This window comes from Pristis pectinata, chromosome 25 (genome assembly GCF_009764475.1).
Source record: "Pristis pectinata isolate sPriPec2 chromosome 25, sPriPec2.1.pri, whole genome shotgun sequence".
Lineage (NCBI taxonomy): Eukaryota > Metazoa > Chordata > Chondrichthyes > Rhinopristiformes > Pristidae > Pristis > Pristis pectinata.
The window spans coordinates 7,716,126-7,845,717 of NC_067429.1; the positions used below are offsets into that span (position 1 = coordinate 7,716,126).

The following is a 129,592-nucleotide window of genomic DNA, read 5'->3' on the forward strand; positions in this document are numbered from 1 at the left end:
CAGGAGATTTAACAAGGAACAAACTGAAAGCTCAAGTCAACTTTTGTTCCCCTTCCACAAATGCTGCCTGTCCTGCTGATTATTTCTAGCATTCACATGGTTCCAAAAGTTACGACGAGCACTTCGAAAATGAAAGAGAGGAATTCTCCTAATTCATATTCTCTATCATTAAGAAAACCACATTCTCATAATGTCATCTCAAAACTGCCCATTTCCTACAATAGTCATTAATGATTGAAATAGAAATATTATCCTGTTTTTCATTGAGAATTACCTGCCCTGCCACAATCACGTCCCCTGTGGTGGACTTGGTAAAGGAGGTAGACTTGATGGTCCCAGATTCAATGCCTTGTATGCTGAGCTCATTGACATCAACATGCCATGCAAATCAGCAAGGCTGTAGAGGTTCCATCTTCTGAAACCCAGTTCCCTGTTCTGCCTCCAAATGGTAATAAAGAGCTCATTTCCAAAGATAGTAAATAATCTCTTTTTGAAAAAGCTATTAATTAGTGCTTGGAGCAGTGGGCTCACAACCCTCCTGTGAAGAAATACCTTTCTCACCTGAGTGGCAATGTAGGCCGAATTGTAAGATTAGAACATAAGGCAGTGCAGCACAGGAACAGGCCCTTTGGCCCACTATGTCTATGCTGAACATGATTCCAAATTAAACTAAATCTCTTCTGCCTGCACATGATCCAGATCCCTCCATTCCCAGCATATTCATGTGTCTATCTGAGAGCCTCTTAAACACCACTACCATATTTGTTTCTATCACTACCCCTGACAGCACATTCCAGGCACCCACCACTCTCTGTGTAAAACAAACTTGCCCCACATATCTCTTTTAAACTTTCCCTCTTTCACCTTAAATGTACGTCCTCTAGTACTTGACATTTCTACCCTGGGAAAAAGATTCTGGCTGTCTACCCTCTCTATGCCTCTCATAATTTTATAAACTTCTATCAGGTTTCCCCTCAGCCTCTGACGCTCCAGAGAAAACAACTCAAGTTTGTCCAACCTTTCCTTAAATGTCATAGCCTCTAGTTCAGGCAGCATCCTGGTACACTTTTTTTTACATCCTTCCCAAAGACTCCACATCCTTCCTGTGATGGGGTGACCAGAACTGCACACAATACTCCACGCGCAGCCTAACCAAGGTTTTGTATAGCTGCAACATGACTTCCTTAACTCTTATGCTCAATGACCCGACCAACAAAGCAATTGTTTCCCCGTTTTCAATTTTCACAATACAGGGAAAAGACAGGCCTTATCTATAACGTTATTTTTATAAACACCTACATCAGGTCTTGAGCCTGTTCATCTCCGGGAGAGACAATTCATTCATCAATATTCCTTGATCTAGAGTAAGCCAAGAGTTAAGCATTAACTCTTAGAAACATTGATGTACATAGAGATCTTGGGGTGCAAGTTCATGGCTCCCCGAAAGAAGCAGCAAGTGAACAGGGTGGTAAAGGCAGCATACAGCAGGCTTGCCTTCATCGGTTGGAGCATAGAGTATAGAAGTTGGGAAGTTGTGTTGAATCTGTATAAAACTTTGGTTAGACCACATTTTGTTTGGCTAGGCACTACACTATAGGAAGAATGTGGAGGCTTTGGAGAGGGCGCAGAGGACCTTCACCAGGATGTTGCCTGGATTGAGATATACTAGCTATAAGGAGAGGTGGAGTGTAGGAGGCCGAGGGGATGAGGTGCTAGGAGTTTATAAAATTACGAGGGGCATAGATAGGGTAGATGGTTAGGGTCATCTAACCCTAAACAGGGAAACAATTGCTTCCAGGTGAGAGGGGGAAAGTTTCGGGGAGATTCTCCAAGGCAGACTTTTGTAACACAGAGAGTGTTTAGTGCAAAAAAGTATGTCCAGGATAAGTGGTTGAAGTAGACACGACAGCAACATTTAGACAAACATATACACAGGCAGGGAATAGAAGGATACAGACTGCGTGTGAGCAGATGGAATTAGTTTAGACTGGCGTCATGATTGGCATAGACATGGTGGGCAGCAGGGCCTGTTCTGTACTGCTTTATGTTCCATGTCAAGGGGCTGTCACCAATGTGGACTTCGCTCGGGTTATGGACAGTACTTGCATAACTAATATTATTGGACTGGTTTCAGTTAGATCACCTGATCCTACCAAAAATAGCATTATACACTAAACTCTGGACAGGGCAAGGTAAACATTCACTTATTTATTACATCTATTCCTATTAACTATCCTTGTACTAATGGGTACAAGGATCTATAATTATATTCTGAATAACAGAAGGGTATTGGACTGGAGATGCACATTATTCATTCGTACCCACTTGTATTGGAATAAACACAATTGCCCTAATTTGGACAAATCACTTACCAATTGTTCACAATGTGCTGGAGTCCCAGAAGTATTTTCAGGACTATTTTTTTTCTTCAATGCCTCATCAGATGCATGAGAAAAATATCCTCTAATGTTACTTGTGGATTTTCTTGACTGTCCTGTTTACAGGATGACCTATTTCATGAGGTATGAATGTGCACGTATATTGTGCCTTTTTTTAAAATCCTAAACACTCAATTGATTTAATGTTTCTGATAGTGGGGTCAATCTTAGCCAAGGCACCAACATTCCCTGGTTTTCTGCAAATGGGTGTTGGAACAGGTAGATAGGTACATCAGAATGAATGAATTATAATATCAACATTTCATGCAAGCCTTGAACTTGGTGCACAACATCCAAGCATAATGTGAAACATACATATAGTCAACTCTCAATCAGAAATTCACCAACTATTACCAGGAGATCCACTAAAAGGCCAGTCAATGGGGTAGTTTTTACTAATTCCCATGCTAAAAGGTGGATTTGAATAGGAGTCAGCACGAGATAGCACTTTGAATACATTCAATAAGTCAGAACATTGAGTCTTTTGTTTCAGTTTTATTGTCAAATTCTGATTACACATGTACAGAAAGAGGCTCCTTGTAGTCAGGTACAGAAAGAGGCTCTTCAACCCAACTTGTCTGTGCCAACCCACGTCTATCAGAGCTGGTTCCATTTGCCTGCGTTTGGCCCACATCCCTCCAAACCGTTCCAATCCACATACCTGTCTGAATGTCTTTTAAACATTGTAATTGTACCCACCTCAACAGCTTCCTCTGGCAGCTCGCTCCATATACTCACCACCCTCTGTGCAAAGAGCCACACAGCTCAGAAACAGGCCCTTCGGCCCACCATGCCAACCATCACCCACCTATTTACAGTAATTCTATGGTAATCCTGTTTTATTCTCCCCATATTTCCTTCAACTCACCACACACTACTGACAATTTACAGTGGCCAGTTAACCTACCAACCTGCACATGTTTAGGATGTGGGAGAAAACCCACACTGTCATCTTCTGTCCTAACTTTGTGCTTCCTGTGTAAACCTCAGTGTTAAGATGGGGCACAGTTCTACAACTGGCAAGTAGGATTTTGCACAAACAATTATTCTTGATTTGTGATTTGAGACAGTCAAAGAAAGGAACATAGGATAAGGAGGTGGTTACTTAGTGGCCTCTACCACCATTGAATAAGTTCATAGATCGGTGACCCACCTCCATATATGTTGGCTGGCTTTCCACCTTAATATTCTGAAATAGAACGGCAAACTTTAAATCGGCTTTCAGGATGCAGTGTTCTTGCGTTCCAACTCATGGGGAAATTTCTGCTTCAAATGGGGAACATAAATCACCTGTGCCAACAATCTCAGAGTGTGGCTCTCCCCCAGTGCATTACTGGAAGTCAGCCTCACCAAGTCTTTGATTAGAGACCATGCTGTTCAGTTGGACAACCAGCCAACTGCAAAACCGCTCACTTCGTTGGGCATCTCATGAAATGTATTCCGGTCCATCACGCACTTGAAGATGCTAGAGAACAAGAGACTACAGATGCTGGAATCTGGAGCAACAAACAAACTGCGGGAGGAACCGTGGGGACTCTAGTCTCCCGCAACAACACTCAGCCCAGGAAGTTTGTTATTGTGAATGTTGCCTAATGCTATGTGCCCGTGACGCTGCTTTTCCATTGCATGTGTGCATACATGTACATGAACACGTAATTTGACCTTGACTTTGAATTTTATTTGAGGGGTGATGTTTTGAGAGAGAATGGAGTGGCATTGTGTTTCTTAACACGAGAAAGGTAAGCAGAGATAGTATATTAAGTTTTCATTATCAGATTCAGATTAGTTTTGTCATATACACCATATATATCAGCATCAGTTAAACTTCCATTTGTGGTTCCGAGTACTCGTGAGGTTGGTGGTGTATTACTGGGAAAGTTGGTAAATACAGCACGTTTCTCCAGAACTCTTCCCTGTGGTGTCCAAGCAGTGGAAGGTCAATAGTTGGTGTGTGTGTCAGAGCCACGGTCAGGAACGTGGGTAGGTTTAAGACTGGAGCCGGGGTCCAGAGTGATCATATGTTTCAGCTCGTTTGGACAAGGTGAAGCTTACACAGAAGTTGTTATATCCATGCAGGGGTTGACCGCTGTATGTCATTGTAACCTTAGGGGTTTCCTTGTTTTTTAGTTATCCACAAGCAGCCTATGTCTCTGTCCCCCATGAATAATGAGGACTGTATTGAGCTGCCCAAACACAAAGTAGATTTGATAGAATAAATAAAGAGAAATTGTTCCCAGTGGCCAAAGGGGTCAGCAACCGGAAATTTAAGAGGACTGGCAAAAGGAGGGAATGTGAGGAATGTTATTTTTACTCATCAAATTGACCTAGAATCCAATGTTTGAGAGGTGCAGATTTAATCGTAACCATCCAACAGGATAAATACTTGAAGAAAAACATATACAGGGTTACGCAGAGAGGGTGGGAGTGAGATTAATTGAATAGCTCCAAAATGAACAGGTTTTGAAAGATGGGCCGAATGGCCTCCTCGGTGCTCTATCATTCCATACTTCTATGTACGCTTTACAGAAAACCCTTGAAAGACTTATTCCAATAAGTCTTGGATTGCAATTAAATCTCGATACAGAAAGGGAAAGAGCTGTGTTCTGAATCATTCCAAGTTTATCCACAGATTATATTAAATCTATGCAGCTGAAATGATCAAAATTACAAACCAAAGCAAAATGACACCAAATCACAGAATCCACAAGAGGTCACTGCAAATTGCAAATTCTAATACACACAGACATCGTCCTGCTGAACTGTTTATTTCCAAGTGTGAACAATAACATTGGTATATTTTTCTCTGCAAAGTAACATGCTCTATTATGAAAATGTTGGGAAAAGAATTTACATTTTGCAAAAACAAAGTATGGCACAAATCAAGCCTGTGTAATAGGAGGAAATTTGCAACTCATTTACATTCTGGACAGAACATTAAAGCAAACGTTACTTCACAAAACACGACACTGTCAACCATTTTCTTTGTTACATTTGCTTTAGGAAAACACTGGGGTCCTTCGCCCATACACTGCAAGATCACTGTACAGAGAAAGGTCAAGGTTTTATGCCAAAATATGTATAAAAATAGTTTTTTTAAAAACCAACATTTCTGGAAAAAAATCAAATATTTTGACTTTTGTTTATATACACAGGCAACCAATCATCTCAAACATCCACTGGACATTTCAAAATGGTTCCCTGATCAGGTGGGACATAGAATTTTTAGAATCAAATTCCAAATTAGTTTCTGCTCCCTGGTTTTCTCTGCAGTTACCAAGGATCATTGGGATGATTTCAAGGACTCCCTCAAAGTAACCATTCTTCATTTGGGCCTAGACCACATGTTTGGGACTTTGACTATGTTGAATAGCACAACAACTTTTGCCTCACCATCCCTCCTGCTCTACCCAACAATAGCCCTGCTCAACCTGGTTTCTGGCCAGGAACACTGCGCAGTGATGATAAACCGCGCCTGAGGAATTCTTTTCCCTCCAGCCTAATGGATGACGAGGTCATGATGAGACCATTTAAACTCAGCACAGGTGAGGAAAAGAGCCTGTGACATTCCAACATAATGCTAAGCTTTATGCAAGATATTACCTTAGCCCTCTAGATTACTGGCAGCATTATCTTGCAGCAAATTCGCCAGGCACACAGAACATTAGACCATAGCACTAGGAATACATACATCAGCCTATCAACTTTCAACCTCAAGCATATTTTTGATTTTCAATCTTACCTGAAATGGGGCCTCATTTCAGTATGACCTGAAAAGTGATCTCATTAACATTTGAGACAGCTTTAACACAATATTTAATACACAATAAAGGCATTAATATTTTCTTCAACTCTTTGTGATCTCCTACCCCTTGAATGGTAGTCTAGTTTCAATACTTGAGATATTCACAGACTTCATGAGCAAATTTTAAGTTTTACATCCATGATTTGCAGAAGGGAGTACACAGCCAGTCACCCAGGGAACAGTTAAAAGAAAAAGATGGTTTAACAGTTGGTGGTGGAGACACCTCAATGAACTTGTCCAAATCACGACCAACTTTTCCCTTTCAACTACTGACCATTTGTGGATTTTGACCACTTTCCATTTTTATTAAAGGAGTTGTACTTACCTGAAGTAACTGAAAAAAGGATCAATGTAATTTTGTTTTTCTTAAAGAGGTTTTGTAGGATTTGGGAGATTGAGATAGAGAGACCATAAGTCTCTCTTAACAAAAAAAGGAATTCTGATAGTTTTTGGTGGGTGTTGGGTGAACGGGTTTGGAGGTAGTGAAGAAAATCACTGGGGTGCACATGATAGGCCAAATGGTCTGTTCCTGTAAAGTTCTGCTTTGCTAATTTATCATAGCACCTGCTTTGAAACGGTAACAGTTGAGAAAATCTGCAGCATCTTCATGATACTTCCACTGAGCCAAGTTTCAGAGCTGCTCGACAATAACTAGTGGTCTCACAATTTCAATCTGAAGTACAACACAATTTCAAGTGGACACCATTTTAAGACTAAGACTTTTATACAAATCAATGTGAAAGGAGTTCTGACTTGTAGAACTATTGGCAAAGACAATACCAATGGAAACTTTCATACTTTGAAATTTCAGGTTTAATACAAGCTGTCAGTAATGACAGGACCCAATTTCCTTTTTTGAAACATTCTTCAATAAGCATTAATTTTTAGTTTCTTAATACTGCCAATGTAGGTTTTTTCAAATTCAACTGATTTAACAAAGAGTAGTTGTACCTCTGCCTATTTTAGTGAGGTGGGCATCCTTGAATACTTTCCAATGACACCCAACTGAATTCCCAAACTTTTATTTCTTCATAACAAAAGATGCGTACCTTTGTGAAGACAGCTATATTCTAATTCTCACATTCAAAGGAAGCATTCTCCAAGTTACTTCTCCTCTCAAAATCCACAACCAGTGGAAAAATGGGGTGGATTCTTTGTCTCTGCTGAGCAAGCTGATACTAGCAGGGTAAATGGCCTGGGCAAATCAACCAGGGCTCCTGATCCCCATGTCCCCCTGTTAGAAACTGGGATTTTTGACAAGAATAGGACTGGGTTTAGGGCTGATGCCTTTCACGGTTGAGGCTGCTGACAGTAACTGCCACAGCTTACAGGAAATAAGCTACATATGGGTAAGGCAGTCTGGGCTTGGTACCCCATCAGAATCAGTGCCTCCCAGAGATGAAGATAGTGTATAAAACTATTAGAGACTGAGGTAGGGAGAACAAAAATGATCTACTGGGAGGGCAACACAAGGGGGAGTGGAGTTAAAGTAACTGATATAAAAAGTACAGAGTTGAAGGGGAAAAGAAAATCACACAAAGAAGGGGGAGGCATGGAATTCATTGTCTGAAAGCAGAAACACTCACCGCATTTAAAAAGCAGCTGAGTGTGCATTTGATGTGCAATTATCAAAGCCTATAGATCGAAAGCTGGAGACGGTTGTTAGGCTCAACAGCTTCTGACCAGTGTAGACCAATTTGTATGGTATATTTCTATGATGCTCGAGTTATCAATACAATAAATGTACATTTGAGCTTTACTTAGACCAAAATCAAAAAGCGAAGAAACGAAATACTGAGTTCATCTGGCATTAGTAACTACCTTAAAATAATGGCGACAACTTGCACTTTGTGCCTTGTCTGAAAATTGGTGGCCAACTTATTAAACATCCCAACACAAATTTCCTTTATGACAGCAGAAGGTATATAACTGGTCTTCAATCCATGGTGGATTTTTTGGAAGGAGTTAGATCACAGTTTAAACATAATCTCACCAAATGGCAGAACAGGGTCAATGCACCAAGTAGCCTACTCTGGGCAACCCATGGCCTCACACTCTAACAGCTCATATATTTGCTATCTCTAATCAAAACCATTGAGCAAAATGCCTGTGAATCTCTCCTTGGCAAATCCATTCATTGCTTTCTTTGGCCAGACTTGATCAAGACATGGGACTAATAGGAAAAGACCCTCCGTTATCTGAACCACCTTATAATTATATGGGATCCCAAGTTTAATACTCAGGATTCCAATATTTTTACTTTGAGGTGGATTAGAAGTGGGTTTCACTTCTGTTTTAAGTGTTTCACATGCCTTGTAAGAAAGACCTTAAGCTTTTATTAAAATTTGCTATCAGGAGTACAATTTAGTGAGCATTTATTTTTATTCCTACGGGGTATCCAATGTGGATCCATGGCTCAACTATCAACTAATTACTGCACTGGCAGAAGGCCAGGTTGAACATTGGACTATGATTTACACAATCTTATTGCATGGATGATTTAATTGGTTTAAAAGATGCTTTGCTTTTTCCAGTAAACATGTTAAGTGGATAATTTTTCCATTCGATTCTCCCAGTGGGCGAGAGCCCGCTTCACCAAGAACGTCAAGTCAGAATAAAATCTCATTCCCCAATGATACACTTTTCGTCTTAGGTATCAATTTCTCTTAACATTTGGAAGGTAAAAAAATATTGTCTCGAAGATCAGGGTTCTTTAGGTATCTAATAGGTCTCTGCTTTTATGAAGTGTACCAACATACAGCTAATTGATGGACTGCTGGGAGCATCATTCACCAATTATTAATACAAAGTGGGAAAACCTTCACATTTATGAATTCAATGGTTACACTGAGGACATGAACTTATGGAAAACAAAGCAAGCATCAGGGAGAACAATCAGGAAGTTTAGCCAGCAACACCGCCTTCAGACTACACACATGGTCTAAATGCAAACTACTTCATCATCTAACTCACAGCATGAAACTAAGGGGAAGTGCGTGGTAGAATTGCAATACACATTCTCAAACTTACAACTGAGGCAGTAGGCTATAGAAAAATGATAGAAACATTCTCCAAACAAGCAGAACCATCAGCTTTAAAATGTCAATACAAATAATAGCACATATGCACTCTTGCTCTTCACAAAAATAATCAAAGAGAAAACAGCACTGTAGTACAACCTGGGCATTTAAAGCAATGTACAATTTTTGACTTTAAAATGGATTAACAAAGCTTTAGAAGCTGTTAAAATGATTTCAATTCTGAATTTAAGAGATTAATAAATAGTTAAAAATAAAGCATGTTAAAAGCATATTAGGTTTTATGTAAAAGAATCTGGGTCTAGCAAATAGTTAAATAAAATCTATCTTTATGGGGAGTCACAGGAAATTAAGCACACAGGCCATTTTGATTTTTAGAAAAATATGAGGCTCTAACACACAAGGAGCAACCTCTTTTGATTTTAAAATAGCTTTAGGTTAATAAAAATGAGCTGTGAAATGTGGGAAGCAAACACAAGCAGGATGGAGTCAGGTTTAGGAGATTCTAAGCTCTGCAAGAGAAAGCCAAACCAATCCTTGGACAAAGGACCTCCTTTAACTTAGTTTTGAACCAGTCTCCTTCTGAAAAGGAAGACAAAGGATGCTCATGTAAAACTTGACATAGGCCACCCACTCAAAAATGTACTGAAAACGGTTTCATTTCATGTACACTGGTTGCTGACATTAAGAATAATGGCCAACTTAAAACCTTTTTCTTTGTGAATGAGGCATCTGCCAAAATTGGAGATAAAGCCAAGAACTTCATAGTTAGACACAAAATGCGATCACAGTACAGTTGACTGACTTGGTTTATGAACAATGCACTTCAGTTACCAATCAAAGCCACATTCATGAGGTCATCGTCATCACCAATTAAAAACGCCGGGCTGGGGCGAGATGACCTCTCGGAGTTCATGGATGTGCTCCCTGCCATAGACAAGGATTGGTCAGTCGATATAGGAGACTTTGACCAAGTTTCTGGTTTAATGCTAGAGTGAGATTTTTTCTTCTCCCTGTCTCGGTCCCGGTCCCGATCCCGATCTTTGTCCTTCCCTTTCTTCTTCTCCTTTTTGTGCTTTTTATGCTTTTCCAAACTATATTCGGGGAGCGGCCGGACATCATCATCGGAGCTGGGACTGTTCTGGTGGGATTTCTCGGCGAAGGACGATCCCGACTCGCTGCCACTATCGCCACCCTGAGGGGTGTAGGCAGGCGACTTGCTGTAACTTGGGGAGCAGCGTTCGTGTTTTGGTGTCGAACCACTGAACAAGGGTGAGCCATAGTTTTTTGCTCCAGTTATCTGTGGTCTCAAGCCATCACCACTGCCATCACTTGGTTTCTGCAAGGTCACCTTGGCCTTGATGCTCGGTGAACCACCATCATGCTTGCTAATGATGATTTTCGCCACTCCTGTTCCTCCGCCATTCTTAGAGTCTGAGGATTTCTTCCCACTGTCGCCTGAACTCCCCGAGACAGAGACCTTGGACTTGCTTTCTTTGTCACTCTTCTCACGCTTTCCCTGGTAATCTGCTGGCGACATATTGTGTTTGGATGGGATGCTGTGAGTGGACGGCATTGCTGCTGCTGCCATTTGACCATCTGCACAGTCTTCGGAGTTAGAACCACCCACACCACCCACGCCATGTTTCAGTTTATCAATTACCGCCGTCAAAGACGGTTTCTTGGTCCGACTGGGAGACTTTCCTTTGATTAAATTTCCGTGAGCATTTTGAGATGAAGACATTGAGGAAGCGGAGGAAGAGGAGGAAGAGGAAGAGGAGGTTGGAGGCTTCTGGTTCAATGAACCGGAGGATGCTATGCCAGAGGACTGTTTCATGCTCGAGCTGGAACTGGACCCCGACATGTGTGAGCTTCCAGAGCCTGAGCTGACTGGAGACTTGGCCTTTGCTGGCGGAGTTCCTGGAATGGGCTTCAATGGTGATGAAAGTTTCTCTGAGTTGCCCGAAGGTCTCGAGTGGGAGGGAGACACATTGGGCTTTCCTCCAGATGGATTGGCCAGGGATGAGGACGACTTAACCTGAGGCTTCATTTTGCTGCTGCTGTTACTGGACAAGCTGCCACTGCTGGTCAAACCATGTTTGGTGACTGGAGAAGAGCTGGGTTTTCCCATGGATTGAGAGGAGCTCTTGGATTGACTGGAACTGGCACCGCCTTGCCCTGGGTACAGGCCGCTGCTGCTCATTTTGGAACTGGAAGAGCTCTCAGATTTGTTGCTTTTCAGCTTGCTGGAAGAGGAGTTGGAGGAATGAGAGTGGTGACTTTTACTGCTGGACGAAGGGCCTGACCCGAACTGACTGTGCGAAGACGATTTGCCAACGATCTCCTTGCGAATCTGAATTGTAATTTTGGGAATCGGAGGTGTGGCCACACTGGGTGGAGTCTGTGACCGCCCAGAGCTCCCGGGGGATTTGGAGCCAGTGGTGCTGGCAGGGGGCGTGAAAGGCCGACTTGACACACTGTGAGATGGAGACTTGCTTTCCGAGTCAGTCTTCTTGCGCTTTGGAGGCTTTTCTTTGTTCTTCCCATCACTCGACGGAGTCCGAGTACGTTTCCCGGGTTTACTGTCAATGGCCATTCCTGATAAATTGCTGCTCCCGCTGCCGTTTCCTTCCTTGCCAGATCGCTGCTTTTGAGACTTGTCCACTTTCGCAACCTCCACCGTGCTCAATAAGGGGCTCTGATTCCCAGAGTGTTCCATCCCCTCCGACGACCCTAATGACTTGTTGCTGTTTGTAAACATACTAAAATCCATGTCGGTGTGGCTACTCCCTTTGCTGCGCTCTACAGTGTCACCACTCATTGCCTGCGCGTTAATTGAGGCAGACCCCTGTGAAGGGAAACCCTTCATGTCATCCATATCGCCACCTTGGCTGTTCTCATCAAAATATCCACTCACAAAATTGGCCCCGCTTTGATTTTCCAATAAAAAATCTACTCCATCAGGAAAAAACTGGTTCGAAGAGTCACTGGTTGGAGTAGTGGTGGCATCTGCTATTAAATCTGCAGGGTCAGTGTACGTGTTCTCGTTGCTTCCGGCCTGAAAAACGTCTGCGTCAAATGTACTATTTACAGCGGAATGGGACGAGCTCAGGGAATCGCGGACAGGAGTCCCAACAGACTGACAATTGTCCCCAGAGGTAGCCAGCTTAGTAGTTTGTTCTGCTATGTCTGACAGAATCTCTGTAACATCAGCTCCAATACTGTCCGTGCTGGAGAGGCGTACCATTCTCTGCATGCTGGACTGCTGAGAGTGTACCACAGTTGGAGGGTATGTTGTAGGAGGGGTGTTACACTGACTGGGGGCAGGGGTAATGTGTGGGGTGTCCAAAGTATCTCCAGCCAGGTTTACATCAAAGACACTGTTAGGGGCATCGAAGTCCATGGAGATGAGCTCTCTCTGGAAGTCCTCCTCAGTCTGAGGTTGCTTGGGTTTATCTGTCTGCGACCGTGTCCTCTTCTTCTTCTGCTTTGTACTGCCTGAAGCCACATCAATTCTAGGTGAACTGGAGGAAGAATTCTGCCTCTCCAAAGGGCTGCTACCGTACAGCGTTGAAAAATCTTGGCTTGGGTTGTCCTTGAGCAGGTTCATCAGCATGGGGTGGTTTTTGGTATTACTCGCAGGGGAAGAAACTGGCGGAGGCGTGTGGCCGGGAGGGGTAGGGCTCGAACCGATGGATGAACCAACACTCCCCGTGATCTGCAGTAAACTAGTCAGGATAGGGTTCTGGTTGACTTTAAAGGAGTCTTCCCCATGTCCCGATTCGTGCCTTTCCTTCATGCCCTGTAAATTGAAGATGGAGGAGATGGGCCCAGGGAAGTTGCTCGTTGGTGTGGTGGTACCACTCGGTGGGTTGTTACCCAGCTGCGTGCTGTAACCAGGACTGCTGGGGGGAGGGGGGTTCCGTTTCAGCATGTCCTCCACGGTCTCGGCAATGAGAGGCAAAGCCGGGGTATCTGCCTGGATGGTCTCAGCCTTGCGGCGGATTGCTCGCATCGTCACTGGGATGGACATACATCTACAAAACACAGGGCGCCGATGACATTACTCACACCCATCAGGAATTTATCAAACTGTTAGGCTGTACCACAAAGAGAAAGTCAATAAAGAATATCTTTATAGGAACTCAGTGCTGTGGCTGAATGCAAACCTCTTCCATTAACAACATTTAAAAGACACTTGGACAGGTACGTGGATAGGAAAGGTTTAAAGGAATATGGGCCAAATGGAACCAGCTTAGATGGGCATCTTGGCCGGCATGGACCAGATGGGCATCTTGGCCGGCATGGACCAGATGGGCAGAAGAGCCTGTTTCCGTGCGGTATGATTATGACCTTGTACAATACAAAATAACTATGAAAAAGTATTAAACCCTTCAACTCAGAAAGCTATCCCACTACGTACTAAACAATTCTTTTATTTCCACTGCCCAAATTATTCCTATTTTAAAGTGTTAAAGACTATTTAAATATCCTGACAAGAGTTTTCTTGTTCTGCAGTTGCAGTTTTGTAGCAGTGCTCTAGGCTTATCTGTACCACACTCCTATCTTATGAGAGAGCACTTGGCTGCATTCTGTCTACCTTCACTCCTTCAAGATCAACCAGAAACACACAATACTATTAAAAATAAATGGTTCTCTTGTTTTTAAGTTTCTTGGGTGTCAAAACATTGGAAGTAGAACAGTTCAGGCTGATCATATTTCTCCACACTGACTTTCTTCATTTCTGAAGCCAGTAACTTGCAGGGGTTTTATCTGACTGGAATTGGTAGCAAAAAGCTACCAGATTGGTACACAAAGGCAGCCAATCTACGAGAGTACAAGCGGGCCGTCCAACTATGGACAGTTGCAGTTGCATCCCATGTTTTTCCTCATCTAGAATATAGCGTGTGTTTTCTGGAAGTTATCATAGGTGATTAGGGACATAGTATCCTACCTAAATCATCCGCTGAGCTCCATCAAGCTCGAGATCTTCTGGTCTCTGTGTCAGTCCTAAATCAGCAATCGCTTCTCCCATTAGACAGCTAGACATTGTTAGCTCCAACACACTAGTATTAATGATCCCTTCTCCCATTAGACAGCTGGACAACATTAGCTCCAACACACTGGTATTAATGCCAGAATGCTACCTCAAAAATCGGTATTTAATTACTTAGTGACTGTATTTTAGTAGACCTCAGTCATGACACCCCTCCCCCCCCCCCACCCCAACTCCTGATCTTCTGCCACACCTTTCTCTGAGGAGAGTCAGGTACAGAGAAAACCCTTACCGCTGAACCACTCTGGTAATGAAGTCATCAGTACAGATGAGGGCATCAGAAAGTCCTTTATACAGTTTACAGCTCACTTGCCTGGAGTCCAGTACATCCATCACAACTGGCAAAATAAAAAGCAGTGAAAAAAATTAAAAATGAGAATAAAAGCTACCTGAAGATCACAATGAGTGGTGACTAGTTTTTGGGAGCTTTCACAACAGCAGGACGATTGCTTAGAATAAAAGTGAAGCTTGGAAATATTTTACCAGTGCAATAAAACTGACAATCTAGCACCCCGAGGACTTTGGTGGATTGGCAGATTTTCCAGACGAGTGGATATTACAACCATTAATATCCCAATGCACTTTTAATTTGTCTTTTTTGAAAGACGTTACATAGCAATATAATAAATATTCCAGTTAACACGGCAATTATAAAGGGAGCAAGAACAGGGCCTGGTGCAGGTAGTTATAAAGTTTTCAATAAATGGGATTACATAGGCAAAAATTACTCAAAGTAGCATACCACACACAAGGGAGTCATTGACTGGGTGCTGGAAGGAGAGGCTGAAGCTGGTGTCAGTCAACGGGCACACCTCAAACTGCAAACGACCAGGCAAATCTGCAAACACACGATTCACATTGGATGGTAAGAACACTGCAGTGGGAAGAAAATCCAGACTGCTATTCTGATAGATAAAATGGGAGCTGGATTCAGAGTTGATAATATCACAGATTCCTCCTGTTGCTTACAACTGTGGAATTTCACATTAACTAGTGAATGGTTAATATGTAATTCTGCAGATGCTGGAATCTGGAGCAACACACAAGATGCTGGGTGCTAGAGTGAGTTCCTACAGCACCTTGTGTGTTGCTCCAGCATTTTGTGTGGAGTTTTAATGCTGTTCTTAGTATTCATAAAGTAATACTTGTTTTTAAAATCAGTGATTTTTATACTGGGGCATCCTTCTTCAGAAAGTAGCAATGCTCCAAAAGCAGTATCATTTACGGTACAAAGACCTTCCTTCTTAGTTTCAGAACAAAGCTAATTTTTCAACCCTTTCAATTGAATTCTACCCTTTAACTATAACATCATCATATCCTTTCAATATACTACTCTACAGAAATGTCTACCATGCCCCATCCATGCCTCATTTCCACTTTATATCAAATGTGTACAAACCCAGAATCCCTTTGGTTGTTTCAACAGTCTTTCAGTCTGCACTCACTCTTTTAAACATCTCTGCAACAGAAACATTACAATCCCTTTGGTCCTAGTTGTTTCAAAGAGGATTCCCAAAGTAATGTATATAACTCTTTTCGCTGAAAAGCTGAACACTTGAGATGCTGGAAATCTGAAACAAAAACAGAAAACGCTGGAAGTTTTCAGCAGCTCAGACAGCATCCATGGAGAAAGCTAAAATTCCTGTCATCAGAACTGGGAAAATTTCTAAATCAAACACGTTTTACATTGCAGAGTACAGGGGAGGGTGGTGAGAACCAAGGGATTGTCTGTGAGAGGGTAGGGACCAAGAGTGATTGATTGACACAAGTGGTGGTGGTGCTGGCTGAGAGCATGGAGAAGGGTTTTTAATCACAGCTGATCTGTCTGTAGTTGATGTAAGTAGGAGACGGATGAGGACAGAGAGAAAACAATTGTGAGATATATCGCTGCAGTTGTTGGAAATCTGGAATAAAATGGTAGATCAGGAGAAAGAAAAATGGAATAAAGGCTACAAGTTGACAACCCTTCATCAGAACTGCTCAGTTCTTATATAAACCACCAAAGGCTGGTTATCTGAAATCACTGAATTCAACACTGAGGCCGGAGAGCTGTGACATGCCTTGAGCTTAGCAAGCTCAGTGGGGTTGGGAGAGAGAATTAAAGTGACATGCAACTGGAAGCAGGGCATGAGCAGCTGAGACAATAAGAGAATAACTCCTTGCTCACATTCACTCATCATCCCCATTTGCTTGCACATACTGGCGTCCTTGCAAAATTGCCCAGCTGTTATAACCACATCTCCTCCCATCCTGCTTCCTGTAAAGACTACATTCCACTCCCAGTTTGTCTCTCTCGAATGTTCCGACAATGACACCTTCCCACACAGTGCTTCTTAGATGTCTTCTGTTTACCCAACGATCCTTGACGTAGCTCTCAACTGTGAACGCTCCACTCCCTGCACTTCTGCTCTCACCCCTTCTCCTACTCAGAGCAAGGATAGGATTCCCTTTGTCCTCACCTTCCACCACACAGCCTCCACGTTCAACTGATCATCCTCTGTACACCTTCTCCCCTCCCCTTCAGCATTCTAAAGAAATTGCTCCCTCTGTGATTGCATGTTCATTCCTCCATCCTTTCCTGTTTGTATCAGAGCCGAGAGGTATTAACTTGTAATGTTAGCTCTATTTTTCTTTCTCCACAGATACTGCTCGATTTGCTGAGTATTTCCAGTATCATTGTTTATATCAGATTTCCACCTGTCGTGTTCTGTACCGTGCAGTTCCAGCACTGGTTTCTTCCCCCTTTCTAAGTCACCATCTTCTATTTGCATCTCTCGCAAACAGCTCAGGTGCAATAACAAATACTTCACACCTCCTCTCAGGCAGAACCACCTCAGTTTGTGCCAGTCACTTTCTCTTTATTGCCACTCTATCACAGACATCATCTTTGATCTTTCCACTACTCCCCGTTCTCTGCATCTTAAAACGTGTTGAATTTCTAACTTTCCCTAGTTCAGGTGACATGTCATGGATATGAAGTGCCTGACTTGCTGAGTTTATATTCTTGTGTTTTTGTTTTCTGGTCCCTCTTTCATCATTAGGCACACTTCAAGTGAGACCTTATCATGGAATAAAAGCAGCAACTGCCCGCATGGCCATTTAATAAGATTGTGACATATTCTGTACCTCAACTCCCTTTCCCACCTCTTCTGCATATCTCTCAGTTCAGTTGTGTTTAAACGTTTATCCATCGCAGTCTTGAACATGTTATGTTAGAGCGTTGGGACAGAATTCCAAGGATTCACAAGCTGCCTCAAGGAATTTCTCCTCAGCACTGAATGGCTAATCCCTTATTCCGAGACTGTTCCCTGGATATAGGCTCTCAAAGGCTGAGAGCCAATGCTGTGCTGTTACACTGCTGAATATTCTACATGCTGTTTCATCAGAGTCCATGGCACCAAAACAAATCTATCCTGCAGTCACAAGGTAGTATGTCTGGTTAAATGCAGAGGTGATTATCAACAATTACAGAGCAGAAACAACTAACAATTTCCCATTTGCTTAAAGGGGAGGAACAAAACTGAACTCAACCATCATGAAATTGAAAAGCAAAAAACTGCAGAAATAAAAACAAAGTAAAATGATGATGTGTCATTGACCGAACTGGCTAACTCTGTAATCTCTCTCCACAGATCCTAACTGACCTGCTGAGTAGTTCCAACACTTTGTTTTTACTTCAACTGCCTTGCAAGTGGGTAAAAAACAACAATCCTCAGATAACTTTATCAACAGCTTATCACCAAGACAATTCTGGCCTGACCCTATGAGAGATATTTCCTTTTGTTCTAAGCCACCACCTCCCCCCCCACTCCCACCCCCCCACAACGTAAAACTACTCGTTTTCTTTCTTTCTCAGTTCTGACTGAAACATTATCTGTTTCTTCTTTCCAAGGAAGCATCTGACTTGCTGAATATTTCCAACATTTGCTGTTATGTTTTAGATTTCCAGTTTAAAAAAAATCACAATCCCCACTGGATGTCTGGTCGGGTATAAAATTATCCACAGCCAATCTGAAATCAACCAGAGCCTAAGAATCTGTAACTTCTTTCCATTCCTGACCTTATACCGAGGCAGTTGCAGAAAAACACTTGCTATGTTGCACATAAGTTGCTACTGATCAACGACAAAGGACGCATGCAGTAATATGAAGCAAGTCATTCAGACCTGAATAAAATGCTGAGCCTGACTGGCATTGGAGGGCAAGATCCAAACCAAACACTTTGTCAGAAGCTACATCTGACCCAATATGATACATAATTGTGTCCTTTCAGATTAGGGTGGACAGCCAGGCTCCATCCCCTGAACTCAGAGCAACAGGTTACTGCAAACATAAATAACCTGCCATTACCTTCCTTCAGCACAGTCCTTTTCACACAGCTCCCAATTAGAGTGTTGTACGCCACTTGGTGCCGGATAAGTTCCAGAATCCGAGGCACCTGGCCTGGGTGCCTGAAAGGAATTTTATGAAGCAGTGCACCTTGCAAACACCTCCCATCGTGGATTGGGGCATCCTTGTTCAGGAAATAGCAATGCTGTTGGCCTGGCAAAGACTGGAACAACAGCAATAAAGCTTTTTTTTTAAATGTTGTACATTTATAAAACCTCTATGACAAAGCAATGAAGATTTGACACAAATTAACAGCATACATTTATCGCTGATTTTATCTGGAGGAAGGAACCTGTCAGTGTGTAGGGGTCTCTTCATTTCTCCCTCCTTCCCTTACTTCTACTCAAAGAGAGCACAAGCGAGTCAAATGAACCTGGTACTGCATGTCTGCCACCTGAGACTGCTCAAGTAGCATACAGTGCCCAAATATTAATTTGGAAAACAGCACCCAGGAATGCATTTAACTATTAAATGGAATTTCAGAGCCCTCCAAACCTTATTATTATTGGTTTATTATTGTCACATGTACCGAGACAGGTACCATTCAGCAGATTACGCAAACAGAGAGACATACGAAAGCCCTTATTGTCAATGACAACAACTGCAGAGGAAATCACAGCCAAATCCAGTGCTGCCCTAATCTAACTTCCACATAGGTGCTGTCCTTCCAAGACATATCACTTAATGATGAGGAAGAACAGAAAAACTGACTGACTTTGGCACTGTCATCAAGTGCTTGAGAGGTTTACTGCTGTGATCAGCTAAGTCAGTAAGCAAATGCATATTAGTTAATAAATCAATGTTTCAAACAAATAACAGACTGGTCTGCAAATTTGAATATCAATATTAACTCACAGCATAAAATCGCATGTTGTGTTTCAAAGTTGAAGAACCATCATCCTTCCCGGAAAGTACAAACTGTGTGATTAATTCATAAAGTGGAACCAGAGTGGTAGGAGGATCAAAGAGGGTGATACCTGTCCAAGAAAATTTACACCAGAAAAATATTGAAGATCCCACAATGCCAGATATAGAGGATAAAAAACACTGAACATTACTGCACTTTTAAATTATGTATTAGGTATAAAGGGAGTAATTTCTGGGGTGACTGCTGATCTAAAAGTTACTATAAAATTCATAATTATCCATTCCTTCCAATTTTACTCATACTTAAGTTTGTTATAGTCTGGTCCAATTTCCACAGATGTACGGTGAAGAGCATTTTGACTGGTTGCATCACCTCCTGGTTTGGAGGCTCCAATGTGCAGGACTGAAAGAGACTGCAGAAGGTTGTTGACTCAACCAGCTCCATTATGGGCACAACCCACCTCACCATCAAGGTCATCTTCAAGAGGCGGTGCCTCAAGCAGGCGGCATCCATCATTAAGGACCCCCACCACCTGGGACATGCCCTCTTCGCATTACTACCATTGGGGAGAAGGTACAGGAGCGTGAAGACCCACAATCAATGTTTTAGGAACAACTTCTTCCCCTCCTCCATCAGATTTCTGAATGGTCCATGAACCAATGAACACTACCTTGTTATACCTCTTTCGCACAATTTATTTTTGTAACTCATAATAATTTTTATGCCTTGCACTACAACAACAAATTTCACGACGTATGTCAGTGATAATAAACCTGATTCTGATTCAGCCAATAGGTTGCAACAGAAATAAATACCTTTTTTCTCTTGTAGTACTAATCTTCACTACTAGATGGCATAAGTGCGCTTGTTTAAACTTTGACAGCTTGAAGTAAATTTTTGAAATTGAGTTCAAGGTGTTTCCAATCACAGACTGCCATTTTCACTGAAATGTTTGACCTTGGATAAGGATATCAAGTTTGATTTTAAGAACACTCAGTGTGTCCTCCCAAAATTCATTCTTACACTTTGAAAGGTTCAACTTCTGCAGTATAATTGCTCTAGTTTACTGCCTGAGCTGTTGTTCATACACAAGCATGAAGGTGATCATAGAAAGGCACTAATGGGAAAAGCAAAGTTGGTGGGACGTGGGAAGAAACCTACTTGTTTGAGGACAGAATCAGGCTTGCGAATAATTGAACACAAGCCTGACTGTGTCAAGCAATTGCTACTTTTTGTCTTTGAACAGAGATCCCAAGAAGAAATTCTTGATGATTTTCTTTTTAATTCACCCTAACCTCTGCATACCAAGTTCAATTGTTCTATATAAACAAAGGACAACTGACCCAGCACAGCCAAAGACAGAACACAAAGCTAAATGGCAAGCTCTTCTGTAGCTCCTGATGTTCCCCACAAAGACAAGACTGGTTTCTCTCAGGGATTGTCGTTTGCGGGACCTTACAGACAACTTGAACAAGGCTGAAATACCCTCCGCCGCCTTCTCCTCCATTAAACCCACCTACATCCATCTGTTCAGATAGCTAATTATTTGGCTCAGGATTAAATTTTAATTGACAATGCTTTTATCAGGCATAGCAAAGTTAACTACAATGCTGAAATTGCTTCATTATACTATCCATTCATTTTTCAGGACACCTGAGTGACACCGACAAGGCTCATACTTATTGCTCAGCCCTAATTGACACGAATCGATGGCAAATGACTTGTTAGGCAATTTCAGAGGAAGTCTGAGAGTTAAGCAAATAGGATGGTCCTGGAGTCACTTAAAAGGCCAACCCATTGCTGATGTTTGATTTCTTCTCTGAAGGACATTAGTGAACCCTTGATTTTTTTAAAAACAACAATCTGGTACTTTTTTGTGTGGTTACCATTTTTTATTGCTGCAAATTCCAAATTATTAACTGACTTTAACTGCTGTGGTGGGATTTAAACTCAGTTTTCTGGATTGTTAGTCTCTGCCTCTAGCTGATTAGCTGTGTAACCTGACCAATGTGCTACATAAGTGAAGGTTAGCGTTGAGGTAGGGAAGATATTGGAGTATCACAGAGATGTTCTACAAATCATCTGAATAGAGCAAAACCTGAAAAACAGTACGTTATGCTGACGTACAATTTTCCTCAAACCTGGCTTTAAATTCTAGAATACCGGAGCACCTACTGATTTAACCAAGGAAGATTGAGCATAGTCCCTTTCATGTTTAAGGTACCCCGCACTAGTTTTTTTCTTCTGCAGCAAACTAACCTAAGAAGTTCTGAAGTTTCTGAATGCAAAAAGCTGATACAGGAATTGGCCGTGGAAACTTTAGGAAGAAGCAGGCTGGCAGGTCCACACTGTTGGCATTAGTCACAGAAGAGAAGGAAGGTGTGCTGGAAGAGAGAGAAGTTCAGATTACCGTACAAATACCAGTCAGCCAAAGCACTGAATTAAAGGCACCAGCAGCATTTCAGAGTTTGTACTCTAATATCGTCAAAAGTTTATCGAACCTAATAATACAATGTAGGAAATGTCACATCCAAGGCAAAATGTTAAAGCTAACATATTTATTTTGTGATATCCTTAATTCATCAACCCCAATTGTCCCCACACACCTATAGCTGCTAACATAGTGTCATTTTTAATTTAGTTGGTACCACTTCTGTCTCCTTAGCCAGGAGATTGCAGGTTGAAGCCCACTGTGGATTTGAACACACAATCTAAGCTCACACGGGTTCACACATCAGGGAACCCAGTTGTTAGAGAAACTGACTTTCAAATAAGTCTGATGGTTTAGATCGGTGGTATCAGACAGTTGAAGTGGGCCTCTCTCTGAGTATCTGAGCCAACATTCCTTTCTCAACTAATAGGGAAAAATAAATTAACCAGGCGTTCACTTTGCTTCTATTAAAGTGGATGCACTTCAAAAGGGTGCGATGCAATTTGGGCTCTCCTGAAGATACAAATATCAATACAAAATCTGTTTAACCACGTAACATAAAACAATAAAATCCATGGTTCAAATGGTCAATGAAAATTTCCCCAGATACATGTATATGCCACAAAAATGCTACTGATAGCAGATGGAAAAGAACACATCACAACTAATGGGAAAACCCCCCACAGGGTATTGTCAGCATTTTAACAATAATAATTGATAAATAAAAATTACAGGAGCGATAAACCATTAATAAATGGAAATTAAGTTACCATAGCCATTCAATTTTCTATTTGCTGACACAATTTACTCTGACATGTTTTAACATCACTTACAAAAATTATACAAGCAAAAGCCCGGAGATTTGACTCAATGGATTCTCATTTTGAGAGTGGTATGAATCATCAAAAGCTATTTTACTTCATAACTCACATCTCAAATTACTTTAAGCCTGTGTGCAAACCGACCAAATATGAACCACCCAATATTACTGAAGATCATTATATAACATCAGCCAAATCTTCACTTGTAAATAGTTAAACAGTGTAGCCCAAAGAATGGTCTTTGGTTGGTTGATTTCAGAATTTTTACTATCACTGCCAGCATAGACCCCAGGTTTGCATAGAGCAACATAAATAAGAGTACGAGGGCTCCTCAGGTTATGAATAACCTGATTTACTGAAATCTACCTTTACCCAAATTCTCCCATACATTTTTTAAAGCTGGTGATAATAATAACAACAAAAGGTTATTAATGACTAGATACAGTATATATTCTAGTTGTTTAATTAAGGGTAGTGTTAGGGTGATTATTCAACAACATTTCTATCTTATGGAAAAATTCGAGAGGTCTCAGGAACTGAACCCTGGAACAGGAACCGTTAGGAACTGCCTGCAGTCAATTCAGTCTCATGCCTGCTTCACCATTTAATAAGATCATAGCTGATCTTGTACCTCAGCTTCACTTTCTTGTAATGACTTTTCATGTTCCATAATTCCATTAATATCCACAAAATCTATCAATCTCTATCTATTCAGAGACCTTGTCGAGAATCTTAAAGATTCACTATTGTATGGGTGAAGAAAATCCTTCTTGTCACTATCCTGAATGGCCAACACCTTATTTTGAGTCTGTGACCCCTCATTCAAGATGCCCTTGCCAGGGAAAATGTCATCTTTGCATCTACTCTGTCAAGACTAAGAATGTTTTGTTTCAATATCATTGCTTATTCTTCTAAACTTTAAAGATTAGATTAGTGAGTTTGCAGGTGGTAGCGTTGTGGATAGCGAAGAAGGTGGTCTACAAATCAGATGGAAAGTTGGGTGGAGTATTGCCAGATGGATCTTAATCCCGACAAGTGGGAGGTGTTATGTTTTGGGGAATCATATAGGGGTAGGACATATACAGTAAATGGTAGGGCATCAAGGAAGGTTGATGAACAGAGGGACATTGGGGTTTAAGTTCATTGTTCTCTGAAAGTGGCAACACGGTGGTGATACACTTGCCTGAGGGCATACAATATAAAAGTTGGGATGTTAAGTTGCAATTTTACAAAATACTGGTTAGGCAGCACTTGAAATAGTATGTGCAGTTCTGGTCACCAAACTATTGGAAGGATATGGCTGCACTGGACAGAGTGCAGAGGAGATTCACCAGGATGTTGCCTGGATTGGAGGACTTTAGTCATGGGGGATATTTAATAGACTGGTTTTGCGTTCTCTGGAGCAAAGTAAGCTTACGGGTGACCTGACAGAGGTATATAAAAGTACAAGGGGCATAGATAAGGTAGCTAGCCAGAATCTGTGTCTTGATGGTAGGATTATTAAAATCAAGGGGGTATAGCTTTAAGGTGAGAGGAAGGAGTTTTAAAGAGGACGAGGGGAGAGTTTTATTTTACACACACACACACACACACACACACACAGTGGTTGATATCTGGAACTCGTTGCGAGAGGAAGTGGTGGTGAAGTCAGATACAATCACTATGTTTATGACACATTAGACAGGAACTTAAATTGGCAAGGCATAGAAGGGTACAGACCTAATGTGGGCAAATGGGATAGTGTAAATTGGCAAAAAGGTTAGCATGGATGCAGTGGGTTGAAGGACCCATTTGTGTGCTGTACAACTCAATGACTCTCTCTCATTTGACAACCTTATCATCCCAGGAAAAAAATAGCAAACCTTTACTACATTCTACGTACATCCTTCTTAAAATAGGCAGACTGAATATACACATTATATTGGCACCAGAGCCCTATACAATTTCAGCAAAACCTCTTTACTCTTGTACTCAAATTCTCATAATAAAGGTCAACACATCATTTGTCTTCCTGAGTATTTGCAGTACCGGCACGTTAACTTTTACTGATTCAAGGATACTGATTCAGTCCCTCTTAACATTATCACTTCTCAAATCCTCAGCATTTAAAAAATACTTTGCTTTTCCATTTTTCCAACTGAAGTGGTGACTTCAATTTTTTATTATTATACTTCATCTTCACCCATTCATTTAGCCTGTCTATATCCCACTGAAGACTCTCAATAACCTCCTCACAACCTTCAACTCACATTGCTACCCATTTTTGTATCACAGTAAACTTGAATAAATTATACTTCATTCTCTGATCCAAGTCATTGGTAGATGGTGAACAGGTAATGTCCCAGCACTGATCCTTGGGAATCCCACTAGTTATTGCCCACTTGTTAAAGGAGGTAAAGAACCTTTTTATTTCAATTCTGTTTTCCATCCAATGTTAACCAATGTCCTATCAACACCAGCATATTACCCTCAATCCCATGTGCTCTAATTCTGTTTAACATTGTCAAATATCTTCTGGAAGTCCAAAAACACCATTGACCGGTTTTCTTCTTATCTATTCTAATTAACATTTAAAGACATGATTTCCCTTTCATATACCCACATTGATTCTACTTAATTCTATTTAATAAACCCCTTCCTGTGACAAAGGCTACACTATAAACACTGCAAATTTGAATGAGTTTTGGCTTTGTGCCAATACTAAACCCGCATACAGCAATTCGAATGTGCAGGAACACAAGAAGCTGCAGAGAGCAGTGGACTCAGCCCAATAGATCACAGGGACATCCCTCCCCACCATCAGTATTATCTATATGAGGCACTGCTCCCAGAAGGGAGCATCTATCAAAGATCCCCACCATCCGGGTCATGCCATCTTCTCGCAGTAACCATCAGGCAGGAGGTACAGAAGCCTTAAGTTCCACACCACCAGGTTCAAGAACAGCTACTTCCCTTCAACCATTTAGTTTTTGAACCAACCTGCACAACCCTAAATACTATCTCAGTATAGCAACACTATCACCACTTTGCACTGCAATTAACTTTGTTTTTTATTGTTCTAATTGTGTTCTTTCTTGTATAATTTATGTTTAATTTATGTTTGTCTTGTCTCTAATGCTACATGCCTATGATGCTGCTGCAAGTAAGGTTTTCATTGCACCTGTGCATACATGTACTTGTGCATATGACAATAAACTTGAGCGACTTAAGTCAAAAACCAAAGACCAAGTTCGGCTCTGGAGCCAGCTAGAGTGAAATTCCCTCCACTTGCAATAAGGTTGGGCTTTGATTTTGTATCCAAGGTAGATTTACACTGTCTGTGCAATGTCACATAAGTGAGTTAAATGCTAATTATCAATCTGCATTGGGACCATTGCCATTCAGTAAAAAACCATGCTGTGGGAGTATCTGGTTGAACAATAACTGGTGTGTTTATTAAGAATGGTTTACTTCTCATCCCATAGGCCCCATGCAACAGCAGTGTTTTCTTACCCTTTGTTGTCTGTGGGATGGGAGCCTGTGATCAGGGGAGCTATAGGCAGTTTGCACATCCCCGTGGGGCCCTCAATCGTCACAAACACATTCATGCCCAAGGATCGTGGAACTATACAGGGAGAATAAAAACAATAAGCCTCAAAAAAAAAATCAACAGAATGAACGAGAAAATAAACAGAGGTGTCAAATTCCTGCTAGTAATGCCCGTTACCAAAATAGAATTAGGCAAATTAGCGAATAATTCTGCTCATTTTACAGAGCTTCCTACACTGAAGGAGTTTATAAACCTCATCTATATCTATTTAGCAAGTATGCAGAAAGAGAGCTTTGCCCATAATGTTTTCTGGAATCCTTAACATCCATCTAACTGTTTTAATATATGGGTTGACATTCTAATTACTACATTCAATGTGCTGGTTTTGAGTATCTCAGAAATTGAGATCAGCAAACAATCTGCTGCAGGAACTCAGCAGGTCAAGCAACATCTCTGGGAGGAAAGGAACTGTTGACATTTGGAGTTGAAATCCTGCATCAGGATTGAGATGTTTTACAAAAGTTATAAGCCAGTCAAAGGATTTAGCAAATAACAGTTGGTTCTCAATCTAATTGAGTTTATATGGAGTCCAAGAATAGCAAATACCAAAGAACAAAAGACATTCTTTATCAGGTTACAAGCTCAAGGCTCTAGCATGCAAGGAAAGCACAGAGACAGTTTATTAAATGTGGTGAATATGTGCAGCTGAATTCCAAAGAAGGAGACGGATTGGGCTAGAGCCTAGCTAACTGGCAGGATCTAAATATTTGTCTCTAATTGATCTTGAAAAAAGCTGGCTCTTCATAAACAAATAAAAATGTCATCAACATTTTACGTCATTTCAAATGGCGGTGTATGGGTCATATCCGGGGTTGGGGGGAAAATAAAACACTGGAGTAAGCTGGGAGGAAAGACTTTAACTGATCAGTGCTGTATAATTGATACTGGGAGGCAGTCTGAACTACCCAGATGGATAAGCAGAACGTGAGGGGTACGTTTTTTACTGAGAGAGTGGTGGATGCCTGGAATGCATTGCCTGATAGGATGGTGGAGGCAAATTCATTGGGGGCTTTCAAGAAGGGCTTGGATGGGCACATGAATGAGAGGAAAATAGAGGGATATGGGCATTTTGTAGGTAGAAAGGAATAGCTATGTCAGCACAACATTGTAGGCTGAATGGCCTGTTCTGTGCTGTACTGTTCTATGTTAACTACACCTTCAGTTTGGCCATGGGTCAGGTTGGGTTTTAATTTTATACCACATGATTTTATGGGAGAATTGGATGGAGATGGAAGGAAGCAGGCAATTAAACATCAGTTTGTGAGACTAGAGGTTTCTAAGCTTCCATGCCAGTAGTTGTAAATAAGACATTTACTAACTTGAAAGAATTGCCATACAACATGAAAACACAATGTCCAAAGCAAAGAGATATTGTATAAATGTAAAAACTAGAGCATGAATATTAAAATGAGATGGTCTGGAAGGTTAAGGTTTCTACTGCATATGGAAATTGTTAAGATTAAAGACACCAACAGCAATTGGTCTAGAAATAAAGTTAAAACAAAAATACTCTTTGGGGGGACTGCATAACCAGATCCTGCAAATTCATCGTTTAAATTCTGTAAACCTAATCCCAGCGGGCAGCAATCTCACCTCAAGAGTCCAAAGCTGTGAGTTCAATCTGATTCCAGAGATTTGGGGAGAAAAATCTTGGCTGACGCTCCAGTACAGCACTGAGAGACTGCTGCACTATTAGAAGTGCTTCTTTTAAATATGACAGTAACCAAAGTCCTGCCAGTTCTCTCAGGTGGGCAGAAAGGCTCTCAATGGCACTCCTTTGAAGATCAGCAAAATAATTCCCTGTGTACTGGCCAATATCTATCTTTCAACCAACACTATTAATTTATTTTTTCCTATCACCAGCTGTGAAAGCTTGTTGATTACAAATTGGCTGCTATGTTTCCTGCATTACTCCAGTGACTACACTTGAAAATCGCTTCATTGGTCAGAAAGCTCCTATATAAATCCAGGTCTCTCTATTCCCTTTCAAACACAATACTTAATTAATGTTATCTTCTTCCAGTACAGTGACCCGTCATGTATGCTACATCTACACTGGTTTCTATTGCTCATTAAAATTTGAGAAAAAAAAGCAAAGTATCTTGGAAAGAGTGCAACACAGATTTGTTAGAATGGACTTCAAGGTTTAAACTATGAGTGTTTACACAAACATAATCTTTGAGATTTAGGTTTAGAGTTGAGTTGATCAAAGGGGAACGGTTGGGATAGATAACTTTTTTTTAAAACAGGACGGTTAGTTTAGGACAAAGGATCATGGCATTAATTTCAGAGAAAGGCCCATCAGGAATGAAGTTATAGAGCAGTAGGCTTTGGCAGGCGGTTTGGTGAACAGCAGCCAATGTTAGTTCAATTGTTAATTTTGCATCAGGGTAAGAGTTAATTTGATCACCCTAAGATATTAGGTGAAATAGGGCAAAGATAGGGGGCATGGAAATAGGTCACACAACAGCAAAATTTGACTGAATGGCCCAAGTAGGTTTGAGGCTAGAGGGGCTGAATGGCCTATTCCTTACTTGCCCATCACAACACAGATGATGGCCTGGTGGGTTCCAGAAGAGCAAATCTATCAGTTCCACCCCCACCCCTCTATTTCCCTGCAATCCTGCAAATTTCTCTCTCTCACAGGCCCACGAATTCCCCTTTGATTCTTTTTGCCAGCCACCTGCACTATGGGGTAAGTTAACATAGCCAATTAGCCTACTAATACAGCACTGGGATGTGGAAGGAAACTAAGGGGAGAATGTGTAAACTCCTCATGCATAGACAGCACCCAAGCTCAGGCTCGAACCCGGGTGCCTGGAACTGTGAGGCAGCAGCACCTTTCCTCCCATGCAACAGGTTCAGGGCTTTGAATGGGCTTCACCTGGTCCCATGTTTTTATGACACAAAAGTAAGATGCAATTGCAGTTCAAATTGATTAATTTTAAAACCACCAACTAAACTTTTGAATCAATCTTAACCAAGTCAGACTATATGGTTGTGAATTCAATATAACGGTCCACACACATGACACTATCCTCAGCATGGTATCTGCTTGCATACATGAGTGAGAAAATTCAAATAATGCACATTCAAAATAGCAGGTACAAATCAGGCTTTATCGTTGGCAGCTGATTATTTTAATTCAAAATGAAATCATGGGGAACAACTTTAGTACTGTAGCCTCACAGAAACCAAAAGCTCCTCAAAATGCATATTAGAAATGAACAACAGGATCAAGTTTACGTTGAAAACTTTATCCAACACCAATCTGCCGACCTAGACATCAACTCATCCCATCCCCACCCATTTAATTTTCACTGACACAAAAAGGATCCTTAAACTATACCGTTATTTTCATTCAGGTTCATAGGTGCACCAGTTCCCTCTTCAAACAAGTCATATGGAGAGACATAATACTTCAGGTTCATTAAGTGTCCTGTAAAATCAGGCAAGATATTTTTAGTCAAACATATTGGTATACAAGCTGATTCAAAAAATTAAAAGCATTAAAAATACACAAATTAGTCAGCTAATTAAGAAAAAAATTAACATTTTGTGGGGTTGCATCTGTTCTAATGAAGGATTTCTCAAACTTTTGCTGATTAAGTTGAAGCAAAGAATGGAGATGTGTGTGAGATATTGCAGAGCCGTGCAGCAAGATTGACATGAGTCATCAGTTTACAGAAGGGAGAAGGAAGCAGAGTCTGTTGCCACCACTGACACCCTGTGAGGTTGAGTCAAGGTAAGATGTATGGCTTCTGTTAAAAATAGAGAAATTTCTCCAGCAAGATGCAGTGAGTAGCAGAAAGTTATGCGATACAAAATCCATACATAATTTTAATCCAGTCAATTACAACACTGCCTCCAAAGGTGACTGGCAAAGCTTCACTCTGACAGGAATAGTGGTGTTACTGGATTGGCCTGTCATGATGAGATAGAACTAAATTTCAAAACATTGCTAAATAACAATGAGTGTATCTGGGTCCAAGTTTGTGAAAACCCATTATATTCCAGAGATTAGCGACAAAACACAGTTAACATCCCTTGCCTCTTACCCAGAAATAATATCAAATATCGACAAAGAACATACCGCCACTCCTCGGTGTAAGATAGCCAACACTTCCTTGGAGTATGGTATCAAGGTTACTTGCATTTGTGGCTAATCTGAAAAATAAGGAAATGATTTTATGAGTGGATTAAAATAAAATGTGGAAAAAAATTTTTATAAAGTAAATTTCTTCTGGCTCCATGGTCAAAAACATGTTGGCATTAATTGATAAAGCTCATTGATGGGTACTTGGGCCAGAAGGTTGTCCACTTGAACACTGCTGATTAAATCTGTGTGACATCTTAACCAAAATGAGACATCCCAAGATACTAGGTGGTAGTATTGACAAAAAAAACTTGGTAAGATCTGATGCTCCAGATAGGTGTCAGAGCAGGTGTTCACAGGTTTGGCTAAAGAGATGGGCTTTCAGCTGCTTCTTGCAAGAGGAGGGAATGATGTGGAGGCTTGAGAAGTTTGCACAGATGGCAGCCAGAAAGAAAAGGGTAAAAACAAAGATGAACCAATATATAAAAAAGAGCAATATACCAGAATTAGGGGTGCAAAGGTCAAGAAGGTTTGTAGGGCTGGAAGGTACTGCAGAGGTGGAGAGATTGTTGGGGGGGGGGGGGGGGAAGAGAGAGGGGAGGAAAGAAGGGAATGACAGGGGAGAGAGGGGCAGGAGCAAGTCCACAGAAACATTGGCAGAACAGGCGCTGGTGGAGGCTAGCAAGCACAGGTGCAATGAGTGAATAAGACATGAGCAAGTTATAATGTGGGCAGCAGTTTTAGCAATACATGTAGAAGGTGGTTAGCTTCCCAGGAGAGAATAAGAATTGACACGTTCAGAAGTAATTAAGGCATTAACGAATCATGAAGATGAGGTGAAGCAGTAGCAAGATCAAGTAGGTGGACATTTACAGTTTCAGTGATGGAGCAGATCTATAAATGAAAACACAGCTCCTTGTCAAACACCACAAGTATGTAAACTGCCTGGAACAGAGTTCTCACTTCCTGGGTTGGGAATGCTAGCCAGTGAGCGGAGAATGTGGCAGAAACCAAATTCAGTGGCCTTGGTCCTCGAGCAGTTGTGATAACTGCTGCATTATCCGGTATTGTTTGTCAAATGAAGAGTGAGAAGTTTAAAATTTATGCAAGAATATTACTGAGAAGTCAACAAATTCAGAAGAAAACTGACTAAAAGTATCTAAAACTCCAACAGCAACTTAGATAATCTACCCAGCAGTCAATGCCAGTTTAAGTTCCCAATCTCTGGTTAGTTATCTCAGCTGGAATATTACACAGAAGAGGAGGGGATGACAAAAAATAGCCAGGGATTCAATTCTTATCCTGTGACTCAGTAAGAAAATGCCTTTCATTTGGACTTGATTTCCACAACAGCCCAGAGTGCCTGAGCTCATATATATGGAGGACAACTTGGACATCTGCTGCACTGAACAGACAGTCCCCAGGTTATAATAGAGTTCCATTTCCGAGACCTGTTTGTAACCTAAACTGCTCGTAAGTTGGAAATGAACGAAAACAGTGTGTGAGAGAGGATCACAGAAAAAGAGCGAGCAGGCATGATAAGGGCAGCTGCCAGCCGGCCTCGCTGTCACCGTGAATGAGTGATTGAGTCTGCTCAGCACTCCCAGCTTTGCTCGGCTCCACCCAGCCTCCGATTGTTGAGATTCTGGGGCAGGGAGGGGAGGGGAGAGAAGGCACATGGAAATGCCCCCTTTCCCACCAAACAGAAGATGCCTGCAGCCCCACAGCAGCTGGTAAATCCACCCCCATTCATCCCGCTGATCTCCCAAATGCTCGCTCATATGTACAGGGTGTCCATAAGTTGGATGTTTGTTAGCTGGAGAGAGCTGTACTTCGAAGAAAGGATGGATAAAGGTGAATATTTTGGATAGTGCCACATTTAAGAGAAACCTAAAGACAAAATTGCATTCCCAAAATACTTTATAGGCAATGAATAACTTTTGAAGGGTAATTAATGTTACTATTCAAGAAGTAAAGCAACTAATTTATACACAGCAAGTTCCACAAATTAAGAAAATGACTGGATAATTTGTTTTAGTGATGTTGCTTCAGAGATAAATATTGTCCACGACATTGGCAATAAATCACCTGCTCTTCTTTAAAATAATCTCACAGGAGCTTTCCAAATCAAGCAATGGGGACAGAAGGGGGTCTGAGCTTAATGAGTTGGCCGATAAACAACAATTCTAATCTTGCAGCATTTCCTCAGTGATAGACTGAAATGTCAGCTTAGATTTTTCCGAATGCCTGGAGTGGGACAAATCCAGAGCTTTCCAATTTAGATGCATGAATGTCACTAACTGAGACAGCTGACATTTAAGTCAAAGCAGTATATAAATCTGCAGCAGGAGTTCACAATTTTTATATGAACGGTATCTAAATGGACGTCATATTTAAATTAACTCTCAAAATACAGATGAGCAATCTATCATTAGACTGCTAGGGAACACAAAGGAAACACATTGTAATAAATTCTCCGTGCACCCAAATTTCATAACTGCTCTGCCAAATAAAAACTAGGAGTGAGGAAAGTGTTTCATTATCTTTTCCTGTTTGGAGTTTTCAGGATTTGAATATGTTCAAATCAAATTCAAGTGTTTCCCCTCACCTAGTGAAAAGCAACTGCACTTACATTAAATGGAACTATTTTCACTGATCCATCTTGTGTAAACTCCCTGTAGATTTTACACATTAACAAACAAGCTCAAAAGCTACATCAAACCAAAGAATGTTACATTTACCTGAACATGTGTGCCATCTTTGAGAGATCAAGCTCCAGGGACTGCAGAGCCAGATACATCTTAGTCTTCAACTTACTGTGGGAGTAAAATAAAAACAAGCAGATCCTCGATTACCCATATTCCCAATACTCATATTGTCACTCTTTCGGGGGAAAGCTTCCACGGAGTCGGAACTGAGCTTAGTGATCCGTGTGGATGATCCTAAAGGAATGTGCATAGTTGCTCAGGGTTGCAAATGTTTTTACATGACAATGTTTATGTTCTATTTTGTTCTTCTCTATACTCTACTACCTGTACTGCTCTTCTGTGGTTTTCCTTACATTGTACATAACTATATCTCCATGCTACACTGCTGAAGGTTAAGCCTTCCTCTATATGGCTGACCTTACACTACACAGCTAATCAGATTCCGTAGGAATACTCTTAATTTTTGCTTCTTTTCAACTCAAACACCAGGCTATTTCTGAATTCTTCAAAACACAAATCATATTCAAGAAGCTCTATTTCCACTCCAAACACAAGCTAATAGCCTGTAAAGAACTGTATTGACCATTAGATGGGTTACAACCATGGCTCAACTGCACCTCAGTAAATACATTGATTCTTTTACCCAAAAACAATAAAAGTAACAAAATTCAGAAACATTAGACGATATTAAAGAAAAAGCCACAGCAAAAATGGAGGTGGAGTCATTAGGATGTTTTGTTACAGTTGTCCAAGCTCAACATCACCTAATAATTTGTACTGGAGATGGTGGGATTCACAGTCTAGACACAAAACACACACTGTGGCCATCAAAATGCAGCTAACTATACAGACAAACAAGGGTGGGGGGGGGGGGGGGGAGAGTGGAGTAAGGGGAAATATTAGTCTATTATAAATAAAAAAATCAAGTCCTGAATGTACCTTGTCTAGGCATAGATGGCGAAATAGAGTACAATATTACTCTTTGGAAGCCAAATATGTTTATTAAGGGGATATTGTAATTTAGAAAATATACATGCAGTGTAATTTAGGGTTGAAGTGTGAGATAACTGTACATATCATTCAGGCACTCAGTGGGATTTATGCTATGGATACTTACCACATCAAGTTTTGAATACTGAATAAATTCTAGAACTGTTTGGATGAAACCAAGACCACGTCATCTTCCTCAATGTAAATTCATCAGCTTTCTTGGAAGCAAATTATTTAGGACTGTGATGGCAATCAAGCAAATGAAGTCTACACAAGACCCCCAGAGGAAGAAGGAAGACATTATGACAGGGTACCACACCATCTTTCTCAGGTGCTCCATTGTGACCTGATCCAAAGGCAGTCTTGGAAAGTCCTTGTGCATCCCTGCCTGGCAACTCTCCCATCCTTTTGAACATTTTGACCCCAGAGCATTCATAAATTAAGCTCTCACATTATGAGATTATGGCTTCATACTTAAAGGTTATGTGCCTGCAATCTGTTTGTAAGCAAACACTATAGCAGAACCAATATGCAAAATGAAATCTTTCTTTAGGTCCTTACTTGTCTCCGGGGAGTTTATACAGATTGACAAGGCCTTTAAGGTGTTTTGAGAACTCTAAAAAATTCTTCTCCCTGCAACAGAACCAAGAAAACACAATGCAAAGTCAGATAAGGCATGGAGGTAAATCCTGCTTATTTTTCATTCTGTAAATTATTGATTATTCCAGAATTGAATGATGGTAAGACGCGATGGAATTGGGACTGAATTTCCAAATTGTCTTAGCTGATCCAGGTGACTTATAAATTCTGAAGATCCAGGACACAGGGTGTATGAAAAAGAAAGTAAATCAGGTGGAGAATCTTCTCCTGCGGCTGTGAACCACCAATTAGAAGAGATACTGGCTGGCAAGTAAACCATTTTCCCACCAGTCACAGAAGGCTATTTATTGGTCTCTTGGGGAAAAAGGCAGTATAGCCACATGCCAGACCTGCTTGGCCTCCATCTTCAATACAAAGCTCTCAGCAGCTGAGGAACTAACCACAGAAGGATACAACAGAAGCATTAGAGTCTCAGTATCCAATCTGGATTTCAAAGCAGAATTGGCATTGCTTGAGTCAACCTCTCACTGACGCTAACTAGTTCCATGGAGTTACCAGCAGACTGGTTCCACCCTGCAGCAAGACACCTTAAGTTACTCACAAGGTCTGACTGTTACATTTGTTTTGTGCCTTGTTAAAATTGTCATACCTTAGATACTGCACCAGCTCCTGGCAGCTCTGCGGAAAGTAGAACATGAACAGTAATGTATTTCGTCATTTGAAAGTTTTAGAGCAATATTTTTCATTTTTTTTTAAATGAAACAATATACTACAGAACACATTTAAATACATTACTTTGCCATTAATAATTTGTGGCCGTGGTACCAAGATGAGCTTGAAGGTTTTAGAGACCACATCAGATGTGGTTGTGTACTGCCACTCTTATGGATTCCAGGTGCTTTACAGTGCAGCCATGGGGGAATACTGCACTGTTGGAGGTGTTGCCTGAGGCAGTTATAAAAGATTCTGTGGAACTGAGTGAAGGGTAGGTTAATGCTCTTGCTATCCGTCACAGTCAAGGAGTCATGCAGCACAGAAACAGTTCCACCATGTCTGCACTGATTGTTGCACTCATCGATACTAGTCCCATTTACCTGCATTAGGTCCACAGACCTTGACAAATCATGTGCTTGTCTAGATGCTTCCTAAATGTTGTGAGAGTATCTGCCCCCACCAAATCCTCAAGCAGCCCACCCCAGGTTCCACTCTATTGAAAAAATCCCCCTCAGATCCCCTCTAAACTTCTCCTCTTGTCTTAGACAGCCCCACCATTAAAAAAGATTCTTGCTGTCTACCCTATCTATCCCCCTCATAATGTTATATACCCCTATCAGATCACCCCTCAGCCTCCTCTGCTCCAGGGAAAACAAACCCAGCCTATTAAATATCTCCCTATAACTGAAATGCTCCAATCCAGGAATTAGCTTCTGCACCCTCTCCAGCACAATCACATTGTTCCTATAGTGTGGTGACCAAAACTGCACACAATACACCTTCCCTCAACCATCATTACCAAAAATAGATTACCTTAATTAACTTTTCATTTTTCTTAGCAAATTGGTTGCCATCTATCACCCAATTACAAATGCCACTACATTATGAAAGTGTTTCATTGACCGTAAGATAATTTTGTGACTGTGATACATATATGAGAGTCAATGTTGTTCTCGGACAGAGGGGATATTGGCACTTTTGCAGAGGAGAGGGGATTTACTGGAAGAGGATATCTCCAATATTGTACTTTCCTAACAACAACCATTTCTCATCCTTTGTTCAATCCAGACCAGGGTAAAAAAAAGTATTACAGAATCTGCATAACTTACAGAAGAACATTACAGCACATTTACCCCATGTCTACAGCAATTCTGAATGATTAACCCACGCAGTCTAATTCCTCTGCCCTTTAACATTTTTCATTCTTTTGTTTATGCAGCACAGTAACAGGCCCTTCTGGCCCAACAAGCCCGCAACACCAAATTACACCAAGTGGTAGTACATCCACTGCCATAATTAATTAAATATCTTACTTCTCCATACTTCTTAAATTGATACCTTTAAGTTATTAATTTGCTGAGCAATCACAAATCAACATCTGTTGTAAAAGGAGAATTCGAACAGGGATTAAATCATCAGGTGACAGTGAAATAGTCATTAATCCTCAACAGCATCATAACAAAAGTCCTACCACAGGATTTTCTCCATGGTGTGCCACCTTGACGTCACAGACTTGCCCTGTTGGATCCAGCAGCACCTCTACGTAGAACATGTCTGACGTGATGTAGCATTCAGTACCTGAAGGACTCAGGTGCGAACCAAGGCTGGTTGAGAGAAAAGGCTGGCTTAGAATTAACAACTCAGATATAATAATTTTTATTCATTAGAGGCTGAAAAATGGTACTCAAGTTATTTGAATTTATTTGACATCCAAAGCCCTTACCTGTTCTGTCTGGCAATCGACTCAAGTCGGTCTGTCATTGCAGGCAAAGACATCACTGAAAAACAGTGAGTTAGCATCAGTGAGACGATTTAGGGACTATTTGAGGTAAAATAGTGTGACTTTAAAGTAAAAACCAAGGTGTTACATGGATGGACCTAAAGACTATGCCAGTAGGTTAGCTTGAGTGCAGAAATCAGTTTAGAGAAGGCTTTCCAAAGAAAGAGCTTCTGGGGTTAGGGAGGAAGTTCCAGAGAACAAGAAAAAGTGGCTGAAGGCTCTGCTACCAATGAGATAAAGGAGGAGGAGAATGAACAGAATACCAGAGTTAGTGGAGTGAAGCATTCAGTAAGGTTGATAAGACTGGGGGAGCTGAGCAGCTTGCAGTGGGAGCAGAGAACAAACTGTGGAGTGAATTTATATACATGGATTCTAAACTGCACCCACTGAAAATAGATTGCCAGTGAAGGTCAGCTAAGGGGGATGGAAGTGATCCACTGTGTTTAGAGAAGGCTCTTGAATTTGAAGGCTCTGTTAAAAGGGTGACAAAGTTTTAGATAAATTTTGGATTTGGCAGAATGACATGCTAGCAGCTGTGTTAAAAGTGGCAAGGGTCTGGAACTGACAAATGCAAAAATGTAGATTTAATGTTTTTAAGTATGTAAAGATCACAGACCTAAAATAACTTGGACCTATCTAATATATATATATTTATACATACACACACACACATATATATATATATATATATATATATATATGCACATGATCAAACCTTCACCCATGGCTGTACAGATATTAATGAATGTGTGTTGTATTTTTAAGAAAGAGCCTTGAAAGTTATGCAAGGTCACATATGCCATAGTCACAGAGAGATACAGCATGGAAACAGTCCACGGAGTCTGCGCTGACCATCAACCACCCACTTATACTAATCCTATGTTAATCCTATTTTGTGTTCTCCCCACATTCTCTACAACACCACAGTTTATATGACACTAAGGGCAATTTACAGCGGCCAATTAACCTACCAATCCACATCTTTGGGATGTGGGAAGAAACAGGAGCAACCAGAGAAAACCCACAAGGCCACCGGGAAAGTGTGCTGCCTCCACACGGACAACACTCAATGTCAGGACTAAGGCAACTCTGGTACTGTGAGGCAGTGGCTCGACCGACTGTAGCACTGTGCCAAGTTATGTAGAATTTAAAAAGAGATCAAATTCCTCCCGCAATGACCTTGCGAGCAGTGTAGCATTGAGTGACAGGCTGGAATGCTTCAAGATTGAATTCTGGTGTGTCTGTATTTAGCAGATTTCAACTATGCTTGCAGGAGAGAGTCACTATAATTGATTGTAATACCCCTAAGCCACAGAAGAGATAAATCAGGCAGGGTTACGCACTGGTTTCTTTTCGATGTCTTAGAGTAATACAGCACGGAAACAGGCCCTTTGGCCCAACTTGTCCATGTCGACCAAGATATCCATCTAAGGTAGTCCCATTTTACCGCGTTTGGCCCATATCCCTCTAAACTTTCTGATCAGTGCACCCATCCGTGTCTTTTAAATGCTGTTATTGTACCTGCCTCAACTACTACCTTTGCTTGTTTGTTCCATATACAAACCACATTTTGTGTGAAGAAGTTGCCCCTTAGATCCCTTCTAAGTCTTTCCCCCACACCGTAAACCTATGCCCTCTATGTGCATTCACCCCATCTATCCGTCCTATGATTTTATACACCTCCAAGAGGTCACCCCTCAGTCTATTAGGCTCCAAGAAATGAAGTTTTAGCCTGCCTAAACTCAGGCTCTCAAGTCCTGGCAACATTCTTGTAAAAGAATGTAAAATGTATGCTCATACACTAACCTAACTTTTATTATAGATTTAATTAGGACAGGAGGTCAAAAGACAGGAACTGTTTGAAAACATTACTTCAGCAGTGATCTTCCCATTTAATATATGATCACTGTCCACCACTTCTATCTTTACAAGGCAAATAATAGATCAAACATTTTCAGAACATTTTGCTAAGTATTTGGAATGAGCTGCCAGAAATAGTGGTTGAGGCGGGCACATTAGCAACTTTTAAAAACCATGGATAAGAGAGGTTTAAAGGGCTACGAGTCAAATGTGGGCAGATAGGACAAGCTTGCTGGGCAACACAGTCAGCATGGACAAGTTGGGCCAAAGGGCTTGTTTCTGTGCTGTATATATTTTAAAAAAACATCATTTTAGCACAAAGTACTACAGGATTTAAAAGAGATTTTCATTCTCACAGCTGAATGGGTTGGGTGGAGGAGAGTGGAGAGTGACGGGCAAATCCTGCTACATAAGCTGTCAAACTTTTATTTCCATTACTTGTCCAATAGCAGGTAGGCCGCCTACTTTACCAATTTACTGCCAAAATCACGTGTGCACACACATATTCAGACATGTGGTATGTTTTTGTGGATGTATGCTTTTGCCTGCTTTCTTCCAATTGTGGAATTCTGGCTTTAATTCTTAACAAAGAATTTCATTATTGACAATTTGAAAAATACTGAATGGCGATAATAGAGGATTTTTATTCTCCCCACTGTTCCAATTTTAGCTCAGATTTCTCATGTTGGAAATGTTGGAATCCTGAAATTCCATGCAAGTCACCAATGGAAATCATTAAAAAAATGCATGTAACCTTGTCACAATCTTAAAAAAACAAATGCCTGCACATTTGTACATTAGGTACCCATGTCAAGTCGAAACAGGTTTCACTAACCTTTAAGTGCTTTTTGCAGGGTCTCCAAACAGGCAATAAGATGCTGGTGGCCTCCTGTGTTCATTATACTTCGTTTCTCCTTCATAACAGTAGGACAATACAGTAGTTAGAATGGTAGCTCACTGGAATATGTTGCCTTTATTGGTTAATGTGGATCAAAGTTCATCCACCATTTTACCAACACTACACCAGTAAATATCAAAATACCTGCCACCAAGATGTTGATTAATAATTTACTTCAATGGATCAATGGCTTAATATAGCCAGGCCATGAGGTTACAGATTGTTTTGCGAGCTCTGATTTAAGTCTCAGAATGTCACATTGATCCTTGTTACATCTGCCCTATAACCTTACCATAGCTTGCCGCACGAGTTTCGCTGTCTCAGACCAGGGTCTTGTCTGACTATACTTCGCATGCAGCCTCTCCAGCAAGGAGTTCATTTTACTCAACTTCTCGGCTTCTGCGAAACAACATGAAAAAAAACCAATTTCACATTTATCAGGATGCCTATTTTGAATTATATGTTTCATAATGCTCCCTGAAGTTTTGAACTAAGTTTGAAAAAGCAAAGTTCTATCATTAATGTTTTACTGCAGTTCAAATTAACATTGAGAGTAGAAAGCTTCATAAGAACATAAGAAAATGGGAGCAGAGTACGCCACTCGGCCCTTCAAGTCTACCCCAGGATTCAAAATGAACATGGTTCATCGGCCCTAGACCTCATTTCCTCTTTTATGCCAGTTCCATACAGACCTCAATTCATCTACTTCCTCTTTAAATACCCCAAGTGATCCAGCCTCCACAACTCTGTGGGGTAGAGAATTCCACACATTCGCCACCCTCTATGAGAAGGAGCTCCTACACACCTCAGTTTTAAATGACCATCCCTAACCTTGTCATTATGTCCCCTTGTTTTGAGGTTCTCCCACGAGTGGAAACATTGACATTTCCCCTGTAATGCCCCCTCAGGATCCCTCGTCCTTCCAAACTGCAGAGAATATATGACCTAGTTTCTCCAGCCACAAACAACCCTCTCATCCCAAGAATTAGCCTGGTCAATCTTTTTTGGACTGCTTCCCAATGCCACTCTATCTTTCCTGAAATAAAGGGACCAAATCTGTGCACGGTACTCCAGGTGTGGCCTCACTGGTACACAGTACAATTGTAACAATATTTCCTTATGTCTGAACTTCAACCCCTTTGCAATAAAGTCAATCTGCCATTTGCCTTTCCTCCACCCTCCTGCTACCTTATTGTGAATTGTGCCCATTACACTTTGTTGAATGTTTGCGCAGAACTCTGAAAATGCATTATACAAATGCTTAGCTTATAAATAGGCCAACAAACCCTTGATATTGTGTAGCACCAACTTAATTTAAAGTAAACATGGAAATAGTTCATTATTTCAGCAGCTGCTATTTTGAATCCTGGTTTTTTACATACTCATTTTTTTGTCTGAAAAAGTTGTTAAAATTAAGTAGAGTTCTAAACGATTTTTTAAAAAAAAGCTGTTCCTTCCTAATCCGCATTCCAAAAGAAACTGGAAACGTTGTGAAGGTTCCACTGATTTTTAGAACAACTGCCCAAGTGGAACGAGGATCCTTTGGTCTTTTGTTTTACATAATCCAAACAGAGTGCAGTTTACAACATCTCACTGGGGAATCAGGAATTCCAACTAGGAAGCATCACTATCTTTGGGAGCCCCTGGAGATTCTGTTTTGTGTTGGAACCTCTTAATCTCAAGGGAGACCAATGACAGCATTCATACTAGAATGCTCTGTGACTCAAGATGCAGTTACCAGCAGGCTGCCATTATTAATTTCTCTCAGAAAGACAGGATTAAATTGCATAAATGCATTCCCCACTACAACCTTTTGGATTACAGAGTTCACATAAACTGACCCCCTTAATGCTTATTGCAATGAGCTTTGACCAACTATTTGAAGACCTTCAATAGGAAAGGCCCAGCAAGATATTGCATGGGATATGAATTTTAATTCATGTAAAATACAGCTGTTTAAACCTGGAGGTTTAGAATTGAAAACATCCAATCGGGTAATTGGATATTTAACTAAGTAGTGTGTTCGATTTACTCATGCAATACAAACACAGCTAGAGCAATTGTGGGATACATGGGAAACAGCTCTGCAGATCAGAGGAAAACGATGAGATTCCTGGTCTGATCTGGAAATGAAAAAGAGAAATGGCAACAATGGCATGAAGTAAATTTTCAATATTTTAAAAAGAACTGAATCAAACATTTATAAAAAAAAAGTTTCAAAGTAGCAACAGTCATGTATTGGATCTAATACTTGCACCTTTTTAATTGAATCATGGGGTGCCGTGATTAGCATTTAATGAGACTAGCATTTAGTGTCCCTTGAACTGTCCATTTCCCACAGCAGCTGAGACCCAATCATATTTTTTTTAAGAGAGTGACACACAGATCAGAGCAGGTAAACTTGGTAGATTTCCTTCTCTAAAAGGATATTAGTGAACAAAATGTGGGAAATCGGGGAGGCTGCCAGTGTCCCTGATTACTACATGTACAGGAAGTGTGTCCAGCTGCAGCTCCTGACAGACCGCATGACGGCACTGGAGCTGCGCGTGGATTCACTTTGGAGCATCTGCGGTGCTGAGAACGTTGTGGATAGCACGCTTAGCGAGTTGGCCACACCACAGTTTAAAGGCCAAGGGAAAGCTAGGGAATAGGTGACCAACAGGCAGAGCAATAGCAGGAAAGTTGTGCGGGAGCCTCCTGCGGTCTTCTCCCTCCAAAACAGATATACCGCTTTGGCTTCTGTTGGGGGAAATGGCTCATCAGGGGAAGGCAGCAGTAGCCAGGATCACGGCACTATGAGTGGCTCTGCTGCACAAGAGGGCAGGAAAAAGAGTGGCAGAGCTATAGTGGTAGGGGACTCCACGGTAAGGGGAATAGACAGGAGCTTCTGTGGCCGCAAACGGGTCTGTCGGTTGGTGTGTTGCCTCCCAGGTGCAAGGGTCAGGGATGTCTCAGAGCAGCTGCAGGGCATTCTGGAAGGGGAGGATGAACATCTAGTCGTCGTGGTGCATGTAGGTACCAACTATATAGGAAGATAGTGGGATGAGATCCTACAAGCCAAATTTAGGGAGCTAGGAAATAAATTAAAAAGTAGGACCTCAAAAGATAATAATCTCAGGATTACTACCTGTGCCACATGCTAGTCAGAGTAGGAACAGCAGAATAGTTAGGATGAATGTGTGGCTTGAGCAGTGGTGCTGGAGGGAGCGTTTTAGATTCCCGGGGCATTGGAACCAGATCTGGAGAAGGTGGGACCAGTACAAACTGGACAGTCTACACCTAGGTAGGACTGGGAGCAATGTCCCAGGAGGATTGTTTGCTAGTGATGTTGGGGAGGGTTTAAACTAATACGGCAGGGGGAAAGGAATCCATGCAGAAAGACAAGAGGGAAGCAAAGCAGAGACCAGAGCATAAGTTATAAAAGAGAAGAGTAAGAGTGGGGTAAAGAAAAATCAAATGCAAAGGACACAAAGGTTACTGGATTCTAAAAGGGCAATGAGCGTAAGGGCAGTTTATCTGAATGCCCGTAGTATTCGAAACAAGGTCAGTGAACTTGTAGCGCAAATCAGTACAAAGGGGTATGATTTAGTGGCCATTACAGAAATGTGGTTGCAGGGTGGAGATGACTGGGAATTAAATATCCAAGGGTATCAGGTAATACGGAAGAAAGGGCAGGAAGGTAAGGGAGGTGGGGTAGCGCTCTTAATTAAGAATTAGATCAGGGTGATAGTGAGAGATGTTATAAGATCTAAGGAGCAGGATGTTGAGTCCATCTGGGTAGAGATTAGGAATAGTAAAGGGAATAAAAAAGTCACTGGTGGGAGTTGTCTATTGCCCACCGAATAATAACATTACAGTGGCACAGGCAATAAACCAAGGAATATTTGATGCATGTAAGAATGGAATGGCTGTTGTCACGGAGGACTTTAACTTCCACATAGATTGGGTAAATCAAGTTGGTTGAGGCAGTCTTGAAGAGGACTTCATAGAATGCATCGTGACAGCTTTCTTGAACAGCATGTTAGTGAACCTACAAAAGAAAATGCTATCTTAGATCTGGTCCTGTCCAATGAGACAGGTAAAATTAACAACTGTAGTTAGGGATCCTCTTGGAAAGAGTGATCATAGTATGATTGAATTTCTCATACAAATGGAGTGTGCAATAGTTCAATCTAAAACTAGTGTATTATGCCTAAACAAGGGAGGCTACAATGGGATGAGGGAGGAATTGGCTAGCGTAGACTGGAAACACAAGCTATATGGTGGGACAGATGAGGAACAATAGACTTTCAGAGAGATTTTTCACTGTGCTGAACAAAAGTATTCCAGTAACAAGCAAGGACAGTAAGGGTAGAGAGAGCCAGCCTTGGATAACTAAGGAAATAAAAGAAGGCATCGAGCTAAAAGCTCATGCATGCGAAGTCGCCGAGTAGTGGGAAACTGGAAAATTGGGAAAACTTTAAATAGCAACAACGAACCACTAAGCAAGCAATAAGAAAAAGGAAGATAGATTATGAAAAGTAAACTAGCACAAAATATAAAAACATAGTAAAAGTTTTTATGATTATATAAAGCGAAAAAGGGTGGCTAAAGTGAATGTAGGTCCCTTGGAAGATGAGAAGGGGGAATTAATATTGGGTACTGTGGAAATGGCTGAGCCTTGAATGACTATTTTGTGTCGGTCATCACGGTGGAGGATACGTCTGGCACGCCAAAGAGAGATGTTATGGATGCAATGGAAGATGAGAACCTCGATACAATCGCTATCACTATAGAGGTAGTGCTGAGCAAACTAGTGGGCCTAAAGGTAGATAAGTCCCCTGGTCCTGATGGGATGCATCTCAGGGTACTGAAAGAAATGGCAGTGAAGCATTTGTGATAATTGACCAAAATTCCCTGGACTCTGGGCAGGTCCCAGCAGATTAGAAGACAGTGAATGTCACGCCACCCTTTAAAAAAGGATGTAACCATAGGTCAGTTAGCTTAATGTCTATATTCAGGAAAATGTCTGAAGCTATCATTAAGGAAGAAATAGTGAGACATTTGGATAGAAGTGGTTCTATCAGGTAGACACAGCATGGATTCAGGAAGGACAGGTCCTGTTTGACAAACTTACTGCAGTTCATTGAAGATATAATAAGCAGAGTGGATAGAGAGGAACAGGTGAATGCTGTATACTTGGATTTCCAGAAGGCATTCGATAAGGTGCCGCATAAAAGACATCCATACGATAAGGATGCATGGAGTTGGGGGTAATATGTTAGCATGGAGGGAGGACTGGTTAACCAATAGAAGGCAGAGAGTTGGGATAAATGGGTGTTTCTGTGGTTGGCAATCAGTGGTGAGCGGGGCGCCGCAGGGGTCGGTGCTGGAACCACAACTGTTCACGACATACATTAACGATTTGGAAGTGGGAACCGAGTGTAGCGTTTCTAAGTTTGCTGATGATCACTAAATTGAGTGGAATAGCAAATTGTACAGAGGATGCGGAGCGAGTCTGCAGAAAGACATAGATAGGTTAAGTGAGTGGCAGATAGAGTACAATGTTGGTAAATGCGAGATCATCCATTTTGGAAGGGAAAAATAGAAGATCAGATTATTATTTAAATGGTGAAAGATTGCAGCATGCTGTTGTGCAGAGGGACTTGGGAGAGCTTGTGTATGAATTGCAAAAAGTTGGTTTGCAGGTGCAACAGGTTATAAAGAAGGCAAATGGAATGTTGGCCTTCATTGCTAGAGGGATTGAATTTAAGAGCAAGGAGGTTATACTGCAACTGTACAGGTGAGGCCACACCTGGAGTACTGCGTGCAGTTCTGGTCTCCTTACTAGAGGAAGGATATACTGGCTTTGGAGGTGGTGCAGGGGAGGTTCACCAGGTTGATTCCGGAGATGAGGGGGTTAGCCTATGAGGAGAAATTGAGTCGTCTGGGACTATATTCGCTGGAATTCAGAAGAATGAGAGGGGATCTTATAGAAAGGGATAGATAAGATAGAGGCAGGAAGGTTGTTTCCACTGGGAGGGGACATAGCCTCAAGATTCGGGGGAATAGATTTAGGACGGAGATGAGGAGGAACTGCTTTTCCCAGAGAGTAGTGACTCTGTGGAATTCTCTGCCCAGGGAAGCAGTAGAGGCTACCTCATTAAATATATTTAAGACACAGTTAGATAGATTTTTGCATAGTAGGGAAATTAAGGGTTATGGGGAAAAGGCAGGAAGGTGGATCTAAGTCCATGGCCAGATCAGCCGTGATCTTATTGAATGGCCGAGCAGGCTCGACAGGCCGGATGGCCTCCTCCTGCTCCTAGTCCTTATGTTAAAATAAAAGACTATTACAACAATCCGACAGTTACGTAGGATGTTATTCTAGATTTGTCTTTCATTGACTGAAATAAAAATCCCAAACTGCCCTTGCAGAATCTGAATTCATGCCTCTGGATCATTAGCCCAGGCCCCTGGAATTCTTCCCAATCACTTCACTGTGTACGGACTATTATCAGATAACATAACAGTTTAGACTAGTAAAGAAACAATGGACAAATTCTCAACAAAGTCATATGCTCAAAAGAAGGACTACTCTGTATTCTAATGCAGTTATTACATACATTCAAAACCAAAACAGTCATATTGTTAAACTAGAAGAGAAACTAGGGATGGGGGAGAAGATAGAAAAAGTGAAGCCAATGATCAGACCAGCTATGATCTTACTGAGTAAGCTCGAAAGGCCATATGGGCTATTTGTGCTCCCATTTCTTATGACATACAGGGGTAGGAGGCCCAGGTTTGCAAAACACAGGCTCAGCTGTGTTTTCCGTCCCTATGTTTTGCAGATCAGAAACCTCCAACCAAAAGAGCTGGTTGATGTAAAAACTATAGCCAAACATACTAATCCAGTCCAGATGAAGGGTCTCGAGCATTTCCCTTCACAAATACTGCTCGATCAGCTGAGTTCCTCCAGCAATTTGTTTCTTGCAAACTAATCCAGCACTCAATACCATCTTGCTTCAGTGACATATTACAGTCAACAGCATTTGGTTCACTCCTTTTATCAAATGGACTGTTAGGACATTTGAATACAAGAAAGAGTAGGAGTCAGCTATGTGGCCCCTCAGCCCATTCTGCCATTCAAGAAGATCATGGCTGATCTGAGCCTCAACTTCAATCCTTTACCCTGAGACTATGCAGCCCACTTCTAAATTCTTCAACAAGGGGAAACATCTTGCAGCATTTACTTTGTCAAGCACCCTCAAAAGCTTAAGCTTCAGTAAGATCACCTCTCCTTCTTCCAAATGGCACAGAATATGGGCCTAAAGTGCCCAATTTTTCCTTGGAGGACTATCAACAAATCCCATGAATCAGTAATCAGCTTGCCAACTCAAAAGAGCTGTAGAACAGTTACACAATGGGACAAGCAAAATAGAAGTTACCATTGTCTGATGCATTTTGAAAGGTTGCATGTAATCAGCTGGTGAACCAGTATCAGATGACGCTGTCATTGTACTCAATGTGGTCATTGGCTAATTCAATGTTGCTCCTTGTCTACTCTATGTGACCCTATACTGCAAAATTTGTGCTTGACTGAGAAGACAAGATTCAACTGCCCTAGCAGAGCAGAGAATAGCATCCGTTCCATTACAACCAGATTCTAAAGAGACAACATTCTCTCTCACTTTCTCTCTGATCTTCATTCAGTAAAGCTGAATTCAACGCAAACAATCTGCTCTCAGAACACCAGGACTTTTTGAAAATAGAATCCAGACACTACCAAGTCCTCTACTCCACAGTAATAAAATCACAAATCTGCTCAACTCTGCTGCAGTGTTTAAAGAGAAGAATTGCTGATTATAATAATTTCTTTGAACATCTGTCACAAGGCAGCATTTACAACAAAAAGCACTTTTATTCTTAATAATGATCACCATCTTGGCTCCCAGGACAGATCCATCAAAAGTGGTATATTGGCAGAAGGAAATAGCCCTTGGAGTCCTGAACATCAACTGCAGACCCAATGAAGTCCCACGGCATCAGGTCAAACTTTCCGATTACCCTCCTCTCTCAGCTGATGAATCAAGGCTCCACCACATTAAACAACACTTGGAAAAGGCACTGAGAGCAGCAAGGACGCAGAATTTACTCTGGGTGTTGGATGTTGAGCTCCATCACCAGAAGCGGCTTGGTAACACCAACCACACTCCAAGTTGGCTGAGTCTTGATGAACATGGCTGCCAGACTGGATCTGCATGCTGTGAGTGAACATGAGGGATAATCTACTTGACCTCATCACATCAATGTATCTGTACCAGATGCATTTGATTTTGATATCTTTATTGGTCACACGTACATCGAAACACACAGTGAAATGCATCTTTTGCTTAGTGTTCTGGGGGCAATCTGCAAGTGTCGCCACGCTTCCGGCACCAACATAGCATGCCCACAACTTCCTAACCCGTACGTCTTTGGAACGTGGGAGGAAACCAGAGCACCCAGAGGAAACCCACGCAGACACTGGGAGAACGTACAAACTCCTTATAGACAGTGGCCGGAACTGAACCGGGGTCGCTGGTGCTGTAAAGCATTACATTAACCGCTACATTACTGGTGAAGTGACTACAACACAATCCTTGTGGAGACAAGTATGCCCTCAAACTGAGGGCATGCTTCATCATGCTGTGCAGCACTCAAATGTGCTAAGTGAGATAATTTCTGGACAGATGTGAATATCAAACCTGAATAACCATGAGGGGAGGGGGGGAGGAGGGAAAGGAAGGGGGGGGGAGGGAGGGAAAGGAGGGGGGGGGGGAGGGAGGGAAAGGAGGGGGGGGGGGAGGGAGGGAAAGGAGGGGGGGGGGAGGGAGGGAAAGGAGGGGGGGGGGAGGGAGGGAAAGGAGGGGGGGGGAGGGAGGGAAAGGAGGGGGGGGGAGGGAGGGAAAGGAGGGGGGGGGAGGGAGGGAAAGGAGGGGGGGGGAGGGAGGGAAAGGAGGGGGGGGGAGGGAGGGAAAGGAGGGGGGGGGGAGGGAGGGAAAGGAGGGGGGGGGAGGGAGGGAAAGGAGGGGGGGGGAGGGAGGGAAAGGAGGGGGGGGGAGGGAGGGAAAGGAGGGGGGGGGGAGGGAGGGAAAGGAGGGGGGGGGAGGGAGGGAAAGGAGGGGGGGGGAGGGAGGGAAAGGAGGGGGGGGGAGGGAGGGAAAGGAGGGGGGGGGAGGGAGGGAAAGGAGGGGGGGGGAGGGAGGGAAAGGAGGGGGGGGGAGGGAGGGAAAGGAGGGGGGGGGAGGGAGGGAAAGGAGGGGGGGGGGAGGGAGGGAAAGGAGGGGGGGGGAGGGAGGGAAAGGAGGGGGGGGGAGGGAGGGAAAGGAGGGGGGGGGAGGGAGGGAAAGGAGGGGGGGGGAGGGAGGGAAAGGAGGGGGGGGGAGGGAGGGAAAGGAGGGGGGGGGAGGGAGGGAAAGGAGGGGGGGGGAGGGAGGGAAAGGAGGGGGGGGGGAGGGAGGGAAAGGAGGGGGGGGGGAGGGAGGGAAAGGAGGGGGGGGAGGGAGGGAAAGGAGGGGGGGGGGAGGGAGGGAAAGGAGGGGGGGGGAGGGAGGGAAAGGGGGGGGGGGAGGGAGGGAAAGGAGGGGGGGGGGAGGGAGGGAAAGGAGGGGGGGGGAGGGAGGGAAAGGAGGGGGGGGAGGGAGGGAAAGGAGGGGGGGGAGGGAGGGAAAGGAGGGGGGGGGAGGGAGGGAAAGGAGGGGGGGGGAGGGAGGGAAAGGAGGGGGGGGGAGGGAGGGAAAGGAGGGGGGGGGAGGGAGGGAAAGGAGGGGGGGGGAGGGAGGGAAAGGAGGGGGGGGAGGGAGGGAAAGGAGGGGGGGGGAGGGAGGGAAAGGAGGGGGGGGGAGGGAGGGAAAGGAGGGGGGGGGAGGGAGGGAAAGGAGGGGGGGGGAGGGAGGGAAAGGAGGGGGGGGGAGGGAGGGAAAGGAGGGGGGGGGAGGGAGGGAAAGGAGGGGGGGGGAGGGAGGGAAAGGAGGGGGGGGGAGGGAGGGAAAGGAGGGGGGGGGAGGGAGGGAAAGGAGGGGGGGGGAGGGAGGGAAAGGAGGGGGGGGGGAGGGAGGGAAAGGAGGGGGGGGGGAGGGAGGAAAGGAGGGGGGGGGGAGGGAGGGAAAGGAGGGGGGGGGGAGGGAGGGAAAGGAGGGGGGGGGGAGGGAGGGAAAGGAGGGGGGGGGGAGGGAGGGAAAGGAGGGGGGGGGGAGGGAGGGAAAGGAGGGGGGGGGGAGGGAGGGAAAGGAGGGGGGGGGGAGGGAGGGAAAGGAGGGGGGGGGAGGGAGGGAAAGGAGGGGGGGGGGGAGGGAGGGAAAGGAGGGGGGGGGGGGAGGGAGGGAAAGGAGGGGGGGGGAGGGAGGGAAAGGAGGGGGGGGGAGGGAGGGAAAGGAGGGGGGGGGAGGGAGGGAAAGGAGGGGGGGAGGGAGGGAAAGGAGGGGGGGAGGGAGGGAAAGGAGGGGGGGAGGGAGGGAAAGGAGGGGGGGGGAGGGAGGGAAAGGAGGGGGGGGGAGGGAGGGAAAGGAGGGGGGGGAGGGAGGGAAAGGAGGGGGAGGGAGGGAAAGGAGGGGGGGGGAGGGAGGGAAAGGAGGGGGGGGGAGGGAGGGAAAGGAGGGGGGGGGAGGGAGGGAAAGGAGGGGGGGGGAGGGAGGGAAAGGAGGGGGGGGGAGGGAGGGAAAGGAGGGGGGGGGGAGGGAAGGGAGGGGGGGGGAGGGGGGGGAGGGGGGGAGGGGAGGGGAGGGGGGGAGGGGAGGGGAGGGGGGGAGGGGGGGGAGGGGGGGGAGGGGAGGGGAGGGGGGGAGGGGAGGGGGGGAGGGGAGGGGGGGAGGGGAGGGGGGGAGGGGAGGGGGGGGGAGGGGGGGAGGGTGGGAGGGGGAGGGAGGGGGGAGGGAGGGAGGGGGAGGGAGGGGGGGAGGGAGGGGGAGGGAGGGGGGGAGGGAGGGGGAGGGAGGGGGAGGGAGGGGGGGAGGGAGGGGGAGGGAGGGGGGGAGGGAGGGGGGGAGGGAGGGGGGGAGGGAGGGAGGGGGAGGGAGGGGGGGGAGGGAGGGAGGGGGGGGGAGGGAGGGGGGGGGAGGGAGGGGGGGGGAGGGAGGGAGGGAGGGGGGAGGGGGGGGGGAGGGGGGGGAGGGAGGGGGGGAGGGAGGGGAGAGGGGGAGGGGGGAGGGGAGGGGGAGGGAGGGGGGGAGGGGGAGGGAGGGGGGAGGGGGGAGGGGGAGGGGGGAGGGGGAGGGGGGAGGGGGGAGGGGGAGGGGAGGGGGAGGGGAGGGGGAGGGGAGGGGGGAGGGGAGGGGGAGGGGGGAGGGGAGGGGGAGGGGGGAGGGAGGGGGAGGGGGGGAAGGGGGAGGGGGGGAGGGAGGGGGGGGAAGGGGGAGGGGGGAGGGAGGGGGGGGAAGGGGAAGGGGGAGGGGAGGGGGGGGAGGGGAGGGGGGGAAGGGGAGGGGAGGGGGGGAAGGGGAGGGGGGGAAGGGGAGGGGGAGGGGAGGGGGAGGGAGGGGAGAGGGGGAGGGGAGGGGGAGGGAGGGGGGAGGGGGAGGGAGGGGGAGGGAGGGGGAGGGAGGGGGAGGGAGGGAGGGAGGGAGGGGGAGGGAGGGAGGGAGGGAGGAGGGAGGGAGGGAGGGGGAGGGAGGAGGGAGGGAGGGAGGGGGAGGGAGGGGGGAGGGAGGGAGGGAGGGGGAGGGAGGGGGGAGGGAGGGAGGGAGGGGGAGGGAGGGGGAGGGAGGGGGGAGGGAGGGGGGGGAGGGGGAGGGAGGGGAGGGAGGGAGGGGGAGGGAGGGGGGGAGGGTGGGGGGGGAGGGAGGGGGGGGGGGGGGGGAGGGAGGGGGGGGGAGGGAGGGGGGGAGGGAGGGGGGGAGGGAGGGAGGGGGGGAGGGGGGGGGAGGGAGGGGGGGGAGGGAGGGGGGGGAGGGAGGGGGGAGGGGCTGTGACGTGACGCCGACCTCCGAGCCCGATGATGCCCAAGCGCGCTCCCGCCCAGCCTCAGCCCCCGGCCTTACCCGTCGCCTCGTCCTTGCTCCGCTCGGCGGGTCCCGGCGGCTGCGGACCGACCGGAGGCTCCGCGGCGCCGCCGGGACCGAAAGGGACCGCGACGGGAAACCCCTGCAGCGCCGCCATCTTCCCCTTCCCTCCCTTCTCCCGGCGCGGATTGTGACCTCACTACCGGCGCACCGAATACTCGTCAAGGGACTACTGGGACCTCTAGCGGTAGAGGGTGCGAACTGCACCAAGAGCACAGGCAGTGGGCTGGGGAGGAGATAATGTCCTTTGGCTAAAATTATGGAACTTTTTTCTGATATAATAATAAACTCACCTGTGTTCTTGGCAATATCAGTCCTCTTCATTGAAGTATGGTTCCATGGGCGCCAGGAGCTCAATAAAAATGGGGAAATTTGTATCAATATCACAAATATATCAATGCAAGTTCATCAAGGTGTAGTTTCTGTTGCAATACAAGTAACACAGCAGCTAAATTGGCACCAGATAATTTGCTTAAGGGCTAAACATCTCCCTTTCCCTTTTCCAAATAGCACCGTGGACTCGTTCCTATCAACAATTGGATTATTCATTCACTGTTCATTGAGTTATACAGCATGGAAACAGGCCCTTTGGCCCAAATCATCCACACCGTCCATTCGGAGTGGATGTCAATGTGGAACCATCAGTCTTAAAGGGCGAGAGTTCTCTCTACTGAATCATGGGCGAATGAAAATCAAAAATTGCAGTTATAGAGTCATAGGAAGCAGGCTCTTCGACCTAACATGTCCATTATGACCAAGGTGCCTTCCTAAGCTAGTCCCATTTGCCTGCATTTGGCTCATATCCCTCTAAACCTTTCCGACCACATACCGATCCACGGACACGAAAATTGGTGGGAGTTGTGGATAGTGAGGGAGTTTGTTAAAGGATACAGCAGGATATAGATCAGAATCAAGTTTATTATCACTGACATATGCACTGAAATTTATTGTTTTTGCGGGAGCAGGACCAGTGCAAGACATAAAGTCATAAAAACTACTGTAAGTAACAAAAATAAATAAATCATGCAAAAGAGGAATAACAAGGTAGTATTCATGGGTTCATGGACCATTCAGAAATCTGATGGATCAATTGGAAATATGACCAGAGAAATGGCAGATGGAGTTTAATTGGACAAGTCTGGATCTAAGTCTAAAGGACTGCATGCCTAGTAGAACAGAGGTCCTTCAGTCCTGCTGTGTATTACACAAAGGTTTTGCATTCTAACATCTGGAGTGGATTTCAATGTGGAACGGTCAGTCTTAAAGATCAAGAGTGCTATCCACTGAATTGTACGTGAATGAAAATCAAAAACTGCAGTTGTATAGTCATAGAGTAATGCAGCACAGAAGCAGGCTTTTCTACCCAACATGTCCATGATGAACAAGGTGCCTACCTGAGCTAGTCCCATTTGCCTGCATTTGGCCCGTATCACTCTAAAGCTTTCCTATCCATATACTTATCCAAATGTCATTTAAATGTCATTATTTTACCTGCCTCGACTACTTTCTCTGGCAGCTGGTTCCATATATGCACCACTTTCTGCGTGAAGAAGTTGCCCCTCAGGTCCCGTTTAAATCTTTCTCTTCTCACCTTGAGCCTTTTCCATCTAGTGCTTGGTTCCCTTTCCCTGGGTGCGCACTCACCCTACCTATGCCCACCATGATTTTATACACCTCTATAAGGTCACCCGTCAATCTCCTACGTTCCAAGGAATAAAGTCCTAGCCTGCCCAACCCCTCTCTTGAGTCCTGGCAACGTTCTCGTAAATCTTCCTTGCACTCTTTCTTGTTAGAAAAGAGTGACCAAAACTGTACACAACACTCCAAGTGCGACCTCACCAACAACTTGTACAGCTACAACATAATGGCCCAACTCTTATACCCAAGGCCCTGACTGGTGAAAATATGAAATGAAAACAGAAACTGCTGGAAACACTCAGCAGGGCATGCGACATGTGCGGAAAGGGAAACGGAGTTAACGTTTCAGGTCAGTGACCCTCTCAGAACGGGGGAAGACAGGTGATAACCAGAGTAAGACTTAATTAGCCATGTGGTTTTGCCACAGCATTGTACTGAATTGTCAGCCTGAATTAACTTGACAAGACTGCTACTGCCACCTGAGTCAAGGCTAGAAATATGCTGTACAAATAACAATTCTAATGCATTCACGCAGAGAGAGTATTGGCAGCTTTTTAACAGCGGAATGGCACCAAGTTAAAGCCAAGCCAAACGTGCATACACATGACTAGATTGTTCGATAAATGTGTTCCAAGCCACTATGCTAAACTGGGCTTAATAGCGGGGGTGGAGTCAACAGTGGGAGAAGGTAGGATCTTGGGGATGTACAAACAAAGAGAAAACAGACTTGAGTTTTTAATTTTAATGAAAATTTACAAACAACTGGCAGCCTAAACCGAAAAAGGGAAACTGGAAATACTCTGCAGGTCTGGCAGCATGCATGAATTGTGAATAGAGAAACAGAGTTAATGTTTTAGGTTGAAGACCCTGTCAGAACTTGAGATTTTTTAAAATTCACTCACGGGATGCTGATGTCACTGTCAAGGGCAGTAATTCTCTCACAGCTTTGCACTTGAGTGGTTAGTGGTTAGATGCCTTGAACAGATGTATTTCTTGAAGCAAGGATACTCCCATTACTGCTGTTGCAAAGAAGATGCAGAATTTTGAACCAGCAGCAATATATTTCCAAGCCAGCATGTTATATGACTGAGAGAAGCATATAAGTGCTGACTTTCCCACGCATCAACTAAAAAGCTTATGTCAGTAACTGCAACCATGAAACTACCGAATTGTTGTAACAACCCACTTGTCTCACTAATCTCCTTCAGGGAAGGGAATCTGCCCAGTTTACCAGTCTGCATTATTGATGACTCTAGACTCACCAATCTTGTTGACTCCGAACTGAACTCTGAAATGGGACGTCAATCCAGGAAGCAACAGCAGATGGAAATTGGATGTCAGCCTTAGCGGAGATGTTCATATCCATAGACTAACAAACTTTAAGAGCGTTGTGACAGTCAAAGGCTAATAAACTACTATTGATTACCAATGCCTCAATGACTTGGATCTCATTTCTCGAACAATTTTAAGTAATCAAATTAGTTCCTAAATTAATGACATGTTATTCCTTTTCACAGTGTATTATCATATCCCTGACAAATCATTCCGATCAAGAACAACACAGAAGGCACTGGAGGAACTCAGTGGGTCAGGCAGCATCTGTGGAGGGAAATGGAGAGTCGACATTTCAGGTCAAGACCCTTCATCTGTACTGGAAGAAAAGAGGGAGATTGCCAGTATAAAGAGGTGGAGGGAAGGAGTGGAGCAAGAGTTAGCGGGTGATAGGTTGGTCCAGGTGAGGGGGGGTGAAGGGCAGATAGGGTCGGGAGTGATGTCAGAAGCTTGGAGGTGATTGGTGGAAGTGACAAAGGGCCAGAAGATCATGGAATATGATAGGAGTGGATGGTGGAACATGGAATAAAGGGAGGGAGGTGAAACCAGTGGGAGGGGTGTGTGAGTGATGGGCAGACGGAGAGCGAGAGAGTGGGGGAGTAGCAAGAGAGAGGGTGATGGGGGCCAGTTGGATCGGAAGGGACAGAGGGGGAGCAGTTACCGGAAGTTTGAGAATTCCATGTTCATGCCGCCAGGAATATGAGGTGCTGTTCCTCTAATTTTCACTTGGCCAGGACCAGGCAGTGGAGGAGGCCGTGGACAGACATGTTGGTGTGGGAATGGGAAGTGGAATTGAAATGGCTGGCCAGGCGGACGGAGTGGAGGTGCTCCAGCGCCTTTCGTGTCACTCAAGATTCCAGCATCTGCGGCCTCTTGCGTCTTCATTCTGATGAAGAGTCCTCTGCTTGTCCTCACACAGAGACTGGAGGGTACGTGGAACGAGCTGCCAGAGGAAGTGGCAGAGGCGGGCACAATTATGATGCTTAAAGGCATTTGGACAACTACATGGATAGGAAAGGTTTAGAGGGATATGGGTCTAACACAGGCAACAGGGACTAGCTCGGATAGGCAACTTGATCAGCATGGACGTTGGGCCGAAGGGCCTGTTTCCGTGCTATATAGCTCTATGATTCTATGTTCCCGTTAACTCTGTTTGTCTCCATGGAGATGCTGCCTGGCCTGATGAGTATTTGCAGTATTTTCAGCTTTTATTTTGGATTTGCAGCAGCAGCAATTTTTTTGCTTTTGTATCCTGGCTGAAGTTACTTTAACTCCTTATCACCAGCATCTGCAGCTCTTTAAAGCCCCCTAATAATAACCACCTGGCATTTTCCATCAGTGAACTGGAGGTATGCCCAGGAGTTCATCTGGACTGTTCCCTAGCGGTGTCTTAGATAAGTCACAGACCAATTATTGACCTGACCAATTATTGATTGTGTTGCTCTAGATTCCAGCAGCTGCAGTCTCTTCTGTCTCAATTATTGATCTGAGTCCAACATCATGAAAAGGAATCCAACATGAAAATCCAACATCGGCCGAAGCATTGACTATAAGAGCTGGTACATCATGTTACAGTTGGACAAGACATTGGTTAGACCACACTTGTAGTATTGTGTGCAGTTCTGGCCACCACACTATAGGAAGGGTGTGATTAAACTGGAGAGGGTTCACAAAACATCCACAAGTATGTTACCTGGATTGGAGGGCTTCAGTTATCAGAACAGATTGGATAGGCTGGGATTGTTTTCCTTGGAGCAAAAAAGGCTGATAGGTAACACGATAGGAGTATATAAAATTATCAGAGGCATAGATAGTGTAGATAGACAGTCTGTTTCCCATAGTATGGGTATCTAAAACTAGAGGTCACAGGTTTAAGGTGAGAGGGAGGAGGTTTAAACAGGATCTGGGGGGACATTTTTCACACAGAGAGCAGTTGGTATCTGGAACGAGCTGCCAGAGGAGGCGGTGGAGGCAGGGTCAGTAATAACATTTAAGAAGCATCCAGGCAGGTACTTGAATTAGCACGGCACAGATGTGGAATTAATGCAGGCAAGTGGGATTAGTATAGATAGGCATGATGGTCAGCATAGACGTGGTGGGCCGAAGGGCCTACTTCTATGCTGTACAACTCAATGACTCTAATTTACAAATAACATGGGCCTGAGGCCCATCAAGCATTTGATAAATGATGTAAATTCTCTGAGAACAGCCCATAGACCAGAGAGTCCTCTGTTACGTAGCTGCTCAGGATGAACCTCAACAAAGACCCTTGCGTCTTTTTCTCTGAAGAACTCCCCAGCCTATTTCCATCTCCCAGCATTAAGTCTATAGTCCTGCAGATCACTGCTCTTCTGGTTCACATTTAAGCACTGTTTTAATGTGGTGGGGGAGGGGGTGGTGGTTCTGCCTCTACTACCCTTTCAGGCAGCAAGTTCTAGGCCACAACCACTACCTGGATGAAAAGTTGGTTCCTCATCTCCCCGCTCCTGGTGTGTCCAGTTCTGGTCGCCTCATTATAGGAAGGATGTGGAAGCGTTGGAAAGGGTGCAGAGGAGATTTACCAAGATGCTGCCTGGTTTAGAGAGTATGTATTATGAGGAGAGACTAAGGGAGCTAGGGCTTTATTCTTTGGAGAGAAGGAGGATGAGAGGAGACATGATAGAGGTGTACAAAATATTAAGAGGAATAGATAGAGTAGACAGCCAGCGCCTCTTTCCCAGGGGACCAATGCTCAATACAAGAGGACATGGCTTTAAAGTAGTGGGTTGGAAGTTCAAGGGAGATATCAGAGAGAGGTTTTTTACCCAGAGAGTGGTTGGGGCATGGGATGTGCTGCCTGGGGCAGTGGTGGAGGCAGCTACATTGGTCAAATTCAAGAGATAGTTAGATAGGCATATGGAGGAATTTAAAATAGAGGGATATGTGGGAGGAAGGGGTTAGATAGTCTTAGGCGAGGTTTAAAGGTCGGCACAACATTGTGGGCCGAAGGGCCTATGTTGTACTGTACTGTTCTATGATTCTATAAAAGTTTGAATGACTTATAAACTAAAGGCAGGCAGCCTCATTATAAAGAGAAATAAGAGACTGCAGTTGTTGGAATCTGGAGTGAAAAATAAACTGCCAGCATCTGTGGAGGCAAAAGGGATGATACTGGTACTTGATGGCCAGCATGGACATGATGGGCTGAAGGGCCTGTTTCTCTGCTGTACAACCCTATGATATGAAGAACTTTTATTTATATTGTGCTTTGCAGAATGTCAGAATATCCCAAAGTACTTTACAGCCAATGAGTGCTTCTGAAACATTGCAGTCCGTTTTATCTTTGTAAACCTGGTCACCACAAGCTCAGGCAAACAGTAATATGTTGATGACCTGATGATCTGTCTTTGTGAGGCTGATGCAGGGGTGATCATTGGCTAGAATGCAGGGGAGACAATCCCTGCTTTGTAAATGCAGAACAGTTAAGAAATAGAGAATTTTGTGGATCGTAGACAAAAAAAATTAAACAAACATAGTATTGAATGGGTAGTTGTACATGTAACCTGTTAAACACAGGACTAATAAATGTTCGGGTTTCTATTTAACCAGAGTATAATATCTGTGTTGGATGGGTTTGGGCAGGAGAGTGAACACGCTGGAGGCAGTTATAAGGCAGAGCAACCAGGTTTCCCACATTCCTGTAAGAAGTAAGTGGATCGTTCCTGCCTGCAGGCAGCCTGGTAGAAGATTCCTCAGAGGACTGCGACCATCGACAGCAGGTAGTTGTGGGGCGGTGAAGAGGGAGGTCTGGTTACTGGCGAAGTCGAGTTGGGGGGGTGTTTGAAATGCTGGTTGTGAGGAGCATTAGGGATGGAGGGTGGGAAGGACTGAGGAGAGGTGGTGGGGATTGAGTGTTTTCATTGGTTTCGTTGTTGGGCCTGGAAGAAATATTCCTGCTGTTCCCAATCGTGAAAACTCATCTCATGAATTCAGCTCTTATCTGGTTTCAAGAGCCAGGTTACTGAGAAACCAGCACACGAGAGTAACTGAGGGCAGGCAGCTCCATGGTGACTTTTGATCCAAAGCACTCATTGAGAATGTGGTTTGTGACCCCAATCTTGAGTTTCCTGCTTCGGGGTACAATTCTAATATCGTTGGGGAGGAGCGAGAGGCAATGGAATATCATAGACTTTGCACTGAAAGGAAGACAGAGATGTGAAGAAACAGGACGGTGTGAAGGGTGGTTTTGTTTCAGCATCTGGTCACTTTGTGAGTGACTGGGAAATTCATTGTACTTCACATGTTGGTGAAAGTAAGAGTTGCATTTTTATAGCATCTTTCACAACATTTGTATGTCTCAAATTGCCCTATGGAGATTTAAGAACTTTGGAAGTGCAGTCCGTGTTGTAAGCAGAGCACACAAGGTGCGCACATAGAGAAAAAAAATTCAAGCACAAACCCAAGACACGTTGTGACTTCTGTCAGAGGTGGGATGGGCTGAATAACTCCGAGGTGGGCAAACCGTGACATAGGGAGTATAACGGTTAGCGTAACGCTTTACAGCGCCAGCGACCTGGGTTCAATTCTGGTCACTGTCTGTAAGGAGTTTGTACATTCTCCCCGTGTCTGCTTGGGTTTCCTCCGGGTGCTCCAGTTTCCTCCCACATTCCAAAGACGTACAGGTTAGGAAGTTGTGGGCATGTATGCTGGCACCGGAAGCATGACGACACTACGCAAAATGTATATGTGACTAATAAAGAAATCTTATCTTATCAAGCTGTACATCCAGCCCATGATATTGGGTACAGACTGAGGAGTTGGCATGTTCTCTGCATGAATCTGTCTACTCCCACATCCCAAGCCTTGTCTGTTAGTTAATTGGCTTCTGTGGATTATTCCTTCGAGCTGATTAATGGCAAAAAAGAATCAAAGAAGTGCTGAATGGCATGTTTGAGGGAGAATAAGTAGATGGGGTACAGGGAAATAAGGAGAGGGGAATGGGATTGATGGGATTGTTCCCCTTGGAGCTGGCATGGACCTGATGGCACGAATAGCTTCCTTCTGTATGTAATAAGAATAAAATCTTGCACCAGGTTAGAATGGGGATTGAATGGGAAATGTAAACCGTGGGGAAGAAAGGCAATAAGGTAAATTATATTTCAGGGGAGCGTAGTGTTGCGATACATCAGAAGCTCAACACGAATACAGGATGTAGCAGCCCACTTGATAGGCAACCCATCCACAACCATTCACTCACTCCGCCACCAACACAGCAGCAGCAGTTTGTAGCATCTACAGCAACTCACCTAAGACAGCACCTTCCAAACCCATGACCTCTACCTGTTTGAAGGACAAGGGCAGCAAAAGCGTTCGGAACACCACCCCCTGGAAATTGCCCTCCAAGCCACACACCATCCGGACTTGGAAACATATCGCCGTTCCTTCACCGTTGTTAGGACAAGATCCCGGAACTCCCTCCCTAACATCATTGTGGGTATACCTACACCACAAGGACTTCAAGAAGGCAGCTCACCACTACCTTCTGAAGGGCAACCAGGATGGGCAATTAAATGCTGGCTCAGCCTGCGAAGCCCACATCTCAAATAGAAAAACGAAACACAGCTCCAGCCACCCAGTTTTGATCCTGATCTCGGTGGAGTTTCCATGTTCTTCCTGTGGGTGTTCCAGTTTCATCTGTTACGGACTTAGTGAAAGTCCCTTTAACATAGAGAGTGTGTGTGTATGTGTATGTGGGGCGTGCTTACGTCAATAGAAGATAAAGGACGTAATGACGTTGTTGAAGAGGTTAGAAGAAGAAGGAGAGAGAGAGAGAAGGGAGAGAGACACCAGCCTGCTTGTTTTCTCTATCGATGGATGAGAAACAATAACTGTGTTTGCCACTGAAATCCATGTATGGAAGTTGGAAGTAATCCGGTGGAGTTCACTTTGTTGCTGACCTGTAGAAGGAAACAGGTATTTGTGTGTGGACGACCACGGTTCGGATGCTTTTCGGGGTGAGGAAGTCACTACCGATTAAACACTGGAGTGTCGTTTGGGTTCCATCATGGAACATTTGGATTTCGTATGTACTCTCTCTATGTTTTTCTACATCTACATCTTATCTTCAGACAACGGTGGTTGTTGAAGAAGCCCTTGCTCATGTTTCACCTTATGGCTTGCGGAACTGAACTTTAAGAACCATTCCGGAACTGGGAGTTTTGGACTTTGTCACACACACACACGACGAGTTTAGTTTTGGGGTTAACGTTCGAGGTTTAACATTTTTGAATTCTAACATACTAACATTTTTTTTAACTTTTATTTTACGTATTATCATAAGTAGTGATTAATAAAATAGTTTTTAACACTGAATCATGCTCAGTGTGTTTCTTTTGTTGCTGGTTTGTGACACATCCCACATGCAGATAGGTTAATTAGCTGCTGTCATTCGCCCCCCTGTGTGGGTGGGTGGCAGGAGAATCAGGGGAACATGACGGGCTTGTGTAGGGGAAGAGTTTGCAGGGAAATGTGGGAGAATGGATTGATGGGATTGCTGTGAGAGCCGACATACATAGGATGGGCCAAATGGACCCCTTCTGTGTTCTAACTAAATACAATCCATTTCTATATACGGTCATTGTTTGTTAGACTTTTTCATTATTTCTTTACTTTGCAACATCCGTGATGATTAAACTGTGCGATTGTGAAAGAGGTTTCATGTAAGCTCTAGACCGAGGTCGGAGCCTGTGGTATTTGTTGTTCTGCATTCGCTGCAGCTGCAATGCTGAAGGTCCCTCCTGAAAAGCCCAAGGAACACTCAGCCCCTCCAGTACACCAGCCTGCCTGATAGAGGAGGTAAGTATCTTTCAATCTTTTGTTGATCTACAGTGGATTTAATATTTTCTTCATAACAATTATCATTGCATGAATGGGGCAATAAGAGCAAAATTATGTGATAACATTAAAAAATCTGTTTGCTGTAATCTTCCACCAGTGACTCATTCAATGAACAGAGGCTTCCTTTTCATTTCTTCTGCATTCATGACCTGGTGTACAACTCCCTTACAAAGATATGATCTTCAAGCCAAAATATTTCCTCACTACTCTGATGCAGGGTTAGACCAAAAATGTCAACTGTTCCTTTCCTCCCACAGATGCTGCTCGACCTGCTGAGTTCTTCCAGCAGATTGTCTGTTGCTTATAATATTTGTTTGTGGAAAGGTGATCAATTCAACATTAGCTCCATTTCTCTCTTCAAAGATGCTTTCTGACTTGCTGAGTATTTCCATCAGTAATTTTACACCTCATGTTTATTGATTTTTAGAATCATGTTTCAAAGCACAACCAAGAAAATTGTGAAAGAGATTGACCCCTATGGCTCCACACTGATCCCTTTGGCAAGCCCATATCATTCTCAACACTGCAAGCCTCTTCATCTCCTCATCAAAAAGAAGAAATCTTTATTTTCCAGACAAGACAGATATGTTCCAACATCCTTCAAACTGACTGACATACTGATGGACGGCCAAGATTTAGATTTTGGTAATATTCGCCATTTCTTTCTATTTTCCTGAAGATTTTCCAGTCTAGTTTGCACATGTTAAGTTGGTTACAGATGTGAAGCAATATTGTAACTGGGAGATGGCTGCTTAATGGTTGTTACCCAGGATAACGTCCATTTTCCAGAGTCACACTGTGACAACTGGACAATTTAAATTCAAGCAATTAAATTTAGTCAGAATAAAAAGCTGCCGTCAGTACGTGTCCAAGAAATTACAGGTTGTTATAAAAGCACGTATTTATAGATAGATAGTGAGAGAGTAAACAAAAGGGAGCAAGAGTGCAGTAATAGCCTGCAACTTGCAGTTAACAGTGAAAGGGTAGTAGTCACCATTGATCCTGAAGAAAGCTTCTCACCAAAATGTAGGGGCTGTGTGGGTTTGTATGCCCGTCCAGACACAATTTACAGTGTGCGCCATCTGTAAGGAACTGTGGCATCAGGAACTGTCACCTTCCTGAAATCTGGACAATCGATTATGGTGAAGAGTTCTCCAGCAAACGGCAACAAACCAGAAAGTAAAAATCAATTACTTTTTAACAACGTTTTACAGAAAGCAAAGATTCACGCACTCAAATGGGATTGAACAGTTTTATTACTTATAGACAATGAAGCTTTCAGGTGATGTTATGAGAAAATGAGACTCTAGATATATTTTATATATTATATCCCATAAAATGTTCAGGGCCAGACAGCTTATTCTCTTGTATTTAAGAAGATCACAACAATGCTCCCTGTGGAAGTGTCCGATATCACTGACAGCAACTTCCTGTGTGGTTAACCGAAGTTGTTATCAGTTTATGGTTAATAAACACTAATTATTTCTCTGATGTTATAATAGGATATAACAAGCAAAACCTTACAAAGGATTTACTTTCTTTTTCTAGGATTGAGCAGCTCAAGCTTTGCCTGCTACTCTGAGGAGTTTAGCAGCTCTGCCAGTGGGGAAGTCAATGTGGATGCTGGTAACATTGAATCAGGAGCGCATGCATCGGGAAGTGCATCAAGATCCATGTCTGCTGTGGAAATGAAGAAACAAATAATATCTGAAAACATATTACTGGATGTTATTGGAAACAGGTAATCATACCTCACCCAAACTAGGTTACCAACCCAAAGTAAGTTGACTAACACAGACAATGTGTACTTTTTAATGTGTGGGTCAGTGGAGAATACAGCTGGCTTGCCATCGGCACAAACTTCAGGGCTTTATTTACAACTAAATTATGTCTGCACCAGATTTAAAATACACTTGGATTATTACACAGAATGATTCCAGTTATTAATTTTTGATAAAAACTCTGATGAGATTCATGTGTAAGGTGCAGGGTGAATTGCATAAACTGTTGTCTAATTTCCCCATCATCTCCTCCTTTGTCAATCGGTCTTTCATAAATGATAAGCACTATTTTTCTTTGTTTTATCTTTTCAGGAAGGTGAACAGAGAACACAACTTTATGAAGCAACTGATGGACAATATTGTTTATATAGTATCAGGCGTGATAGAGACAGAAAAACCATGTACTGTAAATAGGACATCTAAGGCAGAATCAGGAGTAAAAATACTAACGAAGCTTCTGAAGGGGAGTACAACTTTTTCAATTCATTATCCTTAAACATTGAAACAGAGAAAATAAAATCCAAGTAAACGAATAGATCCTTAGAAACATGGATTGCTTTTTTGCTAGCAGTTTCACATTTTTCAGGATAAGTTTCGGTATGTTTGGGGCTCACATGCAGATGTGGGACTCCTGAACTTACTGGCTGAACTACACAGGTCATGTCCTGCCTGTGTTCTGCATGGAATCCCCATGAAACCCTGTAGCAGATCAGGAGCTGGCTGAGATACCTCAGCACTTATCCTGGGTGATGTGCTGATGAAGTAGTATTTAATGCTATCTCACAGTTGCAGAGATCCAGGTTTGATCCAGATTATTTGACTTCTCAATCCCTTAATAGAAAAAAGAATCAAACAGAAGTCGATGGGACCATCTGAGAGAATAAGTTGAAAGGGTGCAGGGAAATCAGGAAAGGGGAAAAGGGACAAATGGGATTGGTCTCCTGGGAGCTGTCATAAACCCGATGGAACAAATGGCCTCTTCTATGTCCTTATAAGGATGAGGTAAGATCTTGTGCCAAGTTAGAATGGAGATTGAATGGGAAAAGTAAAGCTGTGGGGAAAAAGGAAAGAAAATAATAATTTATATTTCTTGGATTATAGGCATTTTTCTGTCTTCAGTTGTTTAAATGTGTTTTATGTAATTTTATTTGTTTTCACAGTAGTTAATACTGCTTAATTTTTAAATTATTTATTTCACATCTAACAGTTTCATAAAAGGAAAGTTATCGATCGGCCTTTGGTGATTGTTGGTTTTTGAGAGATTTGTGAGCGGGGTTTATTCTGGCCAAAGGCTGAAGGCTTTCTCTGCATCTGTTGTCTTCTAACCATTTGCAATTGGGTTTATCTGGTAAATCGTTCAATAATTTGATGCATTTGGAGTCTATTGCTTCGATAATTGTTTTTCAAATCACTTTTTTGTTTTCCCATCAAAACTTTTCTGATGAAAAGTCATTGACCTGAAACCTTGACTCTATTTCTCTCTCCACAGATGCTGCCTGACCTCATGAGTATTTCCAGCATTCCCTCCTTTTGCTTCAGATTTCTAATCCCTGTTTCCCCTTTTTGATCCTATTTTGGTTTCTGTCAGGCATAATAGGTGGCAAGCGTGGTAGTGTAGCGATTAGCGTAATGCTATTACAACGCCAGCGACCTGGGTTCAACTCCAGCCGCTGTCTGTAAGGAGTTTGTACGTTCTCCCCGTGTCTGCGTGGGTTTCCTCCGGGTGCTCCGGTTTCTTCCCACATTCCAAAGACGTACGAGTTAGGAAGTTGAAGACACGCTACGTTGGCACCGGAAACGTAGCAACACTTGCGGGCTGCCCCCAGAACACTCTATGTGAAAAGAAGCATTTCACAGTGTATTTCAATGTACATGTGACTAATAAAGATATCTTGTCTTATCTTACCTTAATATCAGTGAAAGGTGTTGTAACGCTTTTTTAAATTTTCTCTTCAACTTTCTTCACCTTTTATTCCTCTAGTTTGTTCGGCCTATTTCAGTTTTGATTAAAATTGTCTTAATTTCTCAGCATTATTCCAGTCAGGTTTTTGTCCAGTAAATCCTTGACTTTCCTGCAAATTTAGTTTTCGTAGGATTAACTTTCACAGTTAAATATTGTACCTTTCTTTGTTGCCTTAGGTTGAAAGTGGACTCAGTGCAAGTAGGGAGAAGAAGTTAACCTTTCCGGCTGGAACAACAATTGCGTACAAGGTCTCTGAACTAATGATTACTTTGAATGACACCCTGGGTATGTAAGAGGATAATATCAAAATAAGAAGTGATAATTGGAATATCAGATTGACTGATAAACTGTTGAAATTTTTTCAGTGGTTTGGCTCATAGAACATGAAACTATCCAAATACGTGACACTATTTTTCTGTTTTTTTAGAATTAAATTTCGGTGTGATGCTGCGCAATGCACTGTCTGGTAAGTTGCTCAACTTTTTCTGATTTTATTTTAGTTTGAAAAGTTCACTCATCTAAACACTCACATAGTCGTGACTGCAAGGAGTTGAACAGGACTTTTGGGGAAGTTTGTGTGCTGTCTACAGACTCTCTGTCTTACAGCACATGGTAAGCCCCTGCCCACTGTTATATTTTACCTCTATGTGTTCTGAAAATGTTAATGTTAACACAAATTGTGAGAATGTTGGTACGTGATTTGGTCCAGGATTTTCAACATGAAGACATTTCTCTATAGCATCACAGGAAGGATAAGCATCATGCAGAAAGGTACAAATACTGAGGAATCTGTATGCAGAGGAACACCAGCACTAGAAGTGGGGGTCATCCATTCAGCCCCCATTGATGAACGAGTTCTGATAAAGGGTCTTGGACCTGAAACGTTAACTCTGTTTCTCTTTCCACAGATGCTGCCTGACCTGCTGAGTGTTTTCAGCAATTTTTGTTTCCCTTCAGCCCTGGTGCTCTCTCCACCATTCAAAAAGATCACAACTGCTCCTTCGTTCAGCACCACTTTCCTGCTCCATATCCCTTAATTCCCTTGATAGCCAAAAAATCAATCAATGTCTCTCATGCATAAGGTGGTCATCATCCTCCAAGGCAGCCAACATAGAGTATCAAGGCGTTTAGTCTAATAAGACATCTTGGTGAAGGAGTTGAAGCAGCTGAAGCAAATGCTGGGGGAGTGAGGAGCAGCTTCATTCACTTTACAATATTTTTATTAATTTCGCAAAGAAAATACAGAGTACATGAATCAAAAATACTAGTAAATACATTGTGTTAAATCATACTTGAAATGACAATACTCTATACCAATAACCACACATAATAATTAATTAATTATGAATAAATTGGAATAATTTTATTATAAAAAAAATCTAAACCCACTACCAAGACCGAAGCTGTTTAATAAAGAAAAAGGACAAGGAAAAACCCTTGACACATGTCGATATCAGCCAATATCTGTATTTTAGCCACCAAATCAAAAGTTTTGAAAAGAATTCAAAAAAGATCCCCACCGCGCTTGAAAGTCTAAGTTAGATTCAGAAATTGAAGAGCGGATCTTCTCTAAATTTAGGTATGACATCACATCCCGTAACCATTGAGCATGAGTAGGCGGAGTGACTTCCTTCCATTTTAGCAACACAGCCCTCCTGGCTGTAAGAGAAATAAAAGCCAGTACGTGTAAATCAGAAGCCTCCAAAGTTATATCATTTTCTCCAACAATCCCAAATAATGCAGCCAAAGGATTAAGTTTAAAAATTATTTTGAAGAGTACAGAAAAAGTTTGAAACAACTCTGTCCAATATTTTTTAAAACTCTGACATGTCCAAAACATGTGAATTAAAGAAGGTTCTTCATTATTGCTTTTATCACAATAAGGAGATACATCCAACTAAAAATGAGATAGCTTGTCTTTAGGCAAGTGAGCTCTCTGGACCACTTTAAACTGAAGGAGAGAGTAACGGGTGCATGATGATGAAGTATTGACCAATTTAAAGATTTCATTCCAAGTATCCTCAGAAATTGAAATCTGCAAGTCTTGTTCCCAAGCGTTTTTAATTTTATCTAAAGGAGCCTTACTCATCCCTAATAACCTGTCATAAATATTAGATATTGAGCCATCATCAAAAGGCTTCAAATTAAAAATTACATCTGGTAAGTTCTTATCAGGACTCATAGGAAAAGAGTGTAATTGAGATCGGAGAAAGTCTCTAATTTGTAAATATCGGAAGAAATGAGTTTTGGGTAAATTATATTTGGTTGACAATTGTAGAAATGAAGAAAGATTTCCTCCAACAAACAGATCCTGAAAACATGTACCCAATTTGTCCCACTCTTTAAACTACATCAGTCATGGAAGGTTTAAAAAATACAATTAGAAAAAATGGGACTAGACATTGAAAATCTCGATAAGCCAAAATATTTTCTAAATTGTAACCAATCCTCAAAGCATGTTTAACTACTAAATTATCAGTTAGTTTATTTAATGATAAAGGAAGTGAAGAACCAAGCAGAGAAATAGTAGAAATTTTTTTTAACAGAGTTAGCTTCCAAAGGAACCCATTCTGGACAATCCTCATGATTAATGTAGTGTAACCGAAACATAAGATTTCATATATTGACTGCCCAGTAATAAAACCTAAAATTAGATAAGGCTAAACCCCCGTTATTTTTAGCCTTCTGAAGATGAGCTTTATTTAATCTAGGATGTTTGTTTTTCCGTATGTAAGAAGATATTATTGAATCAAGAGAATCAAAAAAGGACTTAGGAATAAAAACAGGTAAAGCCTGAAATAGGTATATAAATTTAGGTAGAATATTCATTTTAACAGAATTAACTTGGCCAATCAATGATATAAAGAGAGGTGACCAACTTGATAAAACCCTTTTCACATAATACAGTAAGGTAAGAAAATTTTCTTCAAATAAATGTTTAGTAATTGTTACACCTAAATAGGTAAAATGATTTCTTACAATTTTAAAAGGAGTTAATATGAAGTGATATCAGATTATTTAAAGGAAAAAGTTCACTCTTATGTAAATTCAATTTGTATCCTGAAAACTGACTAAAACAGGAAAGTAGAGGAAGCACAGGAAGTAACGAGGTCTCAACATTAGCAATAAAAAGTAATAAACGAGTATAACGAGACTTTATGGGTAATACCTCTTCTAGAGATACCAACAATATCTCTAGATTCTCGAAAAGAAATGGCCAAGGGTTCTAAAGCCAAATCAAAGAGCAAAGGTCTCAAAGGGCATCCCTGTCTGGTCCCCTTTTGAAGTTTAAAAGGCTTGGAATTTTGAAAGTTCGTAAGAATTCATTCACTTTCAACACAAATTCATTAATGATTCTGCATGTCACCTTGGGTTGGTGTTTCAATTGACTTGTCTGTCCTTCACACCTCAACTGTGATGACACCAAAAATTTCTCACTGTGTCCAGTTTGAAACCTCAGAGTTCCCATGGGATGTGCATCCTGGAAATAAGATTACTGGTGTTCTTAAAAATCTGCATGTGATCCCATTCCCTTAGCTTGGGAGAAAGTTAGACGTAATGATTGGGGATAGGTCCAGCATATTGCAGTGGAGTGAAGCAGGGTGGTGCAAATAACACCCAGATGTTGCTTTTGTTTTATCTTCTAAAAGATTAGTGGAGTTGTAGATGATGTAGAAGATTGCAAAAAGTACAGTGGAATATAGATCAGCTGCAGATATGGGCGGAGAAATGGCAGATGGAGTTTAATCCAGGCAAGTGTGAGGTGTTGCACTTTGGGAGATCAAATATAAAGGGAAAGTACACAGCTAATGGCAGGATCCTTAACAGCGTTGACGTACAGAGAGATCTTGGGGTCCAAGTCCTTAGCTCCCTGAAAATGGTCACACAAGTTGAAAGGGTGGTAAAGAAGCTGTAAATCACTCTTGCCTTTATTAGCCGAGGGACTGAGTTATTTTGATTCATAACTGACTCAGGAGGTTATTTTGCAGCTTTATAAAACTCAGGTTAGGCCGCATCTGGAATATTGCGGCTGAATAATAATTCAGATTAATAATAATAATAATTCTGAATTATAAAAAATAAAATCTGAAAATAATTCAATTTGGTCAGCTTATTATCGCAAGGATGTGGAGGCTTTGGAGAGGGTGCAGAAGAGGTTTGCCAGGATGCTGCCTGGATTGGAGAGCATGTGCTATCAGGAGAAGTTGGACAAACTAGGGTTGATTTCTCTAGAGCGTTGGAGGCTGAGGGAAGACCTGAGAGAAGTTTATAAGATTATGAGAGGCAGGGATAGAAAAGACAGCAGGTATCTTTTTCCCAGGGTTGAAATGTCAAATACAATAGGGCATTCATTTAAGATGAGAGGGGGAAAGTTCAAAGAAGATGTGTGAGCGAGTTTTTTTACACAGAGTGGTGGGTGCCTGGAATGCGCTGCCAGGAGTGGTGGTGGAGTCAGATTCAATACAAGTGTTTAAGAGGCTCTTAGACAGGCACATGAATATGCAGAGAATGGAGCGATTAGTTTAATTAAGCATCATTAGCTTAATAAGTCTGGCACAACATCGTGGGCCGAAGGGCCTGTTCCTGTGCTGCACTGTTCTATATATTTTTAATTAGCTTCATTTCTTATCAAAAATGGAATGGTGAGCTGTAGTTCACATAGGATCCAGAAGGGTGACCTTATGGAAGTTTATAAAGTTATGAGTCATAGAGAGGATCGATAGTGAGAATCTTTTTCCCATGGCAGGGGTGTCTAGAACTTGAGGGCACAATTTTAAGTTTTCATAACAGAGGGTGGTGGTTATCTGGAACGATCTGCCAGAGGAAGTGCTGGAGGCCGATACAGTAACAAAGTTTCAAAGGCATTTGGGCAGCTACTTGGATTGGAACAGCCTAGGTAAATGTGATTAACAGATAGGCATCACTGTTGGCATGGATGGGGTGGGCCTAGAGGGTTCTGTGCTGTGATTCTCTGATCTATGATCCTATGAAAAATCTCCATCCGTCATTTCCCATCCCTTTTGCTCTGAATATTAGGATTTTGGCATTAATTATTAGGAACAAAAATAAATTGCTTAAAATTGTATTAAAGGTTCTGCCTTTACCATCTCAGTTATAATCCTGTTTCATCAACAGGACTTTTTCACAACCAGAAAGAGACAATTGCTGCTTCAATTGGTGAGCTGAAGAAACTGTCTGCAGACAAGAGGCTGCTGCTCCTCAATGTGATCCTTGAAAATCTTTGCAACAACGAAAACCTTCCAGTTCTTGATGAAATGGTCTGTACCAAACATCTTCTCTCTTCATTACAGGGGACTTGGCTTTCAGCATGGAAACAAATACAAGATGTGACATAAAGTGAGGTGTCGAATCTTTACTGGATGTTTTGTATTGTTGCATAAAGTTAAAATCTACATCATTAGCTCCTAAAGCACTTCAGATCCCCAAGTGTGAGCAAGGCTACACCTGGAGATTATTTCCTAAAATATTTTCACACTCATGACCCAAGAAAGAAGAAGTTGCATGAAATTCACCCTGGGCAGGAGTGCAACTCTATTGTCCTGGCTGTGCATTGTACCAGACTTTCAAATCTTGGGAGTTAGTTGCAACGCCAGATGATTTTCTAGGCAACATTGTTTAATGATTCTTAAAATTTCAAGGAGCTGAGAAATAGGAGCAAAGCTTGTCAATAGAGCACCTTGATTTTTCTCTGCCATTGGTGATATTCTGCCTTGATTCCACTTTTCCTCCCAATCCCCACATTTCATGTGAAGAGTGATACGTTGACCCATTTGTGTGCTATACAGCCCTGTGCCTATTGGTCCGATCTGCATCGTCTCACCTCCACTGATAATCTCATCATCCCAGAAATCAAAATAGCAAACCTTTGTTGCATGCTCTCCATGTAAATAGATATAGAAAGGGCAGATAGCCACTGCATAAGGCAGTCTAAAACTAGAGGGCCGAGGTTTGTGGTGAGAGTGGAAAGATTTAGAAGGTATCTGAGGGGCAGGTTTTTCACCCAGAGGGTGGCGGGTTTATAGAACAAGCTGCCAGAAGAAATGTTGGAACAAGGTACAATTACAAATTTTAAAAGGCATTTGGACAGGTACTTGGATTGAAAGGTTTAGAGGGATGTGGGCCAAATGCAGAGAAGTGTAGATAGACATCTTGGTTGGTGTGTACGAGTTGGGCTGAATATTTCCATGCTGTACAACTCTATGAATCTACAAAATTTATCAATAATTTTTCTTCTGGCTTTCTGAGCACAGGGACGTTGGTACTGGGTAATCCTCCAACTTCAGCACTGCCTTTCAATGTTGAGAGACCTCAGAATGTACATTAAACATGTAATTGAGTAATACTTTTTCCATTGTGCCCACATTTCATCTTCTGAATCAATTTCAGAAGAAGCTCCTAATACCGATTGAGGTTTCCTTTTTCATTCACCTCACCTGGTGTTGCAGGAAAATCAAAGGACAATTCTGGGTAATTTTTTGTTGCATGTTTAGAGTTAGCAAGGCCAAGCTAATATCACACAGACCCCTTGCTGTTAACAGCTCAGAAGAGAACGCTAGATCCCTGCATTGAACATCTGAAATAGGAATATAATTTATCATCCTCTGTTGTAAAGAACAGAAAAGTTGATCAATGTTCAAATTTACTCCCCTCTCCTGACCCTGCCACATGTTCTCAGCTTGACCAGATGTGTGAAGGTCTGCAACCTGACCTCCAAGTGCTGGATCTGCTGGAGGAAAGTAGCAGAGTGTGTGTGGAGAAGATGCTGGACCTGTTGGGAATTAAGAAGGCTGATCCACCAGGGCAGCCCCTCACCTTGACTCAGGATCAGGAAAGGATCATCGAGGCAGTAAACATTCTCATCCAGTCACTCAATGGTAAGCTTTGAAGTCTATTTTAATCCCATTCAATAAAAGGACGAATCGCCAAATCAGACTCTGCCTTCTGCTGCCTCAGCCCTGAGCTGTGAAAGTCCCTCCTTAAACCCCTCACCCTCTACCTCACTAATCTCCCTCGAGGACTCTTTGAAGCCAAACCCTTCGACAAACATTTGTTCACTTCTCCCAACATTTCCTCATGGTCTAAATAGCAATTCATTTTGACAGCACTCCTGTAAAGTATTCTGGGACAATTTCCACATTAAGGTGCTATATAGATGCACATGGTCGTCACTATGAAATAGCTGACAGTTGCGTGGCCTGCAGCCAAGTGTGGATTGCAGATTTTCTGGCTGATGCAATGATTTGCACCATAACCAGAGGTGCGTTAGCCGAGATGAGCTAGTGCAACGTGCCAGAAAGAAGCATTCAGTACAGATGGGTAAAACAGTCCAACTTACTGGTGTTTGAATACATGCTCCAAATGATACTCTCTTTCTAAAGAGGACAATTCTTTGAATCCCACCTGAATGTTAGTAAGTTGGGGAAATGAAGGTAGCAGGGAGATTGGAGAACTGGCAGTGTGAACATGGAGGGTCCATTTCCAGTTAAGGACACATTACTGACTCAGGTGTTTCAGTTGTCCTGTGGAGCAGTGGTGTTGTGTCACGTTATAGAGCTAAACCTCAACGTGCAAGGTCAGAGAGGGACTTACACATTGTACCAGCAGATCTCTGCTTGACCAGAGCCTGGAGTGAATTACAACATGATTCACTGGAGGAAGATGGTAAACACTCATCGGCCTCTTGTGTAAGCCCAGGACAGTGACAAATCTGTTCCATGATGTGTTCACAGGATTAAGCAGACAGAGCCCGTACTCTGGAGTTTAGGGGAATGGGAGCCAATCTGTATGAAATAGACAAAGTTCTTTTGGGGCTTGACAGGACAGGTGCTCCCCTGACTCGAGTGTCCAAAACCCGGCTCAAAATAGAAGGTTGGTCTTTTAGAACAGATGACAAGAAATTTCTTTGCTCAGACAGTAGTGAATCTTTGCTTTGGAACGTTAAGACTGACTTTTGGTGAAAGAGGTTTGCGGTGAACATTTATTAAACACCAGCTCAACTTTAACTCGTGATTTGCCTCGGATATTGGTCACTGCACTTCAGGAAGGAAGTGAAAGCCTTATGGTGCTGAACAGACTCGGTAATAATCACGGATTGAAGGAATTATTCTCCTTGAAGCAAGAGGGAAACTCCGTTGTAGAACAGTGTGAATTATTCTGCTTCTCTTTCAGAAATGGAACCTGAAAATTTCGTCCTGTTGGCAACCAGTGTTAAGGCAAAGATCATCCCCAAACAGCTAGAGCTGGTAAGAATTAAAACCCATAAAGCAGGTAAAGAAGTAAAATTTCATGTAAGTAAAAGCCTCCTGGACAATTATAATTTAATGACTCTTTGATTATAATTGGTTCTCCAGGCGAAAATAATTGATGACAAATGGTCCCAGGGGCCTAGATTGCAAATTCAGCAGACGTGTGATATGGAGGATCCTGAGAAGACTCTGATCGCTCAGCTGACAGACGAGGAGTTTGAAATAACCCAGCAGATGTTGGAAGAATCTGGATTTCAAATGAATAGAGAAAACTCTTCAGTTTCACGCGTTGAGGGCCGTGAACACCGAGACGTACTTCCTCTCTTCACTACTCTGTGTGCTCTCAGTGCTTTATCTGCCTGAACAATTGTGACAAGATGCACACCCATTGTTCATGGTCCTTTCCCTCTGGAGCATGTACCCTCTTCCTTTCAGTTTACTGTGACCTTGACAGGAACATTCTCCCAAGGTCTCTCTTTGGGTATTGGAAATACAGTAAAACTCCGTTAATCCAGCACTCTCGGGAGTCTGGTGATGCTGGACTAACAGACTTTCTGGATTATCGGAAGTTATTCTATTAATATTCCACCACTTTTAATCCATTTTTAAAAATGATGTTATACAATAAGGTTTCAGTGAACTTGATAAGTTTCAAGGGAGCGCAGGAAGATCTGGTTTAGTACCAGATGAGTTCAAAGGAAGTGCAAGAACCAGAGACCAGTGTGTGTGGGGAATGGTTGAAACCGGAGTGCAGGAGGAGCACTGGAACTGGGGCCCCGGTGAGCTGACGGGGAGTGCAGGAGCCAGGGCTCCAGAGAGTGGAAATTTCAAACATCTCCTGGGGAGCCGGATGCTGAAGCAATAGGAATTCTGAATGGTCAGATCATGGATTATTGGAGTTTTACTGTATCATTTTCATTACAGAGGACATCTTTAATGTTCTATGTTTGCCTGTAGCATTGTAGAACTGGCAAGTGTGGATTTAACTTTCCTCTCTCCTCTCTTGCTGCTTGGGTGGTACCGTGGTATTGCAATGTATTACCTGTCACTGCTTTAATAAAGGGCTGGCATTTAATGTGATTTCATTGATCACTTTTCACAACCTCAGGACACCCCTGAGGAACCTGCAATGTTACAGTCAATGAAATTCTTTTTATTATATCCGTGGTCAAATTATTTCATATTCTGCTGGATTGAAAAAATGAACTAATAATGAAATACGTATATTGGTTGATAAGATTAAATAAATTGGTAAAAAATACTCAGTTGCTCCCAATTTGGAGCTTTATAAAAAGAGAATTGAACTTCAATTGCAACACAGTTTGTTATTAGCTTCCTCAATTGAAAATCAACTACACAAAACTAAGAGTCAGTTTTGTATATATGGTGATATTATCTGGTAAATTATTGGCCAACCAACTAAAAGCTGCTTCGGCTAAACGTCAGATTATTAAAGTTCATTAACGAGATGGTAATTTGACGGTTGACCATGACCAAATTAATAAATCTTTTCAAGAACTTTACACTTCTTTTTACCAATCAGAATTTCCTGAGGATCCCACCTTAATGTATGAATTTTTAAAGAAATTGAATATTCCGAAATTATCACTTAACGAACGTTCAACATTAGATGCAGACATTACGGAGAAAGAAATAAAGGAAGCAATCTCTTCGATGAATTCTGGTAAAGCAGCTGGTCTCGATGGGTGTACAGTAGAATTTTGTAAAATCTTTTCTGATCTTCTTTCTCCTTGCTTATGTAAAATTTTTAAAGATACCTTAGCTGTAGGTAAGTTACCACAATCTTTTTATTAAGCATCTATTTGCTTAATTCCTAGAAAAATAAGGATCCTACTGAATGTGCATCATACAGACCTATTTCCTTATTGAATGTGGACTCCAAATTTTTTTCCAAAATATTGGCTACTAGACTGGAAAATGTACTTCCACAAATTATTTCTGACAATCAGACAGGATTTATTAAAAATCGGTATTTGCATTTTAATATTAGGAGGTTAATGAATATCGCATATACCCCTTCATCTAAAACTCCAGAATGTGTTATCTCGCTTGATGCCGAGAAGATGTTTGATAGAGTCGAATGGGAATATTTATTTAGCACACTTGAGAAATTTAATTTTAGTCAAAATTTTATATCCACTATTAAATTGATATATCATACACCTTTGACTTCTGTACTTACTAATAACCAGAGATCCCCCTTTTTCAGGCTTTTTCAAGGTACTAGACAGGGCTGCCCTTTAAGTCCTTTACTATTTGATATCGCCTTGGAACCCTTGGCAATTGGTCTTCATGACTCTTCCAACATATCTGGCATTATTCATGGAGATGGGACGCATAAGGTATCACTATATGCAGATGACCTGTGATTTTATATCTCTAACCCTGAGAAATCCATTCTTGCAGTATTATCACTGCTTGCTCAGTTTAGAGGTTTTTCTGGCTATAAATTAAATCTTCATAAGAGTGAGCTCTTCCCATTAAATATGCAAGTTCCAATCTATAGACAATCACCATTCAGATTAGTGACTGATTATTTTACTTACTTGGGTGTTAAAATTACCAAGATCCCTCTGATCCTCCACACTGCTTAGAGTCCTACCATTAAGACTATATTCTGCCATCATATTTGACCTACCAAAATGAACCTCTTCAGACTTATCTGGGTTGAACTGCATCTGCCACTTCTCAGCCCAACTATGTCCCGCTGTAACCTCTGACAGCCCTCTATACTATCCACTACACATCCAACCTTTGTGTCATCCGCTAACTCACTAACCCATCCCTCTACTTCCTCATCCAGGTCGTTTATAAAAATCACAAAGAGTAAGGGTCCCAGGACAGATCCCTGAGGTACATCACTGGTCACCGACCTCCATGCAGAATATGACCCTTCAACAACCACTCTTTGCCTTCTGTGGGCCAGCCAGTTGTGAATCCACATTGCAATGTCCCCTTGGATCCCATGTCTCCTTGCTTTCTCAATAAGCCTTGCATGTGGTACCTTATCAAATGCCTTGCTGAAATCCATATACACTACATCTACTGTTCTCCCTTCATCGATGTGTTTAGTCACATCCTCAAAAAATTCAATCAGGCTCGTAAGGCAGGACTTGCCCTTGACAAAGCATCCTAATCCTCTATTAATCCTCTCCAAATGTTTATAAATCCTGCCTCTGAGGATCTTCTCCATCAGTTTACCAACGACTGAGGTAAGACTCACTGGTCTATAATTCTAGGGCTATCTCTACTCCCTTTCTTGAATAAGGGAACAACATCCGCAACCCTCCAATCTTCTGGGACCTCTCCCGTCTCCATCGATGATGCAAAGATCATCATCAGAGGCTCCACAATCTCCTCCCTCGCCTCCCACAGCAGCCTGAGGTACATCTCATCTGGTCCCAGCGACTGATCCAACTTGATGCTTTCCAAAATTTCTAGCACCTCCTCTTTCCTAATATCTACATGCTCAATCTTTTCAGCCTGCTGCAAGTCCTCACTATAATCACCCAGATCTTTATCCATAGTGAATACTGATGTAAAGTATTCATTAAGTACCTCCGCTATTTCTTCCAGATCCATACACACTTTCCCACCACTGCACTTATCACATCTTATCCTCTTGCTCTTCACATACTTGTAGGATGCCTTGGGGTTTTCCTTAATCCTGCCCGCCAAGGCCTTCTCACGTCCCCTTATAATTTCCTTCTTAAGCTCCTTCCTGTTAGCCTTATACTCTTCCAGATCTCTAACGTTACCTAGCTCTCTGTACTTTTTGTAAGCTTTAAGTAAGAAATATTTACAGAAATTAAAAAAGGATGGCGGTATGGCTTTGCCTAACTTTAGATTTTACTATTGGGCAATTAATATCCGATATTTAATCTTTTGGACACAAGATTTAGATATAATTCAATGTCCACGATGGGTGTATCTCGAGTGTGAGTCAGTACAAGGGTTTTCATTGGCTTCTATTTTAGGGGCTTTGCTCCCCTTTGCACCTACTAAATTGAATAAACAAATGATTAATCCAATAACAAAATGCACAATACGAATATGGTTTCAATTTCATAAATTTTTTGGATTGAATAAATTTATCTTATCAAGTCCTATTGTATTCAATTTTTTCTTTCAACCATCTAGAATTGACCTAGCTTTTCTTTTATGGAAAACAAGGGGAATAACATGCTTTCGTGATCTATTCATTGATAACTGTTTCTTGTCCTTTGAACAGTTGTCTAATAAATACAGTTTGCCTAGATCACATTTTTTTAAGATATTTACAGATTAGAAACTTTTTAAATGTTACTCTACCTACTTTTCTGATACCACATCAAATTGAAATTACAGAAAAAATTTTAGGTGTTAACCCTTATCAGAAGGGCTTGATAGCAATAATTTATGATCTGATTATGAAAATACGTTTAGGGATATCTGATAAAATTAAGAATGAATGGGAAAGAGAACTTCAGATACTTTTACCTATAGAGACATGGAAGAAAATTCTCCGATTAGTTACTACCTCTTCAATGTGTGCTAGACACTCTTTGATACAGTTTAAGGTGATTCATAGGTCCCATATGTCTAAGGATAAGTTAGCTCGTTTTTATAACCATATAAATCCTCTCTGTGATAGATGTAATTCTGAGGTGGCTTCCCTGACACATATGTTCTGGTCCTGCCCTCTTTTGGAAAATTATTGTAAAGACATCTTTGATATTATTTCAGTGGTATTGAGTATCGATTTACAACCTCATCCTATTACTGCAATTTTTGGGTTACCATTGATGGATTCTGGCCATTTATCTGCCTCAGCTTGTCGCATGATTGCATTTGTTACATTAATAGCCAGGAGATCCATTTTACTTAAACAGAAAGATCCTAACCTCCCTCCTACATTCCAATGGTTTTCCCAAACTATAACATGTTTAAACTTAGAAAAAATTAGGTGTGGTACTATTGAGCCTACGGTTAAATTTGAAGAAGCTTGGAGCCCACTTATTCAGCATTTTCATATAATGTAAGCTGACCTTTTCTGAATCCTTTTCAATAACTTTCTATTCAAATATAGAGGAGAGGAGTTAATGACATAATAATGCTTTTAACCGATGAAATACGACAGCCCAGCTTTTGTTTAGTTTTTGGTTAGATTTTGTTTATTATTACTATTTGGTTTGTTACAGTTCTTTTTTATTGGTTTGGGTTTTTTTTCATATAATCAAATTTCTTTTTAAATCTTTTTCATGCTCAATTATCAAGAGATTGGGATTACACATTTTATTCTGTGTAATCCCGATCTCTTGATAATTGAGCATGAAAAAGATTTAAAAAGAAATTTGATTGTAATTTGTGTATAATTACTACAGTTATGTTTATTAATTTGAAAGTTAATAAAAAGATTGGAAAAGAAAGAAGTTCTTTTCATGAATAGTTCCACTTCTAACGTAAGAAATGTGGCAGCCAATCTGCACCCAGCAAGATGCCACAAACAGCAAGGTGATAATGACCAGGTAATCTACTCTTTGCTGATGTTGCATGAAGGACGAATATGGATGAGGAGAACAATGTTTGCCCTGCTGTTTAGTGCAAGGATGCGCACAATAAAAACAACTTGCTTCGTTTAATAAAACACTCGGAGGCGCTTCACAGTGGCATCACCAAACAAACACTGATATTAAAGTAAAGGAGCTAGTTGGATTGGTCAGTTTGGTGAGTTACCTTTATTTACCCTTAAGAAGATGGTGTCGAACCACCTTCCTGAACTACCACCTGAAGTTCCTCTGGTGGAGTGTTTCCACGGTGAATTCGGGAATGATTTCCAGGAATTAGATCAACTGGTAATTGGTTTGTTATTGTCACATGTACTGAGATACAATGAAAAGCTTTGTTTTGCATACCATCGAGACAGATCATTCCAAACATAAATGCATCATGCATGGAACATAGAACAGTACAGCACAGGAACAGGCCTTTCGGCCCACAATGTCTGTGCTGAGAATGATCTCAAATTAAATTAAATCTCTTCTGCCTGCACATGATCCATATCCCTCCATTTCCTACATATTCATGTGACTGTCTCACATGGAGGCAATACAAAAGGTAAAATAACTACAAAAATACAGAATATAGTGTTACAGTTACGGAAAAAGTGCAGCGCAGGTCAGCAGATAAGGTGCAAGGGCCATGATTGTGAGATCATGAGTTCAAATTTATCTTTTAACAGTGGGATAGAAGCTGTCCTTGAACCTGGTGGTACAAGTTTTCAAGCATTTGTACTTTACCCAATGGAAGGAGGAAGAAAAGGAAATGACTTGGGTGGCAAGGGTCCTTTATTATTTGGCTGCTTTTCTGAGGCAGTGGGAAGTGCAGACAAAAGAGTCAACAGAAGGAGACTGCCTTTTGTGTGATAGACTGGGCTGTGTCATAACTCTGCAATCTCTTGCAGTCTTGGGCAGAGCAATTGCATGCTAAGCCATGATACCTCTGGATAGGATGTTCCTACGATGCATCTGTAAAGATTGGTGAGGGTCATCGTGAACATGCTGAATTCCCTTAGCCTTCTGAGGAAGTAGAGGCGCTGGTGTGTTTTCTTGGCTACAGCATCTACGTGGCTGAACCAGGTCAAATTGTTGTTGATATTACACCTGGGAACGTGAAGTTCTCAACCATCTCCACCTCAGTGCCATTGACACAGACAGGGACATGTTTGCTGCCCTGCTTCCTGAAGTCAATGACCAGCTCTTTTGTTTTGCTGACATTGAGGGAAAGGTTGTTGTCTTGACACCATGTCACTAGGTTCTCTATCTCCTTCCTGTACTCCGTCTCGTCATTGTTTGAAATTCAGCCCACTATGGTGGAGTCATCTGCACACTTATGAATGGAGTTAGAGCAGAATTTGACCATGCAGTCGTGAGTGTATAGGGAGTAAAGTAGGGGGCTGAGGACGCAGCCTTGCAGGGCACCAGTGTTGAAGATAATCATGGTGGATGTGTTGCTGCCTGTCCTCACTGATTGTGGTCTGTCGTTCAAGAAGTCAAAGATCCAGTTGCAGAGGTGGCGGTGGGGGGGGGGGGGGTCTGCTGAGCCCTAGGTCTAGGAGTTTGGAGATGAGTTTGTTTGGAATTATGGTATTGAAGGTGGAGCTATAATCAATAAATAGCAGTCTGATATTGGTCTTTACTGTCCAGATATCCTAGAGATGAATGTTGGGCCAGGGAGATGGTGTCACCGTGGACCTGTTTGGCAGTAGGCGAATTGCAGTGGATCGAGGTTGTCCGGGAGGCTGGATGTGATGTGTGCCACAACCTGCCTCTTGAAGCACTGCATGATGGTGGATGTCAGAACACAGAAGCACAGCCCGATGGTCTGATTTTCCAACGTGTGGGCATGGGATGGATCAATAGGATGTAGTGGTGGTCGAGAGTGTATGGGCCCTGGTGGGACAGGAGATGTGCTGATAGTACTTTGGTAGCTCACTCTTGCAGTTGGCCTGGTTGAAGTCCCCGGCTCTGATGGACAGGGCATCAGTGCAGACCGATTCAAGGTTATTGATCACGGAGTATAGATCACTGAGTGCAGGCTTCACGTCCGCCTGGGGTGGGATGTAGACTGCTGTTAGGATAGCCAAAAATGACAATAGGATAGATCAAAGGATGATCAAAGGGAAGAGAGAGAGATATTTCTAAGTCACGATGCTGTGAGACTTGGAGGGAGATCTGCAGGTCTTGGTGTCCCCAGGCACCTGCCCCAGACGCCACAGCCAGGAAAGCTCAGCAGCACCTCTACTTCCTCAGGAGGCTAAAGAAATTTGGCATGTCCCCTTTGACACTCGCCAACTTTTATCGATGCACCATAGAAAGCATCCTATCTGGATGCATCAAGGCTTGGTATGGCAACCGCTCTGCCCGGGACTGCAAGAAACTGCAGAGAGGAGGACACAGCCCAGCACATCACGGAAACCAGCCTCCCCTCCATGGACTCTGTCTATACCTCCCGCAGCCTTGGTGAAGCAGCCAGCATAATCAAAGACCCCATCCACCCAGGTCATTCTCTCTTCTCCCTTCTCCCATCAGGCAGAAGATACAGGAGCCTGAGGGCACGTACCACCAGGCTCAAGGACAGGTCCTATCCCACTGTGATAAGACTATTGAATGGTTCCCTTCTACGATGAGATGGACTCTTGACCTCACAATCTACCTTGTTATGACCTTACACCTTATTGTCTACCTGCACTGCACTTCTCTGTAACTGTGACACTTTACTCTGTATTCTGTTATTGTTTTTACCCTGTACTACCTCAATGCACTGTGTAATGAACTGATCTGTACGATCGGTATGCAAGACAAGTTTTTCGCTGTACCTCGGTACAAGTGACATTAATAAACCAATACCAATACTTTGTCCTGTTTAGTGGTGGAGGTCACAGATTTGGGAGGTGCTCCTGAAGCTTCCTCGTTGAGTGGCTGCAAAGCGTTTTATCAATGTCACACGCTGCACCCCTGAAACATTCACCTTTCTACAAGATAACCTGCCCTCATCTGCCTCCCCGTGATGGAATGACGTTCACTGAAATAAACTCTTCCCCTGCACTCTCCCTCCCTGCATCGTATGAATCTGATGACTCTGCCATCCAATATCCCTGTCCTTGTTGCCTCTCCCCATCTCGCTCCCCCTGTTGTCTCCTGTCTGACAACGAACATACCTCACAACTGGGCAGGGTTCACTGCTACATGATGAATTCACGGTGAAACTCGTAACATATAATCTAATGTTTCAGGTGAATGATAGTTCACCAGAACAGCCTCTGTGATCAGTCCCTTTGCCCTGACAATACTTTCAGCCCACTGATCCCACCATCCCTACTATCCCCCAACATCACCCCTCATGCCCCATTGCTGGATTGTTCTCCTTTCCCTCACCCCAAGCTACAGAACATTTTCTGAACTGGGAAAAAAATTGGGATTATTTATTGTTCACAATGATACTGGAGCTGTCTTAAAATGTGGGTGTAATTATCTCATAAAAAGGTGTTGATTGAACATTGTCAAGCAAGTCCATACCTGACCTGTGATTGCCCTCAAACACATCCTGTTTGGCAGATCCATGAGAATTCAATGTTCATACCGCCATGTTGTAGACCAACCAGGTGGAACATAAGGTGCGGCTCCTCTGGTTTGCATTTAGCCTCATCTTGCAGTAGAGGAGGCCGAGGTTTGGGAATGCTACAGAGCCAACCCACAACCTTCCCTCCTATGTCCTCCCCTTTGGACTTCGTCGATGTGCTCGCGATGGCCATTCATTTGCTCTCCTCCTTCCAGTCGATCAGACCCTCAGCTGGTCTCGGTTCTAAGTCCAATTCTCTCTTCATTTAGATATCCTCCAGGATGGTTTACATAGCATAGACCTCATACACCTTCTCCTTCACTGTCCCTGTCTCAGTTTTATTTCAACTATTGTTTCTTACTTATCTCTCTATTGATAAAAATGACTAGGTTTTGTGGTGTCAGGGACAGATATAATCGGTAATCTATTATACCTATTCCTGTAACAACAAACCATAACTAACAAAGCTACCAATACCACGAAGTGTACAACCACTGAGGCATGGGATATGATTCTAACCCAAGGTGGATGTTACCATTTAATTCCCAAGTCCAAGCCTCTTTCAGCAGAGTCTTTTTACTTAATATCTGTCCCACTTCCCTTGCGTTCGTGTTTTTTCTCTTTTGACCGCTCGTGAATTAACTCTTTAACTTCCTTTACCAGCATTTCCCAGTCGGCAGGGAGGAATGGAATGGTTGGTAACCCTGTAGCCACCAACTGCTTCAGGTACATTGAGTGAAGGTGTTCCCATCAGCTGGTGCTACAGGTACCAGAGGACATTAATTTGAAACTTTGGTCAAAAGATGCATACACGGATGTTAATCAGCCCTTTGTCACTTCCACCTATCTCCCCCCAGCTTCTAGCGCCTTTCCCATTCTCCCCTCCCCCATCTGCCTACCAACCCTCCTCCCCCTCACCTGGATCCGCCTTTCACCTGCCAGCTCTTGCTCCACCCCTTCCCTCCGCCTTTTTACACTGGCCATCTCCACCTTTCTCTTTCAGTCCAGATGAAAGATCTTGACCCCAAACATTGATCGTCCATTTTCCTTCATAGATGCCGCCTGACCCACTGAGCTCCTCCAGCATCTTGTGTGTCGCTCCAGATTCCAACATCTGCAGTCTCTTGTGTCTCTGTTTAAAAGTTGTTTTGCAGGTACGGGCTTGTTGTTTTTGAGACCCACCAGCCTTAGCAGCAGGAGCGAGGAGACAGCACTGTTTAAAATTTGTTTTACTGGTTTAAAAGGGAGGCAGTCTCCAGTGGAGCAGCCAGTTTGTGTTCTAAGTGCTGTGTTTGAGGTCAAAGTGGTAAGGGGTTGGCTGTGAGGCTTTGGCAAAGAGGTGGAGCAGAGGGAAGAGTAAAGGTAAGCACAGGTAAACTCTTCCAACTTTAATCTTCACACTTGGTGAGTCAGGATGGTAGCTAGGGCAGTGGGATGCTTGTCCTGCAGAATGTGGGAGATCAGGGAGACTTTCAGTGTCCCTGGGGACTACACCTTTGGGGAGTGTGTCCAGTTGCAGCTCCTAGTTGACCGTGTTAAGGAACAAGAGCTGCAGCTGGATGCACTTAAGATCATCTGGGGTGCTGAGAGCATCATAGATAAGAGTTTGAGTGAGGTGGTCGCACCTAAGGTTGGACTGGGATATTATAGCCATTACAGAAACATGGCTAAGGGAAGGACAGGACTGGCTGCCAAATATTCCAGGGCACAGGTGCTATAGGCGGGATAGAGGCGGAAAAAAAAGAGATGAAAGGGTTTGCATTTCTGATTAAGGAGAACGTCACAACAGTAGTCTGAGATGAAATTACCGAGGGATCGTCCAGTGAGGTTTTATGGATAGACCTGAGAAAGAAGAAGGGGACCTTTTTGGGATTGTACCGTAGGCCACAGTACAACAGTCAACAGGAGTTAGAGGAACAAATATGCAGGGAGATTGCAGAAAGTCGCAAGAATAAAAGGGTTGTCATAGTACAAGATTTGAACTTAGTAGGGGCTTAAATGGGGTGGAATCTGTTAAGTGTGCTCAGGAAAGTCTCCTCACACAATATATTGAAGGCCCTACCAGGGAGAGGGCAAAGCTTGATCTTCTCTGGGGAAATGGGGCGGGACATGTGACTGAGGTGTCAGTGGGGGAGCACTTTGGGACCAGTGACCATAGATCTATTAGTTTTAAATTATGAAGGAGGACAGATCTGGTCCACAAGTGAAAGTTCTAAATTGGGGCAACACAAATTTTGATGGTATTAGACAGGAACTTGCAAAAGTTAATTGGAGAGGGCTGTTAGTGGGAAAAGGGACATTGGGCAAGTGGGAGGCTTTTAAAAGTGAGGTAACGAGATTTCAAGGTCTGCGCGTTCCTGTTAGAATGAAGGGTAAGGCTTGCAGGAGTAGGGAACTCTGGATGACGAGGGATGTTGAGGCTCTGGTCAGGAAAATGGAGGAGGCATGGGTCGGGTACAGGCAGCTGGGATCAACGGAGTCCCTGGAGGATTATAGGGGATGCAGGAGTGTACTCAAGAAGTAAATCAGAAGGGCAAAAAGAGGGCATGAGCTAGCTCGGGCAGAGAAGATTAAGGAGAATCGAAAGAGATTTTGTGTATATTAAGGGAAAAAGAGTAACTAGAGAGAGAACAGGGCCCCTCAAAGACCAAAGTGGACATCTTTGTATGGAGCTGCAGGAGATTGGTGAAGTCCTTAATGAATATTTCTCCTCTGTTTTTACCACGGAGAAAGACATGAAGACCTCAGAACTTGAGATGGTTAATGGGGCTGTCGAGGGAATAGTCCACATTACAGCAGAGGAATTGCTGGATGTCTTAAAACGTATGAAGGTAGATAAATGTCTGGGGCCTGATCAGGTATATCCAAGAACACTGTGGGAAGCTATTGAAGAATTGCGGGAGCACTGGCTGAGATATATGCATCATTGTTAGCCATAGGTTAAGTGCTGGAAGACTGGATGGTGGTTAACGTTGTGCCTTTAATTAAGAAGGGCTGAAAAGAAAAACTTGGAACTATTGACCAGTAAGCCTAGCATCTATGGTAGGTAATTTTCTAGAGGCAATTCTGAAGGATAAGATACGATACATTTAGAAAGACAGGGTTGATTAGGGATAGTTACCATGGCTTTGTGCATGGGAGATCATATCTCACGGATTTGATTGAGTTCTTTGAAGAAGTAACCAAGAAGGTCGATGAGGACAGCAGGGTAGATGTGCCAAGATGAACTCCAGTAAGGTCTTTTATAAGCTTCCGCATGGTAGGCTGCTATGGTAAATCAGTTTGCTTGGGATCCAGGGAGAGCTAGTTTATTGGATACACAATTGGCTTGTTGGTAGGAAGCAGAGGGTGATGGCAGAGGGTTGTTTTTCAGACTGGAGGCCTGTGACTAGTGGTATTCCCCAGGGCTCTGTGCTAGGCACATTGCTATTTGTCATAGGTGGAAGATATGGAACGAACTGCCCGAGAAAGTGGTTGAGGCAGGTACATTAACATTTCAAAGGAACTTGGACAGGTAAAAAACACAATGATGCTGGAGGAACTCAGTAGGCCAAGACATGTACATGGATAGGAAAGGTTTAGAGGGATATGAGCCAAATAGGACAAGCTTAAATGGGCTTCTTTTTCAGCATTGGTCAGTTGGGCCAAGTGCCTCTTCCGTGCTAAATAGCTTTATGACTAGTCTACAGATAAAAGAGCTTAATGAAGAAAAACAAAAGTCATTGATGAGAGACAATTCAATTCAAAATTCAGACTTGGCTCAGATTGTCACAGTGTCAAACGAAGAGCAAGATCACCCAGAACCCAAATGCAGAACACCGGTACAAGACTGGAGTCAGGATGCTTCCTCAGAACCAAATACAGGCAGCGACCAGGAGGAATCTTGCCTCGGGGCTCTGAGGCAGAATCCCAACACAGAAACAGGATATCCGAGGAGAAACAGCAAAACTGGGACTGCTCTAGAGTGGACAGCTCTAAGCAGCCAGGAGACAAAGTATACCAAAAGATTGACCAATACTCTGGCAACCAGTGCTAGTGGAAACAGGGTTCAAATACTAGTCTCCTGATGGAACTCAGGTGTGTGTTATTATGCAATTAGTAGTGCATGGAAATCATGTACTACACAACAAGGCACCACCAATGGGGCCGAATCGAGGACCAGCACTCGGAACCATGACACAGATTCAGATTGAGATGGGTTTATTACATCAGGGTACAATGAAATTCCTTGCTCGCATGAAGCTCACAGAGTAAAAAGCATACATGGTAATAATAAATACCACAATAAATACAATGTCAAGCACAAAACGGTAGAATGATGCAAAGATTGTGGTGCAATCTGAAGTTGTGCGAAAAGAAATGCTGAAGTGACAATAAAGGAATAACTGAGAGAGTTGGAATTAGAGTCCGAGAACGTGGCAGACCACCGGGAAGGGGATGTGAAAAGGGTAATCGGTTCAGGAGTGGGCAAGAAGCTGTTCTTAAATCTAGATGTCCAGGCTTTGAAGTTCCTGTATCTTCTCCCAGAAGGTAGAAGAGAGAAAAGGGAATGGCCAGGGTGGCAGGTATCCTTGACGATGCTGTCAGTCTTCCTAATGCAACGCACCGTGAAGGTAGACTGGATGGAAGGAAGTGATGAGCTTTTGATGGACTGGGCAGTGTTCACCACTCTCTGCCGGTTCTGTTGGTCCAGAGCAGAGCAGTTGACGCACCAGGCTGGGATGCATCCTGTCAGAATACTTTTGCTGGTTACCTTGTTGGGCTTCAAAGATATATTCCTGCAGTTTCCAAGCTAAGGAATTCACCTCATGAATTCAGCACATATCCAGTTTGAAGAGCTAGGTTACCAAGAAGCCAGCACACGAGATTAACCGAAGGCAGCCGGCCAGATGGTGGTTTTTGAATCCAAAGCATTCATTGTGAATGTGGCTTGTGACCCCAGTCTCGTGTTCCTTGGTTCGGGCTACAAAACCTAAGCAGTTGGGGAGGAACGAGAGGCAAGGGAACATCCAATACTTTACAATGAAATGGGAATTTGCAAAGGGGAAGGTGTGAAGGATGGTTTTGTGTTTGGATTTGAGCAATTGGTCACTTTTTGAGTGACTGGGAAATGTGTTATACTCTACACAGTAAGAGTTGCATTTTCATGACATCTTTCACAACATCCCAAATGGCCTTACAAAGATTTAAGATCTGGTCATTGTTTGTAGACCTTTTTGTTTGTTTTTTGAATGTCCATGATGATGAAGCTGTGCGATTGCCAAAGCAAAAGGATGCATTTAATTCCTGACCCAGGTTGGGAACTCCCTTACAAAGATGTTGTCTTCAAGCTGATCTACGGGCTGTTCCCGGGGACACACACAGAGATGGATATCAACTGCTGCTGGAAGGTCATCGACTTGGTGAAAGACGCCCTTTGTTCTGCCCAAAACTTGTTGGTCTTCCAGCACTGCGAGATGTCCATAGGGGAATGCTGCCGACTGGTACATTCCAGGCTGCAGGAGTACGTGCTGAGGGACGCACTGAAGCTGGGTGCAGCCAACGCAAGGGCTTGGTGGGGAAGGACGAAAGTCTAGGGTTCTTCTGCCACTGGAGAGAGAGGGGTGAGGTCAGGAGAGAAAGCCTCTAAATATTGTAAATACGGGACTGGGTAGTCCCCAGGGAGCCACACGTGTGGCATTGGTGCTGCTTTTTATACAAAGAAGTAAAACTAATGAATGATCTGTACAAGAATGTAAAGGCTTGCACTGTTTTATAATTGTATACAGTTTGTCTTTTATTATGAATAAAATTTATTTTGGAATTAAAAAAAAAAATTCTCCATCTCTGGAATAACTTGTCTGGAACTTGCAGCATGTTGAAGTCCAAATTATGCAACATCCAGGGGTTTGCCCTTCATCTTTTCTGCTGGCTTCAGCCTCAAAAACTCTTTAGGGATGTGTCAAGCATGATTTCCCGTTCATAAGTCTACATTGGTTCTGCCCATTCCTATCATTATTACCACTTCCTTTCGAATAACCTGCAGCAATTTCCCACCACTAATGTCAGACTAATTGTTCTGTGGTTCACTATCTGCATTCTCCCTCCTTTCATAAATCAACTCCAAAGAGAAGCTGTGGTTTTTCTTCTTGGAGCAAAGAAGTTTGAGGTGTGATTTGAGCAAAGGCTCATTTAGATAGAGTGAGCATCTGCATTAACAAGTGGTTCTCTTTACAATATTTTATTAAATCCATGAAAAAAATACAGAGTACATGCATCAAAAAAGAGAGTAAAACTACTACTGAATACATTGTGTTAAATCATACTTAAGATCACAATACTCTCAATTAATAATCACATATAATAGTTAATAAAGGAAAAAAAATTGAAATATTTTATTATAAAAATATCTACTCTAACTACCAAAAACTGAAGCTGTTTGATGGAAAAAACAAGGAAAAACCCTTAAAAACGTAACCGTGTCAGCCAATATCTGCGTCTTAGTCACCAAATCAGAGATTTTGAAAGTAATTCAAAAAAGGTCCCCACAAGTTTTGAAAGTCTAAGTTAGATTCAAAAACTGAACAGCGAATCTTCTTTAGATTCAGGTGTGACATAACATCCCATAACCATTGAGCATGAGTAGGCCAAGTAACTTCCTACCATTTAAGCAACACAGCTCTCCTGGCTATAAGAGAAATAAAAGCCAGAATGTGTAGATCAGAAGCCTTCAAAGTTATATCTTTTTCTCCAACAATCCCAAATAGTGCAGTCAAAGGATTAAGTTTAAAATTTATTTTGAAGAGTACAGAAAAAGTATGAAAGACCTCTGTCCAATATTTTTTAAGACTCTGATACGTCCAGAACATGTGATTTAAAGAAGCCACTCCGTTATTGCATTTGTCACAGTAAGGAGATATATCGGAATAAAAACGGGATAGTTTATCTTTAGACAAGTGAGCTCTATGGACCGCTTTAAATTCAAGGAGGAAATGATGAGCACATAATGACGAAGCATTAACCAACTTGAAAATTTCATTCCAAGTTTCCTCAGAAATTGATATCTGCAAATCTTGAACCCAAGCGTTTTTAACTTTGTCTAGTGGCACCTTACTCATTCCTAGTAATCTGTCATAAATTTTAGATATTGAGCCATCCTGAAAGGGTTCCAAATTAAAAATTACATCTAATAAATTTTTATCAGGACTCAAAGGAAAAGAATGTAATTGAGATCGAAGAAAATCTCTAATTTGTAAATATCTAAAAAATATGAGTTTTTGGTAAATTATACTTGGTAGACAATTGTTCAAATGAAGAAAGGTTTCCTCCAACAAACAGATCCTGAAAGCAAGTAATACCTAATTTGTCCCACTCCTTAAAAACTACATCAGTCATAGAAGGTTTAAAAAAATAATTAGAGAAAATGGGACTGGACAAAGAAAAACTCAATAAACCAAAATATTTTCTAAATTGTAACCAAATCCTCAAAGCATGTTTAACTACTAAATTATCTGTTAGTTTATTTAATGATATTGGAAGTGTAGAACCAAGCAGAGAAATAATAGAAAATTTTATTCAAAGGTACGTTCCTGCTGTTCCTAAGCTCAGGAACTCACCTCATGAATTCAGCTCATATCCAATCTGAAGAGCCAGGTTACCAAGAAGGCAGCACATGAGATTAACCGAAGGCAGCCAGCCAGATGGTGGTTTTTGAATCCAAAGCAGTCATTGCGAATGTGGCTTGTGACCCCAGTCTCGCGTTCCTTGGTTGGGGCTACAAATCCTAAGCACTTGGGGGGGAGCGAGAGGCAAGGGGACATCCAATACTTTACAATGAGATGGGAATTTGCAAAGGGGAAGGTGTGAAGGGTGGTTTTGTGTTTGGATCTGAGCAAATGGTCGCTTTGTGAGTGACTGGGAAATGTGTTATACTCTACACAGTGGTGAATGTAAGAGTTGCATTTTCATGACATCTTTCACAACATCCCAAATGGCCTTACAGGGATTTAAGATCTGGTCATTGTTTGTAGATCTTTTTGTTTGTTTTTTGAATGTCCATGATGATGAAGCTGCGCGATTGCCAAAGCAAAAAGATGCATTTAATTCCCGATCCAGGTTGGGAATTCCCTTACAAAGATGTTGTCTTCAAGCCTAAACATTTCCCCATCTCTGGAAAAACTTGTCTGGAACTTGCAGCATGTTGAAATTCAAATTATGCAACATCCAGGGGTTTGCCCTTCATCTTTTCTGCTGGCTTCAGCCTCAAAAACTCTTTAGGGATGTGTCAAGCATGATTTCCCGTTCATAAGTCTACATTGGTTCTGCCCATTCCTATCATTATTACCACTTCCTTTCGAATAACCTGCAGCAATTTCCCACCACTAATGTCAGACTAATTGTTCTGTGGTTCACTATCTGCATTCTCCCTCCTTTCATAAATCAACTCCAAAGAGAAGCTGTGGTTTTTCTTCTTGGAGCAAAGAAGTTTGAGGTGTGATTTGAGCAAAGGCTCATTTAGATAGAATGAGCATCTGCATTAAAAAGTGGCTCAAAGATCAAAGAATATAGATTTAAATCATTGGGCAGAAGGCAAGCAGAGTTCGTGTAGAGGCACTCCAGGTTGCAGATCTGCAGCTGCTTTTGTCATCAACATCTTGTGAATGAGTTCAAAGTGTCTCTTTGTGTCCCCATGGCTTATTGAACAAATGGGAATGAACTTAACTTTTCAGCTCAGCCCATAAAATATCTCATCTGATCTTTCTTTCTTTTGGGTTTAATAAACCAAGGAAAAATTGGGTTATGGTGTGAGGGTGTAGTGCAGGCAGGTTTCTTGCTACATACTACAATTACATCTGTTGTCCTCCAGTTTTCTCCCTCTATTCCCACCCACTGAGGGTGCAAATCCCATGCCGAGTGCAATCCTCTAACCCCTGAAACTCACTGAACCCCACCCGTGGCCAACTCCATGTGTGAGTAGGAAGTGGGTGTTGCAGGTTATTGGACAATCTAAGTTCTTAGCCGGCACCCATATCTGACAAGCAAATGTCTGCAAGTGCTGGTAGTTCTGATGCAGGTCATCATTGAGGTGGGACATTTACAATGTTTAAAAGGCATTTGGACAGTTATACAGATAGAAAAGGTTTAGAGGGATATGGGACTTTCCCTGAACTCTCCCTCCTTGCATCGTATGAATCTGATGAGTGTCACCCTTCCAGTGTCCCTGCCCCTGTTGCCTCTCCCCACCTCTGTTGTCTCCCATCTGACAGGGAACAACCGGACATCCATTCAGGAATCATTGCCACAGGATGACTTCACTGAGAAACTGGTGATGCATGATGTTTCAGGTCAAGGATACCCAGAGCAGTCTTAACATGTGGCTGTAATTGCCTCATAAAAATGCATCGACTGAACATTTACAAGCAAGTCCATACATGACCAATGATTTGCATCAAACACAACCTGGGTTGTTTGCCAGATGCGTGTACAGTCTGAACCATCATTACACCCAAGTGGTTGACTTCTAAGTGATCGACTAATTCCCTAAACAGAAGGACCAATCTTCATTTCTCTCCCCTGAGCAGTATTCAAAACGATCTGCCTGAAGTTCCTTATCTTTGTGTTCATTGTGGCTTTATTTAAAATCTCTTCTGGCCCAAATGATGGTGCTGTGGTCATCCCGGGTTTTGATGGATACCAACTTCCTTACTAGTGCATGGGCTTCCTCTGTGCTGGGTTGGTCCATCTGGGTCTCCAGCCGTGCGATTGGCAGGAAGAGACAGAGGAGAAGGCAGCCAGTGTAGGAGTGAGGCACCAATGTACAGGAACAAACGTAACACACTCACTAGACGTGTGAAGGTGAGATCTCAGCCTTCAACTCAGTATTCAACCAACAACATGGACACCTTGTTCCTTCTGCACAATGAACATACAACTAGCACTCCCTGCTGTTCCCACTTTCACTAACATTTAAGATAAGATAAAATTTGTTTATTAGTCACATGTACATCAAAACACACAGTGAAATGCATCTTTGTGTAGAGTGTTTTGGGAGCAGCCCGCAAGTGTTGCCACGCTTCCGGCACCAACATAGCATGACCACAACATCCTAACCCGTACGTCTTTGGAATGTGGGAGGAAACCAGAGCACCCGGAGGTAACCCACCAGACATGGGGAGAACATACAGACTCTTTACAGACAGTGGCTAGAACTGAACCCTGGTCGCTGGTGCAGTAATAGTGTTACACTAACTGCTACACTGATTTCTCCGTTCATTATGCACTCATTCACACCCCATACGTACACATGTTTATTTCCTCATCCCTTGCCTCCACTCACACTCACTCCCTCCCAAGCTCACACATTTATAAATGAAGGCAATTATGTAAGGCATGCGATCCTCACACTGTCTCATCATGAAATGTTGCTTGGAACAGGCAGCTGACAGGGTTCCAGTTGGGCTCCAAGGCATGGGCTGTGTTGGAGTCAGACACCGCATCAGCAAAGCAGATTTGCAAGCCGCTGAGTAGGCATTTGTTTCATGATTAATGAACGTGGAATGGGGTGGAGAAGAGGGGGTTCATCAATGGACTAGAGACATGAGAGACCAAACTACCAACCCACACTGGTAGTACTGTGAGAATAAGAATGGCCCATCACAAAAGAGGAGTGAACAAGGCTTCCGTTCCTACCCTCTTTGTCATTACCCATGCAAGGAGCAACGCTAACCAACACTGCCCTTTCTAAACTCCTAATAGCCTGGTGCATGTGGCACTTGTGCTGACTCAAGTGGATTTTCATGGAGAATGATGTATTACATTCTGAGCACTGGACGGACCAATCCAAATCAATAGCTCTTCTCTTTTCTTACATCTAATAGGGATAGAGCAATGCATGAACGTGTGGCATTCAAGGAGAAACACACGTTACCAAGGTCGGAGAGTTTGCTGTTACATCTGCATTCCCTTTAATGGGACACAAGCTCCAGAAAAGATCCAGATGTATAGAATTTTTTGAAGAGACATCCCTTGGAACAGAAGGCAGACACTCAGAGAGGTATCGGATTCACAGAATCTAGTCAGTCAATGGAAAAATTGTCAGTTGCACCGGAAAGAGAGCGATGATTATCCATTCAATTTGGCACAGCCAAACCCAGACCGGCTAGAAAAAAAACAGATACTGCCAGAAACATTCAGCAGGTCAGGCAGCATCTGTGGAAAGAGAATATTAACATTTCAGACCTAAATATAAACTCTGCTTCTCTTTCCACAGACGTTGTCTGACCTGCTGAGTTTTCCATCGGTTTCTAATTTTGTTTCAGATTTCCAGCATTCTCAGGTTTTCACCAGCTGGAAACATTTCACCAAGCCTGCTATAAATATCTTCAAACATCTAATGAATGCAGAGTCACAGGAGACTGCAGATGCTGCAACCAGGAGCAACAAGAACGATGCTGGAGGAACTCAGCGGGTCAAAGAACTTGACCGCAGTAACCTGCTTTCATTAGCTCGGGAGTGAACTGGACAGATGACATTTCGGGTCGACACCCTTCATCTGATCCCAAAACGTCGACTGTCCATTTCCCTCCACAGACGCTGCCTGGCCTCTTGAGTTCCTCCAGCACCTTGTTTGATGCTGTATCTCTAACTACAGGTGTGATACTATCAGTTTGTTTTTGTGTTGGTATTGGTATTGGTTTATTATTGTCACTTGTACCGAGGTACAATGAAAAACTTGTCTTGCATACCGATCGTACAGGTCAATTCATTACAAAGAGCAGTTACATTGAGTTAGTACAAAGTGCATTGAGGTAGTACAGGTAAAAACAATAACAGTACAGAGTAAAGTGTCACAGCTACAGAGGAAGTGCAGTGCAATAAAGTGCAAGGTCACAACAAGGTAGATCATGAGGTCAGAGTCCAGCTCATCCTATAAGAGAAACGTTCAATAGTCTTATCACAGTGGGGTAGAAGCTGTCCTTAAGTCTGGTGGTATGTGCCCTCAGACTCCAGTATCTTCTGCCTGATGGAAGAGGAGAGAAGAGAGAATGACCCAGGTGGGTGGGGTCTTTGATTATGTTGGCTGCTTCACCAAGGCAGCGAGAGGTAAAGACAGAGTCCAAGGAGGGGAGGCTGGTGTCCGTGATGCGCTGGGCTGTGTCCACAGCTCTCTGCAGTTTCTTGCGGTCCTGGGCAGAGCAGTTGCTGTATCAAGCAGTGATGAGAACCAGGAGAGACGGCAGATGCTGGAACCTGGAGCAAAAATCAAACAGCCAGAAGAACTCAGCAGGTCAAGCAGCATCCAGATGCAGTCGGGGGTTTACTGACAGAACAAGCTGACGTCAACAGGGGAGTCACTCCTCCAGTTATGCCGGTAACCAGGCATACGTGTAGCATTCAGCTGAGACATACACTGCAATGTAAAGGTGTATCCCTGCATGTTGTGCATCACATTCATTGTGTGAGTCAAGCCACATCCCATTAGCAGATGTGCTTTCCATGCAGAGAAGATGCTTATCAAGACATACTCTTCATTTTCTTGGTCCATGAGACACCAGTGTGGCGAAAGTCACAAGGGTATGTCACCCTTGATAACTTTTCCTTCGTGAACGGTCAGGCATTTCACAAAGGGGGAGCCATTAGGAAAACTCATCTCTCCTCCCTGTAGCTGACTTAGAGCACAACAGCTGCATGTGTCAATCATGTGCCAGGTTTCTATTGTAAATGTAGACATTGAAGACTGATATTGTCTTAAATCTTAGCACTTTTCCTCTCCCATTTAATGATCCCACTCAGTCATTGAGTCACTGCATTGACCCATTCAAATGATCAACATTTGGTCTTTATGCTTCAGCATATATTATCACAGGATTATTGGTCTGTTCAAACATAGAGGAAGAGCATTTGGTTCATCAAGTCTCTGTTGGCCCCTAGTATAATCCCATTCTCTCACTCTTTCCCCTTCACCTTGCAGATTATTCTCTCTCCAGGGCCTATGCAATGGTTGACCCTGCTTCCATCACCCTGCCCTACAGATCTTAAATAACATCTGATTAACATCATTGTATTCATCTTTTATACAAATAGTTAAATCTCTGTTCTTTGGTACGTGGTCCACCAGCTAATGGGAACACCTTCTCTCAATGTACCTGAAGCAGTTTGCGGCTACAGAGTTACCAACCATTCCACTCCTCCCTGCCGACTGGGAAACACTGGTAAAGGAAGGTAAAGAGTTAATTCACGAACGGTCAGAAGAGAACAAACACGTACATACCCACGCAAGGGAAGCGGGGCAGATATTACTTAAAAAGACTCTGCTGGAAGAGGCTTGGAATCGGGAATTAAATGGTAACATCCATCTTGGGTTAGAATCATATCTCATTCCTCAGTGGTTGTACACTTAGTGGTATTGGCAGCTTATTTAGTTTGGTTTGTTGTTACAGGAACAGGTATAATAGATTACCTATTATATTTGTCCCTCATACTACAAAATTCAGTCATTGTTATCAAAAGAGAGATAAGTAAGAAACAGTAGTTGAAATAAACCTGAGACAGGGACAGTGAAGGGGAATGTGTATGAGGTGTATCTTATGTAAACCATCCTGGGGGATATCTAAATGAAGAGAGGATTGGACTTAGCACCGAGACCAGCTGAGGGTCTGATCAACTGGAAGGAGGGGAGCAAATGAATGGCCATTGAGAGCACATTGGCGAAGTCCAAAGGGGAGAACGTTAGGAGGGAAGATCGTGGGTTGGGTCTGCCACAGGGAAGATAACGGGAATGTGCAGGACTGGCTGGAACCAGTTTAAACCAACCCAAACCACGAGCTGCCAGCTACAGTGAATGAGAGTAAACACATGCCTGGTTACCGGCATAGCAACGGTGCAGGTAGGGTGTAGATAAGGGGGAACAAAGTAGATAAGAAATAAGATAAGAATAATGGAAACTTTGGATCGGGGAGCATTCATTCCAGGACGAGTGACCCCCCTGTTGACACCAGCCTGTGGTAAAGGAAGTTTATTCTGAAGGTAAACCCCTGACTGCATTGGATGCTGCTCGACCTGCTGAGTTCTTCCAGCAGTTTGTATTTTGCTCCAGATTCCAGCATCCGCCGTCTCTCTTGGTTCTCCAGAAAAAAACAAACTGGTAGCATCAAACCAGTCGTTGGGTATGTAGCAACAGATGAGGCACTGGAGGAACTCAGCGGGTCAGGCAGCATCCGTGGAGGGAAATGGACAGTCAACATTTCGGGTCGAGACCCTTCATCTGGAATGAAAGATGGGGGGAAATGGCCGGTAGAAAGAGGCGGAGGGGAGGGGTGGGTCAAGAGCTGGCAGGTGAAGGGTGGATCCAGGTGAGGAGAGGTGATGGGCAGATGGAGGAGGGGAGGGGGGAAATGGCGACAGAGGATGGGAGGTGATAGGTGGAGGTGCCGAAGGGCTGCCGATGATGGAGTCTGATCGGAGAGGAAGGTGGAGCGTGGGGTGAAGTGAGAGAGGAGGGGGCGAGGCAGATGAGAACAGTGGGGGGAGGGGACCAGTGGAAAGAGTGTTGGGGGGGGACGGGCGGGGGTGGGTGGGTGGAGGAGGGGAAAGAAACAGGAGGATGGGGCTGGGGTGAGTGTAGGAGGAACTGGGAGATCAGGAGGAGAGAGAGAAAATAATGAGGGAGGAGCAGTTTACCTGGAGGAGGCAGAGGACAGAGTGTTGATGGGGGAAGGGGGAGAATTAAAATGGCTGCCACCCGGAAGATCCAGACACCCCTGTCAGATGGAGCACTGGCAATTGGTTCATTATTGTCACTTGTACCGAGGTCCGGTGAAAAACTTGTCCTGCACACCGATCGTACAGGTCCATCCATTACACAGTGCAGTTACATTGGGTTAGTACAGAGTGCATTGATGTAGTACAGGTAAAAACAATAACAGTACAGAGTAAAGTGTCACAGCTACAGAGGAAGTGCAGTGCAATAAGGTGCAAGGTCACAGCAAGGTAGATCCTGAGGTCAGAGTCCAGCTCATCCTACAAGAGAAACATTCAATAGTCTTATCATAGTAGGGTAGAAGCCGTCCTTAAGTCTGGTGGCATTTGCCCTCAGGCTTCTGTATCTTCTACCTGATGGAAGAGGAGAGAAGAGAGAATGACCCAGTGGGTGGGCTCTTTGATTATGTTGGCTGCTTCACCAAGGCAGCGAGAGGTAAAGACAGAATCCAAGGAGGGGAGGCTGGTGTCCGTGATGCGCTGGGCTGTGTCCACAACTCTCTGCAGTTTCTTGCGGTCCTGGGCAGAGCAGTTGCTGTATCAAGCAGTGATGAGAACCAAGAGAGACGGCAGATGCTGGAACCTGGAGCAAAAATCAAACAGCCAGAAGAACTCAGCAGGTCAAGCAGCATCCAGATGCAGTCGGGGGTTTACCGACAGAACAAGCTGACGTCAACAGGGGAGTCACTCCTCCGGTTATGCCGGTAACCAGGCGTACGTGTGGCATTCAGCTGAGACATACACTGCAATGTAAAGGAGTATTCCTGCATCCCTGCGATTGTGGCACATGTTGTGCATCACATTCATTGTGTGAGTCAAGCCACATCCCATTAGCAGGTGTGCTTTCCATGCAGAGAAGATGCTTATCAAGACATACTGCTCACTTTCTTCGTCCATGAGACACTAGTGTGGCGAAAGTCACAAGGGTATGTCACCCTTGATAACTTTTCCTTCATGAATGGTCAGGCACACAGGTGGAACTTCACAAAGGGGGAGCCATTGGGAAAACTCATCTCTCCCTCCCTGTAGCTGACTTAGAGCACAACAGCTGCATGGGTCAATCATGTGCCAGGTTTCTATTGTAAATGAAGACGTTGAAGACTGATATTGTCTTAAATCTAAGCACTTTGCCTCTGCCATTAAATGATGCCACTCAGTCATTGAGTCACTGCATTGACCCATTCAAATGATCAACATTTGGTCTTTATGCTTCAGCATATATTATCACAGGATTTTCGGTCTGTTAAAACACAGAGGAAAAGCATTTGGTTCATCAAGTGTCTGTTGGCCCCTAGTATAATCCCATTCTCTCACTCTTTCCCCTTCACCTTGCAGATTATTCTCTCTACAGGGCCTATGCAATGGTTGACCCTGCTTCCATCACCCTGCCCTACAGATCTTAAATAACATCTGATTAACATCATTGTATTCATCTTTTATACAAATAGTTAAATCTCTGTTCTTTGGTACCTGTACCACCAGCTAATGGGAACACCTTCTCTCAATGTACCTGAAGCAGTTTGTGGCTACAGAGTTACCAACCATTCCACTCCTCCCTGCCGACTGGGAAACACTGGTAAAGGAAGATAAAGAATGAATTCACGAATGGTCAGAAGACCCAGGCAAGGGAAGCGGGGCAGATATTACTTAAAAAGACTCTGCTGGAAGAGGCTTGGAATTGGGAATTAAATGGTAACATCCACCTAGGGTTAGAATCATATCCCATTCCTCAATGGTTGTATTGGCAGCTTATTTAGTTATGGCTTGTAGTTACAGGAATAGGTATAATAGATTACTTTGTAGCGGTTAGCTACACACTATGAAATGAAGACACAGAGTCGCTGGTTTCAAAATCAGGCGTGAAAAGCAGACCTGGGGCGCAGTGCGCCTTTAATAGCTGAAGACTTCCCGTGCTACAGTTCCCGCGCTGACGTCCCGCGCGGGTCGCCTGACCTTCCCGCGCGCAGGCTTTCCCAGCCCAATGCTGGGGAAGAAGGAGGGCCCCGCGCCATCTTGGATCGGGGCCTCCGACGACGTCGCGGTGTCAGGAGCTGGTTCGAATGCCGGTGCGGTGAGTCACTACAACCTATTATATCTGTCCCTGATACCACAAAACTAAGTCATTGTTATCAAAAGAGAGATAAGTAAGAAAGAGTAGTTGAAATAAACCTGAGGCAGGGACAGTGAAGGGGAATGTGTATGAGGTGTATGCTATGTAAACCATATGGGGGATATCTAAATGAAGAGAGAATTGGACTTAGAACCGAGACCAGCTGAGGGTCTGATCAACTGGAAGGAGGAGAGCAAATGAATGGCCATTGAGAGCACATTGGCGAAGTCCAAAGGGGAGAACGTTAGGAGGGAAGATCGTGGGTTGGGTCTGCCACAGGGAAGATAACGGGAATGTGCAGGACTGGCTGGAACCAGTTTAAACCAACCCAAACCACGAGCTGCCAGCTACAGTGAATGAGAGTAAACACATGCCTGGTTACCGGCATAGCAACGGTGCAGGTAGGGTGTAGATAAGGGGGAACAAAGTAGATAAGAAATAAGATAAGAATAATGGAAACTTTGGATCGGGGAGCATTCATTCCAGGACGAGTGACCCCCCTGTTGACACCAGCCTGTGGTAAAGGAGGTTTATTCTGAAGGTAAACCCCTGACTGCATTGGATGCTGCTCGACCTGCTGAGTTCTTCCAGCAGTTTGTATTTTGCTCCAGATTCCAGCATCCGCCGTCTCTCTTGGTTCTCCAGAAAAAAACAAACTGGTAGCATCAAACCAGTCGTTGGGTATGTAGTAACAGATGAGGCGCTGGAGGAACTCAGCGGGTCAGGCAGCATCCGTGGAGGGAAATGGATAGTTGACGTTTCAGGTCGAGACCCTTCATCTGGAATGAAAGATGGGGGGTAATGGCAGGTAGAAAGAGGCGGAGGGGAGGGGTGGGTCAAGAGCTGGCAGGTGAAGGGTGGATCCAGGTGAGGAGAGGTGATGGGCAGATGGAGGAGGGGAGGGGGGAAATGGCGACAGAGGATGGGAGGTGATAGGTGGAGGTGCCGAAGGGCTGCCGATGATGGAGTCTGATCGGAGAGGAAGGTGGAGCGTGGGGTGAAGTGAGAGAGGAGGGGGCGAGGCAGATGAGAACAGTGGGGGGAGGGGACCAGTGGAAAGAGTGTGGGGGGGGGACGGGCGGGGGTGGGTGGGTGGAGGAGGGGAAAGAAACAGGAGGATGGGGCTGGGGTGAGTGTAGGAGGAACTGGGAGATCAGGAGGAGAGAGAGAAAATAATGAGGGAGGAGCAGTTTACCTGGAGGAGGCAGAGGACAGAGTGTTGATGGGGGAAGGGGGAGGATTAAAATCGCTGCCACCCGGAAGATCCAGACACCCCTGTCAGATGGAGCACTGGCGATTGGTTCATTATTGTCACTTGTACCGAGGTCCGGTGAAAAACTTGTCCTGCACACCGATCGTACAGGTCCATTCATTACACAGTGCAGTTACATTGGGTTAGTACAGAGTGCGTTGAGGTAGTACAGGTAAAAACAATAACAGTACAGAGTAGAGTGTCACAGCTACAGAGAAAGTGCAGTGCAATAAGGTGCAAGGTCACAACAATTGAGATCCTGAGGTCATAGTCCATCTCATCGTATAAGGGAATCACTGATGTAGAAGAGACCACATTGCAAACACTGGATGCAATAAACAAGGCCAGAGGAGATGCATGTGAATGTCTGCATCACCTGGAAGGGCTCTGGATGGTGGTGAGGGAGGAGGTGTAGGTTATACCTCCTACGGTTACAGGGGAGAGTGCCTGGGGAGGGAGAGGGAGAAGGATGGGTGGGGACGGATGAATGGATCAGGGAATCATGAAGAGAGTGGTTCCTGCGTAAAGCAGAGCAGAAAACAGATCAAACTCAATTCTGCTTGTCTCATTTCTAGAGCAGATTACCGAGAAACCAGCACACGAGAGTAACTGAGGGCAGGCAGCTCAATGGTGACTTTTGATCCAAAGCAGTCACTGTGAATGTGGCTTGTGACCCCATTCTTGTGTTCCCTGGTTCGGGGTACAAATCAACTTCAGTTGGGGAGGAGTGAGAGGCAACGCCACATCAAAGACTTCACATTGGATGGAGATGGAAGTTTGCAAAGAGGAAGGTGTGAAGGGTGGTTTTTGTCTTGGGATCTGAACAACTGTCTGCTTTCTGGGTGACTGGGAAATTCATTGTGCTTTACATGTTGGTGAAAGTAAGAGTTGCATTTTTATAGCATCCTTCACAACATCTGGATGTCCCAAGTGGCCTTACAGAAATTTAAGAACTTTGGAAGTACAGTCCGTGTTGAAAGCAGAGCACACAAGGTGTGCACATAGAGAAAAAACATTCAAACAGGAACCCAAGACACTTTCAACACACTTGCTGTGACTTCTGTCAGAGGTGTAATCGGACTGAGCAACAGTGTGGTTGGCAAACTATGGCATGGGTTGGATAAGGCACCTTCAAGCTGTTGATCCATCCCAAAGATATTCAGGTTGGTTGGTTCATTGGCCATTGTAAATTGCCCCTCATGTGTAGGTGAATGGTAGAAATTGGTTCATTTCAGTCCCGACAGCCGTATCAAGTGAGAGGAGGAGCCAAGCCATCCAAAGGTCTGTTTGCATGAAAGAGCAAGGCTGAGGACACATTTCTGATTGGCTAATTGTGAGGCTGATTAGTCAATAAACAGGAGGCAAGGTAGAGTGGAGCAGTGTTTTTGGAGCAGTTGTTATCGGGAGTGGCAGTTGTCCATGCCAAAGTGCAGTGTTTGACTGTTCAGTGCTGAGGCTTTGGCTTGTGAGGCTTCGGCGAGGAGGTAGGGGTAAGAACATTTAAGGTTGTTTCAACTTTACCCTTCAGACTTAGTGTAGTCGGGATGGCAGTCCGGGCAGTGGTATGCTCTTCATGTAGGATGTGAGAGATCATGGAAATTTCCAGTGTCCCTGGTGACTACACCTGTGGAATCAGACAGGAGATTCTGTGGCTGCAAATAAGATGCCAGGATGGTGTGTTGCTTCCCGGGTGCCAGGGTCAAGAATGTCTCTGAGCAGTTGTAGAACATCCTTAAGGGGGAGGTTGAGCAGCCAGAGGTCATTGTGCACATTGGTATCAATGAGATAGGTAGAAAAAGGAATGAGGTCCTGCAGAGTGAATGTAGGGAGTTAAGAAAGAGGTTAAAAAGTTAGACCTCAAGGGCAATGATCTCTGGATTACTCCCAGTGCCACGTGCTAATGAGGGCAGAAATAGAAGGATGATCGAGACAAATGTGTGGTTGGGGAATTGGAGCAGGGGCAAGGATTCAGGTTCTTGGATCATTGGGATCTCTTCTGGAGTTTTTTGCTGATTACCTTGTTGACTCTGGAAGAAATATTCCTGCTGCTCCAAATATTCCTGCTGTCTTGGGATCTGAGCAACTGGTCACTTTCAGGGCCACTGGGAAATACATGGTGGTCAAACACTACTCTCACCTCCCATTACTCCTGCCTGCTTGTCCGAGGAGGTACGTATCTTCTAATCTTTTTTTGAACTAGAGTGATTTAACTTCGTTAAAATTACCGTCGCATGAATGGGGCAGTAGGAACAAAATTACGTGGTAAAATCCAGAAAAAAAAAAATCCGTTTCATATAATTTTCCACCAGTGAATAGTTTAACAAACACTGACTTCTGCATTTCTTCTGCATTCACGGCCTGATGTACAATTTCCTGACAAAGATGTGATCTCTAAGCCACAACGCTCGTAAATTGGTAAGAGTCATCAGCATGTTCCCAATGACTCTTAAGATAAGATTTCTTTATTAGTCACATGTATATTGAAACACACTGTGAAATGCATCTTTGCATGGAATGTTCTGGGGGGCAGCCTGCAAGTGTCGCCACGCTTCCACCGTCAACATAGCATGGCCGAGACTTCCTAACCCGTACGTCTTTGGAATGTGGGAGGAAACCGGAGCGCCCGGAGGAAACCCACGCAGACATGGGGAGAACGTACAAACTCCGTTACAGACAGTGGCCAGAATTGAACCCGTGTCGCTGGCGCTGTAATGGTGTTACAGTAACCGCTACACAACCTTACCAACTTTTACAGATGCATCATAGAAAGCATTCTATCTGGATGCATCACAACTTGGTCTGGCAACTGTTCTGCCCAAGACTGCAAGAAATTGCAGAGAGCTGTGAATGCAGCCCAGTCCATCACGCAAACTAGACTCCCCAACACTTCCTGCTGCCTCAGGAAAGCAGCCAACGTAATCAAGGACCCCTCCCACCCCGGACATTCACTCTTCTCCCCTCCTGTTGGGCAGAAGATACAAAAGATTGAGAACACGTACCACCAGACTCGAGAACAGCTTCTATCCCACTGTTATCAGACTCTTGAATGGACCTGTCACTCATTAAAAGATGAACTCTTGAACTCATGATGTCTCAAGCCCTTACACTTTATTTGTCTACCTATTATGCACTTTCTCTGTAACTGCAACACTATATTCTGTTTTCTGTTTTTCTTTTAACTACCTCTGTGTACTTATGCATGGAATGATCTCTGGATGACACATAAACAAAAGGTTTTCACTGTACCTCGGTACATCTGACAACAATAAACCAATAACACTGGTGTCAGACTAATTGCTTTGTCGTTTTCCTGTCTGCTTACTCTCTCCTTTCATGAATCAGCCCAGAAGTTAGGCTGCAGCTGATTTTCATTGTTAGACTGGAGAAGCTGGGGTTGTTCTTGGAGCGAGGAAGTTGAAGATGTGATATGAGGGAAGTGTACAGGATTATGACCTGTTTAGACAGAGTGAGCTGTTCGCATTAACAAGTGGTTCAAAGACCAAAGAATATAGATTTAAAACTCTGGGCAAACAGTGTGTAGAACCTTTTCATGCAGAATGGTCATGACGTGGAACTCTTTGCTTGAAAGGGTCAGTGGCAACAGATGAAGCAGGGCTTCAAGCGGAAATGGGATTGGCAAAACATCTCTTCTTGGAGCCAGCAATTTCCTGGATGGATTGAATGGCCCCCCCCCTCTGTGCCAGGATAGTGCAGTAAACCCTTGGGACTTTGCTGGAACAAAGTACATAAAGCATAGGATGGTACAGCACAGGATCAGACCCTTCGGCCCACTATGTCTGTGCTGACCATGATGGTAAATTAAACTAAACCTATCTAAATGCACATGATCCACATCCCCCCATTCCCTACATGTTGATGTTCCTGTCTAAATGCCTCTTAAATGCTACTATCGTGTCTGCTTCACCACCGCCCATGGCAACCCGTTCCGGCACCTATCACTCAGGGTAAAAGACCTTACCCTGCACATCGCCTTTAAGCTTTAAACGTTTGCATATTTTCCAGACAATTGGATGATACTCTTATTAATACTACAGTACTCTCTCAATTCATTTTTTTTGTAGATGTTGCACGGTAGTATCATAAATTTTCCAGTGAACCCGGCAAGTTTAAGGGTAATGAAAACAGAAAATGCTGGAAACACAACATTAACTCAGATTCTTTCGCCACAGATGCATCCTGACCTGCCGCACACTTCCAGCATTTTCTGTTTTTATTTTAGATTTCCTGCAAAGGTAGTTTTTCTTTTTGATCTTCACAAGTTTAAAGGGAGTGTAGGAAACAGGACATTGGTGAGACCAAAGTCAAAATATTGGGATTTCCGAACAACAGCATTGTGGATTATTGGAGTTTTACTGTATTTTAATTCGATTCTACTGTGTAGTATTCACTGTTGTAGGTATGTGGAATTATTGTCTCAGGTCTCTTGGTGACCGTGACATGGTTTACTGTCTCAGTTTCAACACATAACAGTAATGAAGGTTATAATGTTTGTGGAAAGGTGATCAATTCAACATTAGCTCCGTTTCTCTCTTCAGAGATGCTTCCTGACATGCTGAGTATTTCCATCAGTAATTTTACATGATTGTTGATTTTTAGAATCATGTTTCAAAGCACAGCCAAGAAAATTGTGAAAGAGATTGACCCCTATGGCTCCACACTGATCCCTGTGGTAAGCCCATATCATTCTCAACACTGCAAGCCACTTCATCTCCTCATCAAAAAGAAGAAGCCTTTATTTTCCAAAGAAGACAATTATGTTCCAAAAGACTTCACACTGACTGACATACTGATGGACGGCCAAGATTTAGATTTTGGTAATATTTGCCATTTCTTTACACTATCCTGAGGATTACAGTCTAGTTTGTACTTGTTCAGTTGGTTATTGATGTATTTGTAGTTGGTTTATTATTGTCACATTTACCGGAGTAGAGTGAAAAACCTTGTTTTGCGTGCATTCCATACAGATCATCTCATCAATTAGTACATCGAGGTAGTACAAGGGAAAAGCAATAACAGAATGCAGAATAAAGTGTTACAGTTACAGAGAAAGTGCAGTGCAGGCCAACAATAAGGTACAAGGCCATGATGAGGTAGTTTGTCAGGTCAAGAGTCCACATTATCGTACAAGAGATCTGTTCAATAGTCCTTATAACAGTGGGATAGAAGCTGTCCTTGAGCCTGGTGGTACATGCTCTCAGGCTTCTGTATCTTCTGCCCGATGGGAGGGGGGAGAAGAGGCACTGTCTGGGGTGGAAAGGGTCTTTGATTATGTTGGCTGTTTTACCGAGAAGCAATGTTGTTAGTGGGAGTTGGTTGCTTAGTGGTTGTTACCCAGAATAATATCTATTTTCCAGAGTCACACTGTGACAATTGGATAATTTAATTTCAAACTAATTAAATTTAGTCAGAATAAAAGTTGCCGATCAGTACAAAGTGTCCAGGAACTACAGGTTGTTGTAATACCCACCTCATTCTTTACTGCCCCTCAGGTGAGGAAAGCTCCTTATCTGATCTGACAAATATGTGGTTGTAGACCCACAGCAAATAGCAGCAGACTGAAACAGGAAGTTCTAATGAAAAATGGATGATAAACTGCTGGCTTTGACAGCAACATCAACTTCTTGTGCAAACAAAAAAAACAGAACATTGGAAGAACTCAGCAGATCAAGCAGAATCTGTGGAGGCAAAAGGTGCATGTCGACATTTCGTGTTGAGATGTTCCAGACTGCAGATCTGCAGACGCTTTTGTCATCAATACCTTCTGAATGAGTTAAAAGTGGTCTCTTGTGTCTCCATGGCTTATTGAACAAAAGAGAATGATTTTAACTTACGAGCTCAGTCACTCTTTAAGTATCTCATCCTTTATTTGGGTTTAATAAAATCAAACTCCATGTGTGAGTAGGAAATGGGCAATGAAAGTTATTGGATAATCCAAGTTCTGACTCAGCACCCATATCTGAAAAGCAAAGGGTCTGCAGATTGACCTGAATCATTGTCTCTATTCCTCGCTCAACAGTTGTTGCCTGACCTGCTGAGTATTTCCAGCATTATCTGTTCACAATATCCGTAAATATTTATAGATTTAGAATGTGAGATGAAGAGAGAGAGAGGAGTAAAAAAGGAGTGGGAGAGAGAAAGACTAGTCTGCATCTTCCAGTTACAGTGAAAGTGTGGTAGTCACCACTGACCTTGAAGAAAGCTTCTCACCAAAATTAGTGGATCTGTGGTTTGGACTTGCCATTTCTGATACAATTTATAGCGTGCACCTTCTGTAAGGAACTGTGAGAATCTTCATGAAGACTGGGCAATCAATTATGATGAAGAGTTCTCCAGCAAAAGTAAAAATCAATTATTATTAATAATATTTTGCAGAAAGTAGAGACCATGCACACGAATTTGATTAAAGTTGAACAGTTTTATTACTTACAGACCATGAATATTTTATATGATATTATGAGGAAATGAGACTCCAGATATATTTTATATATTATATCCTATAAAATTGTCAGGGCCAGAGAGGTTATTCTCTTGTATTTGTGAAGATCACAACAATACTCCCTGGGAGAGTCTGATATCACTGACAGCAACTTCCTGTTCCCATGTACAGTTAACAGAAGTCATTGTCAGTTTACAGTTAAAAAACACGGACTATTTCTCTGATGTTATAACAGAAAATAACTAGCAAAAATTTATAATGGATTTATTTTCTCTTACTAGGACTGAGCAGCTCAAACTTTGCCTGCTCTCTGAGGCTTTTAGCACCTCAGTCAGTGGAGAAGTCAGTGCGAAGTGTGAGTGAAGTTGATGCAGGAGTAAATGTCATCGGGAAGCACATCAGGTGCCAACATCCAATGTGGAACTGAGAAAGCAAATGATATCTGAAAAGACGTTGCTGAAAGTTATCAAAACCAGGTATCATACCTCACCCCAGACTAGGTTACCAATCCTCTGTAGGTTGATGAGCTCACACAGACAAAGTGGTATTTTTCACTTTGGTGTGGAGTTAGCCAGCTTTTTCTACTTTGCTTGGTATCAGAGAGTAAAAACCAATGGCATCTCCTTTCAGACTCAGCTTTGCTTTGATTCCTTGAAAAATAATCATAAGAAATTTTTAATAGCTTCTGTATTTTTAATAGGTTTTGAATGCTTTTGAATATCAGAAACATTCAATATTTTAGACAGCTTTGACAGCTGGCTGAGGCAGGATGTTAGATAAGCCTTGTACATGTGACTAATAAAGAAGTCTTATCTTATCTTATTTTATAAGCCGGCTGTAAATGTTTTTTCAGCAGTTTCCCAAGTGGGACTTGTTCCAGCCTCCTGCTTGTGATGGGATTGACACCCACAAGGTCCCACCAGAGTGCAGGGGGTTGCATGTAACGTTAATCCTGGTGATCCACTAAAGCCCAGTGTGGATTAAATGCATGGGTCAATGGAGAATACATCTGGCTTGCCATCGGTACAAACTTCAGGGCTTTATTTACAACTAAATTTTATCAGCACCAGATTTAGAATACACTTGGATTATTACATTGAATGATTCTAGTTGTTGATATTTTTGATAAAAACTCTGAGATTCATGTGCAAGGTGCGGGGTGAATTGCATAAACTGTTGTCTAATTTCCCCATCGTCTCCTCCTTTGTCAATCGGTCTTTCAGACAACTGATAAGTACTATTTTTCTTCTTCTTTTCTTTTCAGGAAGGTGGACAGAGAACATGACTTTGTGAAGAAACTGTTGAGTGATACTCTTTATATGATATCAGAAGTGATAGAGACGGAAAAACCATGTACTGTAAATAAGACGTCTAAAGCAGAATCAGGATTGAAAGTACTGGTGAAGCTTCTGAAGGGGAGTACAACTTTTACTTGGCTATAAGCAACATATTTACAATATTAAGTTGAATGCAATTCACTAACTTGAATTCATTATCCTTAAGCATTGAGAAAGAGGCATAAACACTCCCACTGGTTTTCCAAGTAAGCAAATGAATCCTCAGGAACTTGGATAAGTGTGAGTAAGTTTTGGGGCTGACATGCAAATGTGGGACTCCTGAATTTACTGGCTGAACTACACTGTTCATGTCCTGGCTGTGTTCTGCATGGAGTCCCCATGGAACCTTATAGCAGAGCAGGAGCTGGCTGTGATACCTCAGCACTGATGCTGGGTGACACAGTGATACATCAGTATTTAATGCTGCCCCACAGCTGTGGCTTCCAGGTTTTATCCTGACCTCACCTGCTGTCCGTGTGGAGTCTGCACATTCTCTCTGTGACTGTGTGTGTGTTTACCACAAGTGCTCCTTTTTCTCCCCTCACATCTCAAAGATGTACTGGTAGGTTATTTGACTTCTCAATCCCTTAGTGGAAAAAAGAATCAAACAGGAGCTGATGGGACCATCTGAGAGAATAAGCTAAAAGGGTGCAGGGAAATCAGGAGAGGGGAAAAGAGACAAATGCGATTGCTTTTACGTAATTTTATTTATTTTCATAGAAGTTAATAATACTTAAGGTTTATTTCACATCTAGTAGCTTCATAAAAGCAAAGGTAGTGATTGGCCTTTGGTGATTGTTGGTTTTTGAGAGATTTGAGGGTGGGGCTTATTCTGGCCAAAGGCTGAAGGCTTTCTCTTCATCTGTTGTTTTCTAACCATTTGCAGTTGAGTTTGTCTGGGAAATGGTTCAATAATTTGATGGATTTGGAGTTTATTCCATTGGTGATTGTTTATCAAATCACTTTTTTGTTTTCCCATCAAAACTTTTCTGATGAAAGATCATTGACATGCAACCTTGACTCTATTTCTCTCTCCACAGATGCTGCCTGACCTCATGAGTATTTCAAGAATTCCCTCTTTTTCTTTCAGATTTCTAATCTCCGTTTTGACGCTATTTTGCAGCTCCTCTCAGGAGTAATATTTGTGAAAGGTGGTCCAACACTGACTTTTTAATTTTCTCTTCAACTTTATTCACCTTTTATTCCTCTGGTTTGTGGGGCCCATTTCAGCTTTGATTAAACTTTTCTTAATCTCTCTACCTAATAAGATATCTTTATTAGTCGCATGTACATCAAAACACACAGTGAAATGCATCTTTATGCATAGAGTGTTCTGGGGGCAGCCCGCAAGTGTCGCCACGTTTCCGGCGCCAACAGAACATGCCCACAACTTCCTAACCCGTACGTCTTTGGAATGTGGAAGGAAACTGGGGCACCGGGAGGAAACCCACGCAGACACAGGGAGAATGTACAAACTTCTTACAGACAGCGGCTGGAATTGAACCCGGGTCACTGGCGCTGTAAAGCATTACGCTAATTGTAGTCCCTCTCCTCAGGTTATGGGACAGTAAATGATTGACTTTCCAAGTTTTCATAGGATTATCGTTCACAGTTAAATATTGCTGTTTTCTCTGTTACCCTAGGCTGCAGCTGGATTCAGTTTATGTAGGGAGAGGCAGTTAACCTTTGAGGCTGGAACAACAATTGCATACAAAGTTTATAAACTGAGGATCACTCCAGATGACACCTTGGGTATGTAAAAGGATAATATTAAAATAAGTGACTATTTAAATATCAGATTGATTGATAAACTGTTTAAAGTTCTTCAACTGTTTGGTTCACAGAACAAGTAACTATCTAAATATCTGACACTATTTTTCAGAATCAGCAGAAGATGAATGGACTACAAGGTCCCACTGTGGTAGGTTGTTTCATATTTTCTGATTCACCACTTTTATTTTACACTGAAATTGTCACTACTCCAAACACTCACACGGTCACGTACCCAAGGAATCGAACAGGGCTGTTGGGGAAGTTTACATGGTACTGTATCTATAGATTCTTTATCTTACAGCACAGGGAAAGTCCTGGCCCACTGTTTCATTTTACCTCTACATAAGACCATAAGACCATAAGACAAAGGAGCAGAAGTCGGCCATTTGGCTCATCGAGTCTGCTCTGCCATTCTATCACGAGCTGATCCATTCTCCCATTTAGCCCCACTCCCCCCGCCTTCTCACCATAACCTTTGATGCCCTGGCTACTCAGATATCTATCAATCTCTGCCTTAAATACACCCAATGACTTTGCATCCACAGCCGCCCGTGGCAACAAATTCCACAGATTCACCACTCTCTGGCTCAAGAAATTTCTCCGCATCTCTGTTCTGAGTAGGTGCCCTTCATTCCTGAAGTCATGCCCTCTTGTACTAGACTCCCCTACCATGGGAAACAACTTTGCCACATCTACTCTGTCCAGGCCTTTTAACATTCAAACTGTTTCTATGAAGTCCCCCCTCATTCTTCTAAACTCCAAGGAGTACAGCCCAAGAGCCGTCAAATGTTCCTCATATGTTAACCCTCTCATTCCTGGAATCATCCTAGTGAAGCTTCTCTGAACCCTCTCCAATGTCAGCACATCCTTTCTTAAATAAGGAGCCCAAAACTGCACACAGTACTCCAAGTGAGGTCTTACCAATGCCTTATAGAGCCTCAACATCACATCCCTGTTCTTACATGTTCACAAAATATTAAAGTTAACACCAATTGTGAAAATGTTGCTACATAGTTCAGTCCAGGATTTTTAGCATGAATAAATATCCCTATAGAATAACAAAAAGGACAAGCATCATTGCACAAGGTGATAGAGTTTCCATTGCTCTTTATGCGGAGGGGAAATTTTCAGTAGTGCCTTCATAGGATCATCAGCAATAAAGCAGGAATAGACCATTCAGCCCCTTTTGATGAACGAATTCTGATAAAGGGTCTTGGACCTGAAACGTTAACTCTGTTTCTCTCTCCACAGATGCTGCCTGACCTGCTGAGTGTTTCCAGCAATTTCTGTTTCCCTTCAGCCCTGGTGCTCTCTCCACCATTCAAAAAGATCACAACTGATCCTTCACTCAGCACCACTTTCCTGCATGAACTCCATATTCCTTGATTCTCTTAATAGCTAAAAATCAATCAAATTCTCTCTTGAACATGTTTTAGATGGTCATCATCCTCCAAGATAAGATATCATCTTGGTCACGGAGTTGCAGCAAGTGCTAGGAGGAGAGATGAGCAGCTTCATTCACTTTAAATATACACTCGTTAATGATTCTTCATGTCACCTTGGGTTAGTGTTTCAATTAACTTGTCTGTCCTTCACACCTCAAGTTTGGTAGCACCAAAAATTTCTCACTGTTTGAAACCTCAGAGCTACTAAGGGACGTGCATCCTGGAAGTAAGGTGTTCCCGAAGAGCTGCATATGATCCCATTCCCTTAACTTGGGAGAGAATTAGATGAGATGATTGGATATAGGTCCAGCATACTGCAGTGGATCAAAGTCAAAGTCGAGTTTATAGTCATCTGCACAAGTACATGTGTGCACAGGTGCAATGAAAAACTTACTTGCAGCAGCATCACAGGCACATAGCATCAGATAAGCAGCATTCACAAGAAAAACATAAATAAAACGCTATTGTACAAGATAGAGCACAATTAGAACAAAAAAAGTCCATTTTTGTGCAAAGTGACCATTGTGGTCATAGTGGTCATCAAAGACAAACTGCTTAAAATTTTCTCAAATTTTCTGCCTTTTCAATCTCAGTTATAATCCTGTTTCACCAACAGAAAGCACTGAGGATGAGAAAACTATACTTTCAGCCTCAGTTCATGAGCTGACAAAACTGTCTGCAGACAAGAGGCTGCTGCTCCTCAACGTGATCCTTGAAAATCTTGGCAACAGCGAAAATCTTCCAATTCTTGATGACATGGTTTGTACCAAACATCTTCTCCCTTCATTTTTGGTTTTGATTTTATCTTGGCTTTGAGCATGGAAACAAATGCAGTTTGTGACACAAAGTGGGGTGCTGACTCTTTACAGGAGTCTTTCCTGAAACATTTTCACACTTTGTTATGGATAACAAAGGCAACTAAAGTCCTAAATTGGGGCAAGGAAAATTTTGAAGACATTAGACAGGTACTTGATTGGGAGAGGCTGTTTGCTGGTAAAGGGACACTTGGCAAGTGAGAGGTTTTTGAAAGTGAGATAGGGAGAGTTACCAGAAAACTGGAGGGTGGCAAATGTTGAGAAGGGCTGCAAGGACAAGCCAAGGAAATGGGAGTCCAGTGAGCCTAACATCAGTGGTGGGAAAGTTACTGGAGGGGATTCTGAGGGATAGGATCTACCAGCATTTGGAAAGGCAAAGACTGATTAGAGATAGTCAGCATGACATTGTGCGTGAAAAATTGTGTCTTACAGATTTGATTGAGTTTTTTGAAAAGGTGGCAGAGGATAAACAAGGGCAGGATAGTGGATGCTATCTATGGACTGAAAATAGATGTTCTGTTCATGATCACATTGTTGGTTATGAGACCTAACTGTGCAAATTAGCTGCTGAGTTTCCTACAGTATAAAAAGGACAAGTTTTTAAAAAGCTCTTAATTGGCTATTGAGCATTTTGGAAACCCCTGAGGTTATGCAGAATCTAGTTGGGATGCAAACAACACTTGTTTATTCCTTTCAAAGGAAACTGAAACATATAGGTGGCAAGATTTATCAATGATTTTTCTTTCGACCTTGTGAACTCAGGAATGTTTGTACTGGGTAACCCTCCAGTTCCAGTTGCCTCTCAATGTTGAGAGACCTCAGGCACACTGCAATGTACATTTCACATGTAATTAAGTAACACTTTTCCATTGTGTCCCCATTTCATCTTCTGAATCAATTTCAGAAGAAGGTTTCTTGAATACCGACTGAGGTTTGCTTTTCCATCCACCTCAACTGGTGCTATAGCAAAATTAAAGCAAGTTGTAGGTTTAGAGTTGGCAAGGTCAAACTAATATCATGCAGAACCATTGCTGTTAGTAGAGAGGAGATGTATTGACCAGGAACAACAATGATGAGGCTGGAATACATCACTGAGGCAGAATGGGGAATCCGTGTTCACCTCAGAATGGAACACTAGATCCCTGCATTCAATATCAGAAAAGGGAAAATGTTCTATTACCTGGTGTCTACCTCACTTCCCTGTAGTTGTGACACTTTACTCTGTATTCTGTTATTGTTTTTGCCCTGTACTACCTCAATGCACTGTGTAATGAGTTGACCTGTACGATCAGTATGCAAGACAAGTTTTTCACTGTACCTCGGTACATGACAATCATGTACCAATACCTTTAGCAATGACCAGAAAATTTGGTATTTACTCCACTTTCCTGACCCTGCCACATGTTCTCAGCTTGACCAGATGTGTGAAGGTCTGCAACCTGACCTCAAAGTGCTGGATCTGATGGAGGAAAGCAACAGAGTGTGTGTGGAGAAGATGCTGGATCTGCTGGGAATTAAGAAGGCTGATCCACCAGGGCAGCCCCTCACCTTGACTCAGGATCAGGAAAGGATCATCAAGGCATTATACATTCTCATCCAGTCACTCAGTGGTAAGCTTTGAAGTCTATTTTAATCCCACTCATTAAAGTGTGAATCAACAAATCAGCCTCTGCTTTCAGTTGCCTCAGCCTTGAGCTGTGAAAGTCCCTCTTTAAACCTCTCCCCCTCTCTACCTCACTAATCTCCCTCGAGGACTCTTTGAAGCCAAACCCTTTGACAAACATTTGTTCACTTCTCCCAACGTTTCCTCATTGGCTAAAGGTCAATTCTTTTTGACAGCACTCCTGTAACTTATCCTGGGGGAATTACCACATTAAGGTGCTCTATAAATGCACGTGAACATCACAATGAAATAGCTGACAGTTGCATGGCCTGCAGCCAAGTGTGGATTGCAGATCTTCTGGCCGATGCATTGATTTGAACCATAACCAGAGGTGTGTTCGCTGAGACGAGCTGGTGCAGTGTGCCAGAAAGAAGCATTCAGTACAGATGGGTAAAACAGTCCACACTTACTGGTGTTTAAATACATACTCGAAATGATACTCTCTTTCTAAAGAGGATAATTCTTTGAATCCCACCCTGAATGTTCGTAGGTGGAGAAAATGGAGGTTGCAGTGAGATTGGAGAATTGGCTGTGTGAAGATGGGGTGTCCGTTTCAAGTTCGGACACATTACTGACTCAATTCTCTTGTGGTGCAGTGGTGTTGTGTCAAAGTGTCTCATGTACAAGTGACAGATGCCACCGTAACATCATTATGGACCTTAATGTGCAAGGTCAGAGAGGGATTTCCACATTGTACTAGCAGATCTCTGCTTTACCAGATTCACTGGAGGAAGATGATGAACACTCATCCGCCTCTTATGTAAGCCCAGAACAATGTCAAATCTGTTTCATGATGTGTTCACAGGATTCTGTGAACAAGTGACGAAGGAGACAGAGCTTGTACACTGTAGTTTTGGAGAATGACAGATGATCTCTTTGAAACTTTCAAAGTTCTTCTGACGCTTGGCAGGGTGGAAGTTCCCCTGGTTCGAGCATCCAGAACCATGGTCACAGACTCAAAATAAAGGTTGGTCATTCAGGACAGGTTAGAAGAAATTTCTTTCCTCAGACAGGGGTGAATCTTTGCACTTCTGTCCCAGAAGGCTGTGGAATCTCAGTCGATATTTGAAAGAGGTCAATCCATTTCTGGATACTAAGGGAATCAAAGAATATGGGATTAGTGCAGGGAAGTGGTGCTGAGGTAGAAGATCAGGCACAATGTCACTGAAGGACATAGCAAAGGTGAGGGGCAGAAAAGCCAACACTGATTCTGTTTCTTATGTTCTGATTTCTGATGTCTGTTCTTCAAACTTCTTCAATCAACATCAGCCAATTTTTGATCGCTGAAGAACAGTAATTCACCTCTTCCTGTTCCCAAACATTAACAGAAAGTTTTGTGTGTGTGTGTGTGTGTGTGTGTGTGTGTGTATGTGTGTGTGGAAATAGGATAGATTAAGAAAAGAATGAAAAAGAATTAAAAAGCAAATAGGATCCTGGGATTTATTATTAGAGACATAGAGTAGAAATGTCAAGAGAGACTTTTGGTGAAAGAGATTCGAGGTGAATCTTTATTAAACTTTAACTCCAGAGTTGCCTATGATGTTGGTCACTACACATTAGGAAGGAAGTGAAGGCCCTTATGGAGCAGAAAATACTTGGTAGAATGGGCCTAGATTCGAGGAATTATTCTCCTTGAGTAGAGCCGGATACTCCATTGCAGGGCAGTGTGAATTATTCTGCTTCTCTTTCAGAAATAGAACCTGAAACTTTGATCCTGTTGGAAACCGGTGTTGAGGCAAAGATTGCATTCAAACAGCTAAATCTGGTAAGAATGAAAAACTGTAAAGCAGGTAAAGAAATAAAATTTCACATAAGTAAAAATCTCTCCTGGGTGACACTGCGATATCGATTGAAATTTTGTCTATCTTTTTAATTTCATTCTGCTATTTGCAGTTTATCTGATCAGTGTTGAATAAATCTTTTAAGTCAAAAATCTTCCTCTTCTTGCGAAATCTAAAATCATTGGACTAGACTGCACTAAGCTCTTGAATCTGACGACCCTCTCTGGCAGACCTGTCTGAGCTCAGGATTGATGTGATCAATGTGGTTGACTTGGTGTCAACGGACTTTCACAAAATAGATGAGTCAGTAGTTTTGAAAGCATTGGGATAATGGGGGAATGGCATCTTGGATAAGAAATTAACTTAGCAACATGAAACAGGGATGTGTTGTAAGTGGTCCTTTATTGGATGGAGGATATTTGTCAGTTTTAAAACTTTCAATCAGTAGGTCAATTTTAAACTTTCTAATGGTTTAAAACTTGGAAGTATCGTGATGAGTCTGCAGGATGTCGAGAGAGGTCCAAAGGACGCTGTCAGGTCAGTGGAAAATGGCAGATGGGGGAAGGATGGACAAGCTGTGATATTCCCCTCAGAGGACAGAACAATGTGATAGAGGTTATCAAAAGAATGATGATGGACACAAAGTGGAGGAGGCACAACTCTTCTCATTGCTGTAAGGATCAAGAATCACAGGACACAGATTTAAGATGATGGACAAAAGAACTATGAACTATGGAGTGAGTGGTGAGGACCTGGAACCTCTTGCCTGACAGGAGGCGGATTTATTCCTGGTTTTAAAAAAGGAATTGGATCAGTCCTTTAAAGAAAAAAGAACATTGCAGGACCACAGGGAAAGCCCAGGGTATTGGGACTGGCTACATTGTTCTTGCAGAAGGAGCTAGCATGAGCTTGAAGGGTTGCATGGCTTCCTACACTGTTGTCATTTTATGACTCTATGATTCTAATTGGTTTTCCAGGTGAATATAATCAATGATCGGTGGCCCATGAGAACTATATTTAAAAGTCAGCTGATGAATGTTGTGGAGGACCCTGAGAAGACTGTGATCGCTCAGCTGACAGACGAGGAGTTTGAAATAACCCAGCAGATGTTGGAAGAATTTGGATTTCAAATGGATAGAGAAAACTCTTCAGTCTTACGCATTGAGGGCCGTGAACAGCGAAACGTACTTCCTCTCTACATTGCTCTGTTTGCTTTCTGTGTTTTATCTGCCTGAACAATTGTGATATGATTCACACCCACTGTTCATGATCTTTTCCAGGCATCTTCCCTCGGGAGCACGCACCCTCTTCCTTTCAGTTTTCTGTGACCTTGATAGGAACATTCTCCCATGATCTCTCTTTTGGTGTTTGAGGCTTTCTCCGTTAATCCGGGACTCTCGGGATTTTTGTGGCGCTGGACTAGCAGATCTTCTGGATTAATATTCCAATAATTTGTTAATATTCCAACACACTTCCACTTCATTGCTTAAAAATTTGTGACACAATGATATTTTCGTGAACTCAGTAAGTTTCAAGGGACCATAGGCAATAGAACCAGATGAGGTTAAATTAAGTGCAAGAACCAGAGACCAGTGAGTGGGGTGGGTGGGAAAACACTGGAACTGGGGCCCAGAGAGTGGAACTTTTAATTATCTCCTGGGGAGCCAGATGCTGAGCCATTGAGATTTCTGAATGGTCAGATGACAGATTATTGGCATTTAACTGAGTCACATTTGGTTGCAGAAGGCATATTTTATGTTCTGTGTTTGCCTGTAGCGTTGTAGAACTGGCAAGTGTGGATTTAACTTTCCGCTCTCCTCTCTTGCTGCTTGGGTGGTACCGTGGTATTGCAATGTATTACCTGTCACTACTTTAATAAAGGGCTGGCATATCATGTGATTTCATTGAGCACTTTTCACAACCGCAGGACACCCCTGAGGAACTTGCAATGTTGCAGTCAATGAAACTCTTTTTATGAATAGTCTCAGTTCTAATGTAAGAAACGTGGCATCCAAAATGCACCCAGCAAAATGTCACAAACAGCAAGGCAATAATGACCAGGTGATCTACTCTTTGCTGATGTTGTTTGGAGAATGAATATGGATGAGGAGACCAATGTTTGTCCTGCTGTTTAATGCAAGGATGCGCATAATAAAAACTACTTGGTTCTATGTAATAAAACACCCTGAGGCACTTCACAGTGACATAACCAGACACACACTTATACTAAAGCAATGGAAGTAATTGGGTTGGTCCGTTTGGTGAGGGTTACCCTCACGTTACCTATCATTACCCTCAAGATGAAGGTGGTGAATCACCTCCTTGAACTACCACTGTTGCTCTGGTGGAGTGTTCCCACAGCGAAGGTGGGAATGATTTCCAGGATTTAGATCAAAGTATGATTAGGGAAGAGAGATATATTTCCAAGTAACAATGCTGTGAGACTTGGAGGGAGATCTGCAGGCCTTGGTGTCCCCAGGCACCTGCTACCGCTGTGCTGTTTGGTGGTGGAGGTCATAGGTTTGGGAGGCGCTCCTGAAGGTCCCTCAGTGAGTGGCTGCAAAGCGTTTTATCAAAGGCACACGCTGCACCCTTGAAGCATTCACCCTCCTACAAGATAACCTGCCCTCATCTGCCTCCCCGCGATAGACTGACGTTCACTGAAATAAACTCTTCCCCTGCACTCTCCCTCCCTGCATCGTATGAATCTGATGAGTCTCTCCCTTCCAGTGTCCCTGCCCCTGTTACGTCTCCCCACCTCGCTTCCCCTGTTGTCTCCTGTCTGACAGGGAACAACCTCACATCCAGGCAGGGATCACTGCCACAGGATGAATTCACGGGGAAATTGGTGACATATAATCTAATGTTTCAGGTCAATGATAGTTCACCAGAACAGCCTCTGTGATCAGTCCTTCTGCCCTGACAATACTTTTGAGATTATATTGAGTGGAAATGTTCTAGATTCCTAAACGTACATCAAGACCTTCAGCCTTATCAGTTATAAGTGTCTACTGATACCCTCAATTTAGGGGGATCATATTGTATCAATTTATATTTCAACGACTAATTTACTTAACTATATTAGTTTTTTTTCTGAAGGAGTTTGGCTGTCAATTATCATTATTTCGAGTGGTGGGTCCTTTCTCCCAACCAAGGAGGAGATACTTCCAGCTAACGAAGAGATTAAACACAGACACAAGAAATTCTGCAGATGCTGGAATCTGGAGCAATACACAAAAAGTGCTGGAGGAACTCAGCAGGTCAGGCAGTATCCATGGAGGGAAATATACAGTCAACGTTTTGGGCCGAGACCCTTCATCAGGACTGGAAAGGAAGAGGGCAGAAGCCAGAATAAGAAGGTGGTGGAGGGGGAGAAGCACCCACAGGCAGGGGACAGGTGAGTTCAGGTGAGAGGCGAGTCCAGGTAAGGGGGGGAAGGTAGTGTGTGGGAGAGGGGCAGAAGATGTAATCGCAGTTATTTATTTTAAATGGAGCCTGTTTAATTTTGAGGAGTAAATTCTAACAGAGATTATATTCTTCAAAGGATTTCCAAATCACAAGTACAACTCTTACAAACTAGTAAACCATACCAATGAGTTGCAGAGGAACAAGTTGTCCATCACAGAAAGAAGACTCTGGGAAGAGATCTTGCTGATGCCGAGGTTGAGGAGTGGATTCTATTTCACAAGATCACAAGATCACAAGACAAGGGAGCAGAAGCAGGCCATTCGGCCCATCGAGTCTGCTCCAAGGAAAAGGGAAAAAAAGAAATGAGAATGGGGGGGGGGGGGCAAAGAAAAAAAATGAAAAAAAAAGAGAAAAAGAAAAAGAGAAAAAACATATTCTAATCCCAATTTCCGGCCTTATCCCCATATCCCTTGATATCTATCTATCTCCTCCTTGAACGCCCCCACTGATCTGGCCTCCACTGCTGTACGTGGCAAGGAGTTCCACAAATTCACCACCCTCTGGCTAAAGAAATTTCTCCTCATCTCTGTTTTGAAACTGTACCCTCTAATTCTAAGATTGTGCCCTCTGGTCCTGGACTCACCCACCAAGGCAAACAGCCTAGCCATATCTACTCTGTCCTTTCCTATCAACATTTTAAATGTCGCTATGAGGTCCCCTCTCATTCTTCTGTACTCCAGTGAGTACAGTCCAAGAGCCAACAAACGCTCATCATAAGTAAGCCCTTTCATTCCTGGAATCATCCTCGTAAATCTCCTCTGAACCGTCTCCAACGTCAGCACATCCTTCCTAAGATGTGGGGCCCAAAACTGCACACAATATTCCAAATGAGGCCTCACTAGTGCCCCGTAGAGCATCATCAACACTTCCTTAGTTTTATATGCTATACCTCTCGAAATGAATGCCAACATAGCATTCACTTTCTTTACCACCGATCCGACCTGGTGGTTAACCTTTAAGGTATCCTGCACGAGTACCCCCGAGTCCCTTTGTACTTCTGTACTTTGAATTTTCTCTCCTTCTAGATAATAATCTGCCCGCTTATTTCTGCTTTCAAAGTGTGCAACTGCACATTTCTAAACATTGAATCTCATCTGCCATTTCCTTGCCCATTATCCTAAACTGTCTAGGTCTCTCTGCAACCTTCCTATCTCCTCAATACTCCCTACTCCTCCACCTATCTTGGTGCCATCCGCAAACTTAGCCACGAAACCATTTATTCCATCATCCAAATCGTTAATGTACAAGGTAAAAAGGAGCGGCCCTAACACCGACCCCTGCGGCGCATTTCTTCATCTCTGTAACTCCTAGCAACCTTTACTGCCGTCTATATTTTTTTGACCAGTTATCTAGTGAGGCTTCATCTGCAAGCAATGTTGCTTTCTCTTAATTAGATAAACAGGATGAGAAAAGAGTACCAGCTAGGAACTTAAATTATTTAAGTACAAACACCTCAATAACTTGGACTGTTTTCTTCTGCTGATGGGCACCTTAATCCCCAGACAGTGACGTATTAAAAAGCTCAGGTGAGCAATAAGTGTCCTGGGCCTGGACAGTGAATGTCCATCACACTTTCAGCCCACTGACCCCACAATCCCTGCTATCCCCCAACATCACCCCTCATGCTCCTGTTTGGCAGATCCAAGTAGTTTACCTCGAACTGATTGACTAACTCCCTACGTCCAACCACTTCTGCTGACATGTGTCAATCAAGTGCCAGGCTTCTATTGTAAATGTAGCTTTTGAAGATTGATATTGACGAGTCTTCGGACTTTGCCTCTCCCTTTAAATGATCCCACTCAGTCACTGACTCACTGCATTGACCCATTCAGATTATCGACACTTGCAGTTTATGCTTCAGCACGTATTATCACAGGATCATCGATCTGTTAAAACACAGAGGGAGAGCATCTCTGCTGGCCCTTAGTACAGTCCCATTCTCCGTCTCTTTCCCCTTCACCTTGCAGAGTATTCTCTCTCAAGGGCCCATCCAATGGTTGACACAATTTCTACCTCCACCCCCCTACAGGTCAAAACTAACATCTGATTACTATTGTCACTTCCACCTACCACCTCCCAGCCGTGAACATCATTCCCACTCTCTCCCTCCCTACCTGCCTATCACCCTCCTCACCTGGATCCACCTATCACCTGCCAGCTCTTGCTCCACCCCTTCCCTCCACCTTTTAATGCTGGCTATCTCCCCTCTTTCTTTCCAGTCCAGATTAAGAGTCTCAACCTTAAACGTCAACTGTCCATTTCCCTCCTTAGGTGCTGCCTGACCCGTTTGTTTGGAGGAACATCACCTCATTTTCCGTCTTGGAACCTTGCAGCCTAACGGCATGAACATTGAACTCTTCCACTTTAAGTAATCCCCACCCCCCTTCCCCACAACCTCCCCCACCATGCTTCTTCTTCCCTTTCCTAGCCAATCTCTCTTTTATCTACCCCCCCCCCCCATTTTTCCCCATTCTCTCCTTACCTTTGACCCATCCCCCGGTGGATCTGCTCTGCCCTCCCCCACACCTGCCTATCACTATCTCTTACCTGAATCTACCTATCACCACCCTGTGCCCACCCCGCCTCCCCTCTTTTGTCCACCTATCACTGCTCTGCTTTTCCCTCCTATATATTGGGCTACCCCTTTTCCTATCTTCAGTCCTGAGGAAGGGTCCTGACCTGAAACATTGACCGCCTGCTTTTCTCCACGGACGCTGCCTGGCCTGCTAAGTTCCTCCAGCATCATAGATTAGTTTCGTTATTGGCGCCGGAAGCGTGGCAACACTTGCAGGCTGCCCCCTGAACACTCTACACAAAAGATGCACTTCAATGTACATGTGACTTATAAAGATATCTTATCTTAATTAGTTTAGCTTAACATCGTGGGCTGAAGGGTCTGTTCCTGTGTTGATCTGGTCTATGAGTGCACCACTCATCTTTTACTCATTCACTTACATCATCGAGCACCTCCTATGGCTGAGTCTTGTGATCAGATCGTACCTTAGCCTCATCAGTCACCACAGAGTGTAGGCATGTCATCTGCGATGGTGAAGAACTGCCTAAGAAGATCTCCCTTGTGATTAACTGTATAAAAAGCAGGTGGGGCTGGTCACCCTTTGACGTACAACTGTTATATATGAAACCAATGTGACAGCGGATGTTAATTAATATGCAACAGTGTGATTGATATGGTACAATATAGAATTGACGTGGGACCTCTAAACCCTGGACAACATTAAACAATATCACTGTGAGAGCATCTTCACCAAAAGAACCACAATGGCTCAAGAAGGTGACTCTCGAGGATAATAATGGCTGGACAGTAAATGCAGACCTTGAGAGGGATGTCCACAGAATAGAAAAAAAATAACCTGATGAGGTACTGATAAGAAAGGTACATGTATTTTCATTGCGTGCACAGACTCTTTTCTTAATCAGTGCATATAAAACTGAAGAGAACATCACCACTCAACTCCAGTTGGACAAAACAAATCAAAACAGGTAAGAGAAGCAAGTTTGGAAATGTGAGTGCCAGAGCTCACAGCACAATGTTTGTGGTGCTGACTGAGAGAGACAGAAAGACGTAAAGCAAAGCAATACTTCAGAAACTGAAGAAAAAGTTACTGAGAGAGAAGAAATGGCAATTATTTTAAAAGGTGGTCATTGCATTGCTGGACATATTTATTCTCTTAAAGTAACCTAGGAGATAATAACACATCCTTGACTGTAACTTAAAATAAAGACAGAAAATGCTCGTAGTATTTTAAATTTTCTGCTGAGTACTTCCAACACTTTTTGTTGTCAATTTGGATCTGCAGTTTTTTGAGGATCTTCACTGGACTATAATTTTTCCTGTGCAATGTTTTATTGTGCTACACTAGTGAATTATCTAAGGAGTTTTCTCAGGGTTTGTTCCTACCGTTAGACCCTATTCCTCTAACCTCGATGCCTCAGCCTCAGGCATCTACTGCCCAACCACCAGCACTGCCACTGAAGCTGCACAACCCAACCTGGTCAATCCCAACAGCTCCTTTGCTTCAGTATCAGTGTTTGTCTGATTGCGCCACTCTGAAGTTTTGTTACATAGAAGCTAGTAGCTTTTGTTGTGTGCATTCTTATATTAAACAAAGAGGCAAACATTGCTGTTCTGAGCCAAATATCCACAGCATCAGCAGAGAGTAGATTATCTGTTCGTCGTTGCCTTGTGTTACGGACTCAGTGAATGTCCCTTTAAGATACAGTTAGTTGTGTGTGTGTGTGTGGGGCGTGCTTACGTCAACAGAAGATAATGGATGTAATGACATTGTTGAAGAAGTCAGTCAGAAGAGAGAGAGAGAAAAGGGAGAGAGACACCAGCCCGCTAGTTTCTCTATCGATGGATGAGAAACAATAACTGTGTCTGTCACTGCAATCCACGTATGGAAATTGGAAGCAATCCGGTGGAGTTCACTTTGTTGCTGACCTGTCGAAGGAAACAGGTATTTGTGTGGACGACCACGAATCGGATGCTTTTTGGGATGAGGAAGTCACTACCGAGTAAACACTGAAGTGTCGTTTGGGTTCCATCGTGGAACATTTGGATTTCATAATTACTCTCTCTATGTTCTCTACATCTACGTTTTATCTTCAGACAACAGTGGTTGTTGAAGAAGCTTTTGCTCATGTTTCACCTTATGGCTTGCTGAACTGAACTTTAAGAACCATTCCTGGACTTTGAATTTGGGACTTTGCCACACACACACACACACACGAAGAGTTTAGTTTTTGGGGCTAATGTTCAAGGTTTAACATTTTTACTTCTAACATTCTAACATTTTTACTTTTATTTTTCTTATTATCATAAGTAGTGATTAATAAAGTAGCTTTTAACACTGAATCATGACTCAGTGTGTTTCTTTTGTTGCTGGTTCGTGACACTTGGTGTTTGTTGCACCTTGCTGTGTGCAAATTGTCTGTCCCGTCATTACATAACATGAGCAAAGGAACAGGAGTCGGCCAATCAGCCCCTCAATCCTGCTCCGTTATTCAATACAATCATGGCTAATCCAGTCTTGGCCTCAACCACTTTCTATTGATTCCTGTGCAGAATAATTATCTGTCATCTCTGCCTTGAATATATTCAATGACTCCACCTTCAAATTTTACTGGGATAGAGAATTCCAAAGGTCCATGATATCTGAGAGATTCCTCCTTAGCTCCATCTTAATAAATGACCTCTTGTTCTGAAACTACACTCCCTAGTTCTAGATACCCCCACCAGGTGAAACATCCCCTCACCTCATCAATTGCCCATGTTTCAAGAAGATTACCTCTCAATCTTCTAAACTCCGATGAGTATAAGGTCCAACCTACTCAACCACTTTTCACACATTAACCTCTTCATCCCAGAAGTTAACCTGGTGAACCTTCCCTGGACTGTCTCCAGTGCTTGTATATCAGCGTTGGTATTGGTTTATTATTGTCACACGTACTGAGATACAGTGAAAAGCTTTTGTTTGCATGCCATCCAGACGGATCATGACATACAAGATATATCAAGGTAGCAAAAAGAAAAATGCAATGCAGAATATAGTGTTGCAGCTGCAGAGAAAATGTGGTGCAGGAAGACAAATAAAGTGCAAGGGCTATGACATCGTAGGTTGGAGATCAAGAGTTCATCTTTAGTATTTGAGGGGTCCATTCAAGACTTTAAATAATTCCTTAATTAGGGAGACTAAAATCTAGCACAGTACTCCATGTACAGTCTCACCAGTGGCCTGTAAAGTTATAACAAAATTTGCCCTTTTTTGTACTTAAAACTCCTTTCAATCAAAGCAAATATTCTATTAAGGAGACACAAGAGACTGCAGATGCTGGAAATCTGGAGCAACACACAAAACGCTAGGGGAACTCAGTGGGTCAGGCAGCATCTATGGAAGGAACTGGGCATCGAATGTCCATTTCCCTCCATAGATGCTGCCTAACCCACTGAGTTCCTCCAACATTTCGTGTGTTCCTCCAATAGTCTATTAACTTACTTCATCTGCATGCTGATCCTTCCTATTTTGTTTACCAGAACCCCCACATTGCATTTTACAACAACATTGGTTGCTCAAGAGATAAGGGAAACAAGTAGAGATGTTTTGGAGAACATTCATGTTACCAGGGAGGAGATATTTGCAGCCTCACAGCGCAATAAGATGGATAAATCCCCAGAGCCCGACTGTGTACATCCTCAGACTTTGAGGGAGGCTAGAGAAGAAATCGCGGAGGTCCTTGCAGAGATATTTGCTTCATCGTTAGCCACTGGTGAAGTTACTGAAGACTGGAAGGGGTGGCTAACATCATTTGGTTGTTTTAGAAGGGTAGCAAGGAGAAGTCAGGGACCTGCAGGCTGGTCAACCTGACATCAGCCCGCCATGACACTGAGCTCTTCTTCCATCGCATCCGTCTCTGGGCCTACTTCTTTGGCAAGGATTCCCCACCCCCCACGGATGACCCCTTCTCCCGCCTTAAACCCCCCGCCCCCTCCTCTTGGACACTCTGGATCTTTTCATCTCTAACTGCTGACAGTACATTAACCGTCTCGACTCCCCTCACCTATTCCAACCTCACCCCCTCAGAACGCACTGTTCTCCACTCTCTTTACACTAATCCCAACCTCACCATCAAAACCACAGACAAGGCCAGTGCTGTTGTAGTCTGGCGGACAGACCTCAACCTTGCCGAGGCCAGACGGCAGCTCTCGGACACCTGCTCTTACTTTCTTACCCCGAACCAGGACCCCACTGAGAAGCATCAGGGCACCGTCTCCCACATCATCACCAACCTTATCACTTCCAGGGATCTCCCCTCTATAGCCTCCAACCTCATAGTTCCCCTACTTCATACTGCCTGCTTCTATCTCCCACCCGAGATTCACAAATCTAGCTGTCCTGGTAGACCCATTGCTTCTGCCTGCCACTGCGCTGCTGAACTCGTGTCCCTGTATCTCGATGGTATTTTGTCCCCCCTTGGTTCAGTCCCTTCCCACTTACATTCTTGACACTTCGCATGCTCTCGACAACTTTCAGTTCCATGGCCCTGACCGCCTCATTCTCACCATGAATGTCCAGCCCCTGTTCACTTCCTTACCCCATCAGGAAGGCCTTAGGGCTCTCTGCTTCTTTCTTGACAACAGACCCCACCAGTTCCCCTCCACTGCCACCCTCCTCCATCTGACAGAACTGGTACTCACCCTCAACAACTTCTCTTTCGGATCCTCCCACTGTCTCCAGACCAAAGGTGTAGCCATGGGCACTCGCATGGGCCCCAGCTATGCCTGCCTTTTCATTAGCTACATGAAACAGTCCATTTTCCAAGCCTGCATCGGTAACGCTCCCCAACTCTGCATTGGTGATTGCATTGGTGCTGCTTCCTGCACCTGTGTGGAGCTCCTCAATTTTATCAACTTTGCCTCCAACTTTCACCCTGCCCTCAAGTTCACTTGGTCCATCCCTGACTCCTCTCTCCCCTTTCTTGATCTCTCTGTCTCCATCTCTGAAGACAGATTATCTGTTGACATCTTTTACAAGCCCACTGAATCCCACAGTTACTTTGACTACACCTCTTCCCACCTTATCACTCGTGAGGATGCTATTCCCTTCTCTCAGTTCCTCTGTCTACACCACATCTGTTCTCATGGCGAGGCTTTCCATTCCAGGACATCCAAGATGTCCTCTTTTGTCAGAAAGTGGGGTTTCCTCTCTACGGCTATCAATGCAGCCCTCAACAGCATCTCCTCCATTTCCCACACATCTGCCCTCACTTCATTCCCCCCCCCACCGACAAAACAGGGACAGGGTTCCCCTTGTCATCACTTACCACCCCATGAGCCTCCGTATCAAACATATCATTCTCCAGAACTTCTGCCATCTCCGACAGGATCCCACCACCAGGCACATCTTCCGCTCCCCTCCCCTCCCCTCTGCAGGGATCGTGCTCTCTGCGATTCCCTTGTCCACTCATTCCTCCCCACCAATCCCCCTCCAGGCACTTATCCCTGCAACTATGCTCAGTATTACACCTGCCCCTACACCTCCTCCCTCACCACCATTCAGGGCCCTAAACAGTCTTTCCAGGTGAGGCAGCGCTTCACATGTGAATCCATCGAGGTCATTTATTGCATCCAGTGCTCCCGATGCAGCCTCCTCTACATCGGTGAGACCCGACGCAGATCGGGGGATCACTTCATCGAGCACCTTCGCTCCGTCCGGCATAACAGCCAGGATCTCCCGGAGGCCAGCCATTTTAATTCCACTTCTCATTCCCACATTGACATGTCTGTCCACGGCCGCCTCTACTGCCAAGTTGAGACCAAACGCAGATTAGAGGAACAGCACCTCATATTCCATCTGGGTAGTCTCCAACCTGACAGCATCAATATCGATTTCTCTAACTTCTGATAACCACTCCCCCTTTTGTTTCTCCCACTCCCTGCCCCCTTTGGTTTTCCCTCATCCCTCTGGCCCCTTTACCACTTCTGTTTCCCCTCCCCTGCCCTTGTGACCTGCCCATCACCCACACCTTCCTCCCTCTGGTTCCCCACCTCCTTCCCTTTATTCCATGGTCTACTGTCCTCTCTTATCAGATTCCATCTTCTTCAGCCCTTTCCTATCACCTATCACCTCCCAGCTTCTTGCATCATTCCCACTTCCCCCCCTCCCCCACCTACCTAACTTCACCCCTCACCTGTGTTCACCTGTCACCCACCAGCTCGTGCTCCTCCCCCTCCTGCTCCCCCCACCCTTTTATTCTGGCTTTTGCCCTCTTTCTTCGCAGTCCAATATGTCGACTATTTCCCTCCGTAGATGCTGCCCGACCTGCTGAGTTCCACCAGCATTTTGTGTGTGTTGATTCAGTGGTAGGGAAGATACTGGAGGGAATTCTGAGGGACAGGATCTAACAGCATTTGGATAGACATAGTCTGATTAGGAGGAGTCAACGTGGCTTTGTGTGTGGGAAGTCGAGTTTGATGAATCCTTGAGAGTTCTTTGAAGAGGTAACCAAAAGGGTAGCTGAGGGTATGGCAGTGGATGTTGTCTATTTGGATTTTGACAAGGTCCCACATGGCAGGCTGGTCTGAAAGTTTCGGTCGCATGGAATCCACGGAGAGCTGGTTAGGTGGATTCAAAATTGGCTCAGAGGTAGGGTGGTGGTTGAAGGTTGTTTATCGGAATGGAGGCCGGTGACCGGTGGTGTGCCACAGGGGTCAGTTTGGGACCCTTGTTATCTGTTATTTATTTAAGTGATTTGGATGTCAATGCACAAGGCTGGATCAGCAAGTTTGCAGATGACACACAATTAGGAGGTGCCATTGGTAGTGAAGAAGGTTATTGTAGGTTACGGGGGGATCTTCATTAGTGAGGCAAGTGGGCCGAGGACTGGCAAATGGATTTCAATACAGATAAGCGTGAGGTGATGCATTTTGGAAAGTCAAACTTGAATTGGACTTATACTATGAGTGATAGGGCAGTCAAGAGTGTAATGGAACAGAGGGACCTAGGAGTACACGTGCATAGTTCGTTGAAAGTGGTGCCATAGGTAGACAGAGTGGTGAAAAAGGCATTTAGCACGCTGGCCTTCATCAGTCAGGGCATTGTGTATAGGAGTTGGGACATTATGTTGCAGTTGTATAAGTCGTTGGTGATGCCGCACTTGGAGTAC

The 129,592-nt window shown here is 43.3% G+C and overlaps 2 protein-coding genes across 2 annotated transcripts; one reads left to right on the forward strand and one right to left on the reverse strand.

Annotated features, from left to right (window-relative positions):
- Positions 1-5,190: 5,190 nt before the first annotated feature.
- Positions 5,191-52,201, reverse strand: med1 (mediator complex subunit 1). Its single transcript, XM_052038542.1, has 17 exons — positions 52,074-52,201; positions 40,370-40,476; positions 40,015-40,093; positions 37,263-37,317; positions 37,011-37,143; positions 35,475-35,503; positions 34,787-34,858; positions 33,269-33,343; positions 30,525-30,598; positions 29,781-29,870; positions 26,335-26,446; positions 21,850-21,974; positions 19,578-19,699; positions 18,684-18,885; positions 15,077-15,172; positions 14,567-14,672; positions 5,191-13,315 (listed from the first exon to the last, which is right to left on the reverse strand). Exons 1-17 carry the CDS (start codon positions 52,189-52,191, stop codon positions 10,105-10,107), a joined length of 4,806 nt encoding a protein of 1,601 aa, XP_051894502.1. The 5' UTR covers positions 52,192-52,201; the 3' UTR covers positions 5,191-10,104.
- Positions 52,202-58,489: 6,288 nt separating this feature from the next.
- Positions 58,490-75,164, forward strand: LOC127582903 (uncharacterized). The gene is made up of 10 exons (XM_052038545.1): positions 58,490-58,822; positions 62,368-62,585; positions 63,489-63,681; positions 64,034-64,182; positions 65,859-65,969; positions 66,112-66,150; positions 70,821-70,963; positions 72,382-72,580; positions 73,875-73,948; positions 74,057-75,164. The coding sequence occupies exons 2-10, from the start codon at positions 62,372-62,374 to the stop codon at positions 74,312-74,314; spliced, it is 1,380 nt and encodes a 459-aa protein (XP_051894505.1). The 5' UTR covers positions 58,490-58,822; positions 62,368-62,371; the 3' UTR covers positions 74,315-75,164.
- The last annotated feature ends 54,428 nt before the right edge of the window (positions 75,165-129,592 follow it).

Excerpts from the sequence above, each read along its gene's own strand:
- med1 (XM_052038542.1), bottom strand. The coding sequence starts at position 52,191 with ATGGCGGCGCTGCAGGGGTTTCCCGTCGCGGTCCCTTTCGGTCCCGGC. Across the intron at positions 29,871-30,524 it reads TCTTACACCGAGGAGTGGCG|GACACTTAATGAACCTGAAG; the intron begins GTATGTTCTTTG and ends CTGATTTTACAG. Across the intron at positions 26,447-29,780 it reads GAACCTGAATGAAAATAACG|TTCCACGATCCTTGGGCATG; the intron begins GTATAGTTTAAG and ends CTCCCTGTATAG.
- LOC127582903 (XM_052038545.1), top strand. The coding sequence starts at position 62,372 with ATGTTTCAAAGCACAACCAAGAAAATTGTGAAAGAGATTGACCCCTAT. Across the intron at positions 62,586-63,488 it reads CGGCCAAGATTTAGATTTTG|GATTGAGCAGCTCAAGCTTT; the intron begins GTAATATTCGCC and ends TTCTTTTTCTAG. Across the intron at positions 66,151-70,820 it reads GCTGCGCAATGCACTGTCTG|GACTTTTTCACAACCAGAAA; the intron begins GTAAGTTGCTCA and ends TTTCATCAACAG.